The sequence below is a fragment of the Anser anser genome (genome assembly GCF_964211835.1).
Source record: "Anser anser genome assembly, chromosome: 23".
Classification (NCBI taxonomy): domain Eukaryota; kingdom Metazoa; phylum Chordata; class Aves; order Anseriformes; family Anatidae; genus Anser; species Anser anser.
The window spans coordinates 222,103-334,234 of NC_139744.1; the positions used below are offsets into that span (position 1 = coordinate 222,103).

Genomic DNA, 112,132 nt, shown 5'->3' on the forward strand with positions numbered 1-112,132 from the left:
AATACCAGAGATCTCAGGGCAAACGCATGCCCTGGTTCAGCAGCAAAACTGGACTGAAGAGCCAAGTCTGCCAAGGCTCTTTTTCAATGCCTGATATATCCAGAGCCTTAAAGATCTGTCCTCCTTCACACCCCCAAATCCCTTTGGCTTTCTCCTGAACTCCAGAACTGTTCTGCATGCATTTAGTTCACATAATCTGATTACTAAAGAGATGCAGATTAATTCATACTTCCTACCAAGCAGGGTTTTCTTTGATTTAGTTATTGTTGTTTTATTGCTGTTGCTTGAAGGGAGGAGGGAAAACCAAATCACTTCCCTCACCCCTTCCCTTCCCCATGCAGTTTGCCTCATCTCTGGAACAGGTTGGCACCTACACAGCTAAGATTACTGAGAAAACGGTCACTGCTAAAGTTGTACATCCCACTTCTGCCATTATTTCAAAGACTTCAGAAGAAACTTCTTTAAAGTAAACTAACCTAAAATGAAAAGAAACACTAAAACAAATGAAACAAAAAAGTCATCCTGGAAAATAGAGGTGCTGTCCTGGCTTCTAAGGCACTGCACACAGCACAGGTGAGAGGGAACTTCTCCAGCTTGCCCTTGGGTGTTCCTAAGATTCAATAGGTTCAGAGCTCCCAAGGGATCCAAATCCATTTGGCACTAAGGCTTTTTTTTTTGTATATCCCCCTCGCAATGGAACTTGTTACCAATGGGAGTTGGTAAGTTTGCTACAGTTTCTTAAAAAAAAAAATCAAAATTAAATGCTCCAAAAAGTTTAAAAGCTCTCTGGAAATATCCATCAGCTATGCTGCCAAGGCAGGAGAGGGAGGGAGGGACAGGGAGATTCAACTGCAGGGAAGCCCTGGTGGGAGCCAGAGATGGATGGGGTGGTGGTGGTACCTCCAAAAGCTACTTAAATGAGAAGGCAAATGTTGCACCCAGAAGAGGGGCTGAGTGCTGTGGCAGTTGCAGGTTTGCTGCACTGTCCATCCCTGGCACCCCGCAGTGCTCCAGCCTCAGCAGCACAGCTGGTCCTCCCAGTGCGCTGCAGCACCTCTCAGTTCATTTAAGTAGCTGTTCTGGCATGGGGAGCTAAAAATGGATCAAATTACGTGGTCTGATTCTTAACCTAGCCCTCTAACCTGGAAGCCAATCAAACTGCCTTTTAATGTCAACCAGTCAATGAAAAAATTGTGTCTGTCTATGGTAACTGATTCCCAGCCACTCTTAAGCCCAGCATTGGCTTGTTCCACTTTTCACATTGGTGTCATTGCTGCTCTTATTTCCTCCTTGCTTGCAGCTGGCCGCTCTGTCCCTTCTGATGTTGCTGCTTCACCTGGGCCAGAATGTCTCTGATCTTGCGCTGTGCCATCTGTGGACAAGAAGAGCAAAGAGGGAAGCTAGGGTCCCTGTGCTGGTGTTAGAGCACCACTCCCTGGCTCTCCCCCTGCCTGTCTGTCCTGTTAAACTGCAGGGAAACGGCACTGCATGTCATGACAGATGTTGATGTGGGCAGCACAGGTAAGTCCGTCACAAGAAAAGTTCAGGACATTTTTTCACCCAACAATGACTGCAAAGTGGGATGGGAAAAAGGAATCTCTGTCGCTGGTTAGTTTCAAGAACATGTGAGATCAAATACTGGCAGGAATTGGTCATGGTGGCACGGGTGGGCTAGGTAACTCCTGGAGATCCCTTCCTCTCGTATTTTACTATGGTTTTCTCAAAAAGTTGGGTTTTGGACATCACACTCTGTGAATGCATGTGCACATAAGCCCACAGCTCTCCCTCCTTCCCCCACTATCTCACACCATCACCCACAGCAAAGGGGACAGCTCATGGACACCTGATTAAAAAAAAATCAACAGCTAAGTGCAGAAAAAACTTCTATAGGAGAAAATACAGGTGAACACTACTCCTTAAGAGCCATTAAGGGTTCTACCAGCACCGAGCTGCCAGGACCATACCTGGCTGGCATAGAAGTGCCCGATGATCTTCACAATGACTTGCTCGTTCTCATCAGGGGTCTGATCTCGTGGTACCACCACCTCTGCTGCTGTCAGGTTCTGCAGCTCATTGACCTGCACGGAAGGGTAGAGACCAACCTGTTGCATGGTGTGGGAAGAACATTCATGTCCCCCAAGCCATCCCACTGGAAAACCTGTCACTGGGATTCCCCTGGGTGCTGGCACAAAGTGGGTGCGCTCTCAGAGACATCACAACCCCACGATGCTCTCATCCCCTTCCAAATGTCACTTTTGCTTACAGTTTTGCCTCCTTTGCCAATGACCCTCCCCGCAGATGAGGCAGGGACCCGGATGTGTGTCTCCAGCTTTACTTCTTCTTTCGGTCCAAAAAAGTTTTCCTCCTTCAGCTTCCCATAAATCCTGCCTTGTGCCTGTAGAGGGGAAGGAATGCGGCATCAGGTGCAGCTTAAGATGTCCTATCCCCGCACATCACCTCAGTGCACCCAGCTTGGCAGGTATCCATCCTGGGGACCAGGGACATATGCTAGATCCCAATCAAATCCCAGTTCCTCAGGGTTTTGTATCAGCTCAGCCCCCAGAAGGGCTGGTGCTGTGTTAAAAAAAAAAAGCCACAGTCCAGGGGAGTCTCACAAGTGCACACCAGGAAGAGGTGGCCGTTCTGTTCCTCCCCACCCAGCTTTGCAGGGAAGGGGATAGTGGAAGAGGGCACTGGAAGACCCCTTCCCCCCCCCCCCCCCCCCAGTGATGGCAGCAAAGGGAGGGACCTTGAACTGAGCTTCTGGAGGGCCCGTGATGATGACCATGCGCACTTTGGAGTCCGGTGTCTCTGGGGGTGCAATCTGGAGGGGAGGAGAGAGACGGTCACTGCAGCAGGGAGTTGCACAGGCAGGATTATGGCCATGCCATCCTCCCCTGCAGTGCAGGATTGGGCACCCAGACACATCACCTGGGCTTTTAAGGTGTTTTTCACCACCAGAAAGGCACCCACTTGGTGAGAGGTGCTGGCAGGACAGAGCTCCTTGACAGGGAGACACTACCTTAATAGAGGCACTTGCAAACCGGGAGAGCTGCTTGATGTGCTGGCCCTTCTTGCCAATGATCGCACCAACCGCCTGCGCAGGGATGAAGACATGCACGGTCTCTTGCTCCGGAGGCTGCAGGTACAGTGTTACTGCTCAGGCTCAGATGCCATCATGAGGATCTGGGCAGTAAAGGGCCCTGAACCCCCCTCTGCTAGCCCAAGTGACAGCTATGCCTCTCCCGATGGTGCTGGGTGAGTACTTTGTCTGCTGTATTTGCAATAAGTTAAAGGTCCAGATTCTGCACCCACACTGGACCTGACCTGCCAGCTGACAGCAAGAGATGCTAAAGTCACAGCCCCATTCATTGCAAGGATCTTCCCAATGCAGAGGAGATCTCTGAGCTGGAAACAAGAGCGATTTTAGCTGCCGGGTGTTCACGTACCACAAAGGAGCTGTACGGCGCGGCTCCAGAGACACTGCTAGGAGGAGGAGGTACTGCATTGGAGGAGGCAGGGAAGAGGCCAACAGCAGCCAGGTTAAGGCCAGGGATGAGGTGAGATTGCAGCTGAGGGTGAGAGGAGAGAAATGCTCATTGCTTTTACCAAGACATCCTCTTAGAGAGCGCACATCAGATGAGAGGTAGGGCAGGAACCCTGCCCAGCAGAGCTGCCGTCCCTGAGCCGAGCTGCACTCACGCTCATGGCTGCTACATCATTCTCGTAGGCTTCCCTCACTTTCTTCATGATCTCCTGCTCTGCTTTGCAGCAGTTCTCGATGGAGCCCTTCACTGTGATCGTCCTTTCAGGGTTGTACAGAGTCAGGTCCTGCAATCTGATGGGGGGAGGGGGGCGGTCAGTGTTACCCTGGTGAAGCAGCAGCACCATCTCCCTGCCATGCCTTCCCAGCAGTGTGTGCATCCTCCCTTCCTTCTCATGGAAGATTAGCTGCTATCATCACAGCAGGCACTGCAAAGGCAGCACCTGCCCCAGTGCCAGTCAGAGCAGGGACCAAAATAATGGTTTGCATTGGGAAGTCCATCCAGCCTTCCCCAAAAATACAATTCAAGAGGAAAAAAACAATTCTCACTGGCTATAAAACCCAGCCAGACCTATGGGCCACTGCAGCACAGAGGGGAAGAGGAAGTGAATAAAGAAAACATAATACCAAGATTTTTCAAGACAGCTTTGGAAACCAAAAGTACCCATGCCATAGGTTGGTTTCCCATGTGATGGACAGGCATCTTCGCCCACTTTCATCACATCATCCATCTCTTCCTCACCCTTCCCACCCACCCCAGGCTGGAAAAGTTCTGCCCTGGTTTTCCCAAAGACAGCAAGGAGCCTTACGATGAGATGGTGATTTTTGTCTCTGTGTCCTGCTCCACTTTCTTCAGGTTTCGCCCTTCTTTGCCAATCAGGCGCCCCACAAAGTTGTTATGGGCCAAGATTTTCAGAGGCACTTCATCAGCTCTAGAGAGAGGAATGAAAAAAAAAAAAAAGAAAGATTACTACTGCCAGAAGAAGAGAGATTGACTACAGAGTGACAGGGTAAATTCATGTTTCCTTGCTCAAAGTACTCCAGCTCTCCCAAGGCGAGGCTCCAACATGCAGATTGGAGTGCCACACAGGTCCAGGTGTTAAGACAGTAATGCAGCCCAGCAAAGAGCTGTGGATAGGATATGCATGCACAGAAGGGAAGGGGGAAACCTTACGTCTTGGTGTCCTTTGCCTCCTTCTGCATGATCTCCAAAATCATTTTGCAGGCAGCAGAGCAGCCCTCGGGGGTGGAGTGGATGCTGATGGCTTTTTCTGCAGCTCCTGCATTCTCTTTTCGGTGCACATCAATCCTGCAAGCACAGGATCAATGCTGGGGTGGGGCACAGGGGAGAGGCTCTGTGGCTTTCCAGCAGTGTGAGTGCTGGCTGCTCTACTCCCCCAGCATCCCTGCAGACTGCCCTAAGATCAAGCACTATGTTATATGCACACAGGAAAGGCAAGGGGAGTTAATTCTGGGCTAAATACTTGACACGGACACAGTAGCTATAAGCTCAAAACACAGAAATCCAAATAAGGCAGCAGCATCTATTTATATTAAATAACAGGAGTGATTAAGTGGTGGAACAAGCATGTTCCTGGGAGATGGGATGCATTGTCCATCACTTCATGTCTTAGAAAAAGCCTTCCTTGGAGAAGAGCAGTAGTCAACACAAGATTGTAGGCCAAATGCAGGCAGGTGAAGCTCAGCAGGCTTGTGCTAAATGAGACCAGCTGAACTAGTGACTTCCCCATGCACTCCCTGAAGTTGCTCTGCTGCCCAGCAGTGAGGAGCCTGTGGGCCCTGATTCAGCCAGGGCCATCCTGGCAAAGGGAGACACGTGGGGAACCAGAAGGCAGAGCTGAGGAACAGCATGTGAATGTGGCTCTTGGACATACCACCCTGTACAGCAGGAGTGCCAGAGCATCCTCCAATAGCCCATGCTCCACAAAGAAATCCAGCCTCAAAAATCACTGCAGACCAGTCCACTAATTAAGGTGCAAACCAGCTCACGGGGAAAGGGAAGGAGAACAGACTCACTTGGACTGCGTCTGCTTGGTGATGTTCCTGATGGTGGCCCCTTCCTTGCCGATGATAGCACCCACATACTGTGTGGGCACCAGGAGACGGAGGGGAATGTCAACTGGCTGCTGCTTGACCGGTGCCCCTGCGGTGACAGGGGAACCCTGCCTGGGGGCACCACGTGCCCCAAATCCACCCCGCCGCCCATTCTCCGGCCCTTGCATGGACTGCTCATCAGGGATGTAGGAGACCTTCAGCGCGTGGTTTTCCAACTGGTGCCCATTCAGCTTCATGATGGCTCTGGAAGACAAGCAAGGAGAGAAGGGGTTGGGGTGGTGGATGTCCCTCCCCAAGCAGCAGCGTATCAGCACCACCCAAAACAGGTCAAACCCTCCCTGGCACCAAATGTCCATTGAGGAAGCATGGGGAATGGTGCATTGAGAAGCCATCGATGCCATGAAGACCTGGCAGGGCTTTCCACCCAGCCTGGATAGGGCAAAATGTTTTAAGAGGGCTCTCTCCGAGCACCCAACCCTGGGTCAGGGGACTAGAGCAATGGACGCAGGACAGGAAGGTGCAAGGAGTGATTTCCAGGTCTCCTCTGCCTTACAATTTATTTATTTTTTTGTCAATATTTCAAACCATCTCCTAGTGGGGATTTTGAGTACTGGCTGCAAGAGCTGTAAACTGTCGATAGATGGGGCTGGCAGCAAGAGCAAAGTGACTGCTCTTGCCACAGTTCCCCACAGCTCTCCTTCTAACCTCCCAAGGTTTCTACAGAGACAATCCAAACTGCAGGTTTCCAGAAACTCAGTGACTCAACTCCTGGTGGTGGTGCTAAGCAAAGCACTGCAACTGGCTGAACAGAGACTAGTAGCCCCATCCCTGCAGGATGGGGAGGCTCCAGAGGAAAACACTTGATAAAGTGTATGCATCCACAAAAAAAAAAAGCAGGTGAGAAAGGCTGCAGACCTGAGAGCTAATCTACTCACAAAAAGCTCTTTTGCTACAGGCTTCCTAACAAGGGAAATCCAAAACATTTCCAAGTGCAAAGCACAGTGCCAGTGCAGATAGACACTGGACAGGACAAACTGGTTATGCATGGGAGCAATCCCTTCGTGGTGCTGGACTCTGTCCCATGCTATTACAGAAAGTACAACTAAAGGGTTGTGCTCCAGTGAAGCTTTGGTGCGGCCACACATACAACCACAGCAAGTTCACGGTGGCCGCAGCTTTGACAGTTGAAACGTTATAGGCCAGGCAGCGATTTGGAAGCAGATGCTTTCATGGGGTGACCACACACAATGTCCCTGGGGACTGTGGCATGACCACAGTGGCCACAATTGAGACATGCCCAACTCAGTGACGTAAACCTTCCTGGATAAAAATCTATCAATTAGCTCCTCCTGGCTGTCCTCCGAGGAAAGTGCTGATTCCATCACTTTTACAGCTTTCCAGAGCCCTTCATCAGAGCAAGAGGAAAGTGAAATAAACACAGCGGTGAAAACCCAACTAATTTTCCATTTGCATTTAGTGTAAAGCCTAATCTTCCCCAGGCAGGATAAGGATTAGAGCTGAAAGTCTCCCAGTGACACAACCATTAGCCAGAGAGGATGCATGTTGCCTCACACCCAGGAACCTACCAGTTTCTATGATATTCGGCCTCAGTATTACTTTTTTCTGGAGCCACAATTCCTTAAATCGTTTGAATACAAGAAAATCTGTGTTTTCCTTGAAAAAAGGTTGTTTGTTTTTACTCTTTGAACTGCAGGAAAAAAAAGCCTAACAACTTGGATGTCTTCTAAAGGGCTTTAATCTGAAGGCAAATAAAAAGAAATCAGATCAGGGAACGGGGTGTTTCTCAAAGATTTGCCGTATTTTTACCCCAAGTTTATGAATTCTGGGTTAATGTGACTCCCAGCACTGAAAATCCTATTTTCTGCACATAGGAAAGGGTACAAAGCCACAGCAGCATGCCACGTAAGGGCAGCCTTGTGCTGCTTGGGTGGGCTACAGGGCACTTACTGCCTGGTCTGCTCCCGGTTTGCATAGGTGACGTTAACAACGGCAGTCTCGCTGTCTGTGTTTACTGCAAGTAAAAGAAGCAGAAATTAGAGCCAATGCAAGCATCTCAGGCCAAGCACACCTGGAAAGCAGAGAGACCATGTTCAGGATGGCCAGGGTCTGTCCTGTCCCAGCCCAGTGAGGAACGTGTACAAATTTTTCTCCTGCAAAGGAGAAGATCGTCCAAGGTTTTGAGCCATACTGGTACTACTGACAACGTCCACGGACACTGTCCCAGGCAGCACAGCCCCTCCTGCTCTATTAAAAGGATACCAGTATGTCATAGAATCATTGAATACCCCGAGTTGGAAGGGACCCACAAGGATCATCAAATCCAACTCCTGGCTCCACACAGGTCTACCCAAAAATTCAGACCATATGACTAAGAGCACAGTCCAAATGCTTCTTAAACTCTGACAGGCTTGGTGCCATGACTGCATCCCTGGGCAGCCTGTTCCAGTGCATGACCACCCTCTCGGTGAAGAACCTCTTTCTGACACCCAGCCTGAACCTCCCCTGTCACAGCTTGACACCATTCCCGCGGGTCCTATCGCTGGTGACTAAAGAGAATAGATCGGCGCCTGCCCCTCCACTCCCCCTCGAGAGGAAGCTGCAGACTGTGATGAGGTCTTCCCTCAGCCTCCTCTTTTTCAGGCTGTCCTTGCTCTCTGCACTGAAGCAGCAAAGATGCCAAAGCCAGCTCCATCCATTCTCCTGCCACCCCTTGCTGGAGCCCAGGGATTGTCTAAGCTGCACCCCCCAGCCCTCCTTTCTATATCTAGGAGGGTTATGGTAACTCTACACACATTAAGCATCTCTGGGGAAATATTTAAGCTCCTGTCTCAACTGATTACCATTAGAGACTGAGATAAGATCTGCTAAGCACAGACAGTAGTCCCTTCACCAGCCTCCAGAGGATCCTGAACCTTCCCTGGAGGAGCTGCTGATGGCCCACATTTGTGCAGCCTTTGTGGCTCACTGAAGGGGGGCCCAAGGGTGCAGAATGATGCTGGCCAGTAACCTGTGAGGGAGACCCATGTGCACTACCCACAGCCTCTGCTGGACTTGCCTCTTAGTGGTTGAGAGTGATAACAACAACAACTAGAGGACCCAGTGACCAGGCTGAGACCTCCTGACACCTTTAGCCAGGGATACAGCTGACAAACAAAAAGCACGTGTCTGTCCTCTCCATCCTCCTGCCCCAAACAGGCAGGACAGAAAATACCTAAGTAACACCAAGTTGGCTTCTTTTTGCAGCATTACCTTGTTCACAGTTTTCTACAGTGCCATACTGGGCTAGCAAACCATCTAGGACCTGGAAAACAGAGAAAAAAAATCACATTACATGGGGACAGTCAGGATAGACTCAGGAAATACAATCAATCAATAAAGACAGAGTTCTAAACATTAAGATAGTATAAGCAATTTGAGAAACAAAGGTCCTGTCTGCCCCAGGATAATGGGTCAACGGGCCTCAGAACCAGCTGTGGGGAGCAGAGAGGAAGAAAAAAGAGTCAGGGAAAAGTCCCAGCAGCTGGCTGGAAGAAAGGATCCATTTTGTTCCTACAATAGATAAATCATATAACAGTATTATAAATGGGGATTTTGTTGATGTAGCTTACATTGCTTATACCAGTTGAATTTACTCTTGTAGCAGAAGAGAACAAGTGATGTGGACACAAGGATCCAGTATAATTAGACCCAGATAAAAACAAAGAAAAGGATGAATCAGCTTTAATCCCAAGTACAGAAACCTGTGGGGGAATTACGCCTTAAATTTGCTCTAAAATTCTTAGCGGCAAGTCCTTGTGCTGTTCTCCCCGCTTGCCCCTCTTACCTCCCATCGCAGCTGGGGTGGGATGTTTCTGATTTGAATTTTCCGGCTCCTGAAATAAATGAAAAGCAATTAAAACCAGATTTGGTGTCAGAAATTCATCCATCTCACATTGAACTTCTCCTCATTGATGTATTTAATCAAGCTTTGCATTCCCACATGCTTCCAGGGTTTCTGATGGTGTTTGGTTAATTACACCCTGCTTTACTGCCTGGTAGGTGCTAGATATATGCTGTGAGCTTCTACTGAGAAGAAGATGCCAAAATCCACCCAACCCTTCTGCACTGACTGTAGCCGTAACAAGGGCATAGCTAGAAATGCATAGATTTGACAGATTAATTACAACTATTAGAAAGCAAAAAGGGAACCATGCATTCATTTAACCTGCCCCCCACACTGGAGACAAATCCAGGCCATGAAGGGGAGACTCTGGGGATGTCAGAAAATGCTGGCAGGGAGCTTCCAGGGCATGGCCATGGCATCTGGAAACTCAGCTCCAGCATCCGAGTTAGTCTCAGGCCACTTCTCCACTCAAATTTTTGGCTCTTCCTAACCTAACTTTTCCCAAAGTAGAAACTTTTTTTTTTTTTTTTAATTCTGATGTCAAATTTACCCTGTAGGTGCTGCTGCCTGCCACCCACTCCTCACCCAGCAGCTGCCACAGACAGCTGAGGGCAGCTGTGAGCCCTTCTGGACACTCCAGCCCCAGCACACAAACTGCTGCTGCTGGTACCCCAAGAGCCCTTGCTAACAGTAAATGCCAGGAAATGTGGTTTTTTTTCTTCACCATTGTGATATTTCCACCATATGGTTTTGCCACCTTCTACAGTGTTGGTAGCCCACAGGAGAAGAAAACACGTTGTGCACAAGCAAAGGGAAGTGGAGAGCACTCAGATGAGCCTCCTCGATTTCCTAATTCACAACACCCAGTGAGACATTCATCTCACAGCAGTAACACCCTTAGGTGCCCAGTGCTGCTTACACCCTTGGAGGATGAAGCTCTGTGAGGGCAAATGCACAAACACGGCTAGCTTTGGTCCAAGCAGAGTTGAGTTAAGGGTGCAAATGTCTGCTGGCCTCCTGCTTATGTTGCTGCAAAACACCCTGTGGGATTGACTTTTTAGCCCTCTAAAAGTTCAGCATCTAATTTAAAGGCCCAATCTGAAATGAGCGTCTAAGTGCAGTGGGAGAAAGCCTCTACCCCTATACCCAGTCAAGTTGCTCAGCAGAACATGGAACTTTAAGATCCCTAAAGAAAAGGGAGATTAAATGGCATGACCATCACAGGCAGCTCAGCACTGGCAGCACTATTTTTGGGTAAATACACTTGGACAAGCTCATCACGGACCCAAACTTCAAATCCAAAGTATTTGTGAATGTGTGAAATAGTCCAAAAATGGAGAGAAAATGAGATTCTAGGTTTTTTTTCTTCTAATTACACAACTTCAGAAGGTGGCCCAGCTCATTCATCAATGAGAATAAATTGGTCTCAGCATGAAAAGGTCAAAAGCAATCAGTATTATTTAGGCACGCAGGTAAAGATTCCTCATAAGCGCCTTTATCCTGTCAGGTAAAAGCATCTGTCTTGAGCTCATCCTCCGATCTACTCTGCAGATTCAAATTCACACATATCAAAATGCCTGAAAGGGCTGGTTTGGTTGGTTTCAAACAAATCAACTTTGGATGTTTCCCAAAGTCATTTAGATTCATACTGGAGGGATGGAATATCCAGAAAGATGTGGGATTGCTCTGCTGTCTGAAAGCCCTAATGAAGCACAGAAATAAATACATAAATAATCAGCACTCTCATCAGCTCAAACATCAGCAAGGCTCTGAAACACCAAATTTTGTTGCTACTATGGATGCAAACTGGGGGGGGGGGGGGGGGGGGGGGGGGGGACATGAACAGATAACCCAAACCCTTAAAATTCAAGGTATAGCAGAGGGGTGCAGGAAAAAAGGGGACCGTAGAGACACTAAGAAATCAGATCTCTTGTTTACATGCTCATCTACATCCCAGAATGAATAGGAGAGAGATTAAGAAATTCAGAATGCAAAGAATGTCACAGTCCAGTGAGGGACAAAAGAATTTGAACTGACAGAGACACTACATTTCCAACCACCCACCCCTGCCACAGAAACTTCTCCACCTAGCTACCTACAAGCATTTGCACAGGCAGAGCATGCGTTCTTCGTATTTGTGACCAGAATCAAATGCACCATGGAGAGAAAAGAATCTTTTGTTAATTATTAAATATTATACAAATAATATTATATAATAATATGCAATTATATATATTATATATAATATTATTATTTTATATATATATAAATATAATATTATACAAATATTAAATCCCAGCAAGGGCATGCTTGGATAGAGAGATGAGTTTTATCAGCCCAACTGACAGAGCTGCAAAACACAAAGCAGGTTCCTGTGAGCCCACATGCCCTCCTGCACTGAGAACTGCAGAGATGTCCATCCAAGGAGCCAGCACCCTGAATATTTGTGGCATCAGTGCTGCAGTGCCCATCCTGTGCTGAGGCAGGTGGAAATGGGACTGCATCCATCCGCCTTTCACTCAGATCTGAGGTTCTGGCTCGATATGGACTCTCCCTGCAGCAGGTGGAAATCACCCCGTCTGAAGAGCCGCTCCTGCTCGGATTTGGCTCCTTCCAAGCCCTCGGCAGTAGCTGTGGTTAGAATTACAGAGGAAGTCATGAATAAATAAATCCATCTTATTTGTTTTACTATAAGCAGGTCCCACTGTATGTTGAACCCTGTTGTGAATGTCACTCTTCAGAACATTGAATGCGACAGCCTGGTTCTGCTCCCTCCAACCTCTGCCCTGTGCTAAGCTTTACTCCAAATAAATAACTCTGCTTGTCGGTGATTCCCAGCTTTTTGTTCATAACGTGCCAAACCCAGGGAGCTCCTCCCTCTGCACAGCTATCTAACTCAGTGCATGCAACCTCAGCTGCAAGCTGGGACTGGCTCAGGGGCTCTGTACAACACAAAGATGTAGCACCACCTGTGCTTGCATCCCTCAGGCAGGAATCACCCGATAAACCTGGCATGAGATGGCAGGAGGTCCCCACGGCCTCCAGCTGTGCTGCTTGCCTTATGCCAAAAGCAGGAACATCCAAAACCTTTGGGGTGATCTGATGCAGAGCAAACCACCTGGTAAAAATGTCTATTTGCAAGTCTGGCCAGTTCCTGTCCGTGTGCTGGTAGCTTTTTAAATAATAAAAATAATAATTAAATAAAAAAGGAAAAGGGAAAAAATGGGGAAAGGAAAGAGGAGGGCGAACAGCTGTAGGGCTCTAAGGGGAGAGGAAATGTGAGTCCCAGGAACGGATCCCAGTGTCACCGTCCTCCTGCTTCATGCCTATATTGCTATTTGTGATAATGGGATTTTAGCATTCAACTATGTCAGTTCTTCAGCCCTCAAAAACCTGCAAAGCTGCCTGGCAGCCCAGTACAGACATCCTGGCTCTCTCGAGGAATCAGGAGGCAGACCAAGATCTTTGAAATCACAAACAGAAACGCTTGATTCTTTCCACAAATCCTCCTGAGCTGTGGATAGGGCTCACTGGAAAAATAAAAACCCACCCTGATGCAACCAGGCTGTAAGAGGAGGCTAAGATGGCTCCATATTATGGAGTTGGGTTAGTATTTGTGACTCCTGGACATCATGATGTACTCTGTCAAAGTCTTCCCTGGGTTTTTCCTTCAACTGTCTCCCTCTCAAGAGCTGAACACACTACCAGATTAAACCTCACAGGGGGGCAAAAGCAAAGAGATGGAGCAAAGAGTCCTGAAGCAACCTGGAGTGTCCAGAAAAGGTATGGACTATCCTGAAATATTCAGTACCACGGAGATTTTTTTGCCCTCTCATACTGTGCCTATCAATACAGCACCTGGACAGACTGCATGGTTCAAAAACAAAGTGGATCAGCAGCAACCTCTTTTCCAGAATGGACAAACCAATGCAGAGATCATTTTTTTGAAGAAGAGGCAGCAAAACAAGAGCTCTGTTCATTCAGAAAATACCCACTGCTGTTCTCTGACAGTCCTGAAACCAGGTGGAAACCACGCTCTGTTTTTAACACACCCAAAGCCCTCCTTACTCACACCGCATTGCTGGCTGTCAGTGCCACAGCAGCAGCTGCACTCTGAGTCGCACAGCATCTCTACTATGGGCAGCACATCCCACTCGGCACACAGTGCTGGTATCCACTGTGTCCTTCACAGAAAACCCTGATCACACCGCAGGCAGAATCATTGTTAACAATCCAAAATTAGATGGGTTTGTTTGTTTTTAAATTTCACTGGGAAATATCCCAGTGCAGATTCAGCTGTCGGGATCTCCCTTGGCATTCAAGAGGGTGGCCAGAGCCTCCCACTTAATTAAGAATTTGCTTGCAATTCCCCTGGAGTGGACTGGCACGGCACTAGTGGCAGTGACCCAAGAAAAGGGCACCAGCTAGTTACAAGCAGGCAGCCTGGCTGGGCGCCAGCAGGAGGATGGGGCTGGCTGCTGCAAGCGATGGCAAAGCAGAATTGGTACAATCCTTTCTTGCTCAAAGTTTCCCTTCACTTTTGCATGAGCTTTGTGGGGTATTTTCATGGGGATGCTTTCAGGGGCAGAGCTGCTCCTTGCTGCGTTGCCAGCACAGGTGCATGTATTTTCTGCAAGGAGCTGCAGTGAGACTTGCTTCTGCCTCCTCCCAATAAACTTTTGACCACATGCTCCAACCAAGATGAAGCAGACAGTCTCTCCCTCAAGGGGGAAGAGCTGGATGTTTGGAGAGGAGCATCACTGCACCCACACAGCCACTGTGCAGGTCAGCAGCAGAGGTTAGAATAACACCCTCATCTCCCCACCTGAACCTGCAGACGCACCTCTTTCCCCCCCTCACAGCACATGGAACTTCGCGCTGCAGACAGGGACACTACTTAGGGATTTGGATTGATTTCCAATGTGATTTAGCCCTGAGCATTGCAGGAGGCAGCTGGAGGGTTTGGTGTGGGGAGTGTATGGAGGAGCCCTGTCATGCTGATGCCATGCACTGACGAGGTGGGTACTAGCGCGTGGTCTGCGGCAGGTCACACTGAAGCACAGGGCTGTCTTGGGACAAGCACTTGGAGGTGGCACCCGACCAGTATGGCAGTGAACACCCAGGAAAGCTGCTTTCCATAGAATGGTTTAGGTTGGAAGGAACCGTAAAGATCATCTAGTTCTCACCCCCCTGCCATGGTACCTGATGCTCTCTCCACCCTCTGTCTGTATTAAAGTGTCAGTAATGGTGGGTCGAGCTACACAGACACACCAGAGCTGCACATGCAACAGACATGGCTTCTGTGTGATACTGGCTACAGCATCTCCCTTACGTCTGATGTCTCCTGGATCTTCTCTATACCTCACCACATATTTCTCAAAGCCAAGGTGACTAAGGGCACAATAGCACTGAGGGACCGAGTAATTCCAGCAAAGTATAGCCAGGCTCCAGGCTCTTCACAGCCCTGAACACCAACCAAGCGTGACCATCTCCCACTGAAACCATTTCTGGAACTCCTAAAGGCAAGAGAATGGCCAAAGACAGAGACACTGGGAGAACCTACTAGAACTGAACAACATTAATGAGGGCTTTTCAATCAAATGGAAATGTTATGCAAATTTGGGGGTTGAAAACACAGTGCATCCCTGATTCAATTAACAGCATTTCATTTATCTAGTTAAGTTTTGATTCAGGAAAACACTTAATCCTGTGCTTAATGTGTTGTTGTTGTTGTTTTTTAACATTTTAAACATTTTTAAATAGGAAAATGTGGTTGCTAAGACACAAATGTTGCCAAGGGACTCAGAGAAAAGTTGTAGTTGTCAGACATAAACATCCCTACACTCACTTCACTGACAAGGAAACAAAAGCGCAGAAAAGGAGGTAACTGCTCAAAGACCACAGCAGGTCTCTATCATGCCTTTGAGCACAACATGGCACCACGGGAGCTGTCCACCCACTCAGGTGGGATCGGCCTCCAGGCTTCAGCCAATTTGCCTGTTATCTTTTGCTTCACCCTCCAATCCAACATGGCTCTCAGCTTCCCCACATGCCAGTCAGTTCTTGTACTATTAAACCCACTGACACATGGACTTCCAGAGAGACAAGGCACGCATCAGCAAGGCAAGAGGAAAAACTCACCAGATGATGCTGAAGCAAGCCTAGAGATCATAATTCCTTACTTGGAAGCAGAATCACTAAAGTTTGAGACATACTTACCCAGAGGCAGATATTTGATTTTTTTTTTTTCTGAATCTAAACCTCTCAGAGGTGCAGGAGGTCCAGGTTTAATTTTCATAGCCTCTGTGATTTGGTAGGAATGTGGGCATGGGAAGGAACCAGAGGAAAGTCCTCCCTTGAGCTTGCGAAAAGCCTAAATTCAGAGCTCTGAGATTAAGAGGCACTGTATTTGTTTTGTGCATTAACATCAAGATGAAACATTAAGTGTATTAAACTGAAGCACATGAGCTAAAAAAAAAAATGCAGATCTGGATTGGAGTGGGGGGGGGAGACACGTGTTGGGAGACCCTCAAATTAAGGGCATTTTTTCCACAGCGCTGAATTTTTCTGCCAGAGTTAAGGTCATCACTGCCCTCTCCTGGCTGTGCTGCTCTCCACCACGGATCTCCCAGTAGCAGCGTCGCTAGGGTTCCCGTGTGCACATTTGTGCCCCTTCATTCAAAGCCTGGCTTCACTGCTGGAGTTGCTAACTGAGGTGAACTTGGACCATGACCTGGACTGTGAAGTTGGACAGGTGAGGCACAGTTATACACACATCCATAGAGCAAAAGGAAAACCATCTCCATGTCTCCAACACCTTCTCCCAGACCTTAGTTTAATGTAATCAGTGAAGCAAACTTCACTCACTGCAACATCCTTCATCACGATACACACATCTCTTATCACACCCTTTTTTCTAAAACCATCTTGTGTTATTCTGAGCCACTATCTTGCTTCTTTCCAACTCCAGTGACTTGCTTGTCCTCATACCCTAAAACCTCACAAAGCAATAACGTATCCACAAACCACATGGTGGCAAAAACTCTGAAGCCAGTGGTTGCTGTTAGCTGGGGATCCCAGCTAAGGCAGGAGATGAGAGTTCCAGCTGTGTGTGCAAGAGCAAAGCCAGAGCTGCAGGGTGGCTAACTAGAGAGAGAGATTTGGGGGTGGAATAAAAGGAAGAGGAGGTTGAGAAAGAAATATGCAAATATATGACAACATTAAAACAGCAGTAGCAAAAAAAAAATAAAAGGCAGAGAGAAAACCTGGCTCATCCCTTGAAGATTTGCTAATGAGGCCAAGAGAAATGATCCAAAACACCCCTCTGAGATCGTGCTTTTAGGAAGTCAACAAAGGCATTCAGCTTCTTGTAGGAACACAGAAGTGAACCTGCCATGGGATTTTGGAGAAATGCATATGCATCCTCCATGCACGAATATCATACAGACCAACTTGCCCTGGTTAGTAGTTATCTCTGACAAGCAAGCAGAACATGATAAACCTTTCCACCAATCATCTCGGCAAACAGAATTTGATCCTGGACTAATAAATCTGTTTAATTGGTTTCACCCCATTAGCTCTTTTTTGGAACTGCTTTGTACACAAAGAATCATACCTAATAATTGACAAGATTTTTCAGAGAGCTGCTGAGAATGAGAAGTTGTCCACGAACAACCCTCTGAAAGACCAAAAGAACTCATTCCTGTTTTTTAAAGAACTGCTGAATCTCAGGCAGGGGAAGAATTGGTTGATGCCCAGTGCTGGAAAAAAACACTCTTAAATTCCCTCCTCTACAAAGTTGCTGTGCTACCTTTCCATTTTCCCCACTGATCCCAGGTAGATGGTGTTGGCACGAAGCACATGCCATGTCCACTCAGCTAAGTGTCAACCTTCGAGAGGAGTCAACACCTCATGCTTCAAAAGATGCAAGAAATCTCAAAAACCTTTATATTCTGCACACCCAGAGGAAGACTCTAATCATCCCCCAGACTTCTGGGGTTAGTCCTTGCTAAATCAATACATCAAGTATCTGCAGACAGGACAAGTTTAACAGTAAGTAATAGAGGAAAGATGGATGAGTTTTATACAATGCATCCATTATCTTCCAATTCTAATTTGCTGGCAAGTTGCCATTTATTGAAAAGCTCTTTCTGATGCTATGAACATGACCCAAAGCCAAACCCAGCTAAATTTTGTAAGCCCCCACAACTGGCAACCCAGCTCCAAAACTGACCAGGACATGCTGCCTCTGACAAACAGGCAGAGGATAATACATTAGTTCCTTCCCAGCAGACTCCAACCATGGCTCTGCTCAGTCCCACTTCACTGAGCAGCCAGTGAAACAAGTTGAGAGATTTTCATCCCTTAAGAAAATATAAAACTGCAAATCTCAATCTAACCTTAATCAAATCTGGCCCTTGAGCTCGTACTGGCATCAATCAAGAACTAGCTGGGCTACAAGCACGCCAATATATACAATGCTTAAAGGCATATTGTCTTGCAGATATTACATATGGGGGAGGAGACAGAAAGTGTGTCTTGTTCCACAACTCATTTTTCATCTGTGAATCTCAAAGCACTTCTGAGACCATTACTTTGGAGAACAGTAGAATACAACATCTGCCAAAGCAGCAGGGCAAGGGGACATGTGGTATCATCTGCATGCCCTCAAAATGTTGAAGCAAGCACTTCCAACTTCACCTAAATAAAAATAAAAGCACACAAGAGGTAAAGTATATGCTGCCTTTTTTTTTTTTTTGAGACCTGCAGTTTCACACCACATTTCAGACCATCTCTCTTTACCCACTATGACTGATTTTGAACAGAAAAGATACTAAGCGTGGATTCTCAGTCAACCACGTGCCTCCAGGAGCTCTGACTCAAGCCACCAACACAACACGTGTCAGCCTACCATGTTTCCTGCTATCCCCCTCAAATCTGACAATGCGTAAGTTAAAAGCTCAGATGGTGTGAAACCTACAGCATGGTCACACCAACCCCTTTCCCTTTAATGCCACCTTCATTGGTGTGCTGGGGCCAAGGTTTCAACTGGGTGTCATCTACTTCTCTTCGCCACAAGAGGGCACATCTGCCCTCCTCCAGTTCCCAGGATGCATTTCTAACTGGTTTCCAGTGGCTCTAATGGTGCTGTGGGCTTGGGGCTGCTTCAATTTGAGTACAAACATTGCAATGCAGCCAAGGGAAGCCCCCATGCAGCTGATGTCAGTGGGAACCCCAAACCCCATCAATACATGCTCTATGGTGGGTCTCAGACCATTTTAATTTCTTTATATTTAAGCATCTTTACCAGGTGATTGACAGTTGTCACTCCAGTTTCATATAGTTTTGCTCAGAGAAAGTGGCCAGGGCCATTTTTTTTTTCCTGTGCTTCCCAGTCCACCAAGGACAGTGGGGTATTGGTCTGTTACTGGAGATCTTACTGCAGGCTCAGAGTACTTTGAGCTATTTTTTTGCAACTAAGGGAAGCTGCAAAGATTCAGGCTCCTCACAACTTCAGATGCTTAAGCACACACCAGTACCATGCAAGAAAGGAAGAGGAAGCAAAACTGCATGAGAACTTGGGGGTACTTCTGATGGAGGTCTGTGCCACGAGGAAGAAAAGGCAGCACAGGCGCGTGCAGGTTTGAGGGTTGTGGCAGTACAGCAGTAGCTGATGTTTCGCTTCGCCATACTCCCTGAGGGGGGCACAGTTCTGTATCCCTCATGCTGGCAGGTACAGATTTGTCAGAGAAAGCTGCAACAAAAATCAATAAGAGTCTCCATGCATGGCTCTGTGCCAATGGCACTGAATCTGTTTTCAAGCTAAATCAGGTTAAACTAGTGTAATGACTGCATACAGACAAGATCTCAAAGATCAAAGTGAACTTGTCAAGGGAGTCTAGTGAGAATCCAGAAGTTACAACACAGATTATGCTATCTTATGAACCTAACTCAAGGGTGGAGAATCTTTTACCAAAACTCAAGTTAAAACCTGCGATGCCATATTCAGGCCTGCCAGTCCTCCCAGTTTGGCTGATGAGGTGGTGTGTTTTTTTCAGACCTCCAACAGCCTGTAGAGGGCAAAACAGCTGTGAGCATCCCTCATCACATCCCCCATCACATCAGAGTGAAGTTTGACACAGACCTGTGAGAAGTTCCCAAAGCCCCTTCGAGTTTTCATGGGTCTGCGTACAGGGATCAGACAAGCAAGGAAGACAGAGAAATATGAGAGCAGGTTTGGTACCAAGACTACAGTTGAGCATGAGCTGGGTTAAAAGTATTATGTTTTTTCCACTGACAAGTGAAATCAAAATGCTTCTGTTCTTTCTAAGGGAAGGTAAAGAGAAGAAAAACTGATATGACAAAGTACACGTGGGACTTCTTTTCCTGCATTTCCAACATAAATTTTAAATAGGAGAATTCTTCACCAAATCTGGTTGAAGCCACACTCCCTTTCTCTTGTATTTCCTCTTCAGAAAGGAGGTGAGAGCAAAGCAAAACTTTTCCAAGAAAACATGATCTAGGGTTCTCACTAAAAAATAAGATTTCCCATGCAGAGCCCACAAAAATCACCCTTTGGGAGCAGGAGGAAAGATGCCAATAAACTCACAGAGAAGCCAGAGGCACCCACAGAGTCTACATGTATGTGGCCATGTTCTGGTTTCTTGCTGTGGTTCCTCCTTAGGTATCTAAATGGTTTGGGAGAAGGTTAAACAACAGGGTGGTTAAACCACTCTGGCTTCTTCCTTCTCCCAAAGCTGGAAGAATTTATTCAGCAGAAGAAATGTAAACTTTCCAGATAGGGAAAGCCATCTTATATTTGTTAGTCCTGTTGTTTTTCTGTTTGTTTTGTTTTTACAGCAAGAGTGTCAGGATTGAGAGGAGAAAAGGAAAAATCTGAAGCTTGGGTAGGACAGAGCAGGAGCTGAAAACAGCAAAAATAAAGCTTTTCTACTTGATTGCCATTCATCTTATTACAGGGATGCCTAAGCAAAGCCATTTAAAGCCCACCAGTACTACTTTGGCATAGGCAACATTAAAAGCCAAACTGACACATACACCAAATAAATTCATTGCACAGTTAGGGGAATCCAGCACAAAGCTGTCTGAATATCTGATCTGGACTTTTTCCTACGTGAATTCCCCACAGACATGTTCATGCCCTCTCTCCTGTCTGCCTTCCATAAACATTCACAAGTCAAGTTTTACTGGCACAAACAGCAGCAGAGAGTAGGTTTCAAAGTTGCATGAACAACTTTGGGGAAACTAAATATAAAATTTGCACTGTGCAAATATTCACGCCAGGCATGTGCAACCAGTAAGGCACAGAAACAATATCACAAGACAGATAAAAACTCATTGATGCAAACTCTTCATTCAAGCTATAGTTTTAAAGAAATTGCAGAAATTCACTCTCCACAAAAAGTATTAAATATAAAAGTCACAGCTACTTTGCATCTTTGCCATAATCAAGAATAGGCTACAGATGTCAGAGAAATTTGTTATTAGTTCAGCTGTAACTGAACGCTAAACAATGACTATATAAAGTTCATATAAAGTTCTATACTTAGGCTCAAATTCAGCATATGCCTCATTTTAACATAGAAGCAGCCCCATTAACTTCAAAAAGATGACTTCCCTGTTTAAAAGCATGTCCTTAGGAGACTTGTGAATAAGAGCCTAAAAGCAGAAAATTTATGTGAGGTTCATGGCTCTCCATGAAATTACACCCTAACAAACAACTCCATAAAAAGAGTATAGCAGCCACATCTTCTTCATTATAGTGGAGATCACAAATTTCTTTTATTCTTTGCTCATTTGACCAATTTGTATACACTTTTATGCCAGAGGCTTGAACCACAGGAGATCACAAAACACAAGCTAGTGTCTTCATAGCGAAGAAAACATACATTCTCACGTATATTTATATAAATGTGTGTACACACGACTACTACCCACTCTGGTGACCAAGCCTGCTTGGACATGACCAATATTAAACAAGGAATAATTTGGATAAGATTGACAGTCCTGGATATAAGGCAGAACAGCAGAGGTCATCCCACCCCATTAGCTTTCCTGTTGAGAATACAGTGTTTCCCAGCACCTCAGGTAAAAGCTGCTTATTGTTTGTGATATTACAATATAGTTATCATTTACCTGCAGGTAGTTCTCTGCATGCAACATATTCAGAATGTCTGATCCCACAGCCTTGATTCATGAAAGAGTTTAAGTAAAGGCAATGCTTTGTAGGTGACACGTCAGAGAAAACTGAGAGCTAGACGGGAGAATCATCCCCACCTCCCTGTGCAACAACTTAGTGTCCCTTATTTCGCATTTAATCCACAAATCCAGATTTATTTTCAATGCACACTCACCAGAAGGAACCATGCTACTGAAATTCCCAGTTTTACAAGCCTTTCACAGCACAAGCACTATATGCAATGGTTCTCAACACAGCTAGAAGCACAAGAGCAGGGGGACAAGTAACTTTTCTAGATTTGATAGTCTGCATGGATGGCATTCATCCCCCACCTCAGATACTTTGGGGCAGCACCAGGGGCTGAAGACACAGGACCTGGTGGGACAGTGACCGCTTAAACCTCCTATGCATCAACTGGCAGAGCTAGTGGATCAAAATCTCAATAATAAAATAAGAAGAAACTACACCAGTCAGATTTTTCAAAAGTACTCAGCATATCAGGTGCTAATCACATCTGAAAACGTAGCTTTTATTTAGATGATTAAGTACAACTTGGAAAATCTGGCTCTGAGTACATTTTCTCCCATCTCCTTTTATTTGGCTCAAGATCCTCATCCTCCCATTTTATACTCCAGTACAAGAGTTTGCTCTCCTAAGAGCTACACTTTCTACTTTGTAAAAGGAAGCTGCTGCAGGACCTGCATCAGAATCAAACTTTCTCCTTTTTGTGCACATCAGTTTCACTGTAACCTCCAGTGCTGTTTACACTTCACAGCACCCCCTGGATGGTGCAGGATTTGCATCTTGCTGTGCTCTGCATGGAGCCTTCTCAGCTCAGAGTGGTTCCTGGTGCATGAGGTTGCTGCTACTTTTATTATAGTCATACTGTGTTCATAGCACAGCAAACTCAATGTGGTGTTTTACTCTTGAAAAAGTGCGGACCCAGTTCTGCCGCAGATGCAGGTGGATTACATTTTTATGTCCTTAAACTGTTTTCCTGCATAAGGACCAGACAATTAAGGTAGCCAGAAAAGTGTGAAGTTTCAGGTCTGACCATGTCAGAGCTCCCAAGTGTCAGTAACAATAAAACAAATGACCCATTTCCTGATGGATCACAAGGGCTCCTCTGAGAGGAACAGATGGACAGATTTTTATGTTTGTTTATTATTTCTTTTTCTGCTGAGAAGGCTGCACTCCCCTGCTCTTTGGCATCAGGAGGTCAGAGCAGGCTGGGGGTGCATTTGTGCTTGTGCTACTGCTCTGATAGTGCCCTCCTGACTGCTCTTGCCCTGTGCTCAGTAATGCCCCCCTCTGCCAAGGCTCTGCCAGGTCCTGGTCCACTTTGAGCAAGAATCAATGAAGTGTCCTCTGCTCTTCAGGTTTATTAGCCATGCTGGGGAGCAGCTCCAGTGCAGGGGCTGTAGAAGGCTTGACCAGAGGCAATAGTTCAGGGAAGGGTGAGTGGTAGCCGATGGTTTCCCAAAAGCACCACAAGTAGCATAGAAGCCCTCCACGGCACACACAGACCACTGGGATAACCCCAGGCACCTTGAAACCACAGTACTACAGAAACGCGGTCTGGTAGAGTCCCGCTCCAGAAACTGCTCCTGCACAGAACCTGCAGCTCCTGAGAGCCAGCAGCCACCCACAGAGACCACGCGCTCCCTGCAAAACCTCCTGTCCACAAGTCAAGGGCATGCCAGTGTCACGCACAACATTCAAAATGAAGCCAAACCCCAGGAAATATGGAAAGATTGTGCAGTGTCCCCTACAGGAAGGGCTGGCAGGAGTCAGCATGGTGGCATCAAGCCAGAAGAGGGCTGCAACCCTTTCAAGACCCTTTGCAGAAAGCCCCATTCATTGCTGCCTCCGTCCAGAAGAGAAAACTGAACAGGTTTCAATTAAAGCATGTTTTTTCTTTTTAATCCTTATACTTAGGATCATGAAGACCTCTCCGGCATCTCCAAGAGTGTGCTATGGACACAGGACATAAAAAAGATGGCAAATTGGTTTCCACTCCTGTTCAGTAGGCTATTCAATCAGAAGAATACACACTCTGCTTTTAAGAAAAACAGCTTAAAACAACACCTGACACTAACTTTCCAATAGAGAAACACTTCAGTTTCACAGGGGCATTACCAATACACAAGCAGTATAAAACCTCCAGCCCACTTTGGTCTGACACATCTTCACTAGGTTCACAGCACAACTCAGGTGGGAAGGGACCCAGGAGATATCCCAGGCCACCCTCAGTGTTTCCCCCAGCCACCCCGTCTGCAGGAAACAGGTTTCAAAGCTGCTCAAGGCAGAATGGCTTGCACATCACAGAAAACACGCAACAGAGAAGAGAGGCATATGCACACCCACAGCACCACTTACAGAAACAAGGAAAAGAGGAGGCCTCTGTAATTTTCCCCAACCCCACAACATCTAGGATAAGCTGGCAATTGTCAGGTATAAGTCCAGCAAAGATTTCTGAACTAAATTCCCATGTGCTGGTAATGACCAGTTGACCTGGGAAAGCAGTCAGGATAAAACCACATACAGAGTACTGTAGAGGAGAAAAACATACCCCTGGCCCAGGTCTGGGCTTCTAACTTCTTGGAAAAAAAAAAGTGAAAAACTTTCCCACTGAGCAGACTATCCCACAACTGCCTCTGCAACACTTTGTGGAGCAGGTAAAAGCAATCCCAAGCAGAGGCAGAATGCTGCAGGACATTACCGCCATCTCTGAGGCATTTTTCTCCCATGCTAGTTGTTTTCCTGCATGTTGTTGTGGTTGTTTTCCTTCCCTGAGCAAGTGCGTTTTTAAATACCTGCAGGTATTCAGTGAAGGATTCTTCCACAACATTTGAGTACTTCACACTGGGCACAATAAGAATTTAAAGGTGCACAAAGGCTCAGCACCATCAGTTGGTGATAAACCTTGCAGTGAGGAGGATGGACGGGTCTTGCACTCATAACTCTGCTGTTCCTTTCCTCCCCCCCACCCCACCCCCCTTATTTTAGCTCGGTTTGTTTGGTGTCTGGGAAACCCCTCACACACAAACTGAAAGATGCAGCTGGCTGCATGCATTAACACTGCTCAGGATTTGGCAATTTAGCTGAAGCGAAGGTGTGAGCTCCTATTAAATGCCTTCAGGCATGCTGAAAATGGGAGTTTTCACCTAAAACTTTTGAAAGTTTCCTCTCTGGTGAAACCCCAGAAATGTCTCTGCAACTTCTAGAAAATGCCTCTTCCTCAAAAGAAACCTGCAACCTCCATTTCTAGGTCCCCTGAATTATTTGGGTTTCCTCCTGCTCATCTGCTGTCCTCCTCACTTTTGGGGAAGGGGGAGACACTGGCATCCCCCAGGTGCTTCTCTGGGCAGTTGCTTTAAGCTCCCACTTCTCCCTGTGCCATGCAGGTATGGCCCCATTTCTAGAGTATTATAGCTGCCATGAAAGCTGTAAACCAGTGGCATCATTAAGAGAAGCAGGAAAAATCCTTTCTGGCTGCATTGAAGTAGGCAGAAATACCAAGTTTGCTAAATTCAGCAAATTTGGAAACAAGAGGAAAGGCATGTGCTCAAGTCAGTAATGCCATCTCCAGAAGGAAAAGGGGCTGGAGACATTTCCTCCTGCCCCAGACTGGAGTTTCATACTTCTGGGCTAACCTTGTGCCATCCTGAGCAGCCTCTTGAGCCTCCTGAACTCTCCCAAACCCTACTGGTAACTCTGGAAAACATTAACATTTCTAGGGGCTTGGACTGGGGGAGGGGGAAGAGATCTTCTACATTTTTAATTATGAAAGGTCTCAATTTTCAAAGTGAGTACTTTAACCCCACTTCCCTTATCCACATCTCTGTGGTTTGTTTGCTTGTTTTCTAACCTAAAAGACAAAGACAGAAGCAGATTAAACTGGAGAAGCAGATTGAGCCCTAGCAATTGCCACCAATGCAGTGATTTTTTTTTTCTGCCAAATTAATTCTTTTCTTCTGAATTGAAAAATCAGCACACACTTGAAGCAGGCATCTGAGCAGGACAAAATCCATCTTCTATTGGTTCAAAACTTGAGGCTACAAAATTTATGGTTAAATTGCAGTTTCTTGTACTTATTTCCCAGTTACTGCTCCAGCTTGGAAAATGGGAAGTAAAGGCATTTCTTTAACTTCAGACTGCAAATTGTTAAATATAGTTGTTCTCCCAAGTTGTTAAAATTAGTCAAATTATCCCAGTTTTAAACTGAATTGATGAAATGTGCTCACAAATTATTAACCCATCATTGAATGACAAATTATTTCTATTTTTTATAGCTGGAAAATATTAAAATATATTAATTTCAAAATGATCACAGTTCTGAGCAGTGTAAATTCAGTATTGCAGAGTTCAGCTCAAAGATGGGCACTCAAAATAAATAGAGAAACTCAGTATTATTACCCTTTTTCATAATCAAGAAAAGTAGTAACAAACCAAATCACATTAAACATCCTTAGAAAAAAGCATTCATCCTGTGTTTCAATTTTCAAACACTGCTGTGTACAAGGGTATTGCTAATTTTGTAACGATACTATAACTTGTAAAGCACACCTGTTTTAAGGGGAAGAGAATGCCCTTAGAAATGGCCTAAGGGGATTTTTTTGTCTCAGTATTCAAACAGTCTTCATTTTACATGAAAAAACTACCAAAAACTTTTTTCAGTTCATTTTGTCCACAGAATCCAAACGATACGAGGGAAAAAGGCATATTTTCTGATTAATATATACAAAGAAAACATAGTAGCTATTATCAAGTTTTAAAATATTTCATTACAAATAATTTAGTGTATGATTATGCACACACAAAGTATTTCTCCAGTGCAAAAACATTAATTTTAAACAAAGACTTAAAAAACGGCAATTTTAAAATTTCTCCATCCAATTCCACGTGCTACACTGTATCTTCATGTCATTAACAACATTTAATAATTCCCACCTCTACTCAGGAACTCACTGACCCTTCTAAATAAGAGTTGTTTATGAATGACCTCTACATAAAAATACCTTGCACAAAAACTTCTAGTTTTAAGTCTACTGGCTGTTATCAACCAAACTCCCTCTTTCCCCCAATTACTTGGTTTCATTCTCTCTGGTCGACTCACTTCCACATTCCTCATATTTGGAATGTCTGCTTGATGGATTCACTTTTTTCCCCCCTTGCCCCTCCTCCTTCCTTCATTCATTCGTTCTAATACTATCTACTGAGGTCTTTTCAGTTTTGGAGCTCCAACCCCCCAAACTGATTTTTAATCTTGAGTTGGAAAATTGAACTTTTTTCCCCCCTTAAAGCTTATTGTTTAACCTTCTGAGGAATAAAACATGTAGAAATTTTCAGGTTAAAAAAATATTCTTAGGTTTCCCCAAGTTTTTCCATCAGCAAAGTTACAGAAAAATAACTCCAAAACAAAAAGATACTTAAAATAAGTCTAAACAAATTTTAAAATTGAGGGGTTTTAATCAAATGTTATGTTTATCATCAATGGCTCTCTTATACAGTAATACTTTTAAAGTATTTCTTCAAAATGGTTTCCTATGATCATTAGGATAATTTGCAGCTCTAAGTGTTATTTGAAGAATTTACTGTAATTAAACAGCTATAAACCAGTTTACTCTTCTGTGAGTTTTGGAGCAGCTACACACCAGTCACTCTTTCTAATGCCATATTAACAAATTCTCTATTCTTTAATTCATTTCTGCGATACAGTTAAGGATGGGAGAAAATTTAATGAAGGAAATACACCAGCAAGAAAGATTTCCTTACAATATGTAATTTCATTGAACACGTTTATTTCTAAAAGCACCCAAATCAGTTTTCCTGAACATTTGTATTTGCAGTTTCAAAGAAAAAAAAAAAAACAACCACAAAGACAAGCTCTTCTTTTATAAATTATCTGGGAAGCATACCATAGATCATGACTTGTTTTCCCACATTTTTACACTCGAAAAAATAATATCAGGTTGGGGGCTGGGGGCAGTTTTTCAGATCACACCAAAACCATCTGATTTTGTCCTCACTGCTCTTACTTAATTAACCATATCGTATGTGCCTTTAAACTGGAAAATCCAGTCTTAAAAAAAAAAGGGGGGGGGGGAAGCCACCAACTTCAAAACAGAGGCAGTCCATCCCATCATTTCAGCCTTCATCCAGAATGAGGAGCAGAGGGGGAGGAGAGCAAAATACGCCATGACATCGCACACCACCGAAGATGGGGGCAAACAACCAGCAAAGTCTACAAGCTGCTGCCAAAGTTGCCTTTGCTGACCCAGAAATACAAACTTGCCTCCCAAAACTAAGACAAAGTAACTGTAGCAACTGCTCCATTGCAGCAGGCAATCACTGAGCAAGGAACAACCAAATCTGGGCTAACGAAGTTATTTCAAGCAAAGCACATGAGGAAAGTCAACAACAAAAAATGTCTCCTGTATCTTTAAAGGCAACAGACAGGGGCTATGGGGCTAAAATTAAAAGCCACCCTCTCACCCCCCACCCCGGGATTTAGCAACAAAATATAATGAATTGCATTTCTCCTGGTTCTCATTAAACCGTGCTAACTAACCTTCCGTTTGCTTCCACCTATTGTAAAGTTTCAACCAGTATTTCTTTGAATTACAGCCACCAAAGAAATATTTACATTTCCATTGAATTTCTCCCGGAGTGCTCTTAGGAAAAGTCAGAGGGGGAAGAAGGGAGCTGGGAAATACCCTGAAATCTGCTCCACTCCCCCCAACCTATTGATTATCCAGCAGCACTAGGAGAGGGAGGGGAAAAAAAAAAAGAAAAAAAAAAGCGACCCTCTGTGCCGCTCCCCCCCCGCTTTTTTCTGAGTGTCATTATGTTACCCTTCATAGGGTAATTGGCTTTCCAATAACACCCCTGCATTCATTGATATTTAAGCCACAGCAAGTCTCTGAGTGCTGTAACGAGCAATATCGATCATCCTTCCACGAGGTGGGTCTCACTGCAAAGAAACCTTGGAGAGGAAATTGTTAAATGGATTTTTGCCTTTGGGATCAGCCCTCCAGGACTCATGGTCCCACTGAGGGGGCACTGGGGCCCCTCCAAGGAAGGAATCAGTGCAGAGTTTTACAGCCCCCTGAGGGGGTTAGGACCCCAAAATGGGGTCCCAAGATGGGTTTCTCAGTGGTGAGGGAGCCCCACAAGTTTCAGGAGGAAGAGTTCGCTCTTCCACCTCCTTCTGTGCCCAGGCATTGAAGCAGCCGCCTCATCACGTGGGCGAATCGGGCTGCGTGGTCCAACGTGGACTACTGGGGTTTGGGATGAACTCGCCCAGCAGAGAGGGGTGCAGCATCTCCATGGAGGGGCCCCCGCAAAAACAAACTCTGAGCACCCCCAGCACTCCGCAGCTTACTTTCTGAGCTCTTCAGAGCTGCTCTAGGGCTTGGCATCCTGCACATGAGCCGAGCACACAACAAAGGGCCAAGAACACGGAGAGGCTGGACTAGGCAAGGCCAGAGGCCCATGAAGCCGTTTCTCAGGTAGACCGAGAACGTGAAGAAATGCAGCTCCAGCCCCGAAAAGAAAAGTTGACAGTAGCCAGAAGCTAAGGCCAGCACCCTGCCCTTGTCAGGGTTTAAATCCCTCCCCAGCATGGCAAAGAGCAATAAACCCCATATTTTTTCTTTTCAAGTCTTCACCATCAATCCCAGCAAATTTTGCTTTAAAACGAAAAACAATCAAAAACTTTACAATTCTGTTAGAAAACAACAAACTTCACCCATTCTGCAGAGGAGGACAAGAGCAACGCTGGGAAATTCTTCCGGTGCCACAAGTTTGAAAATCCCAACCCAAAACGTCTCAGTCACTCATCACCTTGGGTGAGTTGCTGGATAATTGTTTAACCATTTTTTAAAACAAACAAAAAAGCTTAATCACAAAGAAAGTTTTCTTTAAAAAAAATAAAGAAAGATAAGAAATCAAATGCTCATCGTCAAAACTGCCTTTTATCTCACTAGGGACATACCTAAAGTAAAATCTCTACCGTACCTAATTTCACATGCACATATTTGGATATATTTTTTTCTGCCTCCTTTATCTTACGATTTTCCCCCCCCCCCAACAGAAAAAAAAATAGAACACTGTATTACCTTTGCTTTTTAGGTACTGAATGTTCAATCTCTAGCTGTTTTCCATGAAGCTCCACTTTCCCTAAAAACAAAATGTGTCTGTTTTTTATAATCTGGGTGGAGGGGTCAGAAAGCTTTGGATAACATTCTATCATGCGAAACTTTCGATTTAAATCGAATTACTACAAAGCACACAAAAATACATTTTCTGATTTCTTCACAAGTGCATTTTATTAAATACAAGACTGGCTTCAAATGGGAAGCGGTGGGAGGGAGTGGTGAGTTAGCTGTCTGGACAATGTTTCTTAGGAATATTTAATTCCTTAGTTCATACTGGTCTGCTTTGACCAAAAGAAAATGAAGAATAGTATTTTGAGAAAAAAAATCTTCGTCTGTATTTAATTCCGTATGTTCGATCCCTCCAAAACTCCTCTAGGCAGAAATCTTCCTCCCCATTTAAAGGCTAGAAATGTTAACTCCACGGCAGAAATGGATTTCTCTTTGAAAACGGGGTGGTTTTCTTTGCCGTTCGTTTATTTATTTATTTTGGGGGAGGGAGGGGAAGAGGGGAGCAGCGATGGGAAGAGCCTAGCGGGAGGAGCCCTGGGCATGGGGAAACATTCGGAAATTTTAGAAATTATCTGTTTCCCGGGGAGCTTTTTTCTGTCTGCGAGCAGCATGGCGACCTTCGCGCTACTCCACACATCACATGCCCCAGGAAACCCAGTTTCAAATCAAAATGGCCAAAGTCCCAGCCCACCGCCCGTGTCGCGACGGGACCCCCACGCCGAGCCCCGCCGGGGCAGGCGCCGCGCTGCCCCCGCCGGGGCTGCCCCAGGGGGTGCCCCCGGAGACGGGGGGGCCGGCGCGGGGCAGGAGGCTGCGGGGGGCCCCGCTCCACACCCCCCCGCCGCTCGCCGCTAACGCTTGGGAGGGAAAGCGGGGGCTGCCCCCGCCGCGCCGCGGTGCAAACCCCGACGGGGAGCGAGGGCACGAGGCCCCCCCCCCCCTCGTTGTGCGGGGAGCGAGGCCCAGGCGGGGGGCTGAGACCCGCGGGTGCCCGCAGTTCGCCGGGGAGGTGAAAGCGGATTGGGGAGAGAGGGCCAGAGAACGCCGCTTACCCGAAAAAGTTTCGATGGCTTTCATGGCCCACTGCTCGTCGGGGCAGTCCACAAAGGCATAGCCGGACTTGACCAGGAACTGCCCGCTGAAGGAAATTTTGTGGTCGTTGAAGACTTTCTCCAAGTCGGCCGGAGTCACGTTCTCGTTTAGGTTCCCGATGTACAGCTTGTTCATGGTGGCTGCCGGCGGGGCGGCGGCGGGGGGCGGCGGGCGGGCGGCGGCGCGCCGGGACTCGGAGCGCGGCTGCCGGGGGGGCTCCACCGTGCGTCCGCACCGTCGGACTGCGGCCGCGCTCTGCCACCCCACGGCAGGGGCGGGGGCTCGGTGATCTTTTTTTTTAAGCCCCCTCCTTTTTTATTTTGTTTGGTTTTGTTTGTTTGGCTTGATTTGTTGGATTGACGGATTTGTCTTTGGAGAGGGGTGCGGCGACTGTTGGGGGATCCCAGGGAAGGGGGCGGCGGGGCGGGCGGCTCCGGCGGGCGGTGGCGGAGGGCAGGGAGGCGGTGGCGCCGGCTCTGGGGGCCCCCAAGTCGGTGGAGTGGCACTAGAGTGTCACCGGACGCCTCTCGGCAGCCGGGCACCGCCTCTAAATAAAACCGACCTGGAAAATGAGTGAAAATGTTTGCTGGAGGAAGCCACGTGGTGATGCGGGAGGGCCCGGCCCCCGGGGGGAGGGGCCGGGGGGGGAGGGGGCAGCCACCACTTAATTATTTATTTTAATTTAAATACTACGCTATTTACCTCCACGCACACACACCCTTAGGAATGAGGAGCGCATCCACCCCTTTCCCCCCCCAACTCCGCCCGTCCCGTCGGAGGCACTTTACCATCTGCTACGGTCCCCCTCCCCCACCGCGACCCTCCCCCACCGCGCCCCTCCCCCACGCCTTCTCCGGTGCCTCAATGGGATTTTTCTGGGTGTAAAAAACTTCGGCATCAAAGGGGCCGGGCGGTCCCCTGGCGCCAGGGGAGCGGGGTTGTGGAAGAATGGCCCTCCCGCCCCCCGGGGGCGGCCCGGCGCGGCCGGGTGAACAGGGGAGCCCCCCGGGGGGGCTATTGTCCCCGGTATTGTTTTAAGCCCTTCATGTGCAGCCCTGCGGAAGCCTTCGGGGGCGGGCGGACGGGCGGGCGGGGGGGGGGGAGGGCTCCTCCCGGCACAAAAGGGCCCCGCGATGGAGAAGGTCCGATCCCCGACGGGGACGAGGCCGGGCCGGGAGGGGAGCGCGCCCTGTCGGCCAAATGACCTATGTGGAGCACACACTCCCCTCCCGAGACCCTGCCTCTTTCCCTCCCCGCCTGCTTTTTCTGGAGACTTTTATATTTAGGTTTGAGACGGGTTGAAAATAGCAGCGCGCCCCCCTCCCCCATTCACCCACCCGGCCGCCTTCCTGCCGCCCCCGACGGGGCGGGCGGGGGACCCGCGGTGCACCGGGGGCTGTGCCCGGGATGCTGCCGGGCGGGGAGGGCGCCTCCCTCGTGCCGCGCTGCAAGCAGAGGCACGGGCCGGCCCCCCCGCGCCCGCAGTTAAACGCAGCGCTCCCGAGCGGGACGCGCTCCTGCCTGCCTTGCCCGCCGGGCCGAAGGTCCCGCTCTCCCCGTCCCCCCGATAAAGAAACAACAGGCACAGAAAAACGATTTCCGAACGCACGAGTCTTCGGGTATCTGTAGAGACGCTCGGCTCAGGGCTTTCTGGGCGCGCTTATCCCGGGCAGCTCCGCGCCTCCTGCGCGGGCACGCGGCGGGCACCGCCCGTCGGGGCGGCCGCGCGGAGGGGCCGGGCCCCGGGGGGGGCGGGGGGGGGACCGGCACCAGCAGCACGCCCGGGTTCTTCAGTTGTTCTCTCAGTGCCACGCAGATGTGCTGTGCTGCTTTATATTTCTAAACAGTTCTTTTTATTATCACTATTTTTATGCCAGCCACGGCAGTGCTGGGGAAGAGCCACGTGGAGAATTTGTTAGTAAATAAATTTGGTATTATTCGAGAATCGGTTGCTGTGTAAACCTTAAAAAATAGATGCCCATACCCAAGGACATGTGGGTATGGTGGTTCTATGTGCTCTGTGCTACAGCCACGTAGGAAACTCAATACAATGAATAATAACAAAACTGGGAAATAGTAATTTAAAGCAATGAGTCCTTAGCTTTCCCTTCTGTATCTGATCCATTCTACTATACCGGGGTTTTTGCTTTAAAAACACGTAGGTGCTGCTCACCAGGGGAAATTTGGTTCCCATGCTTCCAGCTGCATTACTTTGCTCTCCTGGCAGTACCAAACCAAACTCGCCAGAGGAGTTTTTGTAGAAGAACTGCTGTGTCCATGTGCATGCTTCTGAAGCTACCAATGAATAATCCATGCTCAAAATTCATAGGTGAAAAGAATAAAGAAATGAAATTTGGAAGTAAGTTTCATGCGGCTTGGAAACTGCACTTCAAGCCATGCCTGACTGAAAACTGGAATATTCACTTTCTTCCACAGTTACATCACACACAAATACAGCTAAAATAAATGATCCACTATCTGCTTCAGATCTATTTCTAATCTTGACCAGACCACTTTTGGTTTTGCTTTTACTGGTTTACAGAGAACCTTCCCCATGTAACATAATCCTTTCAAATAATGAAATGAAAGAAACCAACTTTAAAAAAAAATCCAAACAAAGAAGGAAGTCTTCAATTTAGATTTGAAAAAAGAAGGCTATCAGTCAAACTCCTTCCCCTTGGTAGAGCATTCCAGATGCAAGGTATTTAGAGAATGCAAACAGCAGAGACTAAATCATTGATCTGCTCGGGGGTAATAGAGCTGCATTCATCCCTGGGCAGGAGATGAGGGAGAAGGCTGCCCTCCAACCCAAACTCCATTCACCCCTGCCCCAGCTGAGATAGGGCAAAACAAGCTCTGCAAAATCATCTCCAAAGGGAAACCATTCTTCTCTTGCAGATTTAAATGCTATCAGGAACTGCACCGAAAATCCAGTGGGATATCTGAAGCTAGGGAAGAGCTGAGCAAGTTTTCACCCAGGCACAGTCAATTTTAAAAGCATGTGTGGCCTTTTTCCTCCCCCAGGATTTTCTTGCAGTTGTAAAAATCACTCAGAGTACTTGATTCCTTTGTGCAAGTTTACAAGCATTTTCAAATTGTATAGCCACACTCAGTATCAACATAATGCTGCTTATGATTTTATACATAAATTCTAATTTGGGCAAAAGTTGTTGGATTTGGGGTATTTTTTGGTTTTGTTTTCTTGTTGTTTGCTTTAAGATTTAAATCTTTGAGTCATGCAGAAATGTTCTTAATCAGTTTTTACAATTTATCTGTAAGTCCAAATAATCACTGTTGGCACTTTGGAGTTTTGGGATTTTTTTTAAGGTACAAGGTTAAAACTGGGTGGTAAATAATACATCTAAGATTTCAATGAAATGTGGGTTTCAAATGCAAGGGTAATAATTACTGCAGTCTGGTGAGGTATTGTTGTTGATCTGAGGCATAAAATATTTAAAATAGAAATAATCTTTATGACAGATTAGTGGTAAAATAGAACAGAATATATTGTTATTTTTTCTGCCAGTTATTTGGTTTTAAAAAATATTGTTGTTATTTTGTTGTTTTGTTTTGTTTGGTTTTGTTTTTAATCTCTGGTGATATCACTAATGTTTAATTTGGGCAACATTAAAGATATACCTGGAAACCCTGGAAACTTTGAAAAATCTTCATTTTCAAAAGTTTGAATGTATGTATTAGTTACTATGAAATATTTATGGGTTGAAAGTTTTTAGTAAAACACATAGGTCACAGAGGGGAAAAAAATAATTTATTTTCATAGAATCTGTTTCAAACAAACCTCAGCTAACAGAAATAATCTGAATATAGAGCAAGCCTGTCCATAAAATGTATGTGAGAATTCGACAGAGTAAGAAGTGTGAGGGTTGCAGTTGGAAATATTTCCTTTTACTTAAGTGGAATCACAGTTTAAACCAACTTCTGTTCAGTTTTTGTTATGTGGAAACATTCTTCACTGGAAAAAGCAGCTCATATCTAAGAAGATCTAGTTGATCCAGTTGATTAAAACTTGAGTGGACAAATTAGATAAGAATCAAACTTACTATGAAACTATTAGTTTAATTTAAAACAAAATTAAGGTTTGAAGTAGATTATTAATAATCTCCTGATTTTCTTCTGTGCATTTGAAACACAATCTTGACATTCAAATGTTGTTTTGCCAAAGCTCAGGATCAGAAGAGTGTCCTCAGCCCCAAGGAAGGTGCTGAGCAATGGGAAACACCCTCTCCTCTCTGGAAGGGCTATTCAGATGGGAGGTTCAAAAGAAACAGTGCTGAAGATGCAATAGGTTAAGCCTGCAACTTGTTTGAAGATCTGGATATTCCCTAAACATTTTAGTGCTTTAGTTAAAAACAAAGTAAACGCTGCAATAAACTCAGGCTCCAAAAAATCAACTCACAGTCTGAAAAATCCTTTTGTTCTGGTACTAAAAGATGGAGTCCCTTTAAAACAAAAAAAGAAAACCACAACAAAATAACTATTTTCTTCTCCTCTCTACGTCTGTTTGTTAGCTACTTCTGTGTTCACTTCAGCGCAGGGTGCTCATCTCTCTCAGCAACCTAAATTCTCCATTGGGTCTTGCAAATATTCAGAGAATTGTTCAAACTTAAAACAAACTTGCTTTGCATAGGTATTTTTTCTCCACAACGGAACTGATTTGGTTCAGTTTTGATTTTGCAGCCCTTTTTTTGGCTAAGTAGTAAACTCTAAATGCAAGGAAAATAAAACGCTTATTGGAATGAACCCTGAAATTTTGCTGTTCAAAGAATCCCTTTAATTTTTCATTTCCCTCCTTAATTTTACTTTTGAATATACCACCACTTCTTTACAGCAGCTCTCTCTAACATGTCAATTTGGTTTTTTCTTCCTCAAAATCACTGTGAGCAGTTGGACAGATAGCTGGAGCAGACATTTCTCCTACTGATGGCTAGAAAGGTGGAGGAAAGTTTTTGTCTTGGTATAATGATAAGCAAAACTCACATAGTTCAGAAAGCATTGTGGGGGATGAATCCTGCCATTGCTGAACTCCCCTTGACCTTATTTCAAGAAGGAGCTGATCTTTTGAACCCCCCTCCAAACATTCACAGCATTTATAAAGCACAGATTAAACATTTTCCTCTTGGTAACAGTAGGCATTTGTATCAAATTTCCTCCAGCCTGAAAGAAAAACATTTATATCAGATTTATGCTACGTGAGTACAAATTTGGGGGTCCTTTAATTTCAAGTCACCATTTAAATCCCCTGAAGAAAGGTGGGCACTGCAGCACTCACTGCTCTTCACCCTTTCACTTTCTGAAAGTCCCTGAAGTCCAGGAGGCAATGAAAGGCTCAGCCACTAATACCACTTCATTTTTGTGTAATTCCTCAGACCCAAAACAAGTTTATCCCGGGAGGTGGGTAACTCTGCAGCAACAGTTTCTGTTGTGGGTCACAAGTATAGGTCATTTCACAATCTAAATCTTGAACCATACACCACCGCCTGTGCCGGGGCACCAGTACCGCTGGGCTGCTGGAAAGGTGATGTTAGGAGAGTAGCAAAGGCACGAGATGGAAATAATTTCATGCTAGTGAACCAGCCACTTGGGCAGGTGCCTTGCCATTGACTGTGTTGTCTAATTTCTTGTCCTGCTGGTATATACTTGGGATTTATCAGGACTGATTATTTCTTCTCCTTTCCTGCAGCTCCACTGCTCTAGTCTCTCCAGCCGTTTAGTTCTGGCTCTGTCTTTGCTTAAAGATGGAGTAAAATATGTTTAATGTTAGAATAGCTGCCACAAGGTAAAGAACTAAAAGGACAAGACACATGTAAGTTTTGACATTATAGCAAGTGCAGATCACCTCTCCACGTATTTGAAGCAATGACAGTGCACAGCTGCACAGTGGTAAAAGGAGCAGTCTTTGGATTTTTCTCTAGAGACATCTTTGCGGTCCAAATAAATCTGTCATGCACTGATGTTACATGGGCTTTTTGCTACACTAGTTACTGTGCTGTAGCTCCCTGTTCCTGGTGTGTAAAGGAAGCATTCAAGAAAAAAAGAAATAGATGGAGAGTGGGACATGTAGAAGTACCTAGTTCCTATATTTTGTGGTTCCTGGTTTTGGGTGTTTTTGTTTGGTTGGTTGGTTTTGGTTTGGTGTGGTTGGTTGGTTGTTTTGGGGTTGTTGTTTTAAAAAAATAAAAAATAAAAATAAAAAGGAGTCATGAAGGATCAGAGACAACCATGCCAGTGAGCTGAATTAATCAAGAAAACACTAAAAGCTTTAAAAGGCCCTAGTTTTTTGTTTGTTTGTTTTTCAGTTAAAAGGGAGTACTGGCATTTAAAAACATACCTGGTATTTTGCTATTGTGAAAAAAATAAATAATAATTTAAAAAAAAAATCTATTCCTGTAAGCCCAGGAAGGGAAGGCAGGTTTGAACCCAGAAGAGAGGATGAAATAATGCTCATTGCTTGAAAGATCCGCTGTAACTCTAGCCAGAACATCACTCATGTCCCATATGCAGCTAAATGAGAATGTTGGATAGGTTTAAGCACCAGGGATGAGATGAGGAACCAGACAAATGCTAGAGCTAGAGCTGAAGCTGCCTTTGGTGCATTTTGGTTAACCTGAGTCTCCTGACAGAATTCTGGCACCTGGGATAGGGCAGAAGTCTTTGCTACTTCTGATATAAAGGACCCATGTATGTTGGCCGAGGCTATGAGCAGGCAGTGAGAGCCCAAGCAGCCCTTGGAGGAGAGAGGGGAAAGATGGATCTGTGCTGTGGGATCAGGGCTTGGAACAAAGAAGCTGATATTCAGGACCTTGTGGTCTGCCAAGGTGGATTAGGATGAGCAAAAACAAAGCATGTAGAAGTTACATCCCTGCACAACATAGCTGGTATCTTAGGGAGAGAAATGAGCCCCCCAAAAAAGCCTCAAGCCTCTGTTCCTTTGACAGCAGCTAAGGTAAGCTGAGAACAGAAACAGTCCTGAACGAGGACCGGAGTTTGAAAGCTGTTCCAATGTCTGTGATTTCAGTGAGAGGATGAGGGTGGAGGAAAAACAACAACTAAAAATCCTCTCTTCCTTTCTCTCCCTGTGATTTGAGGAGTAGAGCAGATGCTAATACTGATCAATCATAGCTGGATACAGCCAGGAATCTCAGATCAGCCTAATGTTTGCAAACAAAATGGAGCAGAAAGTCTTATTTTCACATGTCACATGCAACACCTGAAATCCTTCTCTGTCAGAAGAGATCCCCTAACTGGTGCCACACAAGACAGCAACTAGACAGCACTACTCCAGAGGGAAAGGGAAAACCTTACTCATCATATCCACTGGGGAAAGACAGAGGTGTAAATTGTGCCACTGAAGGTGAGGTTACAGCTAAATACTACAAGAAATTTATTGGGAAGTTCACAGTATTTCCATTTCTGAAAATTTTTGGGAACAGATCAGACTCTCATCCATTCAGAATGGTTTAAACAGAGTTGACCCCATCTGGCAGCAGGGGAGTGAATGGATGACCTGTTAAGGTCACTTCAAGACCTATTTTCCATGATTATGGGGACATCTAATATTTGAAATGCTTTGTAATCAAAGTTGCCCTTGAGATGTTCCAGTGTCTCAAAGCAGAGCAGGACTGTTTCAGGAGCACAGCTGTGACCTTCCCAACACTCCCAAACTCCTGAAACAACTTTTCAAGCCAGGTCTGCCACAGACAAGAGGAGAACTCTGTCTCACTAAGTCACACTCACTAAGCGCTCTGCAGCAGAATATGGTGAAATGGGGCAGCACCAGCTCTCTTGCTTAATGTGCAGGGAGACAACTGCCCCAGCTGGATGAAACCTAATCTGAAGTGCTCTTTGTCCCAAGCCAAGATCCAGCTGAAGCTCATGAAACAACTTGTTATTAGAGAATGTAGCAGATCACAGATAATGCTATGGATAGCGTTGCTATCTCATATCATAGCTGTAATGGGCTAAGGCTAGAGAGGAGCAAGGTCTGCATCTTTAATTAGACCCTCTGTTACACTGGAAAAAAAGCAAATGTGGGCACATGGCCCTTTTCTATGCCCGCAGTTCAGTCCTTGCCCCTGCACTTTTCAGAGCTGAACTGGCAGGCAAAGGTTCATCCTTTTACATATTGATCAGTGGATATCATGCTGATGGAATATTGAAATGCAGATAGTGCCCGTCTGTCTTTAGGAATCTGTGTACCTGGTTTTTTTTTGTTTGTTTGTTTGTTTGGGTTGGTTTTGGTTTATTTATTGTCTGAAAGATTGTGAGAAACTTTAGAGTGATGCTGCTGTCCAAACTGGATCATGAGCAGATGCCTTGAAATAACCATAACTGTGAACAGTGGGTCAACATTTAATGTTGCTGGATATTTATTTCACTCTATTAACTTCACATCATACAGAGGCAGTTAATGAGAGGAAAACAAATAGGTTATACTTTGGAGAAACAAGATATCCAAGTTGGCTAGGAGTGAAGTACCTAGAATACACATAATAAAGATGTCAGGTTAAACTACTCCACTTTATTGATTAGCAACTATGATAGGAGTGTGAATTGGTTACTTTTAACTATTACAGTGCATCATTTAGTACAGTAGGCATGACGCTTTTGCATGGGTGAAAAGCTTTTGAACACTCTGGCATGTGTGTGTACTAATAGTTAAAGGATTAAACCAAATGTTAAGTAGTTCCTGTGAAAGTAATAATTACTCCCTAATAGCACTGAAATCTCAATCTACCCTAAAAATATCCTTCTGATCCTTTATCTTAATGTAATAGAGATGCAAGACTTTTTGCCCAAGAGGCTGGTTGTGCCAGGGAGTTGTGTAACTACAGAGTAGCAAGAGTTTTGCTCTGCCAAGGAGGGCTGCAGTAAGCTGGATGCATGCTCATTCTGCACTCTGTGCACTCCTGATGTAGGAAGACAGGTGGTGGTTGAAGCAAACCTATACCTGACAGTGTGTCACAGCAGCATTTCTCAACAACATTTCTCAGTTTTACCACAGGGAAGCTGTCACAGCACCGAGCCTGACAGAATTCAAGAAGTGTTTGGACAATGCTCTCAGATACATAGTCTGATTTTTTGGGTGGTCTTTTGAGGACCTAGGAACTGGACGCCATGTCCCTCATGGATCCCTTCCAACTCAGGATATTCTGTGATTCTATTTAATTAAAAAAAAAAAAGGCAGAAAAAGTATATTTCAGGAAGGAATTTCAAAGTAGGAAGCTTTACACAGAGACATGTACCTCAATCATGCTGGATTTCTGCATTTGTTCAGGACAAGTTACATCATGGACACTGTGCTAGCACAGTGAAACCCTTTCCCACACTGAAATCATTGATATACTTCAATTTTGCCATTATTACATTATATACATTTCCACTAAGGTCTGCTTCTTGTGCAGCCCAACAAGAAAGTCTACTGCTTTCATGCACAAATCCATGATGTAGCTAAGCCAGCCCAAGCCCAGGAGAATAGGCACACATATCCCTCCTATATCCAGGTGTGTAGGGTTACTGCTCCAAGCAGCTCAGCTGAACTCCATAAACAAGTGCTGGCAGACCTGAGGGGAAGGTTGTAACTTGGATAACCTCCTGTAAAAGTTCAGGCAGCTTAGGGGAACTAAGCCACAGGCAGGACTATGTTTTACAAGTCAGCACAACCAGCCACAGGCACTGCTTCAGAAAAGATGCAAATAGAGCTTAGCTTGTGTGTTAAAATAGCACAAAGATAATCCTTCTCTGTTCCTTCAACAGATTAAACCTGGGTGCAACAAGGATCCTGGAGCAGCTGGGACACCCATGGAGCAGCCCCTGACCAGAACTCACATACTAAAATGCAGTAGGCCCAGGTCTTCTCCCAGATAGGACTTGGGTTGGGTAGGGCAGGTCAGACACCACAGAGAACATCTCACCGGGCATACAATCACAGCAGAACTGGTGGGAGTGGGGTTTAACCCCTTACACTTTAATGGTATAATTAACATCAGGGGTACATCTGCTCTCCTAAATCCAGCTGTACAAGGGCAAGATGAAGTAGTTGCCTTACTGACACACACCTCCAGCAGCTACAGAACCATAATAAAGCACTTCTTCACTTGTTCAGGACAGGAGTCAAAATAGTTGCTGTGCTTCAGGCTAACTTAGCTGCCATCCTTGATCCCATATAGGCTGCTGCTGTGCCACCACCATTCATCTCGTTAACCAACGCTGCCTCACTATTTCCTAATAGTTTCCTGTCTGCTGCTATCCATCCCAAATTTTGTCCTCTTAGATTGCAAATTCTGGGGGATAGATACAGCTTTCAGTGTCTAGGTTTGCACAAGGAGGTTGCAGACCACAGTCAGGTTGCCCAGACTCAATGCTGATGATGACAAAAATAACAATCGAAGCTCCTGGTTTTAGCAAATTTATTTGAACTTTAAGAGAGAGAAGCAGCAAACTGGATCTCTGTAAGATGATTCTTGTGCTTCTCAAAAGAAGAGATGGATATTAATAAAACTTTTGCTGGGGAAGGAGGTGTTATGTGGAATTAAGGTTTAGATCAATACCATATGCATTATGTCCACAATACACATTCATCCTTGATTTTGCGATATACTAATGTGTAATTACCATTAATGTAAACATATTTTTAAAGGTTATTTTCCTGCTCTGCAGGTCAATGGACCTAATGAAGCAGATCTAAGTGGGCTTGAGCTACTTTGAGTAGGTGCTTGATTTCCTGTTTACCTCATGGAAGTGGGTTTGGTCCCACACTGCTAATGTTTATAAAGGCTCTGAAGGATCTCCTCTGAGCACTAGAACTGGTTGAAATCTTCTGAGCAGCCTCAGTGGAGTAGAAAGGTAAGAAGCTCTATATCAGTCTATATTTTTTTTTATTCTTTTTCCTAAGATGAGAGTGAGCAGTGCTTGACAGTGTCAGGCAGTATCTATAGCAGAGTAGGAACAAGCTGTACCTTTGGCTGAGTTTTTCCTGAAGTGGTGTAAGACTAGCAATTTTCTTGATAGGTTTGGTGGAAAAGAACTATAGCAGTACGCACCGTGTTGTAAAGGGAAAGACTGTTATTTTAGAGGATTCAGTACATGGCAAGTCTCAGGCTGGGATCTGCCCCTTTAAACATATTCTACACAGGGAAATGATGAGAAATTGGTTCTTGGCTGCTTTTTGTATCCTTCTAGCTATGAATAAAACAGGGATAACTCTTCTTCCAAAGCAGACGGTATTGCACAGGGGATTTGAAGACCTTCATGTAGTAAAGATCCCACAAGTAGATACTACTCTTCCTTTTGTGAAGGAATCAAATTGTAAAATCAAAACAGTGTAATGACAGTTACAGTTAGTCTCTCCTGGAGTGTCATTTACTGCTAACTGAGCTTGATTTGAGTATCATACAGGCAAAGGGGTCTTGTATTAATTCAGGAATGGTTTCTCTACAATCTCCAAAAATGCAGACTGTTTTTCCTTGCTGCTTAGATAAATTCTGCAGAGAATAAGTGCTACCCTTTCTTAAAATTAAGGGTACAATATATGTCCTCTCCTATTTTCATAAATAATTATCTTAAGCAGAACAATATCCTTGGATGACAACTATTTTCAGATTCATCATCATAACTACAGTGATATATGTAATGAATAGCAAATAAGAGGGAAAGCTTATTTAATCATGACACTTTTCTCAACTTTCATTTAAAATACTCTTTGGCTTTCTGTATAACGAAACCTACTTTTCATATTAATACACTCTGTAACTATTTGCCTCTTACTGCTTTAGCTGTAAATATTTCAGGGGTTTTGCCACTGTTCAATATATAACACCTTTGCTTTTAAAAGTATTCCTCTCAACTTGATATCTCTGAGATAATGTAACACATTTAGTATTCAGCCTATATATAGGCCAAAACATTTGTAAAAAAGTCACAGTTTTCCAGAAACAAACAAACAAAAAAGCCTCAGTTATGAACAACATCCAAACTTACAAATTCTTGTTTTCTCCAAAATAATAATTGGGCAGTTGTAAGAATGCAAATTGCTACTTATGAGTAAAGTTTCACTAATGTATGAATGAATTTTTGAAGGATGGGATACCTAAGTCCTGATCTAGACTTGTTTTTGTTACTATATTGTTCCTGTTAACAGTAATTCTCCAGTACAATGCAGATTCCAGAAATATTGATAACAAAGAGTGAGGTGAGAGACAATAAAATACATCCGTGAGCCTTGATCAAAACCATTTTTGTACAGAGTTTGCAGAGCTGGAATAGTTATTAAGAGCTCAAATGTCCAAGGTCTACTGAGCTGAACTGTGGACATGAGGACTAGGAACAGCTTGAAACTAATAAATCTTGGAATTGATCAAATTCCGTCACTATCCTGAGATATTTTTCATAACAGATATTCACTGACTCTGGCACCAGTCCCGATGTAAGGCATTATCCATCCCTACAGAAAGTTTCCCAGGAATTAGATCAGGCTGCTAAATCCTGCAGAACTGCAGTATGGGATAAGCAGGATGTGATGTAACTCCTGTTTGCTCTTGAATTGCCTGATCCAACGTGCGTTCTCATTCACATACTTAAGTTTGAATTGACCCTTAAAGCACAATGAGGTACCCGCAGGGTCAGCTTGTAAATGTGGAACAATACAATGTCCTCGCCTCCACGAATGGGCAAATCACAATTAATTTGATGGTTGCAATAAAAGTATAGGGAACAGATGTTAATAGACGCCACTGTGGTGAAGGAGCATTGTTATTGAAAGAGTAACTTAACTGTGAATGGCAAAGGAGAGCTTTGTAGGTTGGAGAAAGCTGTTCCAAGGACAAGGAAAGAAACATGTTTACAAGTGCAGGCACATGCCTAACCATTGCCCATCTCCCTGGGTTCACTGTCATGTCACTTATGTATCCCAGGGGCCAAGCATCTGGATTGCCCTCTGCTTTTGAACAGAGAAATCAGCCAAGAAAATGATGTCTTTGAAAGTTCTTTCTCTGCTTTTTGCTTCTTTGAGCTTTGTTTTGATGGAAGAGAACGTCTCAGGGTAAGTGTTTTGGAAAACCCACAATGTATTTTGAGCCTTTTCCAGCTTCCTACTGGAGGCAAGTAGACTATTTCCCTTGGCATCTTGGTAAATAGGTGAGAACATGAGTCCTGAGGTAGCTCTTGGATAATAGAAAGACAGCAAAGCATACAGAGATGAGCAAATGATAAGAGAGGTCTCAAATTAAAGCCTTTGAGCCAGAGCCAAGAACTCCCAAGTTTTCCCTAAAAACTACATTGCTCCAGGTTGGGAGTAACAAGCTGGAAGGCAACCAGGAAGTGAAGGTTGGCTGGGAACTAGAAACAAAATGTAATTGTCTCCCATGAATACGGCTAGGGGGCATTTGATATTTCAAAGTTTCTGAAAATGTGACCAGTTATATAAAGCAGGTACATAAAGACTTTCCATCTCTTCCTCTGATTTCTGCCACAAAACTTCCAACTACCACATGAGAAGATCTAAAAGAAACCCTATCAGAGCAGCAAGAGCTGCTGCAATTCCAGATAATAACACTAAAAAAAGATCAGCCTTGATATCCTTTGCTAACTTAGCTAGCCACCAAGTACGTCTACACTGTCAGACCAGCACTGGCTTCAAGTTCTGGACCTCGTCTCCTGCTGTCCACCCCTCAGGCTCTTGAGGACACAGGAAGAGGTTCCCTTGGCCCTATGTGTGCAGCTCACTAGAGAAGGGAATCTGTGTATACTCAGTGTCTTAACACTTAGTCAAAGTCTATATCCATCAGGCTATGGCAGGAAAGCTACTCTGACTCCAGACGTCAGCAAATATCCCAAGTTCATCTCCTCCTGAGAAGTCAAATGTGAGCTGCAAATGTGTTAGCAGCCAGAAAAATGGATGAGGAGATTGCTAGCTCCTTCTCTAGTTAATTCTTCACTTTACAATGCAGGAACAATCACCTGTGCTAGAAAAGAATTGAAAGTGATCAAAAAACTTTGCTGACCTTAGGGGATGCATGGGCAATCCCATGCAACCCAAGCAAAATTCTGCATAGTGCTTGCTTCTTGTCTGAGCAAGAATCACTCTATCTGTACTCTTACTGTAGCATAAGTATAAGGACTCCCAGTGCCAGACCAGTGCAAAAACGCTACTCTGAGGCCACCCTGGCAAGTGATTACAGCCGCACGATGGATAACATGCTGAAGAAGAACTTTGTGGAATGGTTGCTAGCCAGGCGAGAGAAGAAAAGCGAGTAAGTACATAGACTTTCAACGCTTCCATGATTTGAACTGACAGCTGTTGTCAGGCAACTGTTGGCTACAGAATAATGTAGAGCTGAGGATATTTTCCTTGGACTGCAGCAGTGATTCTCTGGGGACTTTCTTTTCCTTTTTTTTTTTTCCTTAAGTCGTTGAAGCGTTTCTTGTCTGTCGGCACACAGCACAACTATCCTTCTCTCTATCCAACACTGCCTTCTTCTCTGTATGCTTGGTAGATGGAGTGGGAAGGAGTTGGGTTTTGTGGAAAAGCAGCATTTCAGCACCCTCTTGTGGCATCTCAGGCTGATGTCCTTCTTCCCATTTTTGCCTTTTCAGCAACGTCATTGAAACGTACAAGAGAGAAGCTGAGCCACAAGCATCAGCTGTGAATGGCCAAAGCTTGGACCTGCGCAACCATGAAGCCAAAGACTTCTTTGCTTGGCTTCTAAAAAACAAGAAAAATCAGAGGTGAGATTGGCAGAATAGGAAATAAGGACGAAGTCTGGTCCCCAAGGGAGGGATGAGGTCCCCAAGTGTTCAGTTTTTGAAGGGATGTTTTAGGGCAGAAATTGGTGATAACACTGTCAGCACAGGAAAACAAAAAGACCTCTGTTTCAAAAGGGAATTCCATATTTTGCAATTGTCTCATGAGTGACAAAAATAACAAATACAAAAAAGCTTCTAAAACTTTACAATTTCTCACGAAATACACACTTCAGAAATAGAAAATATTGATTTTTTTTTTTCCCTTTCAAAGTATCAGAACAGCCTCATCAAAGCCCAGCACTTTTAAAAAAGTCAAAGTGCTGTCTTTTGACAGGGCTGAAGCACATCCATTCCTGCAACATACTAACACTACAGTAATGGAGAAGTTAAACTGAAGTGCTTTGACCTAATAAAACCATTCCATTCTATTCAAAACCCTAACAAAAGAAAACTTTCCAGTGAAAATTGGGATGAAACTGATACATTCCTGCAAAACTTTTTTGATTTGATCAAATCGTCTCACAGGGCAAAAATAAACAAAACAGTTATTCCATTGTATCATTGCTACACACTCTTACTATGAAAAGCATGAGATCTAAATGTGAAATTATGCAGGAGAGATGCCCGAGTGACTCAAGGAATTCCCCAGTTTGTTTTTGATCTATGTCACTGGAGACACTTGCAGTCTTATTCAGATGTATCTACGCTGGTTACAGGAATGATGGCGATGCAATCTAGTTCTTAAAAGGTACCTCTCAGGAAGGTAACTTAGTCCATATGGTGCTCTCTCTTGTTCCAGCTAGTACCTTCATTTCCCAAGCCATCTGGCTGAGAGTGCCATCTCTGTGTTGCACAGCTTTGTGCTGTGTCAGCATAGCCATGGCCTGTCAATAGCGTGTTTCACCGCCCCCCAATCTTACCTCATGTCGCAAATGTTCAAAAAGAAGGTTAGACACTTGAGTCCAAACAAAAATCTGTTCTCAGGCACTTTCTATTAAAAAAAGAAAAAAAGAAAGCCAACAAATGAGGGAAACATTTCCTTTCTTTAACATGAAGGGGATTTTACAAAACCTAACAGGTTGTTGCTGATTAGTCCCAAAATTGTGTCAGGAAGGAAAACAGGCACTTACTGCACATGGCTCACATCCTTCAGGCACAATTCTAGTGTCTCTTGATAAGAGAATGAAACCTCTAACTTACAGGGAGTCATGGGACAGTCACCCAGAACAAGAATCTGGGGGCATTTGTTGTCTTTTACAGCCTTTGCATGAAAACTGCTTTAGAAACAAACGTGCAGGGGATGACCCAGGGGTGGGGGAAATGAGCACTGTTATGGCTCACAGAGGTGTTAAGGCCAAGCACCCAGAAAATCAGACATTGAGAATTGCTAGTCATACTGAAAATGCAGAATCAAAGAAACAAGGGCTTTGTGGGATCTCAAAAGGTCATTTAGTCTGACCTCTCCTACAAGGCAGGATCAGCTTGCTCTAAACTACTCCTGACAGATATTTTTCTAACCTGTTCTTACATAGGACTGGGGGGGGAGGGAAGGAGAGGGAGAATGACACACACACCTTTGGTGCTAGAGATTAATCAGCTTGTTAGTTAATAATATTTAAAAAAAAATGCAGTGTTTCCCCTAATCTCCTTAATTGCAAATAAAAACCACAATTTGTGGGGTGAAAAAGTCCTCAGAAACAAAGGCTTCCCTTTGTGGGCTTGGGGCATAGATCCTGCTTCACTCTGCCTTTGTTTTGATGCCTGCTGGGTTTAAGAGAGGACATGGGGTATGGGAGGAGCGGGGGGTGGTACAGGACTGTTCCTTCTCATCTCCTAAGCCTGACAGATATATTCAGTGCTAGATATCCCAGACTGACCAAGATCAAAGCAGTGTTCTGTAGCAGGATCTCATCATGTCAAAACTAGGTTCTGTTGATTTTTTGTTGTTGTGTTGTTGTTTTGCTATGCTTAGGGGAACACCCCCCAGCCACCAAGATGTACCTTTATTCACTCTTCTTCACTGGCACTTCTATTTTACAGAACAGAAAAACAGTTACTAAGAGCATAGTGTCCTTTCCTTCAAACTGCCTCTCCTAGTTCATGGCTCTACTGCACTGCCCAGGAGGCAGCAGAGGGACTTCTGTTAAGGAGCAAATGACTAACCTTGTCAAAAATCTAAGTGCTGCCTGGAGGAAAAGATGATGAAGAAAATGCCGTATGGATTCAGATCTTTTTAGTTAACTAATCCTTGATCTAGGCTGGGAGGCAGAGATTTGTACTTGGCTGTTTCAGAATATAGAGGGATGAAAGACTCCCTTTTAAGATTTAAAAAGTTTTTTATATATATACAAATAAATTTAGTTAAGAATTACACAGTACTGAAAAATAAGAAAAGAAGAAAATGCATCCTCTTGGCTGTGGAGATAGGAAGTGGTGAACAAAGAAGAAAGATGAACTGAGACAAGAGCCTGAGGTGTCTAATTTGAATCATGCTCAACTGAAACCCAGGAAGAGAGAAAGAAATCCTCCTGGCTTTCTTTCCTTAAATCAGCTCATCCCTCAGTTCCTCCCCACTGTCACTGATAATGTTGCAGAACAGTCTCATTTCCCAAGAACAGGGAAAGAAAAAGCGAAAAGTTGATAGGATTGACAAGATGGCAAGCAATGCACTAAGTCAAAGGTATTAGAAGACAAGGAAAATAAAATATGCCTGTGAACTCGATGCAATTGGAGTAAGATTGTTATATACACATTTGGATGGTTTCCTTTCCTCTGTCTTTATGGCATGGCACATTTCTTGCAGTTTTACTTCTCTGGAAGGTTCAGAAGATTTGAAGGATGTTTTGAACCAGGAGTTTCTGACATGGCTAATGTCGATTGACCTCTGCAGACCAACGTGAGTGGTTGTTCTACCTGTTCCTGTTGTTAAAAACATCCCTTCAGATCCCATTCCAGCACTGTACAAAGGTTTTGCCCCAAAGGTCCTTGATGCAATGCTCATCTTTTGATAGCTGTTGAGTGCTCACATGGTGTAGCTCAGCTGAATTTCAGTGGACAGTTAAGAGCTTTGGCCAGAGTTTGGCTCTGCAAGAGAATCTTCAAATCATTGATATGATAAACTGGGGGATGGACAAATTTCAAGTTATGACTGTCTAGAGAAGGCAGGTTAGTAAATTCTTTTCTCTATTTTTATGAGAAAATTAGATGTTCATCTAACCACTTACAGAAAATACTTTTCTTTTTCTACTCAACATACCTAAGTATGAAAGACATTCAGAAAGAAATACAACAAGAAATGGGGATGCAAAATGTCCAGGGGAAGGTCCTGAGAAGGCTCAAGGAAATGGAGAGCCCATCTTAGAGGCTCTAGTAAAATGAAGGCTGAGAGAAACAAAGTCACCATCTATTAAAAAACAACAACAAAAAAAAAAACAGAGAGAAGAGCTATTTATGCTAATGGGAAGAGTTAGACAAGAATGAAAAAGGATGAACTGGCCACAAATAGTCTGGAAATAAAAGGCAGCTCTGTGCTACAACCAATTCCATGCAGCTTGGTCAGACAATGTGAACTAAGTGGCCAGCAAGCAAGCAAGCCAGAGAAAACAATTAACTCTTGAGCTCATCCTGCAGCCTTTCCCGCAGAGGGGGAAAAAATAATAATAAAAAAAAAGCATTTATCTCCTCTAACCAGTTGCTGATTTTTTCTCAAAAGCTGTAGATACTTGCTATTAGATGCTTACTAACTTTGAGACGTCTGTCCTGCTATCAGAATGGATTTCCAAGGTATCAGAGGGGACTAGTGGGTAAAGAAGCCATTAACTTATGCTTTGTTTCACGTAGAAACCAAATTAAAATGGGTTAAGCGTGGTCCCACAGGGATTTATGCTTTTCTCTCCCACTTCTGCTTCATTAGGACTGTGTAACTCCAGGACCCTATCTCAAGGAGCTCTCCACTCTATCAACGCACTCACTACGGAGGAAGATATTCTATGTTCATTCTGTTCTATGCATATTGTCCACTTTGCCAATGTAAGAAATAAAGATTTTAGCCTGAAGCTGAAATAAGATTTAGTTAAGGCTTCGTTTGGGGATGGGCTATAAAACGTTACTAAATTACTTTTTAAAAAAAAGGCGTCATTCAAAGCAGGGCTCGTAAGGGTCCCAACACGCGCTGCGTTGTGCGGGTCGGTGAATCCGGCCTGCAGCTGCCGCAGCCGGAACGCGGCACGAGCCTGGCCGCAGGCTGCCGGGAGGCCGGGCCTGCCGCCGCCCGGAGACCCGGGAAGCGGCGGGGGGGCGGGACGAAGCTCACCCCGGGCTGCGCAGGGACGAGCCCTGCCCGAGGGCTGCCCCGGCACAACGCCGGCCGCAGGAGCCCGCCCCCTCCCAGCGCCCCCCCGCACGGGGCGGGCACCCCCCCACAGCGGCTCCCCGCACGCCGGGGGCCCGGCCACCCCCCCGGGCTCCTCCCGCGGCGGGGCCCCGGCCGCGTAAGCAGAGGCCCCGCCCCAGCCCGGGGGAACCCGCGGGGCCCGAGCCCCCGCTCGCCGCCGCTCGGCCCCGGGCCCCTGCGCGAGGCGGGGCCGTGTAGGCCCCGCCCCGTAGGCCCCGCCCCCGCCCCGCGCCGGCGCCGCGCGTCGCGGGGAGGTGACGTCGGCGGGCGCGCGGCCGGCGGGGGGGCCGCCATGCACCGGCGGGGCGTGGGCGCGGGCGCCGTCGCCAAGAAGAAGCTGGCGGAGGTGAGGGGGCGGCGGGGCCCGCGGCCGGGACGGGCGTGCGGGGCGCCGGTCCGCGGAGGGCGGCCCCGGCGGGAGCGCAGGGTGCCCTCTGGTAACTTCCTCGCTTGCCCGGGGCCGCGGGTCCTTCTGATTCACGCGTCCTTAAGGAGCGCCGCCTCCTCCGGTCTGGGGTTTGTTCGCCCGTTTCCCGGCGCCGTCCCCAGCGCCCTGTTTTCTTCCTGCAGGCAAAGTACAAGGAGCGAGGGACGGTCCTGGCCGAAGACCAGTTGGCCCAGGTGGGAGGTCGCCCCTGCCGTGGCGTGGCTTGCGGTGGTGAGCCTAGCCTCAGACCTGAGCTTCGTTTTGCGTCCTGCTTTGGGTTCTGCCTCCCTTCCCGTCGCCTCCGAAACATCTCCGTTCTGTGGGGTTGTTTCTGTGCCATGCACGGCACAGGATATCTGTTGCCGTCCTTCTGAGCCCAACTATGGGTTCAGAATAGCCTTGTCTTCTGTCCACTCTTGTTTGATGTTGGCTTATATTCAGTGTTAAAGCATACACATGTGAATTTGTCAAGCATTTTTTTCTTGTTTCCTGCTTTTTGAGTCCACTGGTGCCATTTGTACAGGGTGAGCAGCATGTCTGAATCTTGGCTACTGCTTTAGGACTGTGTCCACTTAGTGCATTGTGGGGTCTGTGATCACCAAAAAACGTGTTAAATAAGTGTTAAGACAGAAATAGTTTTCTGTAATTCTCTTCCAGATGTCTAAGCAGCTGGACATGTTTAAAACCAACTTGGAGGAGTTTGCCAGCAAACACAAGCAAGAGATCCGTAAAAGCCCAGAGTTCCGGGTCCAGTTCCAGGATATGTGTGCAACAATTGGAGTGGATCCTCTGGCATGTGAGGAGCAGGCACCAGGGGTTAATGACTAAAGATTTGTTTTACTGTTCTTCTGTTGTAAACAGTTCTTAGTGGAGCTGATGGAAGTTGTCCTTGAGGAAAGCTAATGGTATTTTCATTCTTGGGGTTTGTGAATTGGTGTAATATGCCTGTAGGTGCTATTTACTTTAAAGGGTAGCAAAAGAGGTGGAGATGACCAAAATGGAGACTCTTGACTGAGGCATGAGTCCTCACAGTGAGGTTTGTGAGCAGGCTGCTTCATACCAGTAACTATTAAGGAAGATGTTCTTGCCAGTGGTCCAATCACTTTCCCCTTTCTCACTTCACAGCCGGTAAAGGATTCTGGTCAGAAATGCTGGGAGTTGGAGACTTTTACTATGAATTGGGTGTGCAGATTATTGAAGTTTGCCTGGCTCTGAAACACAGGAATGGAGGTGAGGATCGCACTGTCTGTTTTCTAGGAGAATCGGAGTATACCTTGTCCACGTAGAAAATGAGTTGCATCACTCAGCATAGCATTCTTTACTAGATTTCACAGAATATGGAGCTGATGGTTCTGTCTTCCTTGTACCCCTCAAAACCCCTAGGTAACAAAACTGTAATTCCTGGTACGGTGGGAAGGGAGACGGTGATAAATGACAATCTGGAAGGAGTACAAAACCAGTAAGTTACTGCTTTGAGACTGGCAGTAAGACTGTCTCTAAAGGATCACAGCAATATCCAGAAGAGTTAGTGTCGATCTGTCGGAGGGGAGGGAGGCCCTGCAGAGGAACCTGGACAGGATGGGATGAGGTTCAAAATGGCTAAGTGCTGGGTCCTGCACTTTGGCCACAACAACCCCATGCAGTGCTACAGGCTTGGGGCAGAGTGGCTTGAAAGCTGTGCAGAGGAAAAGGACCTGGGGGTGCTGGTTGACGCTTGCTTGAACATGATCCGGCAGTGTGCCCAGGTGGCCAAGAAGGCCAACGGCATCCTGGCTTCTATCAGGAATAGCGTGGCCGTCGGGACCAGGGAGGTGATTGTCCCCCTGTACTTGACTCTGGTGAGGCCGCACCAGAGTACTGAGTACTGTGTTCAGTTTTGGGCCCCTCACTACAAGAAGGACATCGAGGCCCTGGAGCATGGCCAGAGAAGGGCTATGAAGCTGGTGAAGGGCCTGGATACAAGTCTTATGAAGAGCGGCTGAGGGAACTGGGGTTGTTTAGTCTGCAGAAGAGGAGGCTCGGGAAGACCTTATTGCTCTCTGCAAGTACCTGAAAGGAAGTTGTGGGGAGCTGGGGGTCGGCCTCTTCTCGCAGATAACTAATGATAGAACTAGAGGGAATGGCCTCAAGTTGTGCCAGGGGAGGCTGAGGCTGGAAATTAGGAGACATTTCTTCTCTGAAAGAGTGGCTAGGCATTGGGACGAGTTGCCCAGGGAGGTGGTGGAGTCACCGTCCCTGGGGGTGTTCAAGGAAAGGTTGGACCTGGCGCTTAGGGACATGATTTAGTGGGTGACATTGGTGGTAGGGGGATGGTTGGACCAGGTGATCTTGGAGGTCTTTTCCCACCTTAATGATTCTATGATTACTAGTGGTAAGTGCCTAATGAAAATATACTGGGTGTTCTTCACCCCAAAAGGGCAATCGGAGACCAAGAGTGGGCTACAGCAAAGCTAATTGAAACTCTGTCTGGTAAGTCTGTGGAAGAAGGCAACACCAGAGTGCTGCATGTTAATTGTAGGACCAGAAGTGACTAGATGCTTATCTCATCCAAGGCTTGAAACGGGGAACAATGAAGAATCCACTTGTATAATGTAGGGCAGGAGTGATTCAGTGGTAAACACACAAAGGAGCCTTTACTACTTGTGCTGGAGTAGTTTTCTTTCTGTGCAGTAATGTTTTCCTGTCCCCTTTTGTTAACTCCTAGGTCTGATAACACTAGAAGAACTTCATCAACAAGTGCTGAAGGGAAGAGGGAAGTTTGCTCAGGAAGTAAGCCAGTGAGTGTCTGGATATTACAGGAGGGTAGAATCAAGTAGCATTTGTGGAAGAAAAGAGGGTGACTGATCTCAGCTAGGCTTGAATTTGCTGCTGTTAATTGGACTCCAAATGCTAGCAATTGAGCCATTTACACATGCTCTGTAGTTAATGACTTAAATATTTCAAAAAGCAGGAGTGAGCACTAAAGCATGAAGAACTGTTGTCTTGAGCTGGAGAGGATTAGTTCCCTGCAAATCCAGCTCTCTTACTGTCACAGTCTGCTGAAGCTGCTGTGGTCTGAGCTATAAGGAAGGGACCAATACGTGCCCTTACAGAAATCAATGTTAGGACACAACTCACCATAATTAGTAAGTTGGGCTGAATCTTAAATATAGCACTTGCAGCTTAGATACTACAAATGTCTCTAATGAAAATCTGCACTTCTGTAAAGGGGCAAAGATATGCACACTAAAAGAAATTATTGGCTGTTGATTACCTGAAATTGCAGCAAGTAGCCACTTGCTATAGCTTATAGCTTCTTCTCATTTACAGAATTGAGGATGCAGTTTGAGAGAGGCTCTCTTGGTTTAAAGCTTTGTATTAACCCTTGCTCTTCAGGGATGATCTCCTTCGTGCAATCAAGAAACTGAAGGTCTTGGGAAATGGCTTTGGGATTATCCCTGTTGGTGGAACATATCTGGTCCAGTCTGTACCAGCTGAACTGAACATGGATCACACAGTCGTCTTGCAGCTGGCAGAGGTATTGATCCAAGTGATTTTAAAGTACAACCACCCTGAAAGAATCTTATTACTTCCACGACAGGGAAAGCAGGTTGTAGGAAGTGCAAATTCCAGCATGAATGTGAATCTAGAACTTGTGCTACGATTAGATCAGACCTGTAGGCAAAATTGTCCATGTGCATCTAAACTATGGACTTAAATATTGATTATAAGCACACAGTATTTTTCTCTCTCATTCCAGAAAAAGGGCTATGTAACAGTCAATGAGATCAGGTCCAGTCTGAAATGGGAGATGGAACGTGCAAAGCAAATACTGGTACGTATGAAGGTCTCTTGTGCACAGTGGAGGTCAGTGACAGGGTGGAGTGGCTGTTCCTGCAGCACAGCTGCGTACACTATGGTGAGGATGTTACCATAGCATGCACAGGTGATAGACCTGAGGCAGGGTACGTACTACTTAAACATAGGTTAAAGACAGCAGAGTCTCAGGAGTTGTAGATATTCCTGTGGCTTCACTAGTCTCGGTTAAAACTTGAATTTTGTTAGCTCAGGTCCTGCATAAACATGGAGGGTAGATTTGACTGGATGTCCAAACTGTATCTTTCCCTGCTCAAGATGAGTAAAAATTTTGAGTTCTACACACTCCATTACACTACAATAAATGTGGGATGAGGCCTGTGAATGGCTTCTCAGCCATTTAGTTAAGTTTTACTCACAGTTTCTGCTCTGTTTGAATAGGAACACTTGCTGAAGGAAGGAATGGCCTGGCTGGATACGCAGGCAGCAGGAGAACCTCAGTACTGGCTGCCTGCTCTCTTTACAGAGCTGTACTCTCAGGAGATCACTCCAGAGGAAGCTAACGAGGCAATACCTTGACTTCTAAGTGTTCCATGTGTGTATATAATTCTTCTTGTGAGGTTACTTGCATATCACCTAAAACACAGGTACAATGGATTTGAAATAAATTTTTTTAAAAAAATGTCTAGATTGAGAAGTTTAATAGGACTAATTCATACTTGCTTACCTTTGGATTTTCTCCTCTGTTGTGAATTGAAATACCACTTACTGTTACAAACACTAATTACCTTGTCACAGCAAGAGAAAAAATATATAAGCTGCTATTGCAACTGCAGTCTCAGAGGATGCATATGTGACTGTCTAATGAATCTTAGAGCCAGCAGTGACATTTCCAAAGCATCTTAGAAACTGTTTTGTAGTCCTCTGCTCTGTGAATGAGCCTTTGTTTCACTAAGGAGTACCACAGTCTAGATTCTGCCAAAACAAACTTTATTGCACAAAAAAAAATCTTATGTACAATAGTATATAAACAAGGTATCTTAGAGTGACTCTTGTGCATATATTTCAACTCAATTAGGTCTAAAAATCTGTTGCTAAAACATCTCTGCCTAGAGCAGTCATTTGAGGATTGTCACTTTGAAATGGAAACATTCAGAAATGGTAGGACAGACAACATTAGAGCTATAAAACTAATACTTCTCTTTTACAGCCACATGCTAGTTATGTGAATAGTGTCCACAATAAGGCATTTTCTTGTTTTGTTGTATCAGTGGATGGTAACGCCACATGCATCACAAACAGATTTCAGAACCAGCTCTGCCTTTAAAAGGCAGCCGAGTCACAGCTCTATCCACAATGCTACTGAATGGTGACAAACAACGTGACATTTACAATGGAATTACAGAGGCGGAAGAGTAGCATACAGCTCATGACTTCCCAGGAGATCCTGCTGCCTCCTGAGACCTTATTTCAAGGTGAACACAGCTTTATTTACTCTCACCTGGTGTATGTGTTGAGTGAGTCCTATGTAAGTTTAGCTTTCCCTTGAGGGAAGACAGGGTTTAAGTCAGACTCATACCAATGACAGACCCAGGGGGTGTTGCTTGCTAAAAGGGAAAGGTTCCCAAGTTGTTAAATGGCACACTTACAGGTCAGGAATGTTTCCACCTTTCAGCTTTTCAGAGCTGCTTAAGGAGCAGTGTGCAGGCTTCTGACTTCTACACAAGTTGATATAAATCGGAGATTGAAAATAATTAAATAATTCAGTGATGTATGGGACATTGCCTTTTTGTACATTGCATGGCAGGGGTTTTCTGGCCCCTCCTTCTATGGTTGTATTGTGTTTTTTTTTAAAAAACAAAACACAAGGATGACCATTGGACATTCTCTCACCACCACTGGGAGTCTGAAACAGAGCCACACTGGTGGAAGGTGGTTAAGGAAAGAGCCTAGGACAATGTGCAACTTTGCTTTCTATCAAAGCTCCTATGAAAACAAGTAGATTAAGCTATTTATCAATGAAACATTTTACTGCTGCAATCAAATCATCACCAGGATCTTTTACCTGAAGACACTTTTTATTTCTTCTCCACCCAAGTTGCACTGAATACATCTTTCATGTAACTGTACTCGCAGCTAGCAGATACTTCTCTGACAGGCTTGCCCCTCACAGTAAAAAGCTGCTGTCTAAAACATTCAAAGCACTGAAGTGTTAACTTTACAACACTTGTCTAGCTTGCACTCAGCCAAGTTTGGCAAAGGAATTTCAGTCAGTAACTAGGTGTACACCTCTGAAAAGCTCCACCCAGAAACAGTGGCTTCCTTATCTAGAGTTGCCCCTTATTCTAGCATTTCAATCTGATGGATCAAGGTAGCAGTGGGGAGTGAGGTGGTAGTAAAGAACGACGGAGGAGAATAAAATATTACACTGACTAGAGAGGTGGAAAGTGAGAAGTACTTCAGTTAAGGAACAGCTCCATCAGAGCAGCCAGAATAAAATATTTCTAGAATACTAAATTCAAATCAAAACCTTAAAGATATAGACAAACTAGACTTATTTTTAGTGACCCCCCCCATCTCTGAACCAATGTTTTTCTCACTCTCCCTTCCCCAAAACACCAGGATGAACACATCTGCACTCAATTTATGGATTCTTGCAGTTTCCACTTTTCATCCTACCCTTTGTGCCTAAAGTCTCAGTGGACAAAGTCACCCAGGGCTTGTGTAAAGCCTTCAGAAAGGAGCCCAGATTCCACCACTGCTCTTTATCTTTGGTCTGTCTAGAACAGCATCTAGAAGAAAGACATTAGGTAGATGGGCTCAACAGAGCAAAGAGGCTCCATCTCTCCCAACCTGCAGAAGAAGGTTTCATCCAGGCACGTAGTGCCTGGGCCCTGTCACACCCCAGACTCAACAGAGCGCTCCCACCGCTACAGCTCTGTATTCAGCATGGCCCCAGGGAAGGGCTCACTGTCTAGGAACAGAAAAGCTGTAAAGAGGAGTCGCAGTCTAGATCTCATTCTTTAATCAAATGGAGACAAAAAAATAACCAGTGTAGATATTTTCAAAAAATAACCTGATGCCACATGCTCCGGCTTTGTATCAGAGTAAGTACCTTTTAAGAGTAGCCTGTCACAAGCTTGGCTTTGTCTAGCACGAAGTCTTCTCATTCAGCATTATCCACCAGAGCAGTAAAAGGAGACAGAAGACGACATCCTGTAGTTTTCTCCACTCTGGCATTGGTTTGGTTGTTGAGTCTGTCAGGGGTACTCTAGTGTGAAGACAACATTCCCACAGCTTGGCCTCTCCATTGGTAACGCAGCTCTAAGCTTTGGAGCAACTTTGAGTGTCTGTCTCTGTCTCAGAGGAGCTGCTCTCAGAGTCTATTTCTGTATTCTCCTGCTGATGTTTCTCTTGCACCTTCTGCCGAATTCCTTGCAAACGGACTAATAGGGATTGATAGTCAAAGTGGCCTCGTTTTTCACCAAAAGGATCCTGGAAGGAAGCCATAGATAAATATATCAGTATAGACCTTTATCATTCTGGCAAGAAGTAGAATTAAGAAAGCTGTACAGTAACTGGGCAACAAACAAATAGTTAAAGGTTAAATCCTGTCATATGACCAAGGGGCCTCTAAACAGGGTCATGGTAGAGGTTGAGGACTGCAGGTATTTTCTGTTTGGAGTCTTCTGGGAAACCTTACAAACCCAAGCAAACTTCAAAGACAGATAGAAGGCCAAGCAGATATGAAGTGAATTTCTCCTAGCAGGCTTGAAGAAGTAAACTATTTCATAGAATCATAAAATGGTTTGGATTGGAAGTTACTTTTAAAGATCACCTAGTTCCAACCTCCCTGCCATGGGCAGCAACATCTTTCATTAGACCATCCAACCTGGTCTTGAACACTTCCAAGGATGGAGCACCCACAACGTCTCCAGACAATGTGTTCCAGTGCCTCACCACCCTCTTAGTAAAGAATTTCTTCCTTATGCCTAATCTAAATCTACCCTCTTTTATTTTAAAACCATTACCCCTTGTCCTACCACTACAAGCGCTGGTGAAAAGTCTCTCTACATCTTGCTTATAACCCCTCAAGTATTAAAAGGTCACAATGTGGTCTCCCCTGAGACTTCTCAAAGCTAAACAACCCCAACTCAGCCTTTCTTCATGGGAGAAGTGTTCCAGCCCTCTGATTTTTTTTGTGGCTCTCCTCTGGATCTGCTCTAACAAGTCCATGTTTTTCTTCTGCTGAGGGCCCCAGAGCTGAATGTAGTACTCCAGGTGCGGTCTCATGAGAGCAGAGTAGAGGGGGAGAATCAGTTCCCTCAACCTGCTGGCCACACTTCTTTTTATGTAGCTCAGGATACAATTGGCTTTCTGGCCTGCAGGCACACATTGCCAGCTCACGTACAATTTTTCATCCACCAATATCCCCAAGTCCTTCTCCACTGGGCTGCTCAATTCATTTATCATCACCCAGTCTGTACTGATACTAGTGATTGCCTCAACCCATGCACGTTGCCTTGTTGAACTTTATGAGATTCACATGGGTCCACCTCTCAAGCCTGTCAAAGTCCCTCTAGATGGTATCCCTCTCCTCCAGCATGTGAACTGCGCCACTCAGCCTCCCTTATGTTACCTGCAAACTCGCTGAGGGTGCACTCAGTCACACTGTCATTGATAACGATATTTAACAGTACCAGTACCAATATGGAGCCCTGAGATCCACCACTTATCACTGGTCTCCATCCGGACATTGAGCTGCTGACTGTAACTCTGTATGCAGCCATCCAGCCAATTCCTTATCCAGTGAATACATCATCCATCAAATCCATCTCTCCAACTGAGAGACAAGGATGTTGTGTGGGACCATGTCAAAGGCCTTACAGAAGTCAAAGTAGATTACCTCATTAACTCTTCCTTACCCACCAATGTAGTGATTTCACTGTAGGACATCAGATCACTCAGGCACAATTCACCCTTTCTGAAACCATATCTACTTCAAAGATCAGGTCTCATGCTCACTTCCAGGAGGCAGGAAAATATTACAAATGAAAGCCTCTAAAATCCAGAGGCCAAAGACTTGACCACACTTTATATTAGTGCTACAGACCCTTTCCAAATTAAAGCACTTCTATTGTCATTTTAAATCAAGGCACCCAGCTGCTTTAATACTTTTTGCTTTTAACCCTATTCCTGGTTAAAGGCACGTTGTCAGGGCTATATAAGGTGGTGGTGGAATTTACCCTGTCCCACCTGATGCAGTTCTTTGGTGCAAGCCAACATGCAGCTCCAGAGTTAACCAGGCAGCACATTTGGCAAGTACTAAACTGACACTGAACATGGAGTGACTTTATTTTAAAAATAGGGTAACGAAGACAACAATGGCATCTCTCCAGCATGTTGTGTTCATACTTCCTGTACTACTATTTACAAGCAAGCAGAAAACAGACCAAGGCAGTCACTACCTCTGGGAACTGAGCACAACACAGTTCCAAGTCACAGTGTTCTTCATAAACCCATGGAGAAAGCAACTGAGCCCTGGATCCTTGAAGAATAAAGAAGAGTTGGCCACACCTGACAATCCTCTACCCTCAACAAACTGCAGCCTCTCTGTACAGCACTCTCTGTAGGTATGTCTGTCACAGATCTTCCTTATGGGAATTTCTCACTTCAAACATGAACTCTCCTATTTTAGGAGTGCTTTCATTTTATGAATTAAACGGTCAGTGATGGTACTTACAGGAAAGAAGGATCTTTAGACACACCAGATCGTTAAACCAATCACCTCTATCTTTTCTTAACAATGTAATTTCTCAATGAGTCAAACAAGAGGTGCCTGATGAGGGAGGAAGACGTACGTGTTCATAGGCAAATAACTTGGCAACCTATTCTTTAAAATGTACTTCCCTGCAGAAATAAGCTTCTTTGTTCAACCTGTCTATATGTGTCTGCCATATTGTCACTGTTCCCCCACTCCTTCCTCCTCCAGGAACTTTTGTCTCAGCCAGCCAGCCACTTTCAACCTCATCTGAGAGAACAAGGAGTGTCAGAGAAAAGTTCTTATCTACTGTATGAGCAATGACACCTCAGAAAAAGAAATCCCACCAGTGTCTCAACAGGGGAACGCTGCAATAGAGTTCAGTTGCCACCAGCACTGGATAACCTACATGTGCCTTCCCTCCTTAACCCCAAATCCACATGAAAGCAAACTGTACTGATTCCACTGCTCAAAGCACGACCCACTTGCCTTGAGAGTGACCCAGGTTCAGCACCGAAAGAAATCTAACAGCCTTGAAAACACTGTGTGCCTATGCTGGACTTGGGAGAGGTAGCTTTTTATTCACAGGAATGTCTCAGGTCTCAAGTTCCATGGTTAATTCAAAGTTGAAATGTACAGTTGATAGAAAAAGGTCCAAATCCACCCCACACACATTTAGTTGTTGCACATTACCCATTGCAATTGTCTGTCACTAACTACAAGTGACTTTAGGTATTTTGAATCAAAATTTTGAATCAACAAGAAAATTGTCTGCCACCCACCTGCATTGTCTGACCTTGGAGATAAAGTCTCTCTTTGCACACCCCTTCATAAAAGTCGTAGTATTCCATGAAGGATTTCTCCATTACACTCCTGAACACAATCAGAGCAAACAGTCAACAGAAAATGACAGTGTTACAATGGTCACATCATCCAGGGTTGCACCATCCTACTAAGCAGCAGTCCATGTAATCAGCACAGCTCAACCGACACAGGGCATCCCAGACAACTAACTGGATACAGCGAGGCAGGACACAGAACAAAACAAAATACAGCACTGCTACTGTAGCTGAACAGATTCTGCATGTGGTTCCACAACAGCTTTGCTTTTCTCTCCCTCAGATTTTCATTTTTTTTTTCTCTAAGAGAAGGCACATTTATCCTCAAACAAATCAGAGGATGCAGCCACTGTGCACAGTAACACAGCCTTTGTCAATGTACAGCTCCCGGGCACCACATAGATGCAGCCATCCATTTCAAAAGAAACAAAACCGCTCTTCACTGGACCAGGATGAGTTAAACACTTGCTCTTTCCTGTAGCAGCTCTCAGGAAGGGCAACCAGAGAACTTTAACCTGCTTCCCCACACCCACTTTCTTATGTTCCCTCCCTGCCTCTTTTCCATACCGTAGTGGCTCAGGACAGGGACACTTTCCTTCCAGCATGTCACATACTGCTACTCGGATGGTCTCATGCCGAATACACTCATTATAGTTCTTGCTGTCCCCGGGGTGCCTCTCCTGGAAACAGAATTTGGTCCAGTAAGTCCATGTGACTGGAATGATTCTTTGTATCTCTCTCATGGGCCCCATGAATTTCACTAAGGCAAGAACCCACTACAGCATTGTCTGTTTTGTGTACACTGAGCTCACTTACACTGCAAATGAAAAGCTGGCAAGATTTCCCATATCTAAAGAGCCTTGGACTCACACAGCTGTGGAGACAGACAGCCGATAAAGTTAGCACAGCAACCTGCCTCTCTTGGATGCTGGAGACATAAAAACCTGAGCAGTTTGTTTCCTGCATGACATTATATCTCAAGGAAGCTGTATTAGGAGTCACGTAGCAGAGAAATGAAAAGCCATCCCATCTCCTCAGCCACTTCTTGAATGCCTCTTGTTCTTCAGTTACTTAACACATACAAGAGCTAAGCAGCCTCCAGTCCAGAGCTGGGTTGCAACTTCTCTTCAAGATCTGACCAGAGGCAAAACAAACTGGAAAGGAGCCACGTGATATAACCTGGTTTTCTCCCCCATTTCCAGAGCAGAATTTGCCACCAGAAGCAAGGTGTAGAGTGAAGAGACAGACAGCTGCAGAACCAGAGATGATCCACCTTCAGGTCTCACCTGCTCAAAGCCGGGTTCATTGTGATAGGGGTTCTCAGTCATCAGAGATTGGATGGAGATGAGGACTGAAGAGATACTCTGTGCTGGGCTCCATGCAGGCCCGGTCCAAGTGCTGAGGCATCAAAACAGAAGAGCATCAATTAACAACGCAGGACCAGCCAAGTGACCACCATCCCTCCAACTACCAAAGATCAGAAAGCTTGTGAAACTACCTCTATAGCTTACGGAAATATGACAGGAAAAGCAACAGCTGCTACTGATATACAAAGCACTGGACACTAAGAAAGTTTTCAGGTTGAAGGTAGTTTATTCTCTCAACCAGATGAGTATGCTAGCTTGCAGGAGGCTGGTGAACTTTGCTGCCAACATACATAGGGCACCACATGTGAGCTGAGCAAAAGTAACATTTCCAAACACCTTACAGGGCACTTTAAAGCTATGGCTATCATCTCGCACAGCACCCTGAAGCAACATATCCTACCAGCACTACAATAAATCAAAACCTGCAACTCTTAAGAACTGAAATCTAACTCTGAAGACTTGAACAAGACCATCACTTTTGCAGTTTGTAATGCAGACATTCAGCACAAAGTCTGCCACCAAAAACACTAATGGATGCTCTGCTGTAAGAACGAGGTACCTGTTTAATACATACAAGGTAGCAAAAAACTCTGCATAGACAAACATGATCAGGAAAAGCTGTTCTGCTGCTTGCCCTTAATATCCTGGTTCCAGATACAGACTCGTCTCCCTCTGAGCTGAACAAGGATGTACTGACCCATATATGCTCTTCCTAAATCCTTTCATTCACAGCTTCCCATTTCTGCCAAGGCTGAGACTCTTTATTCACTCTTCAAGACAGGGCTACACTGCATGAGCAACAATGCAGCTTGCATGGAAGTTGCTGGGCCTTCAGACCCCCGAGGTACGGATGTGCCCGACACACCTTAGTGCCTCACAGGCATGCGGCATCCAGCTCATTGGATCAGAAACCTCATACAGTGAGATGTTTCCCAACACACTGTGTCTCTCACCCAGCCCTGGACCATTAACTACCAGCTGACAAGTATCAGCTACTTGGACCAGCTTTCGTTTAAGGGGCACATGCAGAGAACTGCAGAAACAATCCCAGCAAAGGCAACGTTATAAACTGCATCAATGCTGAGATTTTGTTTGATAAAACTACAGCAATTCAAGCTACCACTGCCCCTTCGACACCTAGCTGCCTGTATCTGTCTGCAGCCAAAGGAAAGGGACACTAACACCCCAGCTGCACCAGTCCAGAGTCTCAGCAAAAATCTTTCTTTATTGGCAGATGAAACTGTCACAGCTGGCATGAGGAATATCACACTATGGCCACGGTTTCTCTGGTAGAGCCCTAAGAGCCACTGAATCAAACAGGACTTTCACATGTTTAAAAATCAAGTAGGTGAGAAACGAGCATTTGCAGCAGTGGAGCCTGTTTGAACAGGCAGCATGGGAGCAGCGCTTGCAAATCATTACACCCACCACTCAGCCCCACGTACATGTAGGTGGAAGCCCAGAGCAGTCGAATGGCTCTCAAGGAAGTTCTTAGTGGCTTTTAATCTTATTTATTTATTTTTAAACCCACGTGGAGAGAGGAAATTAAAACCGCAAAAACCTACATTCAGACAGCATTAAGGATCAGGTTGCAAAGCGCAAGAGCAGAAGAAACACAGTGCTCAGGCCAAGACTTTGCACGGGGAAGAAGAAAAGTAGCAGTGTCCACTGAACTACATGCTTCCCTTTCTCCATTCTCAGGCTCTTTTAAAGACAAATTAGACTCTTATTTCAGAGGAATTTGTGCTGCTTCATGACTCTGTTCTAGCACATGATTTTACAGAAGCATAAATGTGCATCAAACACATCTGGGGCAAGATCAGGGCACAGTGCATTGAGAAAGATGCATGAGGCAGAATACTACCTGCAGCTACCTCCTGGTTTCCCACCAAAACAGCCAAAGTCTCTTCTTACCCTAGAATACTCAGGCAGACTTTCCCATTGCGGTAGAAGTTGGGGTTAAACCTCACTGTGTTATTTCCTGTTGTCATCAGTTTGACCCTTGGTGGGTGGATAGGATAATCTGGAGGACAGCGAAACAGGAACAAGAAGAAACCCCCTTCATAAGGCGTGTCAAATGGGCCTGTGATCAATGCATGAATCTGGAAAACAAAAGCCCATCTTGCGCACCACTTCAAAACTGCAGCACCCTCAAATCCTCAACAAAGCCAACGGAAGGCAAGAAACCTCCACCCAGGCAGCAGTATGGATGCAGCATCTTCCACAAGCACACACCATACACAGGCCATACTTAACCCTCCCTCCTTCCCTCATTAGAGGGAGCCACTGCTGTGCACTTCTCTCCCCTCTGCCACACTCAATGTGCAAAGCAAGTTTCTAACGTGAGGTTTGGCCGGAGTCCACAACAGCTGCCTCCCATACATCTCTACACAGCTCAAACCAGAACGGATCACAGTTCAGCTGGTAAGCTCTGCTTAAAAAAAAGACAAAAAAAGATTTCAAATATGAAAAAAAATATAGCTAATTTTAGAAAGAAAACGTCAGAATTTCTGCCAAAACTGGAACATTCCTCAATTTTATGGCCTTGTGCTGATCTGGTCGTATTGTAACCAGTTAAATCCTCTGCCAGGATCTGAAGTTAAGGCCCTATCCTTGCCATGCTAATTACCCTCAAAAATCTCAATAGTGTACCAGGAAATCTTCTCCCACTGGGCTATTACGGAAGTTTTCTCCCTTTGCATCCTCCCAAAGTGATCCAAGCAATCTTCCTTAAATGACCATCTTACTTAGCCTAGGATTTTAGTTAAAAGCCCCAAGGCTGGTGTTCTACAAACCTGCATTTCCACTGAAGGGCATTTTGGCACTTGCGGCTTCCAAGCCAAGGGAAGCCAGAACTACAGCTAAACGCCTGAGGTAGCTGTTGTCTGTGCAAAGACCCTCCCTTTGTGCTATCTCCAAAAATCCAAGAGCCCTAAGCCAGGAGGTGCTTACACTGGGGGAATCAGGGGACTACCAAGTTTGTCGGGGGGGTGGGAGAAGTGCACAACAGAGAAACCAAAAGCAACCCCACATGCACACACACACAACTTTCTCAGAAACCAGCACAGCCAGATGAGGTGACATTGGCTGGAGAAAGGGTAGCACCAGCCAAGGAATGCACTGGATTACGAACACTGTTTGAGCAACCTCACCCTCCCAGATCACTGCACTCCCTCAGACTTAATTGGAAATTCCCAGTTCTGGAAACCCCCTAGAGCCAGGCAGCCAGGAGGGGAAGAACTGGGGCAGGAGAGGCCATAGACATGCCTGCCCCTAGGGCGTAAGTGCACTAGAGGCAATCTGGTGGAAGTGGCTGTGCAGGTCAGACTTGCACGAGACCCTGGTACCTGTGAGAACCAGGCAGGCAGCTCCACAGCAGGATGGGATCTGGGCCCAGAGACAAATCCCATTACCAGTTCACAACAGTTAAACACCTCCACCTTACACAGGTGGGTTACAGATACTCCAGCACTGTCTGCAACTGATAGGTGCTTCTCATTTCCAACTCCTCAAGAAATCCCCCATGGCCAACAGCTTTCCACAGAGCAAATCTCTTCTTTGAGATGCTCTATTGATTGTTTTCAAACATCAGTAGAATAAAACAAGCTGGAACAGCACTCCACTAGAGTTCATAGGGCCACAAAACAGTGCTGGCTTTATCTGTGGAAACTTCTCAGATTCCTGCGGTGGTCTCTCTCCACAAAGCCAGTTTCCTTGATAGCCTCCTCCCATTTAAAATGCAGCCCATCTCAATATCACCAAGAAAACTAGAGGTGCATTGTGCTCTTACAAGATTCACCCTGACTTCTCCCAAAATACTATGGAAATACTCTACTTGGGAGAATCTTTAGAGCGGCTGTCAACAGCAACATGCAGAAGAGCATGAACCTGAAGCAGTTCCAAATCTGCTCTTACCTTGGTCATGTCATGGGGATCAGGCACAACAAACATTCCTGGTGGTGGTTCCTTGTAAATGGACATGATATCTCTGAACAAAGGAAACAGAAATTAGTCAGGATCTCCCTTGGCGTTCATCAGCCCTTGATGCACGGAATGTTCTAGATGACAAATCTGTGTACAGATGCAAAGGGACAGATTTTAAAGATGGAAACCTGTAACTCGAAGTAAAAGATGTTCTTTTTCTTTAGTCTGTTTTCTGGCTGAGCTCTCTTAACTCATCGTAAACAATAGCTGAGGCAGTTCAAGAGTACAAGGAGCATTCAATCAGTCAATAAGCAAGGCATCAGACCACGAGCACCTTGACTACCTGCTGCCTTGCGTTTTACCACAGATCAACTCCAGCATATAGAACTTCAACCATAAACTTCTCCTAAGGTAAGCACATAAAACTTCTCTTAGGTGAATTTTGTTGCTTAACAGTCAACTTTCCCTCCCCATGTTTTCCCTCTCCACACTCAGACTATCTTTTGTATACCCAGTCACTTGTTTTCCCCAAACATACAGTGACTCAACTGTCTTTGAGAATATAACTGCTCTGTCAAATTTGGTTTTAATCAAACAACGGGTTCAAGCATTATGAGGATGCGTATATACATGCAACTTAATCACAATGCCCTTGTTTTTCCTGGACTAAATGAACTGAAAAATAACAAATCCCATACAGTTCTGTGTAGTTTACAGATAGACTGAATGACACCCACCAGCTTTTATTGCCAAGAGGTTCCCCCCATAATCAGAGCTGCACCGAGCTCCAGGACAAGCTATCACTAGATCTTCCCGTTCAGGAAGCAACCACAGTTCAGAGAGGTTTAGGGCAAGAACAAAAACAAGTGTGAGAGCAACAGGAGAGCTTTGCCTTCCTACCTAACAATATGAAGTTAGTGTTTTTGGCATTTGGATCGGAAACTGACAAAACACCTGGTGCCATCTTTGGAAGACATTATACAAGCTCTAGAACACGCAACGGAACAAGGATGAGCAAGAGCCTGGCAGGCAGCAATACTTGCTCTGAAGGAAGAGGAAGAGCTTGTTGAAACACTGCCAGTATTTCTAACAATAAAAGACCACGTTGCTCATAATATCAAAGGCTATCAACACACCAGATTTAACTAGATGATTATTTAAAGAGTGGGAGCAGACAACTAGGTGGGCACCACCAGGAAAGAGGATCACTACTGGCAGGTTTAGGATAAACGTCTTGCAAAACTCCACTTGACTGCTGATGGGGACTGCGAGAGAAGCCTGCTCCCCTCCCCATTGAAGAGCATCTTGAAGAAGCAGCCAGTAATCCCGAGGGCAGGATTTGGGCAATGCGCCACAGCGCTTAGCGGCCACAAGCACCAGCGAGAGCAGCAGAAGAAAGCTGTCCTGGGTGGAGGTACGGGGTTCTGCGGCTCCAGGGCAGGTGAGGCACGAGAGCTGTCCTCGCCCGAGCACCTGGGCGAATACAGGCCCGGGGCCTGCGCTCAGGAAAGCCCCCGAGCACGGCGGTGACCAGGGGCTGCCCTACGCCCCAAGAGGGCGAGCCCCGGGACCTGTCCCCGGGCCCAGCGGGGAGGGGTCGGCGAGGCCCGGGGGACAGTTACCGGCGGCCCGGGAGCACCGGCCGCGAGCCCAGCGGTTCCGCCGCGTTACGGGGCCCGGCTCCGGGGGGCGGGGGTCCCACGGCGCCCCGCTGGGCCGGCAGAGGGCGAGGGCCGGGACCACCCCCAGGGCGCCGCGGGGCCACGGCTGCCGGGGCCGGCGGGCAGGGCGGCTCTCACCGTTTGATCCGCAGGAGGCAGGCCGGGCTGGGCCGCTCGCTGTCCCAGTCGCCGCTGACCGTGGGGTCCCAGAAGGCGGAATGCGTGAGGAGCGCGGCGCCCGCGGCTGCGGCCGCGGCGGCGATGGGGGCTCCGCCGCTCCCCGGGGCGACGCCGGCGCTCGCCGGCGCAGTGCCGAAGCCCGCGGCCGCCCACAGCTCGGCAGGGATGAAGACGCCGGGGCTCCCCGCGCCGCCGCCGGGGCCGGGGCCGGCCGAGGCGCCGCCGCCGCCGCCTGCCGCCAGCACCGCGGCCGGGGCCGGGGCCGCCTCCTCGGCGGCCGGACTCTCCGCCATTCCGCGCCCGGCCTCGGGGAACGCCGCTTCCGGGACTCGGCACCAACGAGTCGTCCGGCCGGAGGGGCCGCCCCCTCGCGCCTCCGCCGCTCACCGGCCAGAGCGTCACCTCCCCCGGGCCCCCGCCCGCTACCGGCGCAGGCTCCCCCGAGCAACCACAGAGCCTCCCTCTGGCGCCGGAGCGCCCTTCCGCGGAGACGCCTCCTCCTCCCCGCAGGGCAGAGCGGAGCGGCGCGGGCAGCGCGCCCTCTACCGGGCGGCGGCGGCGGCGGCCTCCCCGCGCAGCCCGGGCCCGCCGCCCCCGGAGGCCGCGAGCTCCCACCGCCAGCGGCGCGAGCTGGGGGCCCGCTGCGTTTGCTTTCCGCGGGGAGGGGCGGGAGAGAAGCGGCTTCGGCGGCAGCCTCGCTTCCCGCACGCCTCAGCCCGCGGAGGCAGGCCGAGCCCCCAGCAGGGCGGAAGCTGAGCACGGCCCCAGGCCGCTCCCGACCCCCCCCGGGGCGGAGCCGCCCGCCACGACCTGCCAGGAAGCACCCGCGGCCCCCGTCCGCGGCCCGTCTGCGGGCGCCGAGAGGAGGCGGCGCAGGAGGCCCCGCTGCCAGCCCCGCGCACCTCCGGCAGCGCCAGGCGGCACCTGCCCGCTGACCCGTTTCACTTCCGAGACCCCTGCTGCTGTACCAGAGATACAACAAATAAATAAATCGTATTTAACCACAGTTACACGCACAAAAGACCCATATTAGGAAGAATAAAAGGTCAGGTAGCGCTGCCCTGCGTTCTTGAGGCAATAAATGCAAGCGGCTGACATGCTAATAGCTGCAGCCAGCTATTAACAGCCAGGTTTTAGACTGAAGGTTCCTAAGCATGATATTACTGACCTGGCCATTCAGTTCATTCTAGACCTCGACTGATCACGTCATTTTGCCTTCCTGCTTCACAGGAAGCACAAATAAGCTTTCCCAGATATTTAGAGAAGTCTTGTAGTAACCCTGCAGCAGTCTCTCCCTAGATCACAGTCTCAGAGGTGGCAGCTGTCTGTAATGCACTACAAAGACTTCTCTTTAAAGAAAACATGGAAAAAAAAAACCCACAAGTTAACTCGTGTATCACCCCCTCTGCCAACAGGGGTTCCTGCTACTGCAGCCTGGGATGCTGCTTGGCATAGTTAAGACAAAATCTGAGGCTCAGTTAGAGTAGAAAAAAGGGCACAGAGGACAGTCTTCTCCTTTGCACAACTACACATTTGTCCCTAGCAGCCAGACCATCTGACTATGTAGAATCTTTCTCCTTCTTCAGCCAGGGAGTCTCCTCTGAGCTCTTTTTGGTTTCAGAGCCACTTTTCTCCAAGTAGTCTCAAGGACAGTTTTTGTCTGTTTGTTCTTAAGCACAAGTCAAAATCCTTGTCTCACTCCCTTACCCTCACAGGGCATAAGCAGCTCTTACAAAGGAAGACAGAGCGGTTACTGTACCCCGCTCACATCCCCCAAGGAGGTCACAACCATGCTTCAGAGGCTTTAGTATACACAGCAGCTGCATTAATTCAATTACCTAAAGCAGATAACCAGACAAGCTTCCCAAATGGTCACCGTCCTACCTTCCTTAAAGGCACAGCTGACTTACCACAAGGTCCAAGATTCAGGTTAGATTTTAGAATTTCTGCCTAGTATACTCCAATCTCTAAAACAACTGAGGCATAGAACTGTTGGGGAAGACCACAGCTGTGGTCCTTTATTTAAACTGATGCTTTGAAGAAGCCTATGAATAGTGTGACCTTGAAACCAGCTCTTCTTTGTGAAAGAAAATTCAGATGATACGGTAAATCCTTGTGTATTTACTGTTTATTTAATTTTTCCAATGCCCTTAATACACTACAATTCTAAGCACACTCATCTGCACCCATCACCTTTTCAATATTGTCTTCGCAAAATAAAGTGGATATAGCATTTTCATTAATAGTATGTGGAGAAAACAACGCTTTATCAGCTCACATAAGTATTTGCTTTACTAGGGCAAAACTTCTTGGGATTTCTGAATAGATATGATGCATTGTTTGAGCTGTTCAAGGACATCCTCTCTTATCTGGCTGTCTTCGCATTTATTATTGTCCTTTCTTCTCACCACCATTTCACATTTGTCTGTGGGTACCCCTATACTTAGGATATGACATTGCTCAACTTATACAAAAATGACCCCCAGGATCTTCCCCATTGATGGACCAGAACATAAGAAAAAAATAAAGCCACCAGTTTATTTAGAGAAATCTTTTCTTTAATTATCATCCTTGAACACTCTGATGGAAGCAGACTCAAACTGCAGAGGACAAAGTGATGAAAGCCACAGCCAGGGCCAGAAGTTGTCACATAGCAAAGAGGATAAGGAATGCCACCATCAAACAGAAGAGACCCATGGCCTCAGACAGGGCAAAACCCAGGATGGCGTAGGAGAAAAGCTGCTGCTTGAGAGATGGATTCCTGCATGGTACACAAGGGGGGAAAAAAAAAAGTAAAGAAAAAATAGATCCACGGAGAGTGGAAAACAAAACAGACCCCATATCACCAAAAGCCAGGATTATGCCACACAGTCAACAAATTTTGGAGCACAAACCAGATTTATGGCAGCCAGCCAATGGCTGGAATGAGAAAGGACTGCTTCACTTAAACACAGTATCTGCTTATACACACTACACATGTAGAGTTGAACATACATTCTAGGAAAAGCTCTATCCATCTAAAAAATTTAGTGATATAAGAAGGGAATAAATTCAAGCCAGCCTGGCACCTTACTTACCTGGCATAGCCAATGATCAAGCTGCCAAACACTGTCCCAATACCTGCTCCTGAACCAGCCACCCCAACTGTGGCAGCACCTGCACCAATGAACTTAGCAGCAGTGTCAATATCCCTGGAGACAACACTAGTTTGGAACTCGCGGCGGGACAGCTGTGAATAGGAAACACCAGCTGGCTGCGGAATACAGAAGAAACATGTTAATAATGACACTTAATCATAAATACAAAACTTCCTTTAATAAAATTCTTAATCACCATTTATCATCTACTCAAGAGAGCAGGAAACAGCCAAACTTGCTAAGCCAGCTTCTAGCCCAGATCAGTGGTAAGTGTTCTTACTAGCCATCCTCTTGAAATACAAACTTACTCTTCCACCTCAGGAGAAACCATCAAGTACCCCAGACTGCAAACACAGAGATAAAGGAGTCAATTTACCACATAAGAGTCTTACCTGTACAGTCTGAGTCTCAGGCCTGCTGAAAACAGACACTGGAACTGGCCTGGCCAGAGCCCTGGAACAGCACCGGAACTGAAGCAGAACACAGATAATTAACGCCTATAGTTGGACGCGTCCACGCTAATTCTCAAAACAGGTATTTTATGAAGAACAATCTTGTTTTTTTTTAAACACATCTCAAGAATGAAACAAGACTCATAACAAGGTATGTGCTAATTTAGAGTATTTCTAGCTTAGCCAGTTGGATGAAATCCATGAGCAATACCGCCACAGACCATGCACTGCAGTACAGCAAGTATCACTGCTGCTACTGCACAGTTCAGTCATTATTATGACTCCATACGTTTTATTCTTAGTTCACACTTTGAGACAAAAAGATGACTGAGTATCTATGTGATAATCAGTTATCTTACAATTCAAGAAAATCTTAGGCTTGCAGTCTAATGCGTGTCTCCTAAAGCCGTAGGTATCACTCTCTGGTCACCAGAGGTCACCTTGTTTCCCCTCCTCGTCCAATGCACAGTAAAACAAATCCACGCGATGCCGTCCCAGCTAGCGCTGTCCAAACCAGCATTCTGAGCTCGGCACCACGGGGAAAGCCTCCGCAGCTGCATATCCCCACTAAGCATCGTTATTCTGCTCTGAACAAAGACAACGTACCAGAGCTGGAGAGCTGAGGAGCGCCACGGGGGTCCGCATGTTGGTTTACCTATTAACACAGAACAGCACCACAAATGAAGACCCGGCAACCGAAGCGCTGCGGCAGTGCCCCGGGGCCGCCGCACAACGCGGCCCCCGCAGCCGCCTCCCCGCCGCCCGTCCCGCCTCCCCCAGCCCCTCGCCGCTCTCTCCCGGTTAGCCCTCGCCCCGGGCCCCGCACGGCCGCCTCGCGGACCCGCGGCTTCGCCTTCCCGGGCCCAAAGTCCTGCCGAGAGCGCGCCCGGTGCCCGAGCCCCGGGGGGGAGCGGCGGAAAGCGGCGGAGCCACAGCCGCCCGCGTCCTCCGCCGCCCAGCGATGGGCGCGGCGCGGCGCGACCCCGACCCCGGCCCCGGCCCCGGCCCCGGCCCCGGCCCCGGCCCCGGCCCCCGGCCCCACCTGCGCGGCTCCCGCTGGCGACAGCTGTGAGAGCGCCGCGCGCCCCCGCCCCGCTCACCTTGCGGTGTCCCAGCGCGTCCTCCACGTCCATTGGCTGTCGCCGCGCGCTGCGCACGGCATTCTGGGACAACACTTGTGCTCCCCATTGGCTGCGGCCAAGCAAGCCCCTCCCACCAGCATCCGGGACAGCGGGACAGGGCGGGAGAGCAGTGTGGCTACGTGGGTCTCCATTGGCTAGCTGTTTTCGCTGCGCGCTTCCTGATTGGCTGGCGGCGTGGAAGTCTCCCTCCCAGAAGCTCATCAGGCGCGCGGGGCCGCTTATTGAACGCCCAGCAGCCGCTGAGGCGGCGGTGGGGTAGCTGGGGTCTGTCCCGTTGCGGCTGCAGCCGCCCCGGGCAGTGCCTGCGCCTCGCTCGGCGCCGCTGCCCCGGGGAGGGCTTGGGGCCGGGGCTCGCCGCCCGGCCGCGGAACAGTGGCGGTGCTGGGCCCGGCGGCCGCTGCCGCCAACCTCGGGGCTGGGGCCGCCGGGGCGAGCCCAGCGCGTGCGCTCGCGGGGGCGGCAGCGCCGCCCGAGGCCGCCGGGGTCCCGTCCGCCGCCGGGGGGAGCGGCCGGAGGGGCCGCCGCAGGCCGTGACCGGGACTTCGGGCTCCCGCTGTGCCGAGCCCGCGCGCTCTCGGCGGAGCCCCGCGGCCCGTGACGGCCTCAGCGGCGCCCCCGCCGCTCCCCGGCCCCTGCAGGGGGCGGCCCCGGGCTCGGGGCGCTCCAGCGCCGGACTCCGCATCCCGGCAGCGCGGCCGGGGCCACCTGGGCGGGGCGCGGGGCGGGGCGGCGTGTGGGGGCTCCACCTTGTCCTTGTCCTCCGCCTCCTCCCCGCCGTCCCTGGGGTTTCTGGCCGAGCGTCTCGGTGAGTGAGCTGGGGGGGGACGCGGAGGCCGCGCGGCCCCGCAGTGTGCTGCCCCCGGAGCCAGGCAGGAGGATGGGGGCGGTCGGGGCTCGCTCGCTGCGAAGCGGCGGCGCTTTCGCTTTCGGTTCCCGGCGGCGGAGCTGAGGTGGTCCGGCTGCGGGGAGCGCCCCGGTCCGCTGCCCGGCCTCCGCTGGGACCCCACGCACGGGGATGCTAACGGGGACCGGGCCCGGGGCACCCGCCTGCGCGGCGCGTCTGGGCCGCGGTGTCCCGGTGTCGAGCCGCGGCTGGAAGTTGGTCGCACTCGGGAAGGGGGAATCCGCGGCTCTCGGCGTTCTTAGAACGCTGTAGTATATGACAGGAAGAAAGCAACAACAGCAAAATGAAAACAAAACAACGTTTAAAAAAAAGCCCCCAGAGAGAAGTTGGGCCGTGAATATCACAGGAAGCGTATGCTGTGCCCTCCTCCGTGCGTGCTGTAATGATACCTCATTACCTCGGCTGGGGGCTGGGACTGCCTGCTGCGCGTTACCATCCCCGAAGGTGCGGCTTTCACTATCTCCTCGGGCAGCAGCAGCCTCACAGGGCCTCTCCTTCCTGTACTGATGACTTAAAAGCTGTTCATAGAACAAAAATTTGAACGCTAATAAAATCTCTTCCTACTTCCTGTTTTTTCCTTGAAGTGAACTGCACAGTGTGCTGTCAACACAGTCTGTATGACCATTGGGTTTGTTTTCACAATTATTTTTACCAAAACCAACACTCTTCATCTTTGTTTTCAGAAGAATGCATTGTTTTGCTGCATCCAGGCTGTGACGCTTCATTTTCTTTGCAGGTTACATTGAAGTCTTACGGCAGCAAGGGCACATATCCTGAAGTTATTAAGGAGCTATTCTTAGGTTACTATTTTTTTTCTTTTCGGTCTGCTGGCTGTCAGGAGGTCCCAGGGCATTAGGGAACTGCATCATAAGGCACGTCAAGGTAGGAGAGGTTGACATCAGCCAAATAAAGACTGAGGCTTAGGTAAGGCATGTATAATTTGCTATGTTTTACTAACTAAAACTTAAACTGCACTCCTGGATTCCCTGGAGGATCAAGGCACACTCATTTCAAGGCCTTCAGCTCCTGGCAGGAGGAATTAATTATCCATCCTCCCAAAGCAAGATATATCAGTGCTGTTATTAGTGCTCTTTCCAGCTGCGCAGGTACCATTTCTTTTTTGAACACAACCCCACAATGCCCATCTAAACTCCTGCCTGATTTTCAGGCTGTTCTTTGGCACAGAATACAGATGATGTCCTCGGTCATGACAAAAAATGAAGGGTTTCATGGATTGGAGATGATCTTAAATCCTCCAGCAGGATAGTTTTTCAAGATGAACTTTCTGTCATTTCTGATGTCAATACCTATTTGCTACTACTGTCACTAAGATCAGCTGAGAGGGTTCTGCTTTGGATTTCTGGAACTGAATTGTCAGGGATTGGTGGCAGGGTTTTCTCAGCAGTGATCTGTCTCTTGACAGATTGCCGGGGCTGAAGTCTGGTTGCCTGCAAGACACAGTGGCAAAGAGGGTAATTTAGTGTTGTTTCTAATCATGCCTAGGCATCTGGCAGTTCGGATAGATCCAGTAGATGCACGCACTGCATGTTTATGTTGTCGTGCGTAACACATTTGTAGTGTCACAATGCACTGAAAAGCTTTCTGTGTAGATAACTCATGCATGAGCTTCAATGCTATTTGTTGACCCTGTTGCCATGCAGCATAATCATTTTGATACTGAGAATCTTGCAGTTTTACCGTAACAGTCACAAGTACCAAGGCTATTATAGCCTCATAACACAGGCTTGTGAGACAGAACTACAAGAACCTGCCTAACCAGGACCTCCTCTGTTTGTGCTTTTCCATGAGAGCTGATCTTAGCAAGGTGCCTCTTTTTCTTGGAGCAAAAAAGCTGAGATGAAAGATGCTGTATTTGGAGGTCAAATCATCATGTTGGATTTGAATGCAGAAAACAGCAAGGCTGTTGAGTTTGCATATCACCAGCATGAGTATGTCTGGTGTGTCTCACCGTGGTCAGACAGTGAAGATGAAGTGTGTCAGGGCTGGGACTGTGTACAAACGTTGGAGCTCCTAGCATGATGGATCATACGCTGCTATTTTTGTGTATTACTGCTATCTGCAGGAGCACTTCACTGACGCAGCAAAACCTCTGTTTTTCTCAAACAATATGCTAGTCTCCAGGTTTCAGAAGAGGTGATGCACCCCCACATTAACCACATATAGTGGAGATGTGTCTGGAGTGTCAAATCACATTAAAAACATGATGTAAGGCTGCGTGTAGGGACAGCTTGTGTTCCAGCTGGGTTGTCAAGCAGGGAATCACACCAGTAGGCACGCATGCTCTTGCTGCTACAAGGTACCACTGCCTCTCTCCTGAGTAGCAGATCTTTAGGATGGTCAACAGGGTCGGGTTCATGGACTCCCATGCAGGAGAGGGGCTGCTGTGTCACATTGGCAGCTTCAGAGCATCAGACACTGTGGCTAGGAAGCAGGGGTCAGCCTTACACTCTGCTGAAGAGAAACTGCAACCTGCCATGGATGTAAGGAGCAGTCTCGTCACAACAGCAGGGACTCCAGTGAGTGCAGGTGCCTTGCTGAGAAACATTGGTGTGTCTGCAGGGGGTTAGGACCTTACAGCTATGTCATTCATCAGCTGTACCTCTTCATATCCTTCATGGATACAACTATGTTGGCAACATCCAAAGATGAGATAATGACATTACGCTTTCCTCTTGTAGGCTTCCATGATGGATGAGACTTCGGACGAACCTCCCACTTCCGCTGTCCTCTTAGACAACTGCCACTTCTCCCAGGTCATCTTTAACAATGTGGAGAAGTTTTATGTTCCTGGAGGAGATGTAATCTGTTATTATACTCTCACACACAACATAGTTCCTCGTGGGAAGGACTGGGTGGGCATCTTCCGGGTAAGTGAATACTGTGTAACCAGATATGCCGTGTATGAGAAGGCAGCAGCTGTCAGAAACAAGTAATTTGACGTTTAATTCATACTTCATCCCTAAGAAAGGCCTTAGGGCTTTGGTAGAACAGGGTAAGAGATTTTTTTTCAATAATAACTTTGTGTAATACAGCATTTTTCTTGTGCCCTGAGACAAAATGCCAGACACGTTGTTACTTGATCAGCTTCAAGACTAATTAAACAGACTGTGATTCACAGAATCAGTGAAGAATAATTGCATTAAAGATCATGTTGGCACCATCCCTTCCAACACATTTCCTACTTCAGTGCTCCCCTTGCCTCCCTAACACAGACCATAGAATAAGGCATATGCTAGCGAGTAGCTTTGATTTACGCGTAGACCACAACTCTGTGGAGTCAGGATATCAACACAAAAGTCCTACCATTAACTGATCTATGTGGAAATATAGTCCAGTTGCCATAGGATAAGCATGAACTATGTGATCCCTTTTAAGAATTTTGTTATTGCAGGTGGGATGGAAAACAACCCGGGAATATTACACATTCATGTGGGCTTCTCTGCCCGGTGATGTCCATGGTGATACCGCTGTGCAGCAACAGATCCAGTTCAAAGGTGGGTTGGGAGGTTGGGTCACTCAGGGAATGTATGTGTATGTGTACACACAGGCACATACACACAAACTCCCACAGTACTGCCACTTATAAGTATTACATTTAGAATTTGAGAAAATGTGTAGTAACATGCTGTAGTAAACTTCAAGTCGCATAATTACAGCCAAAAAAATCAAATCTACTGGATTCTGCCATCCTGACTGAGTGATATTGTTTGTGTTCTTATCACTGGCACAAAGGCTTACTAATGGTGGAGGAACAATATTGAAGTAAGATGTCTGTTTTCTTAGGTGCTGACTTTCTGTGCTATATAGTTAAGAGACTTGAGTAATTACAAGCATATGACAGGATTGTTGTGTTTGTCTGAAGCTTACTACCTACCGAAGGATGATGAATACTACCAGTTCTGCTACATCGACCAGGATGGTGTGGTCCGTGGAGCCAGTGTTCCTTTCCAGTTCAGAGCAGAGACTGAGGATGATATCCTGGTGGTAACCACACAGGTATGTGTCCTCTCTTCCCCTGCTTTTTCCTGCCTTTGCTTTTATTGGCATCTGCTCATTGCTAAGTTGGAGAGATCCAGTAAATCGGATGCTGAGCTGGAACTCAGCAGATCTGGATTCTATTCCTGGCTTTGCTACTCATCTGTCACCCAAATTTGGGCAGCCTTTGTTTCTCTAACTGACATTTATCAGACTAGTTTACTTAGATTGTGAGCTCTTCTTAATGGGGAGTGACTAAATACATAGTGTTTCAGGGCATTTTGAATATTTTTTAGTGGAAATGTAATGTTCATAGAAACAGCCTTCCATTAGATGGGAGTAAGAACATACACATGGACAATAATTGAGGTGTTGTGAAGCCAAGCACCCTTATTTTGCAGTGTCTTGTGTGCAGCCCTTTTACTAACTACTACACAGAAAATCAGTCTGTGGTCCTAATCTTACAAGCTACAAAAAAATTTGCAGGCTTCTGCCTCTGCTTTAAGATTGAGCATCTTAAAAGATCAGAGGTAGTGTGTGCTTGGTATTCAAGGACTGTGTTGATGGTCAGCTTTGGACAGACTATGGATAGTGAAGTAGCAGTCTCGTCTGAACTAATAATGAAAACCTGAGGAGGTACATGATGTTCCCTTTTGCAGAATTCATCTTTTTTAGCTCTTCATACTGTGTTCTTCGGAAGATAGATTTTTGATGTTTCCATGATGACTAAACAAATTTGTTGTTTGCCAGGGAGAAGTGGAAGAGATTGAACTACAAAACAAAAATTTGCTTAAAGAAAATGAGGAGCTGCAAGCAACCTGCGCAAGTCTCCAGAAACAAAACATGGAACTGCAAGAAGAGCTCAAGAAGACACAGGTACAACAAAAATTAATATATATAAAGTCAGAAGCTTTAAGTCTGAAAGATGAAGAGAGACCGAGTCAGGTCTTGCTCCACTGTATGCTTCCAGGAAAAAATTAAGGAGGTTTCTCCGCATATTATCTCTTTAATCATTTACCAGATATTACAACAACTCTACTACAATAAGAATGATAATGATGAACAAGAGGCTTCACAAGAAAAAGGGATCAGGAACATATGGGAAAGGGAGTTTTCACAACTGTTCAGTAGGCTGTCCCAAAATTGCAAGGCCAGCCCTGTTTCTAATGTTCTTTCATCATTATTGTTTCCTCCTTCAGTTTTGCTCAGGACTTAATATAAATAAAATAGGGTCTGAAAGATGCAAAGGAGAGATTTTTCTCCTTAAGGTGGGCTGCCTGCAAGTGTTGCATTAGAAGGATTTTGCAGTTCCACTTCAGAGCAGGACTATTGCTTGGGTCCCATTTTGCCTCCTATTGACCTGTCTTTGATTTTCAGGAGCTGCAGAATGGTTTAGAGTCTCTTAGGAGCAGCACAGAAAAACTGGAGCTGGAGCTGAATTCCCTGAAAAAGGAAAATAAACATCTAAAAGAGCTGGATGAGTGCAGAGAGGCAGAACTGCACCAGTAAGTGTATTTACAGCATCTCTTAAAACAGTATTTCATTTAAGCACCTTACCGTTGTGGATTAAATTTCCATTTGTGAAAGTATGGTGTGTTTTGATTTGTTCTGAGTAGATTCAAAGAGCAAATTCAGAATGTGACCTCTGAAAAGGTACGCTTGGAAACCAGATTGAAAACAGCCCTGGATCACATGGATCAGCTGCAGGTAGAAAACATATAGCTGCCCTCCTTTGCTTTTGTGAACTGTCTCTGATGGTCTTAGTTTGTCTGACAGAGAGCTGTGCAATCTTGAGCAAATATGTGATGTATAAGTTTCTTTTCTGGTTATGTGGGTTCTTTCGGAAAATGTCAGGCTCTGATATGGTTTATGTCCAAGAAACCTCAAGAAAGCTATATTATGGAAGGAAGGATAGTGTGGGATGTGCTAAAAGAAATTATAAGGATTTTACTCCCTAAACACGTTCCCTTTGCATGCTCATTAAGTTGACCAAAATCACACCATTGTTCACCTCCTGCTAGGTAAGGATCCAGGCAGAAAACACTTCTGTTTTGAAAAATTTTCTAAAATTATGTTCAATATTGGGTAAAAACAAGACAAAATCTGGGAGGTGTGTGAAGGTAGAAGGTAAATGAAAATAGCTTGTTTGTTAGATGTGGGATATGGGAAACTCAGAGTAATAGGCTAAACATCTGGCTAAACAGCCACTATTTTTCTCTTTACTATCTGAATTCCCAGACTAGAAGTGACATTTTAAAATGTAGAAAGCTCCTCAAAGAACATATGAGTGAATACTGAGTTTTAATGGATTTATCAACTCTGATATATCCCCATGTAACTATTTTAATTTTCTACAAAGGTTTTAATGGAAAAAAAGTTTGCAGGAAAAAAATTAAGTAGCTGCGGGTTCTAGTGATTTTCTTGTGCAGCAAAAGGGGCCTGTCTGTCTCAATCATAGCTATTAAATTTTCACTTTCTGCCCATTCTTCTTTCTCCCTAGTCTCAAGTGTTGAATTATGAGAAAGAAATGGAAAACCTGGTTCGTATGGACCATGACAAGACTGAGCAGCTTGAAAGTTTAAAGGAAGAGAATTGTCAGTTATGCATGACTATAACTCAACAGGTAAAACCTCCCCTAAATATCAAGGTGCTTGGGGAAGCCAGGGAATAGAGGCTGAGAGGTATACTTGGCAGTAACCAGGTACAAATATTGCTCAATCTTATGAAAAGTCTAGGAGATTCATGACAAACAGAGAAGTCTTCATGGTGGCATGGGAATCCACATAGGTGGTTCTGCGAACAAACCATCTGACAAATTCTTATAGTACACACACACACGTTGTGGTTTTGGAAGAAACACCTGTATAACTAAATTTTGTAATTCTGATTCTCTAGCAAGAAAATTCAGTCTCCGTCTTCATCTCTTTTGAGCCAGCTCAAGGGATGAGGTAGGGAAGTGGGAACTCAGGACTGATATTTGGCTGATTGGAAATTGTTGCAAATATGCAAAACTGTTTCAGGACTGGGACTTATGTGTAAACAAGACAAGTTATCCTAAATCTGCTTAGACTATATGCCATTAATTTTGCATCCAACAGGAAGCTACTAGTAACTGGTGAGAGGCAGCAACCCTGCTGGTCTCCTGTCTGCTTATGTTTTTGCCCCTGTCTCATCTTTACAGTCATAGATTTGGCATTGAATAATCAATAAAATAAAAAAGTGAAATATGGTCAGAATGCCCCCCAAAAACCTGTAAACAATACAAAGTTTCTATTCTATAGTTTGATGCTCTGCCCCCCATCCTTACCTGACACCTCTTTTCTTTGACATTGCCTTTGCAACTCTGCCTTTGAAAATCTGGGATTCCTGTGCAGAAAGAGCAAAAGAAGGAGCTTGAACATCGATTGGAGAACTTGAAAGAGACAGAGGCCAACTTGTCACTTCGTCTGCAGAATGAGCAGGTGACCAGCATTTTTGGGGGTGAAGTTGGGGAGACGGTTCCAAAAGAGCTGAGCATAGAGCTCTGCTGCATTGTATAGAATCTGCTGGTATTTGTGTAGGGAAGCTGACATTTACTTAAAGTGCCGTTGTCCACCCTTTTTCAATTTGCAGAACCATCAGAATTTCCCTGGGATGTTGCAGATGCCTTTATGTGTAATATTTAAGTTTATGGTCAAAAGGCTTGCTTTTCTTAGGTAACTTCTGCAGATCTTTGGCAAGTAATCCACAAACCTCAGCACTGAAAATCACTACATGAAGAACTGTGAACGTTAGAAAAGGGAAACATGCGATGGCGTTTTCTTTCTACTGAACCATCACTGGTGATGTCTGAGGCTGTCCCATCATCTTCTTTAGCCTGTTGCCCTGAGTGACCTTCTAAAGGTGCTTCTCTCTGTCTGTGCTGCTCAGGACACTTTTGGAGGCTCTACTCTGTTTCTGACATTGAAAGTTAGATGCCTAAAATGGATTATGTGATTACCTCCACTGTGATGCCAAATGTTCAGGATTTTTAGAGTGATACTTTGAGAATGACTACTGAATCCCTAAGTACTCTAGCTTATCTAATTTACTGATTTAAATCAAGACTTAGGTACAACACTGATTCCTAAGGAGGTACTAGCTATCCACAGTCAATGCAAGTCTCACAGTAGCAGAGAATTTGGCAGACTTGGAGAGTTCTCATCTGCCAGTGTAGATTTTTCAGCAGTCATAGTTCCTTTTCTTCAACCTACCACTTTGTTTGACCTGTCATATGTCCCCTTTCGAGGTCACATGTCATCTCTCATGTTGTGCTGAAAATGCAGACGTTAAGTGGTTGGTAATGCGGAGATATCCAAGGTCACAAACTATGAAATGGTAAGACTCGTGGTGCAAGTGAATGTTTATTTGTTGGTAATAAATGCAGTTAGAGGCTGCCTGTATATGTGAACAATGATTGGAGCTGTCATGGTTTTGTTTGCCAGTTTTCCACAATTTACCAAATAATCCTCTTCCTTTATAGCAACAAAACAGAGACTTAATGAAAGAACTTGAAGAGCAGAGGCATTTGTTTCAGATTTTGCAAGCAAAAAAGAGTGAATCTGATGAGGAAAAACAGGTGAGAACTTGGCACAGCTCCCTCACCTTTCTCCTGCATTGAATATGACACAAATATCTTAAGTCTAATGTCCAGTTCCATTAGCCCTTCTACCACACTGATCACTAACTGTGTCTGTACGTGGACCATCGCCTAAAACAAGGCTGCCGTGCTGTCTGCGTGCACATAGGAGCGACCATGTGCTCACTCTCACAGTATGTTGTTGCTGCTACCTCTGTACAGCCTAAGAGGAAAGAAAACTTCCACCTTTTTGCCCCACCGCAGACAAGACCAGTTCACCCATAATAGTGTGGGGATTTTCAAAAACTCCTGTTATTTCACTGAAGTGAATGGACTTTCTCATTTAAATGAATATAGCTTTTTCATCCAGTCTAGAAAATGACTCTATGGTGTTGTTCCTTACTCTGCCATTATCTGCATGACTTCAGTCTTCTGTCTTTTAAAGTGTATTATTCTATTGTGGTCATCCTGTTTGCCTTTCTGAGCAGGTCACAGAATAGATCCTTGCACTTCCTTACCTCACTTTCCCATTTTGTCAAGCAGGACTAAGACTGAGCTATCTAAAGGAAGAGCAATTTTGATTCTGGTCTAAGAGGATCTATGTTAGTGCAAAGTATAACTTCTCCCTGAAATGGTCTTCTGAGGTTCTGGAAATTCATTCTGTCCTTCTGTCCCTTTGCAGAAACTGAGGGAAGAGAATGATACCCATCTGAGGCATCTCTCTCAGGCTAGAGATGTTTCTTCTTTCTCTGCTGTTTCACAAGCTCAGGCCCCAGTTCCAGCTCCTGAAGCAGGATGCCTTGTGTTTGGTAATCCATATTATGGTAAGAGTACTTGGCAGTCTGTCTGAAACCACAAATCCGTGGCAGTAAAAGTCTCAACAAATTGTACTCCCTCTTGAATTGGATGCTGTGGAAAATAAATTCTTAGCAGTACCTCTGTATAGTTTTGCATGTGTGCAGGTGACTTGGCAAAATGCTGCCAGGTGTTAAGAGTTGATTTAAATGATCAGCTGTCTGTTCATCTTCTGTGAAGAGAAACAACTGTTAGATAGTTTATTCATCTGTGAGGCAGCTAGTTCTGTGGCTTATGTCCAGTTTTCATAGTCCTAAGTACAGAGGTCTAGATCCAGGGCCACATACTCATGTTTCAAGAATTACTATTTATCAGCACATTACACTGTTAATCATTTGTAGTGGCTAAATGAACTTCTTTCTTTTCCAGCTGCAGAAGCAAACCTGGAGTCAAGAGCTGCCAGAACAGTAAGTAAAGTGGATGTGAATGGACATGAATTAGTGGTTTACAGACAGAAATTAACAATTTGAAATGAGGAGCTACAAATTCAGCTCTGTAGCCTATTGTCTATGTACCATTTTAGTCCTGGTAATAAAGTGGACAACAAAATGGAATCATGTATGCTTAACCTGTAGGATTAAGTTGTTGTAATAACAGTTGGTGGTGTTAGGGAAGAGAAAGGAAGCTCTGTTCACCTTAATGTTTAAGGAACAATTTTTGGCAGCATCTGGTGTCAGAATGAGAAGCATTCAGCTGCTAAATGACTTATTTCATATTGTAGACATGGACATGTGCTATTTAGGATGAAAAGTTAGAATACCTTGTAGAAGTTTGACTTGTAAGTACTATTTACAGAAGCCTGGAGACATTTGAAAACTTGAGGGTATTGCAAGTCAGAAAGACTTGTCCAAAGCTGATAATGTCTGACTAATAAACTTTTCTTTTTCTTCTCTTTGAATGTGAATACAAATCTTAAACTGTCTTTATTTGCACTTCCTTTGTACTTCAGGATTCTATAAGGAAATGCCCCATGTGTGATGACATATTTCCTGAAGATATTGAAGCAAGTGACTATGAGGCCCATGTGCAGAGCCATCTTCTGGAGTGCCCACTCTGCAATGAGACCTTTGAAAAGTCCAATCGGCAGGTGTTTGATGACCATATTTTTTGTCATGGCCTGGAATAATTCTGAATTCCTATCTGTTCTGTAGAACAGGTGGCAGAGGCCACAGGATAGAATAGAGCAAAAGTATTCTATAGACTTGATTCATACTAATAAGATCAACCTGACAAAACTGCATATGCTACTAGTGCTGTGATTCTGAGCTTTCTGTTCCATGCAATATGTGCATAATTGGGTCAAATATCCATATCCTGAAATTGAATTGTCATCAACTTAAGTCCTCCATCTTGGATCAAATATATGTGCTTTTTAAATGAGTCACAAATCCTATCATAAGTAAAGTAGTTGAATATGGTACCAGTTCTTTATAACAGGATTGTCTATGTAGCTGTTCATCTAGGTAGGGCCAAATAATAGATGTAATGTAACAGTTTTCTGTACTTGGCTGATATATCTCTATTATAACAATTTTATTCTTCAGTATAGCACTGTGATCGCTAACCAAAGACGAGAAACATTGTGGAGTCTTTTAGGATCACACCTTCAGTCCAGCTCAGCTTCTGGAATGCTGATTTAATTGCTAATAAAAAGTCTAAATGAAAATACATTTTACTTTGTCATCAGTCATAAAACAAGTGAAATATATTTATAAAGAGACTAAATACCTGTTTCTAGATCTAAAGGTCTAGGGCTCTTCTTACAGCAAAGTAGGCAATATAGCTTGTAGAACAAGGTGCATGCACTGTTTTCCCTTTTCTCTGTATGACCAGACTTAAAGTGGTGATATACTTAAACTGTGCTTGTGCAATCGCTCTGACACTGTCATGCCTCCATCTCATAACGAAGGAACCCTGAAATTTCTGAAACAGGAAAGGTCAGCATGGCATGGAGCCCATAGGAAAGCAGTAGCTGAGTTTTCTTAACAGTGGTGAGGATAAATGGCCTCTTAGTCTTGAAACTGGGCATCCTCATTTAAAGGAAGTGATGAATCTGGATTATTTCTCTTTTATGTTTCTAAACCTTATTGATTTAAAAAGAAGAGCTTATTCTGAAACCAAAACATTGATTCAAAACTGCTAAGTGCCTTGGAATATTACAGTACTTTGTGAATAGATTATCCAGTTACTATTTTTATTTCTGCTTTGGGATTTTCAAGTTATGATTAACAGTTATTTAGTCTGTACAAACATAAATGGGTGAAATTTTATTATCCAGCTGTATTAGACTGGATTTTCTGCTGAATATCTGAAGCAATAGAAAATCCTAAGAAGTTTACATAGAGTTTTAAGACTATTAAGAGTAAGAAAGACTTCAAAATGTTTTACTGTTTTGTTTATACATATTTTTTTTATCAACCTAGGTTTAAATAGAGTATTTCTGTCTTTAAGATGTACTATACTGGAAAGCATTTTTTTAAAAAAAATTGTAACATAATAGGAGTTGTTAAAAATAAAAACTGTACTGAGAAAATCATTGAAAAAGATGACTGTCTATTTTTCTTAAATAAATTGGGGAAATTGATGGGGTCTTCAATTACTTTGTGAAGCTTCTCTTGAACAAAGTACTCAAGCACACCTCTGAATATTTTTTAGCATGTAACATAGCATCTCTGTGGTTAGTGGGTCTGCTTCTGTTTAACAAGACATATTTCAGTGGCTGATCCTCACTGGTTCCTCACAGCATGGGAATATATCAAGAAAGCCAAAGAAGTATGAGGTAACATGAACAAACCCGGAAAGTAGAATGAGCTGTATGGGATCTGTTTGTTCATATCAGTTCCAAGTACTGCTGATCTAAAAGCCTAGAGCTGGCTGAATTTCTGCTATGTGATAGGGACATCCAGTGTATCAACATTTATTTTTTCCCTAGAGTAAAAGAAAAAGCTGAAAAAACGCTCACTCTGGACACTAAAATTTTTTTTTAATATTGTGCATATACTTGGTATTGTGCATATTTTGACATTGTTGGTTACTATAGTATATATCAACATTCCTGACATTTTTCCCAATTTTGACAAATATTATGTCATAATAAGGCCAATTTTTAACTGAACACCTGTTTCCTCAGGAAATGTCCCATTGTTTTTCAAGAAAATCCCCCCTCCAACTTTTTTCTCTGTGTCCTCATTTCGAATTACATTTGTCTTTTACTGCTTTACATCTTGACAGAATCAAATCAAATGTGGAGAGTCACAAAAGCAGTCTTTATTAAAACCCTGATAGTTCACCCTAATACCAGTTACCAGACCTATTGCCTTTCTACACTTCTGCTGGAACTGGCTCAAATCCTAAAGCCAAACCCAATCATTTGGGGTTAGAGTTATGTCACAATGCTGTCTGTGTCCTTGAACTATCAGTGCCAAGTGTCAGTGCCCCTGAACTGCCAAGTCTCCATCCCTTTTATGCTGGTACCTATCATTTTCTGCTTGCCAGCACCTGTCATCTCTACAAATCACAGAGCCTGTTTTGAAGTGCAGGTTATGGTACACTGACAGCAAGCATGTCGCCAGCAGAGGGGGTCAGACTGCAATAAATCTCCTGAGGATGCTGAATTTTTAAAGTGTTTTAAGGTATGTCATTTGTTTTCTGTAATAATAATGCAGATTCAGACTCCAAAGACATATACTTCAGCCTGATGCAGGTCATACCTTCCCTATTCTGGGCAGCCAGGAACCAATTTACCCATAAGCACAAATTACATTATATATTTTCTAAGTAAATCTTCATTTTGCTTGTATTTTACAGTTTTATTTATGATATGGCTGTATTTAGCATTTGGAATCATAAGAGGCTTCAATCCTACCTCAGTTTGATAGTTTAATACAGAAGTAGCTCAAATGGCTGATAATTAGATATAGTTATACTTTGGATGAGTTCCAATTTACGTTGATATAAATCGCGCATAAGGACATTGAAATAAATTTTCAAAAGGGACAGTAGGGGTTTGGCATAATTTATACCAAACTCACACAGAATCTGAATGGGCATTTATTATAAATGTATCTAGAAGGAAGGAGCTATACTTTGTGGACCAAATGCCTGAGGACATAAATTCTACTACTTCCTTATACCTTTACAGGGCTTATCAGTTTGGTCCAGCTTAGGTTTGGTTTCTGTGAGCAGCCACTGCCCCAGCGCAGCATAGTGTGTTCTGTTCCCCCAGCTAGGCAAACCCACTCAGATGTTCATCTTGCTTTGCTTGGTTCTCCCTTGCTTTTTGTCAGATCTTTTGGCTATGTTTTACAAGAAGTTGGTTCTTCCCTTGGGCTTTCTCTCTCCCACTCACATAGAGTACATTTTGAATATCTCTCTCCATGTAAAATCATTTTTCACTTGATAGGTATTTTTGTGTGTAAAATACAAACCAGATGATAACATCTTCAAGCTGCAAAGGCATGCTGTGGATCCCAACTATGGCCACAGAGGGTATCACATACTAACTGATGTCAGTTCTTTCCATAGGAAAGGCCATTGTTTGCCTGGGAAGTTATTTTCACTGCAGAAAAAAGAGACTGGCCACAAGGGAGACAGTTACAGATTCCAGAGTCTCAAAGTCTTTCAGCCTTGACAGAGTATTTGAAAGGCTGCTAAGATAACTGGCTGCTGTCTCTGTTCCTTTCACAAAGTGATATTCACAATCTTACAGCCACTTTCTCTCTTTAGCAGCCTCTTACCTCTGCCCTTTCTCCTCCTGTTTCCTCTTCATTTGTCCATGTCTTCCCCCCTCTTCCTGCAGAACAAGTTGGCCCTTCAGCATTATCCTTCTCCCCTGAAATCACAGTGCTGAGATTCAGGGTGCGGGAGAACACAGGAAGCACGGAGCACAGTCCATCTGGCAGTGCTGCAAGAACACAGTCTGGGAGCACTGCTGGTGCTTCACTTCACCGTATTGAGGCTGTCACGTAAAGCAGAGAAAACAGAAAGGAAATAAAAAGATTCCCAACAAAATGAATGTAAATAGACAAGACACAGGTGAACAATAGAGAAAAAGGAAAGCAGTGTCCAAGCCAGCAATTGAGTGGTTGCACTTGTTAACCAACTTGTCTGATTTTAAGACTCAGCAGAAGAGATGGGTAATTCTTTACAGCAGCATAATGCACGTCCTAGGATTTAAAGTGTTTTGATCATCAAAGTCCTTATTTCAGGGATCGGGCCTGTACTGCTTAGTACGTGGCACTGCTTCTGTATTTGTCAAGTCAACGACGGAAAAGGGAAGAGAATAAAGGACGTAATCATGGTTAAAAAAACATGGTTTAAAAATGACACCGGTAGACTGCCATACTGGTTTAGACAGGGCAACTCAGAAAAATCTGGCAAAGGAAATGCTCACGTGTCCCTGTGAGGATGAAAAATGAAGATATTATACTTATGCAGAGCTCTTTTTTTGCTTATATTGTTTTGTAAGGAGAAATTTATTTATCTTTGTTTTGCTGTGGAGATCCAAACTGAGACATACTTGCTTGTACAACGAGTCCCTTTTTCTCCACTGCACTAGCACAAATAGACAGTGCAAAGTGGGTATATAATGGCATGAAATCAGAACACTACTGTTTATGACCCTCTTTGTACTGAATTAAATCACTATGTGAAACGCACTGAAGAATCGAACCTTTATAGTTTTGTTGGTGAAAGGGCTGGGTCCCAGAATTACATCAGTTGTTTTCTCTAAACAGCTATTAGCCACCTCCATTATACTAACAGAACTGGTTTCCATCCTCTGGCTCATTTATTCCAAACCAGCATTATTGAAGTGAATGGGGTCTAGGCCCTGGGTATTAGAAGAGCTGTTCGTCTACTCATAAATAACAAGTTGTCAAGGTTTTTAATGGAAACCCTTAGAGTGCTGTAAATCTGTGCAGTTCTGCCTGGATCCCCTCCCTCATTTCCATCACAATATCGCTCCAGTGGGACTGCAGCTTGCAGCATGTGCCAGGCAGCCTAGATTGGTAGGACACAGGGGAAGGAGGGAAAAAAAAAAAAGCTGGAGATGGGATGGGGGATTCAGAACAGTTGGTACTGCGGAAGCATCTGCTGGGTGGCCGGTTCTGGAGTCACCTGGCCTATTCAGCATTGTGAGGGGGAAGGGCTATTCATCCAGGGGGACTTGAGAAGGGAAATAACAGAACCAGAGATGCTTGTGGAATAAAGATGGTTGTGTTGCAGTTTACATTTTGCTCTGTTGGTGTGTGAAGTAGTAAATCTCAGCAAATAGAGGGCTTTATTATTTTTTCATCACAATTTAAGCAGTAGGGCTACTGCAGTGATACTGTGTGGACAATCTCTTGCTGTTAGTAAAAGAGAACTCTTCTCAAGATGAAACTTTTAACCTTCCTAGCCAGACCAAACTGCCTTCAGGGAAAATTTAACACTGCATCCTGATCCAAATAGCAATGTTTCTGTGATTCACTGCACCTGGCCAGAAACTGGGTTAATACAATGTCCCTTGACCCATATTTCATCTACCCTGAAATATAGCTTAGCTGTGTGCAGAGATCGTAGCACCCTGCTGCATATAACACTAAAGTTTTCTAGGAAGGAGCTTGAGCTCACTCATCCATTCTCTGCTGACTATATGATATCATGGGATATAATATGATTGGCTTGGATCAAGAGTACTTGGTGCCCATCCCACTTGAAAAGTAGATGGGACTGCATGGTGCCCTGTTTAAGAGATCATGTGGACTCTCTCCTCTCAGGCTCCAGAACTTACTAAAATTTGTAAGCAAGGTCACTTTATGCTTAAATGTAGGTTTGCACCTTGGCTTACCACGTAACAGAAATAAAAAAATGAAATTGATGACAAAGCTTCCACTAGCTTCAGAGTACCCAAGGCTTACAGTCTTATATAATTACTAGTCTGGCACTGAGAGCCTAAAATACAGTAAAGCCATCAACAACACAGATGCTAAATTAATTACTATAAAATATAGCTCCTTTCACATTACTATGACTCTATGACTCTATGAACCACCCAAGCAATGAAGAAGTAGGTCTTATATACATATATATATATAACACAATTAAATATTGACTCTGTGTAATAGATGGGGAAACAGCTATGTAGACATGAAGGAATTTGGCCAGTCTCACAGAAAATTTGTGGCATAATCCCCCTCTCCCTCACTAGATTTAACATTCATTTTGAGAAAGGCTGCACAGCACAAGAAGTGAGCCAGGATGGAGAAAAAAATGGATGCCTGTCAAAAGGGATTGATGTCTCTCAGACCCCAGGGAGTTTTTAACCCTTCCCAATGGTTTTCCCAGTCTGAAAAACCTGGTGGGGTTCATCAGCCTGTACTTCTCCTCTGCTGAGCCATAAGAGATTTGCCAGTGGGAGCAGCTGCTTTGAGAGTGAGTTGATAACTCAAGCCCCGGGGCACTTATATCTGTATGTCTCATACCCTGCCTGCATCCCTTCCCCAGTAACAGGATGAGACTAGAATATTGCATGTGCTTTTATAGTGTGTATTCCTGTGGGGCCTTGGTCATGATTATGGCATCTAACTGCAACCAGAAACAAATAGTGACAAAGAAAAAGACAAAAAGATGGTGTCTGAAGATTCTGAACATTTTTTTTTTACACTAAAACTGCTTCTGTAATAGTAAGTTGCATTTCTGTAAGCATCATAGTGTAGTTAATTCCATTTTTATTAACAGTTATTAACATATTTTTGAGGGCAGGTACTGCATGTTAGACAGTACAGCTGAGAGAGCGATATGGATTTTTAATCCCTAAAGGTATTACATGGTTGTAGCAGTATATATGAATCCATGTTTGTCTTAATGAAATCATTAAATTTGACAATCCTTCCTTAAAGAGTGTGATTGGTAGGATAGATATGATACAAAATGTTGGAAAGGTTTGGATGAAGGGCTCTTCACTAAATCATCCAGAGAATATCAGCATCTTCTTTGAGGCAGCTCCGTGGTTTTCACACCTTCAAGAAGTTCCTTCTCTGTTACTATAAAATAATTTTAATTACCTGTATTGTGGGTGCTTGTTTTTGTTTGTTTTTTAATGAACCAGTCAAAATGGTGACACTCAAACTTTCTTGCAAGCTACCTACTAGAACACCCCTCTGTTCCTAAAAGAATAATTTTAATAAGAATACTCAGGGTTATACTGCTAGCATATATTTTGGAAAATACATTAACTTTGAAAGATATATTAAATTATATTTCTCAGTGCACTTGTCTAAGACAACGCCTAAACATGAGATTCTTGCATTTTATCCTAAAACATGTGGCCCAGTAGGAGACAGAATATAGATCTGATGCATCACTGTGAGATCCTGAATGAAAATTTCTCTAGCAATAAAGGCTCTCACATTTGTGTTTATAAGCAGCAGAAGAGAAAAACACACTGCTTTAATGCAGAAGCTATATACCAATATATCACTTGGATGTATCTTATTGGGTATGCTACAGATTGCTCAAATAAATCTAAGGAGCTCACTGGATCTTTAACTCGATAGAAGATGTTGGAAAACTCTTAACCTTATGACATATACCAGGATTGTAAAATTTAAAATGAATTCTAGTAAATCTGCTGCCATGGAAATGGAGAAGGTTAGTTTAAAGGAATCAGTATCTGAAAAAAAGAAAAAAGAAAAAAAAACGGAACCCAAGTTTTTTTGTGTCTAACAATTAGCTTAGAACAACCTGCTCCATTTTTAGCACTCTCCGTCTGTTTCCACGGCAACAGAATTAACAATAACAACTGCAAATTCTGGATGTAGACGGTGCTACCCGTTGTGTCAGCAGCACCAACAGACTTCAGCATCTAATTTCGCCTTCCCAAAGCTGGCAATTTTGTTTCAATATTGCTTATTTCGGATGACTTTTGCGCCTGTTTAAATACGTAACACAAGTCTGCGCTGCCACTTACGCAGACCTAGGGTAGCGCTGACAGAGCTGGCGCGGATCAGCCTGCCAACTTGTTTAGAACCGCGTCCTGAGGTGCCGTCCCGGCGGGCAGACGCGCGGCTGCTCTCTGGAAGCACCGCTGCCTCACGGACAGGAGCACCCTGCCCTCGCGGCAGGGCAGCACGCCCGCTGCTACTCGAGCACCAACGTTTTAGTTCTGCCAAGGGCTCTGATACCCTCCCGTTACACGGAGCTGGCCTGGGCCTCGCAAGACACTCGCTTCCCCTCACTTCTCTCCTCCGGCCTCCCCCCAGCGGTCACAAAGCGGACCAGAGGTGCAGCCCTCCCCACGCGGCCTGCCCGCAGCAGCGGCTGCAGCGGGGCCGCCTCAGAAACCCTGCCCGCGCCCGGCCGTGAGGCGCCGCAACCACCCAACCGCCCAACCGCCCAACCGCCGCCCCGCCCCGCCCCCCCACCGCCCTCGGGCGGCAACCGACCGCCCCTCCCAGACGCCCCTTCGCGCCCCGGCGCCTCATGAATATGCAAATACGCCCCGTCGTCGCGGCTGTGATTGGCTGTGGCCGTTCAAAAGAAGGGGGTCAGTTACCGGGCCGTTCGTTCGAGGGTGGGAGTTGGGGGCGCCGGAATGCGCATGGGCAGCCCTAGCGCATGCCAGTGACGCCAGCGCGTCGTTTCGTTGTCTTCTCCATTGCAACGTGTATCCAATCACAGACATTCCCGGTCGCTCGGCCCAATGGAGCGGCAATACGTTAATAAAGGGGCGGGGCGAAGGGGGTATGCTCGTCCATTTGCCCAATCAGAAGGCGTTAGGGTGAGGGATAGGGCGGGTTCCGGCTCCGCCCCGCCAAGTGAGGCCGTCTGCCGAGGCGGGCCGGGTGGGGCCGCAGGAGGCCCCGCGGGCACCCGCACGGCGCTATCCGGCCCGGCCCGGCCCGGCCCGGCCGCCTGCGGGGCACGACAGGTGCCAGCACCTCTCGGCGCCTCCGAGCCTGATGGCGGTGGATTCGGGGAGCAGCGGCCCTCGTAAGGGCGCTCCTGGCAGTACGCTGCCGGTCGGGGCGTCCCGTTGGCGCTGGACCGATCCCCGCGCACCGCAGCTACGCGGCTGGGCGCGGGGGGCGGGGCAGGGCCCCATGGACGAGCCCGGTGGGCTCTCGGGGCTGCCGGGCTGGGCGCCGGTCCCGAGGGGCGGTGTCGGGGGGCGCGCCTGCCGCCTCGAGCTGAGGCCGCAGCAGTCGCGGGGCGGCCGATTCCTGAAGGAGAAGCGAGCCGACGTTTGTGCGGGGGTCGCGGCATGGTTTTAAAATGCCGTGTGGAACGTTGCATGTCAAAAGCTTCCGTGTCTGGCTTTGCGGAGTTTGGCAGTGTCTCAAAATTCCCCTCCTGATGCAGTTCGCTGCAGCCATACACAACCAGTCATTAGCCAAATATTTCTTTATTGCCCCCAGAGTGTCCTCTGTTGTTCTAACACTTGGTCTTTGCAAGTGTTCGCTGTCCCTAATGTTTAATCTTTTTAAAGGAGTAGCTTGTGAGCATTATACATATTTCTCTCATAATGACTGAAGCTAGGCAAGAAGTCAAAACTTAATACGCCTGTGAGTTCATGCCAGCACTTTCTGGACTCATGCCTTGAGTGCAGAACATGAAGAAGCACTACAAGTGGCTCCGTTCCCAATTCAAATAAAGCATTATTCAGGCTCATATTCCAGGAATCTTTGTTTTTCACCACTCACCAGGAATATCAATGGAACTGTTTGTTCTAGCAGTTATTGCTGGCTACTATGAAGCTTCTGAAACAGCAAGAAATTGTTTGTCTTGGTAGTCATTTATGACTAATTGCTCAGATTGACATCTAAAACAGGCAGTTAGTAAATAATACATCCACAGCAAACAGAAGCAATCCACCTTGATTTATTGCCGAGGTCTAACTGAAAGGTGATGATACATCTCCCTCAGAAGACAAAGTCTGAAATTGCAAATATTCATTCTCTTGAAACTGCTTCTGCTTTGTGATGTAGTGCATGGAGCTGCTAGATGGTATGGCTTTTGGGGAGCAAGAGATAATGAGGAGTGGACAGCATACTGGACAGGCTATACCATCTCAACAGATTGGTTAATGGAAATGAAAAATCAAGTCTAATCAAGTCTTTATGAATGCGAGCTGGATAGTGTGTTTTTTATATGTATGATGGTCCCTTTTTGACTGTGAAAAAAAAAAAACACGATCAAGATACAGGTGGGTTTTGTGTTTTTATTGTTGTTTGTTGTTTTATTTTTGTTTGGTTGGTTGGTTTGGTTTGGTTTTTCCTTGTTTCTTTACCCAGAAAATTAGCTGCTTTCATGGAAGCAGTGAGATCTGTAGAAAAGAGTTCCTGGCTAGGAACAAGAGCAGGGTGGTAAAGCTGGTGTCTTTCTGCAGAGTAAATTCTAAAGCCTGACTTTCTTGGCACAATTATTTTTTCCTGTCTGATTTAATTTCTTATTTGCATTTTATTAAGTGCTATCTTAATAAACTTCTTAGAGCTCCTATGAAGAAACTTCATAGGAGTCCTATGAAGAAAGGGTGAGAGAGCTGGGGATGTTCATCCCGAAAAAGAGAAGCCTCTGCCGTGACCTCATTGCAGCTTTTTCAATACTTAAAAGGAAAGTTGTATACTACTTATAAAGTAGTATATAGAAAGTATATATAGAAAGTAGTAGTATATAGAAAGTATATATACTACTTATAAAAAGATGGAGAGCAACTTTTTGATAAGGCAGACAATAGGACAAGGGGGAATGGTTTTAAACTAAAAGAGGGGTGATTTAGATTAGATGTTAGGAGGGAATTCATCACTCGGAGGGTGGTGAGGCACTGGAACAGGTTGCCCAGAGAAGTTGTGGATGCCCCATCCCTGGAATTGTTCAAGACTAGGCTGGATGGGGCCCTGGGCAACCTGATCTAGTGGGTGGCATCCCTGTTCATGGCAGGAGGATTGGAACTAGATGGTCTTTAAGGTCCCTTCCAACCCAAGCTATTCTATGATTCTGTGAACTTCCAGCATAACAGTAGAAACCCTTCCTGAACTAGACAAAGATTAATATTCTGTGCTAGAGGAGAGCACATAGTTCTGTTTATGTTAAACTACTGGGAAATAAATACGGAAAAATAACCAATTGTCACTTAAAACTTTTCTAAGTGTGGAGAGCGGAGGGAAGGTTGTCCTGATTCTTCACCATTATAAGTGCCTTACAGTCCTATTTTGCTGTTACAGTAAGTTGCAAAAGATTGAAAAACTAGGTCTAGAAAGTCTACCTTAGAAAGCAGCTTTAATGCAATTATTTCATAACTTTTAAAGAGTCTATTCTGTTTCCCTCCTCATAGTTACGACAATTTGCAGGCCAATAGCATAGCAAGGAAACGCAGACTTATATCTGCAAACTGGACTTTGGCTGTCACTGGAGAAGCATCTTCATCACCAAAACTGAGAAGGACAAAACCTGGGCAGGATAGGATCTGCCAGGTCTACATCTCAAGGGTAACCGCTCCATTCCATGTTTCAAGATTGCTGTTCTGTCACTGAGCTACTGTTTTAATATCCAGTTTAGCCTTGCTTTGATGTGGTCAGTCAGCCATCAATAGCATTCACTGGTCATTTTCTTCAGATTCATCACTGTCAAAAGAATTCATCACTGTCAAAAGAAAAATGTCTACTTTACATGTTACTGCGTAAACTCTTGTTCAGAAATGGCCTCTAATATTTTGAGATGGAATCACCTTGACAAGAATTCAGGCTATTCAGGATAGACAAATTGGACAGGGAAAAGTTTATCCCTCATGAGTGAATGAGCACTTAAGCAATACTCATTTTTCATGAGTCTGGTTAAGCCCTGTTGTGCAGTTCCTAGCATTCTCTCACCAAAGTGTTTTTAATTGATACTTTAAGTCATGTTCCTAATGAAGTCTAATATGCAAACCTCAGGAAGCCTCTAGTTGTTTGGACTTCTAATAATTCTAGAGGAAGAACCTTAATTTACTCTGGTTTATTGTTCACATTTAGACGCACTTTATTTTAAGGGCTAAATTTGCTTGACTTTGCATTGACTTTATTGCTGTTTTTTAGGGAGTGTATCAAGGGAAGAATGAAACTCTATGGAAATCTGAAAAAAGCAATAGAAGGGAGGGCAAGTGGAGCCTCTGGCTTGTTGAAAAATAAAGTAGGAAATCAGATCCTTTTGAGCAGGAGATTGGCTAGACTGACCCATAGGCTCCTTTTATGTTGTTAGTGTTTCATTCCTTCAAACATTCATGCTTGAAGTGAATTTCAAACACATAGTGAGTTGCATGAAGAATAGCTAAGGCTTTAAATCAGGTGAGAACACTTGCTGTGGTGCAGACCCAAGCTCTAGTCTGGTCAGCGTTAGGGGCATAAGCCCCAGTAATAGACATTTACAATATCTTTCCTAGCTCTGTATTAGCAGGGCTAGACCATGCTGGAAGCATATCTGAAATAGGAAAGAGTTCAGTGGAGACATTTAACTAGGCTTATAACCTCTGTTCCAGGGCTTAATGAGTTACCAGTGTTGTTCACGTGTTTCAAGCAAGTTTAGAAGCATATTGGTTTCATGTTCTCCTTCCCAGACTTTTATGATTGGTAGATATAAGTTTGATCTGAAAATTTACGTGCTGGTGACGTCCTGTGAAACTCTGAGGATGTTTGCCTATAATTTGCCTAGAATACCTTACACATTTTGCTGTTTCAGCATTCTCTGACCCTTTGCATAATAGCTTCATAAGTAAACAAGCCTATTAGCAGAAGTTAATGACAGTTCAATACATTGCAACCAGAAATACAGAGAAACCATAATGGTTTGACTCCAAAATATCATTCTCTTGAGAATATCCAAGCACTTTATAAATGCTAGTAACTTGGCTTTGTAGCATCTGAGTACCATAAATAAAATTATGCATGAAATATTTGAGCAGATTCTCTAGTAGAATACAGCATGTGTTATATTATCCAGATCCATGCTGAATACAAGTTTTAGGCCTATTAATACTTCTATAAATACATATCTAATTGACCTTTTGCATAATTTTGGTACTTTTTTTTATGAAATATTATTGTGGGGAAAAAAAGGTAGTAATGAGAAATTAAACTCTGGAAGGAAAAAAAAATTGCCTACATGATAAGATATTTTCTTTTTCTTCTTTATAAAAAGAAGTCATGGTTTAGTTGATGGCTGGAAAAGGTTCTGGTATGTAGTTCTGGATCATTCTAACACAGAATTAGCTCTACTAGTAAGTAATTTTAGAACGGGACCTGACTGAGGAAGAGGGTTATCTTCAATTGAAACCGCTGATTTCTTAGAAGTGATGGAATTGGAATGCTGATGAGATTGCAGTGTAGTGAAATTGAAGCTGTTGAGCCTCATTTATTGTGTTCTTTAGAGTAATGGGATCAGTATAGAGCTGATCATACTCAGTGCCATTAAATCTTCTGTGCTTAATTAAGATGCTTTGTATATTACCTAGTGTGATCAGGATCATGTAGAGAAGAAGGGAGGAGGCTAATACCTTTCTAACCCTGCATCTTGTTCATTCATTTACAGATAATGTTTGCTTGCATCTGACAAATTATTCCATTAACAAGAACAGTGTTAATTCTGCTAAAGAAGACGACACTGGTGGTAAGAAGTAAAAAGGAGAAAACGTTTCTAAGCTACTCTCAGAGAGGGTATTATTTACTTTTTCTGGTACATATTCATATGCTTGATTTAGGTCTTCAGAGTATTTCTTTGTGTTTCCCCAATGCAGCATATTTTTTGCTGTTGAATTAATCAAGTGAAGAAACTCAGAAGAGTTACAGAATTGGACACCGAAAGCAGGGAGGAAAACTTTGCAAAGGGGAGTTAGGACTCAGGCTTGACAGCAACACTGGATTTGTTTCAATTTTTCTCTTGAGACTAAATGCTTACCTAGCTATATGGATTTGTCTAATGAGATATTGCTACTGGTTCCAAACTTTGCTTGTAATTCTAGATCATTGTGCAGCAACAGCTCTACATCTTCACATCTTCGGTGTATTTATTATCATTGTTTGCTGTGATAGGCAGTTTTACATTAGTTTACCTAGACATCATATTTTTCCTGTTGCACACATTTCTCTTGAAATGTTCCTTCTGTTTCCTTCTTTCTAAATAGTGAGATCCCTTGCATCTGTCTAGTTCTGCTTAACATCTCATCCTTTGCTAATAAAATTTAAATGTTATCTGTTCATAGCAGCAAAACTCTTAACAGTACTAGCTTCTCAGCTGCAGTGCTGTGATTTTGTGAGGCTTAACAGTTGTAAGACAATCCAGGAGTATAGGTTTCTTCTTTCCATTTGCCTTAGAATTATAGTCTTAGAATATCCCAAGTTGGAAGGGACCCACAAAGATCATTGAGTCCAACTCAGTGCTTCCCAAAAGTCTTTTCTGCACTAGGAAAAGAGATTGCTGTAACTCAGTAATAGTTTGTGCAATTGAAGTTTCAAGGCATGAATGCGGTTTTAGTGGTATAAAGAAGCTGTATACAGATTGATCTATTGCAATATTGGGGTAGAAATACACCAGTTCAGCTGTATTTGTGTTAGCAAAGTTTCCAGTGTTTCACCATTTCTAGGAAACTGTCCGCTTTTAATAACTCTATGCAGAAATGTGGCTGTGATACCTACCAAATGTGGCCAGATATTAGCAGATACTACTGTTAAAACATTGAGATCAGCACATTCTATTATGAAACACAACTATCACATCTGCCTCCCTAATTACATTGGGGTAGTGGTCTATTTGAAATACAGAGGTTTGATGTTATCTTGATTCAAAAATTCAAGCCCTAATTGCTTGAGGTAAGAACCCTGATAAAAGTGTCTACTTGCTCCTGAAATATGTTCATGTATTAACTGGTCTCTTTTTCAGCCTGTTGGTTGCTGTCATCAGTCTCTGTTTTAACACCAGTTTCGAATTGTTCTGGTTATCCTCTGTAGGATCTCCTGCAGAGTTCCCAGAGAAGAATGGCTCATGGGTGACCGGCAGGGGGGGATAGACTACACTGAATCAGTGTGAAAACAGCTTGAATTGTGCTCCAGGACACATGCATAGAACATTTCTTGCCTGCAGGAGTCCTCACCGTTGTGGACAGCTTCACTCAAGTTCTTTGCATACAGAAGTATTTCAGAGTTAGCCATTACCCAATGTGGGATTTACCTGCTAATGGAGGGTGTAGCCTGTGGTTCTCAGAGGACAGTAAGTTAATACCAGTTCCTCCTCTTCTACACCTAGCAAATACTAGATTGACATCAACTCTACGTTCAATCTCAGGCCATAATTTCAAATTGAGTGTGTCACTTGTTAGTTCCCTCTTTGCCATATATAAAACAAACAAACAAACAAACAAACAAAAACAGATGGTTTCACTGCTTTTTTTTGTTGTTGATTTGAGGAATGTAAAGAACATGCTGGATAAGAAGGCATCTTTTTCAGCTCAAGTGACTTGTTCAAAAGTCCTTGGTGAAACCAACAGAAAAACTACAGTTTTCCTGTTACCTCAGACCTGTAGACACGGGGACAGACAAGCATAGTACATCCCCCAACATGGCTCCATGCAACTGTCACCTATAAAATATCTAACTTTCTAATACAATATACCTACCGTGTTCTAGGTAAACTTCAAACTACATATGAATTTAATTTATATGCTGTTTGAGACAGGCACATGAGGAAGTCAGATTAGCAAGTGAAAAACACTCAGAGGACTATATTCACAGTGTTTTGTTTTGTTGTGTTTTGTTTTGTTTTTCCTGGTCCTCTAAAACATTAATCTCCTTATGAAAATGCTAAATGGCTTGTGACAGCAGCATACTAGTTATTTGATGCAAAAAATGGTATTGTGTGCGCTAAGTTACAAACAGTGGAAGCCACAAATAAATTTGAAGACAAAAAAAAGAGGAGAAGGAGAAACTATGTGGTAATATCTATCTGGCCAAGAACTATCACCTTCCAGAAGTATTCTGCAAATAATAGGCACTAGCCATCCAGGAGTGAAGTGCATTCAGTGAAGACTGGTACATTTCAGTGGTCCTGATCTCTTGCTAGGTTTGACTTCAGACTGTAGGAGCAATGTGAGTTAGCAGGTGATTTTTCTTCCTCTGGTTCAGTATTGTATCCTTAGAAGACTATTTACAGATGCTAAGGCAAACTGTCAAAAGAGCAAACGATTCCTAATTTTAACGTAAAAATTGTTTAGGAATGAAGGATTGAACACTGCTAAGGGGGAACCACTTTGATTTGCGCATGAGATGATTAATCAGCAATATTCAGCATACGATAACTGTCTCAGAAATGATGCATTGACTTGGTAGAAGCTATAGTTAGAAGGGAAAACCTTGACAAAGAAGGTGCTAACTTCTGATGGGTTTTTTTTTGACCATCATGTCATTGGAGGCAGTACAGGACAAATATACTGTAGCATCTGAACTTAAGCAAACTAGGGAAGTTAAAACAGGATGGATGAAATGTATTGCATCCAGCAATCTTCCATGCTCTTCTCTGAGAGTTTGCTGTCCTTAAATCACCGGCAACTGAATAGCTCATCAAGCAAATTATGTCAGTCTAAAATTCAGCTTTGTGTATTACAGTAAGTTGAAACCAGGAATGGATTGTGTTCATATGCAAGTTATTCAGTAGCGCAAAGCACAGGTTTAATAGAATCCATGGGAGAAGTGTCACAAGCCAGCAGGGATGGATTTTTTGACTTTCATCAAATGATTTTAGTCCACTTCCAAAGCATGTATCTGTTCTGCAGTCTTACAGTAGTAAAATGGAGTAGTCATTCTCAAACTGCAATGTCTTTATGAGCAATAGTACATAGGCAATTCAAGATGATAAGCAAGTACCACTAAAATGATAAAGAAGTACTTCTCTGCATGGAGGTTTATAGCATGGAGGAGCAACCTAATTTAGGAACCCCATTGTGTGGTGATAGCTGAGCTATCTTTAATTTATTTCACTGACAAATGATCACGCATGTGCATGGCTGGTCCTGGCTTTACTGTTTCCAGAATTTGAGTTAGGTTGTTTAAAGCTTCAGTCTGTGGTGAAGATATTAAAAAATAAATAAATCTATTTACAAGGCAAGATATGTATAAAAAGAATACGCACGTCTATTATTCTTCATAAGACTAAAGAATATAAAACCAAATACAGTAATGTGGTATATTAGGGTTTCACTTCTCAGTCTCACAAAGAGTAAAGGATAGAGGCCAAAATGAAGAACAACTGTCATCCTGTAAGTATGGGGGTTTGGAAGGGCTTGTTTATATTGTTCCATTGGGAGTTGTTCATTTTGCACTTAACTCTGTTAAGAGAGCACTCAACTACTTATAAGTATGCCCTTCCTTGGCCTAGTTTTCATCTGATTAGAGGCAAAAAGATCTCATATATCTCACAAATTGCTTCATTTGATAGGGTAATTTCTTTTTCAAGCTCAATTTCAGTAAATATACATTCATTTACTATGTATTAACAAAAATGTTGATTATTCGTATTAATACTCACTACAGATCCTCTGGTTATCCAGAAAACTGCGGTAAGGTGAGTGGATGAGTAATGGAATGGCTGCCGCTGGGGCTTAAAGATAGGAAATGTAAGTAATGCTTATTAGATAACACACAGGTCTGTTGAAGTTATGCATAGATCTGTCATTCTGTCTCACTTGTAAGTTGCAAATATTTGTGGTCGGTCAAGAACAAGCAAATCGGTTTTATCATTAATTATTTTATTTTATGCACACTTTTCAGCAGATGAGGAAGCACCGTCCTTGTCCAAAGTACTTAACAACATCTGCCCTAATAAAAGAAAGACTTAAGGCTATGGCTTCGTGTTTCTTCTACTAGCAACTGAACAAATATAACCCAGTGTCTCATTCTACCTGATCTTAATCCCTGTGTCCAGAGCTTCCTGCTCTGTTAATTATATCAGTTTGGTGTTCAGTACTCATGCTACAAAATTCATCTGTGGAATGATGTTATAAAAATACTGAAAAAATGACCTGGGCTTTTTATTTTTTTGGTTGTAATTTTTAACAATAGCACTTTGCAGATCTCCTTTAGATGTAGCTACAGACACTGTTAAGTTGTTCCCTGTTCAATTGTTTTTATTTGCAGTGGGTAGTCATTGAGGGAATGTGGGGAACGAGCAGCTGACTGGGGAAGGAATTAGAACCTCAGCATTAGCTCTGCCTTGCAGAATTCTAACATGAAACAAAATTAAAAGGTAATCAGTGTCTCATCCTCACTTTTTTAATTTTTTAATAGTAGCCAACTTTGTAACATAGACTGAGTGGATACTCTCCATTTCATCAAGAATGAATTTAGCCTATGCAAGATATTTGGCTTTGTGAGACAGGTGAGTCTGCGTTTCAAGGAGGACCATTCTAACGCAAGATGCCTATAAAATATTAATCTTTTAATATATTTTAATAGAAGTTTTATTAGAAATTAGGCTACCCATCCCAAGACTGGTCTACTTCCAATATAAAAATAGAGTACAATGTATTGGAAACTACCACATACTTTGTACGTATTTAATCAGTTCACTGTGGGAAGAGAGGTATGTGGTTGTATAAGCCTGGAAAGTGATCATGAGTTGCCTCCCAGCATTTTTGTAGTAGCTGGGTTCTTGGTGCAATGATCCACTGTCTTGTGCCCATGTAGTAGAAGATAGAGGGATTTTTCAGTTGAAAGGAGATCTGCCTACAGAAAAGGTGGAAGGATAAATTTTGTTTTTTTCCAGAAACCTTCTAAACACTGGAAGAAAGTTTAAGTGTAAAGGAGAAGGGAGGAGCACTAATTCAACATAATAACTAAAGGCATTCTGAACAACAGCTATGTAAAACAGGCTTGAGGAGCAGCGATCAAGGCAATTAGTATCTCTTCCTCGTATCCTTCAGTTCTGGAACCAAATGTCCATGCAGAAATAAAGTAGGGCATATTAGAAACACTGTCTATACAAAGTATCACCAATAGGTTGGGAGAATATGGCTATGACAGTATTGTGGGTAGGGAAACTGAGGCACTGATTTTGATGCAAGTTGGCAGAGGTGCTCATCTGTGTTGTTGGACCTCTAACTTTTTCTGTAATCCACTGAGTGAGGAACAGAACCAAGTCTCTTATCCTCTCCAATATGGAGTAGATAATAACCTGGTTTTGGTTCCTGCTTCAGCTATTAACAGCACAGGCTTGGATCAGATAGCAAAGATACCCCTTAGTGGTTTTAGCTCTTTCTGACTCTTAGGCAATGAGAGATCCCATAACATTCATTTCTACAGCCTTGTTCTGACCAATTCAGAGTTGATAATGAACCTCCATGGTGTTGTAGGATACATTCAGTCCCTCAGTCAGCTCTTGCCTTTTAATTCTGGAAAAATGAGCTCCACACAGTTATTTTTCTAAGTCATCTATTTCAAATATAAGAGGTTCTGTGTCTACAAAAGGCTGTTTGCAAGCTGTATGGTTCTTCATTGTCTTGTGCCACTGTGAAAAAAGAAAAGGGGTACAGAACTAATTCTTTCCTTTTTGCTTCAACAGTGGTATCAGTTAGGTATTAAAATGGCCAGATTTGTAAATGTAGTCAGGAAACAGCAAATCAAAGCAGTTACTATCAGAAGAACTGGATTTCTGAAAGATCTTCAGCGTGCCATGCAGGACGCAGACCAATGAGTTAGGACAGAATGGCATATCCTTGAGAGCAGGTGCATTGGAAACGTACTTGTTATTCAAGAGTTTAAATGGGAAATGGCCATTTCTCATTTCTACATAACTGCTAAATGCTTAAAAATCTGTCCAAGCTGTTACGAAAGCTTAGTCCTCTGAAAGCCCCTTAGAAATAGTCCTCCGGGTTGTGAATATTTCTGAAAAGTCAGATTGCTTCAATTAAATGCCTAAATGAGAATTATAATCCTTTAAATATCTGATCAAAAGAGACTGGCAACTGCACATTTTCACTCTGTGGAAAACCAGCCAAGCTCATATTACAAAAATAAGCTACTGTCCACTTGATCTGGCTGCAAAGCACATTTTCAATAAGTTTATGCTCTAACAAGCTGTATCAGTTTCATCTCAGTAGATCTGATGGTTATTGAACAGTGTTCAATGTTCTGGAGGGTGCCAGGCACATAATTGTTTTTACAACACTGTAAAATGGATCAGACTGAAATTAGTGTCACTCAGCAGAATCACTTTCCTTCCCTTTAAATTACTTAATCTGATGATTAATCAAAAAGAAAATGAAGTTTTGACACTGCCCTTCAGCTAAGGGCAAGTACAGGTTCAGTTGCCTTCACTTCGTTTGGCTGTGAAGTAGTATTTTACAATATCTGCACTTGTACATGAGCAACTTTGCTGCTACTCATTCACGGGGGGAAGGAGAGGGGGTGAAGCAGGATGGTGCTGTCTTTTGCGTGCTTCACACTTAAATATCAAATTTGCAAAAGAAGGAAGCTGATATCATTTTTTATTTTAATTCCTGTGAAATGGGAGAAAGCAATTTTTTTTTGCAGGAAAGATAGGGAAAAGGGTATTGCTGAAGGAATAGTCTCACAAGAATAGGCTGGCAGCTTCATCGATTATAAAGCACAGAGAGGTTCTCACCCCTCCTTCGGTGCCACTTGTCCTCAGGAACTGAGATGTAAATGAGTTGTATAGCTAGGATATCCTAATGTATAAAAATATCAAATAGCATCTCCTTGATTTCTCTGGTATTTATTGACTTCTTGCTGAGATAAACTAAGCTTCTGTTGCTCTGCCCACTTTCAATTGTACATTCTGGAAACAATCCCAGTAAATTTCTCTTTCTTGAAGGCTTTCATGTCTCACTGTATGTAACTATTGCTTTGTTATGATCACTCACTGTAACAGGTTTATTATTTTCCACTGTCACATTTTGTATGCATGCAGTTTTCAGTTTATCAGTATGCTTTTAGAACATCATCTGGCTGATGAGTTCTATCAATAACATATGGGCAAAGTAAAATGATCATAAGCTATAACTATTATATACAGCAATTCTGTCAACTAAAGGCTTCTGAGAAATGATGTAGGCTAGAGGATAGCTGTAGTTTCAATACTGTATAATCCCTTTACAATAATACAATCATGCAAAATGAGATTAAAGTGATTATCTGCATGTGAAAATTGCATCAGTTTCTATTCATATTGCTTTTCTGCTAGCGTGGATAATATTTGTCCTCTGGTGGCCTCAGTTCAAAAGCTAGTGGCATAACAAGCCTCAGCATCCATTTTTCCTGCTTCCCAGAAAGAACTGGTGCATTAAAGGTATTTTTGTCCGTTAGGTTGAGTTCAGACATCTTCTTAGACATCTGGTCTGCCAAGGCTAAGCTGCTGCAGGTCAGTCCTCCTCCATCCTACTAGAGGCTAATCAGTTAATACAACTTTCATACAGTCCTGTCAACATGGGACTTGCCCTGCCTGGTGCCAGACCCCAAACTGTAAGTTGCTGCAGTCCAGCACAAGCAATATGGATAACCTACTGCAGGTTTAGGGTGGGATACGCCCACCTAACAAAAGGAAGTACGTGTATCACCAGAAGACAAACCCACACCAGCTTTAGAACAAGTATAATTAGGAACAAAAGCAGAATAAGAGAGGCTTAACACAGGCCAGGAGCCAAAACATTTGCTCAGCATTTTTCAGGGGCGTGTAATTCCAGCTACTAGCCTGTGTAAGAAGGTGCTAGTCTCCGCTTGTGTTCATGAATGAGCTGTGCTGTTCTCAAGGCACATCTCCCGTGCTGGGAACATGTGATTCAGGTTTAATTAGTTCCAGCGCATATGGGATGGCTTGTTTCATTACAACATATAACTGAAGATTTATATTCTAGCAGAGACAGGGAGGGATGTAGCTTGTGGAGTGCTCTGACTCTTTTCTGATGAAACTGTTCTAGATTTCCTTCCCTGCAGCATAGCCAGAAAAGGCATTGTGTCAGCCAAGGTCTAAAATCCCTGGGATATTATACCCAAGAAGTGTAGGGGCCAAGGTGAGGTAATACAGATAAAAACCCTTTGTCTGGATACCAATATTATGGTATGAGGAAGAAGTATTTTATATGTTTTAAGTATATTTAAGTATACTTATATAATTTTAAGTAAATTATATATTTTTTATATTTCAGTATTTTATATTTTTTCTACTTTTAGTAAAAATATGTGAACTCAAGAGAAGAAATTATTACAGTAAACCAGTCATGAGGAAACAGTATTTACATCTTAATCTATTTTCTTGTGCAACAATCTATAGTGTTTCTGACAAGTTTAATAGTGAATGAACTGTGAAGCCACTGATGGCAATATCACACCCTGTTTTTAATAGTTGGGGCCTGGATACAGAAATATATTATTGCATTAAGTCATACGGGTGGTAACATTGCTAACAACCACTGAGTACCAAAACGCAGCATTTATTGGTCCTGGCATTCATAAAATGATCCCGCTCTGCCTGATATTTTGTAGTACGTGACTAGTCAGCAGGAGAAGTTGTACGTAATGACAGTGGGAAGGCAACATTAATTGCCAGCTGTCAGAAGAGTACTCTGATGTGGTATACACGCTACACAAGGAGAAAACTCAGATCTGCCTCTCCGTCTGGCAAATATAAAATGATTTAGGCACAGGTATTGAAAAGTCTATGCTATCTTGGAAATGGGAAGAAAATGACTAGCGAGGTACAGTCTCCTACTGCGTGTTCTCAACTGTATGCTCATCGTCTACTTCTTCTGCTATAAAGAAACTGTTCTGGGCAACGTTGGAAGGAAATTTGACAAAGGGAATGAATTAAACATTTTTTTGAAGAACTTTCTATTGTGGCAGTGAATAACTCTGGCTTTGTGAATCTTTTTTTTATATTTTTTTTCTTCCCCCCATGCTATGCTTCATAAATCAAAGTTATTCCCTGATTGCATTTATCAGCAGCAAGGACTGGACTAACATGAGAACGAAGAACATAGCTGGAGACCACCGAAATGGTCCAAGACATGTTCCCCAGGGAGGCTGCGGGATATCACTGAAGGGAGGTGGATGGCAGCTTGGGTATGCATGACTGCATGTTCAGAGCTGGGCATATTAAAACTACAGCTTCTTTGAAAATCTGTGCTCTGGGTTTTTCAATGTCCAGTCTTTTAAGAATATCATGCAAGCTAAAAAATCAGAATTCTGAAAATGAGGAATTTTTGAGCAAGAATCACACTGTGTAGACAACTCCAGACAGCACATAAGCACCTAGCACAAAGACACTGAGATATGCTTCTGGGTAAGAGAAATGTATTGGTCAGTGGAAACAAGGAAAAGTACCTTTGGTTCAGACAGATATAAACAGTAGAAAAAATGTCCAGTTTGTGTAAAACTTTTTTAATATCGTGCATGCATATGTTTTAACTTTTTAATGTTTATTGTGCTTTAACCTGCTTCAATTTTTACATCTTGACTGTTTGATAAATAGGAAATAAAATCGATTTTCCTTGCTGAAGGACAAGAAGCTGTAGAGACTACCTCGAAATTAAAATGTGAACGGATATAAATCGGGTTGGGAAAGGTTGCTGAAAAATGCGTTATTCCATTTCCATTAAGGTTTCTTGAGGACATGAATGGTTCAATGGGGAAAGTTTTGAGTTCTTCCTACCAGGCCGAAGGGTATCCCCTTTCTTCACCTCCCGGGATCTCAAGGACCCGGACCCCCATAGTTTTCTACATGGTAAAATTACTGGGAAGAAGAAAAAGGAAAGAAAATGAAACCAAAATAAAACACAAGTTAGATGTGGAGGTGCTCCCATCTGAGTAGTTCACAAACCATCCTCTCCTTAAGTGAATGGCTACTTTGGCACCTTGTGGGAACCTCCCGAACCCCGGAGCCCCCGGGGGAAGCAGGGAAAGGGCTGCCCGGGGGAAGACTGGAGCTCTCCTGGGCTCCCTCCCAAGTCGGAGGTGAGGGATGGGTTTGGACACCCTGCCCTGCTCCTCGCCAGGACTGTGATGTCGTCCTGGAGACGGCCAGATTCCAAATCCACCCCAAAGTCACCCAAATCCTCCCCTTTTTCCCCTGGCGCCCAGGTCCTGCTCGATCGGTGATCTCCGCGTGGTAGAAAGCCACGACCTGACTTTTCTGGGTGGAAAAGGGTTGTTAGCTGCCGGTGACAAATCTGTTTCTCTGGCTTCCTCGGGCAGCGAGAAAATAGCGAGAAGGCAATTTCCCCGTCCGACGGTAGTTCTCCCCCGCTCCGCTCAGAATAAAGGGGCATTGTCAATTTCTTCTTATTTTTAATAACCCAAATAATTAACACAAAACAAAGCATTTACCATCGCAGAAGGGAACTCGATCCCTTTAACAGCCCACGAGAGAGGAGTTAGTTATTAGCGGCAGTTAAATGTGTGCTGCCTTCCCTGCCTTTGAGGATACCTTCCCCCTTCGAGAGAGGATTCCGGGGCGGGGAGGTGCCCCCTTCGAAGTGCAGCGGGGGCTGCCAGGTGCTCAGGGGAGCCTCAAAGTTGGTGGCACCAAAATGAGAGAAGAAAAAACATCATTTTTCCCCAGACAACTGAAAAAGAAAACAAACAGACAAACAAAAAAAAAAAAAACAGGTAGCGCTAAAATATTACACAGAGGGAGAAAGGAAGGGAAGCCTTCTCTCTCATTCGGGGGGAATTAGTGTAATTCGGGCAACACAGGAAGCAAGTGAAAAAAAAAAGTAAAAACATTTCTTAACCGATTTTAGAATGATTTCTCCGCTTTGCAGTGTTATCTCGATACTTTATTGTTTTTTGTTTTGGTTTGTTTTTATTTGATTTTATTTTGTTGGTTTTGGGTGTTTTTGTTGTTGGTGTTTCGGTGTTTTTGTTGGTGGTGGTGGTTGTGGTGGTTTTCTTTCCGGTTTGGCAAGCAGGAATAAACTAAGGGAAGAGACAGAAAGAAACCTTTCCTATCCGCTCTGTTAACTGATAGAGAAGCTACATATTTGTGAATCTAATAATTTGCTTTCTTTCTGAAGTCGGCAAAGGCACCTCGCCGCAGCCGCGCACCCCGCCGCACACAGCACTTTGGGGCCACGCAGGGCTGTGCTGCCCTCGCGACATCTTTACACACACTTCGGGTGTACACGTATGAGATACAGGTATTAAATAAAAATATCTTCTAGGTGATGTCTTGTTAGCAATGATAATAATAATACATAAAATGCATTAATATTTTAGTATTTATCAATACTGCCATTACTGTGTCAATATTAACACTTCATACTAATTTAATATTTGATGTTAATGTTTATTAAAGTTGCACAAACCTCCCAGGAAAGCTCGTTAAGGGATATTGGGTCTTTATTTTAACTGGAGAGTCTTAATTGTTATATCTCCATTGGTCAGAGAGGAATGCAGTGGTCTCTGCCCCCGTGGGACGCTCAGTGCTCTGTGTCCCAACCAAGGGGATAAAGCAGCAAGTGCGGGAAGAGGAATCCGGGTGGGGAGCGGGCTCACGGGGTCTCAGGGACGCGGCGTGAGACAGTCCGGTGTCCTATCATTCAGTCAACTCTGGGTCTGGAAAAATAAAATCTGTGGAGAGTTGGCCGTGGTAACACTTGTTCCGGCCAGTTTGCCACAGAACTCGCATAGATGTGATTCTGCAGGGAAACAGCGAAAGAAAAATGCAAAGAATTTCCTTGCTTTTTGGAAAAACGAGTTAAAAAGTCTCCGGCATTGATGCTTATGTTGACGCGAGGTCTGAACTGTGTAACGTCCTTGCTGTTCTGCCACCGTCCTTATTTATCAGGAGGACGTTAAGAGCAGTGATTATTAAAACCTTTATCCTGCTCTGCGACAGTAGAGATGTGTGTTCCTGTACCACCATTGACTAATTCAGTGATCGGATTTCTTTAGCTGAGTAAGACGCGTAGATAGGAAGAGTCAACTAATTTTATTATTTATTTTTTTTAATTAACTGCCACTGCGGTAAACTTCCCAGAGTGATGTCTGCAATCCTAAAGCAACTATTATCTTAATCGACAGGAACTGCTTCTTCTGCCGTTCTGACCTGAGCTTCTGATCCAGCTTCCCTCGTTGTGCGCTGAAACCTGTGGGGCTTTGAGCTGAGTTCAAACGGCCAGAGTTGCCTGAGAAATCTCTGCTCGTGCCAACAGGTAGCAGGACTAGGGACAGGAGCCCCCGTCACCTCTCCCAAGATAGAAAAGACGGGAAGAAAAGTGATTTCAAACATCGGTATCAGGTAATGAGATCTCCTTGCGTTTTGCCCTTCGGAAAAGGATAGAATTGCGTTTCTGCAATGCGTAATATAAAGCATCCGACCCTGTACGGCTTGTAAACCAATAATCCCTCCATTGTATTCAAGCATGGAACTTAACGTAGCCTGGCTCTAGTTGTAAAGAAATAATTCGCTAACACATCGGTTGATACTTGGCGTTATATTTTCCGCCATTCTGGCAAGTATCATTTGGGTGCTTAACTGACTCACAGCAGCGCACTGATTCTCCATACCAAACTAATTGGACATCAGCTGAATAGTCCTAGCAGCCGGGACGTGTCACGGCGTTTAAGCGGCAGCATCTGAAGCCTCGTCCGAGTGAACTCGTCGCTGAAAATGCCAGGAGCTGGCTTTGGATTTCGGCTTTCATTTAGGGCTGAAGCTCGCTAGGTCCCGGACCCCCGGAGCCGCGGCCACAGCCCGGGGCAGGAGGCGGCTTTGGCTCTTCCCCCGGCCGCTCCTCCCGCCTGCTCCCCGCCTGCTCCCCGCTGAAGGCAGCGGCCGGGCCGGGCCGCCCAGCCGGTGAGGGCGGGGGCGGAGCGGGGGGCGAGGGCGACCTCTGAAACCTCCCCGCTCCCTCCGGCACCCGGGCGTCCCGCGGGCAGAGCCGGGGCAGGGTCGGTGCTCAGGGCCACGCTGGGGGCCGGGGTCGGGCCGGGGACCCTGCGGAGAGCTGAGAGACACGAGGGGCGAGCGGGCGAGAGGGTGGGAAGGGGAGCCCGGGGTGAAGCGCGGCCGCCGCCTGGCTTACTCGGGCGGGGAGGCTTCGCCGCCCGCCCCGTCTGGTTTAACCGCGGGGCTCTCCGCCTCCCCCAGCAAGGTGGGCGGGAGAGGCGAGGGACATCAGAGCAGCATCGGGAAGGGGAGCTCTGCAGACCCAGCCTGGCCTCAAAGTGTATGCAGCGATGCGCGTCTCACGTTGTAGTCTTGGTCCTTCCCTATCGCTACTCCCACTTCACACATGATATCAAACTAAACCCAAGAGCTGAGGTGGAGACAGGGGAGGAGACCCTGCTCTCAATCCTTAAACTGCTGAATAAGTAAAAATTACAGTAAAAGCCACTGGGACTGGGGACATCGCTCCGTGTTGCCCGCAAAGCTGCAGCCCAGGATGCAGTGGAGCCAGTCCAGTCATGATGGCTGGTGTCTTTCCATGCTGCAGTCATCTGTTCTCGTTGGGAATCACCCTATGCCACAATGCATGTGTCTGAATCTCCACCCCTAGAGTTCTCAGGGTGGGTAGGGAAGGCAGGAGAGACCTCCCCAGATCTGGCCTGGCAGTGGCAGTGGCAGCGGTGAGGGCAATGCAAGAACCCGTTTCCCTGTGGCTATAGTAATGTATACTAATCACAAATGTCTCCCAAAAAACTTGTTATGGTTTCTGCTCTAGCCAGGGGACACTGAACCCACCCCTGTGCTTATAGGTAACTCTCCTTAGGCACTATCGATCCGCCACCTAACTCAGGAAGGCAGAGTAAGCCTGAGTCAATCACCTGGCCACTTTTTGGATATATACAAATCTCTCCTAGCAGTGCAGGTAAAAAGCATACACAGTTCAGCCAAAACAAAAAATATTGTCCCAGATTTCCACTGACTGTGAAGTGCCACAACCCGTACTGCACAGCCAGCAATGTTGTGCCCTGGACATCTCCATGTGGCATTTCCAGTGTG

At 44.8% G+C, this 112,132-nt stretch overlaps 7 protein-coding genes and 1 long non-coding RNA gene across 24 annotated transcripts; 4 read left to right on the plus strand and 4 right to left on the minus strand.

Annotated features, from left to right (window-relative positions):
- Nucleotides 1–741: 741 nt before the first annotated feature.
- IGF2BP1 (insulin like growth factor 2 mRNA binding protein 1) lies at nucleotides 742–31,535 on the minus strand. The gene is made up of 15 exons (XM_083809398.1): nucleotides 30,947–31,535; nucleotides 29,847–29,907; nucleotides 9,465–9,513; nucleotides 8,891–8,942; nucleotides 7,589–7,652; nucleotides 5,582–5,863; nucleotides 4,719–4,853; nucleotides 4,354–4,476; nucleotides 3,703–3,838; nucleotides 3,450–3,572; nucleotides 3,023–3,139; nucleotides 2,750–2,824; nucleotides 2,264–2,395; nucleotides 1,965–2,078; nucleotides 742–1,372 (listed from the first exon to the last, which is right to left on the minus strand). The coding sequence occupies exons 1-15, from the start codon at nucleotides 31,119–31,121 to the stop codon at nucleotides 1,280–1,282; spliced, it is 1,731 nt and encodes a 576-aa protein (XP_083665524.1). The 5' UTR covers nucleotides 31,122–31,535; the 3' UTR covers nucleotides 742–1,279.
- A 9,210-nt stretch (nucleotides 31,536–40,745) lies between these two features.
- On the plus strand, nucleotides 40,746–49,857 carry GIP (gastric inhibitory polypeptide). 4 transcript variants are annotated; one of them, XM_083809430.1, is made up of 7 exons: nucleotides 40,746–41,540; nucleotides 41,664–41,849; nucleotides 43,916–44,043; nucleotides 45,107–45,253; nucleotides 45,597–45,728; nucleotides 48,550–48,642; nucleotides 49,660–49,857. In XM_083809430.1, exons 3-7 carry the CDS (start codon nucleotides 43,970–43,972, stop codon nucleotides 49,667–49,669), a joined length of 456 nt encoding a protein of 151 aa, XP_083665556.1. In that variant the 5' UTR covers nucleotides 40,746–41,540; nucleotides 41,664–41,849; nucleotides 43,916–43,969; the 3' UTR covers nucleotides 49,670–49,857. The 4 variants fall into 4 exon arrangements, with proteins under 4 accessions (XP_083665556.1, XP_083665557.1, XP_083665555.1 ...); XM_083809431.1 differs by having other exon boundaries at nucleotides 40,746–41,350; XM_083809429.1 differs by having other exon boundaries at nucleotides 40,746–41,849.
- A 488-nt stretch (nucleotides 49,858–50,345) lies between these two features.
- On the plus strand, nucleotides 50,346–55,193 carry SNF8 (SNF8 subunit of ESCRT-II). 6 transcript variants are annotated; one of them, XM_083809423.1, is made up of 8 exons: nucleotides 50,346–50,485; nucleotides 50,710–50,760; nucleotides 51,224–51,362; nucleotides 51,692–51,796; nucleotides 53,271–53,343; nucleotides 53,942–54,083; nucleotides 54,306–54,380; nucleotides 54,803–55,193. In XM_083809423.1, exons 1-8 carry the CDS (start codon nucleotides 50,432–50,434, stop codon nucleotides 54,938–54,940), a joined length of 777 nt encoding a protein of 258 aa, XP_083665549.1. In that variant the 5' UTR covers nucleotides 50,346–50,431; the 3' UTR covers nucleotides 54,941–55,193. The 6 variants fall into 6 exon arrangements, with proteins under 6 accessions (XP_083665549.1, XP_083665552.1, XP_083665554.1 ...); XM_083809426.1 differs by having other exon boundaries at nucleotides 50,368–50,485; nucleotides 50,710–50,797; XM_083809425.1 differs by lacking the exon at nucleotides 50,346–50,485 and adding an exon at nucleotides 50,503–50,576.
- Nucleotides 55,194–55,332: 139 nt separating this feature from the next.
- UBE2Z (ubiquitin conjugating enzyme E2 Z) lies at nucleotides 55,333–68,534 on the minus strand. The gene is made up of 7 exons (XM_083809422.1): nucleotides 68,052–68,534; nucleotides 66,244–66,316; nucleotides 64,243–64,430; nucleotides 62,248–62,359; nucleotides 61,529–61,641; nucleotides 60,905–60,995; nucleotides 55,333–57,856 (listed from the first exon to the last, which is right to left on the minus strand). Exons 1-7 carry the CDS (start codon nucleotides 68,384–68,386, stop codon nucleotides 57,686–57,688), a joined length of 1,083 nt encoding a protein of 360 aa, XP_083665548.1. The 5' UTR covers nucleotides 68,387–68,534; the 3' UTR covers nucleotides 55,333–57,685.
- Nucleotides 68,535–70,629: 2,095 nt separating this feature from the next.
- On the minus strand, nucleotides 70,630–72,891 carry ATP5MC1 (ATP synthase membrane subunit c locus 1). 2 transcript variants are annotated; one of them, XM_083809434.1, is made up of 5 exons: nucleotides 72,783–72,891; nucleotides 72,289–72,337; nucleotides 71,623–71,700; nucleotides 71,171–71,346; nucleotides 70,630–70,854 (listed from the first exon to the last, which is right to left on the minus strand). In XM_083809434.1, the coding sequence occupies exons 2-5, from the start codon at nucleotides 72,325–72,327 to the stop codon at nucleotides 70,740–70,742; spliced, it is 408 nt and encodes a 135-aa protein (XP_083665560.1). In that variant the 5' UTR covers nucleotides 72,328–72,337; nucleotides 72,783–72,891; the 3' UTR covers nucleotides 70,630–70,739. The 2 variants fall into 2 exon arrangements, with proteins under 2 accessions (XP_083665560.1, XP_083665559.1); XM_083809433.1 differs by having other exon boundaries at nucleotides 72,725–72,809.
- A 606-nt stretch (nucleotides 72,892–73,497) lies between these two features.
- On the plus strand, nucleotides 73,498–85,720 carry CALCOCO2 (calcium binding and coiled-coil domain 2). 8 transcript variants are annotated; one of them, XM_083809417.1, is made up of 14 exons: nucleotides 73,532–73,629; nucleotides 74,465–74,652; nucleotides 76,428–76,616; nucleotides 77,141–77,243; nucleotides 77,612–77,745; nucleotides 78,475–78,600; nucleotides 79,102–79,229; nucleotides 79,341–79,431; nucleotides 80,225–80,347; nucleotides 81,099–81,185; nucleotides 82,226–82,321; nucleotides 83,004–83,145; nucleotides 83,546–83,583; nucleotides 84,126–85,720. In XM_083809417.1, exons 3-14 carry the CDS (start codon nucleotides 76,434–76,436, stop codon nucleotides 84,300–84,302), a joined length of 1,428 nt encoding a protein of 475 aa, XP_083665543.1. In that variant the 5' UTR covers nucleotides 73,532–73,629; nucleotides 74,465–74,652; nucleotides 76,428–76,433; the 3' UTR covers nucleotides 84,303–85,720. The 8 variants fall into 8 exon arrangements, with proteins under 8 accessions (XP_083665544.1, XP_083665543.1, XP_083665547.1 ...); XM_083809421.1 differs by having other exon boundaries at nucleotides 73,540–73,629; nucleotides 74,465–74,528; XM_083809420.1 differs by having other exon boundaries at nucleotides 73,611–73,629; nucleotides 74,567–74,652.
- On the minus strand, nucleotides 83,153–95,643 carry LOC310885736. The gene is made up of 3 exons (XR_014574949.1): nucleotides 92,712–95,643; nucleotides 87,913–88,133; nucleotides 83,153–83,348 (listed from the first exon to the last, which is right to left on the minus strand). It is a non-coding gene; the product is annotated as an uncharacterized lncRNA (long non-coding RNA).
- Nucleotides 95,644–95,653: 10 nt separating this feature from the next.
- On the plus strand, nucleotides 95,654–109,189 carry TTLL6 (tubulin tyrosine ligase like 6). The gene is made up of 2 exons (XM_083808984.1): nucleotides 95,654–96,875; nucleotides 98,660–109,189. The coding sequence occupies exons 1-2, from the start codon at nucleotides 96,675–96,677 to the stop codon at nucleotides 98,963–98,965; spliced, it is 507 nt and encodes a 168-aa protein (XP_083665110.1). The 5' UTR covers nucleotides 95,654–96,674; the 3' UTR covers nucleotides 98,966–109,189.
- The last annotated feature ends 2,943 nt before the right edge of the window (nucleotides 109,190–112,132 follow it).

Coding starts and splice junctions, on each gene's coding strand:
- IGF2BP1 (XM_083809398.1), bottom strand. CDS start 31,121: ATGAACAAGCTGTACATCGGGAACCTAAACGAGAACGTGACTCCGGCC. Junction 29,908..30,946: donor AGCCATCGAAACTTTTTCGG/GTAAGCGGCGTT, acceptor TTTTGTTTTTAG/GGAAAGTGGAGCTTCATGGA. Junction 8,943..9,464: donor CACCCCAGCTGCGATGGGAG/GTAAGAGGGGCA, acceptor TCTGTTTTCCAG/GTCCTAGATGGTTTGCTAGC.
- GIP (XM_083809429.1), top strand. CDS start 43,970: ATGATGTCTTTGAAAGTTCTTTCTCTGCTTTTTGCTTCTTTGAGCTTT. Junction 44,044..45,106: donor ATGGAAGAGAACGTCTCAGG/GTAAGTGTTTTG, acceptor CTCTTACTGTAG/CATAAGTATAAGGACTCCCA. Junction 45,254..45,596: donor AGGCGAGAGAAGAAAAGCGA/GTAAGTACATAG, acceptor TTGCCTTTTCAG/CAACGTCATTGAAACGTACA.
- SNF8 (XM_083809423.1), top strand. CDS start 50,432: ATGCACCGGCGGGGCGTGGGCGCGGGCGCCGTCGCCAAGAAGAAGCTG. Junction 50,761..51,223: donor CCGAAGACCAGTTGGCCCAG/GTGGGAGGTCGC, acceptor ATTCTCTTCCAG/ATGTCTAAGCAGCTGGACAT. Junction 54,381..54,802: donor AACGTGCAAAGCAAATACTG/GTACGTATGAAG, acceptor CTGTTTGAATAG/GAACACTTGCTGAAGGAAGG.
- UBE2Z (XM_083809422.1), bottom strand. CDS start 68,386: ATGGCGGAGAGTCCGGCCGCCGAGGAGGCGGCCCCGGCCCCGGCCGCG. Junction 61,642..62,247: donor ATGAACCCGGCTTTGAGCAG/GTGAGACCTGAA, acceptor TTCTGTTTCCAG/GAGAGGCACCCCGGGGACAG. Junction 60,996..61,528: donor CCCTGTCCTGAGCCACTACG/GTATGGAAAAGA, acceptor GATTGTGTTCAG/GAGTGTAATGGAGAAATCCT.
- ATP5MC1 (XM_083809434.1), bottom strand. CDS start 72,327: ATGCGGACCCCCGTGGCGCTCCTCAGCTCTCCAGCTCTG. Junction 71,701..72,288: donor TCCTCAGCTCTCCAGCTCTG/GTACGTTGTCTT, acceptor GTTCTGCTTCAG/TTCCGGTGCTGTTCCAGGGC. Junction 71,347..71,622: donor CTGAGACTCAGACTGTACAG/GTAAGACTCTTA, acceptor TGTATTCCGCAG/CCAGCTGGTGTTTCCTATTC.
- CALCOCO2 (XM_083809414.1), top strand. CDS start 73,984: ATGACAGGAAGAAAGCAACAACAGCAAAATGAAAACAAAACAACGTTT. Junction 81,186..82,225: donor TTCGTCTGCAGAATGAGCAG/GTGACCAGCATT, acceptor CTTCCTTTATAG/CAACAAAACAGAGACTTAAT. Junction 83,584..84,125: donor AGTCAAGAGCTGCCAGAACA/GTAAGTAAAGTG, acceptor TTTGTACTTCAG/GATTCTATAAGGAAATGCCC.
- TTLL6 (XM_083808984.1), top strand. CDS start 96,675: ATGAGTTACCAGTGTTGTTCACGTGTTTCAAGCAAGTTTAGAAGCATA. Junction 96,876..98,659: donor TTTGCTGTTTCAGCATTCTC/TGACCCTTTGCA, acceptor ATGCGGTTTTAG/TGGTATAAAGAAGCTGTATA.